Consider the following 121,896-nt stretch of genomic DNA (forward strand, 5'->3'; position numbering starts at 1 on the left):
CGGGCGGGTCGGCTCCGGGATTGGCCATGGGCGGGGCGTGAGGACGGCCGTACGGAAGAGGGCGGGGAGGAGCGAGCGAGAAGCGAGGAGCGAGCGAGAGCGAAAAGCTAGTAGCTGTAAAGAAGCTACGGACCCAAGCCAAATTTTGTTGTTTATATGGCTTGTACTCGGAGGTGCCTTTGAAATAGGCATGTGAAAAATCTAGTGTGCGACTTGCTTGGCCCGAGATAGGGCATGTAAAATAAGCACGAGTCCATCATGTAAATACAACGTGCACCATTTGCTTTAATTGCTTGGATTTATCTCGTTTATTCTGCTTCCGCTTGCGTTTCAATTTAAAATCAACTGGACGTTCTAACAATTGTCTATGCTTCACGGGCTCGTTCCGGTCATGGTTGGTCAACAAGCATCGACCGTGAGTGGTTCGAGACCTGACATTTAGTCCTTCGTGTGATGATGCAACAAGCATCAAACAATCCGGTTTTCTATCTTATTAATGTTATTACCTGCATTCAAGGCTTGAAGGCGTGCCGTGCTCGTGTACTTCATGACCTATAAGACAAATACCTAACATGCCGAGTGCGGTTTGGGGCACGTGGCTCGTTCCACCATGCCGACCGCCGGCTTGGAGCCGAGCTTGGCCCGGGTTTATGCGCCTCAACATATACCCGCAACCAAACCAAACTCGATCCGTCACGCCATAACATGGGTACAAGACCATACGATGCCCTTTTTCGTGACCTGGTTGTGCTTTGACTCACGGCCATGATGCAAGAATAAACAACACTCATACAAGTATAAATCACTATAGATAAGGTCATCACTCAAGTCCAGCCATGCAACACAACGTCCTAACCAAGGAGTAGGGAATTCACTTACTACTAATGTCAAGAAGTGATTCTAAAGGGGGTGTTCGGTGATGGTGAAGGGGCAGATTAGAGAGTGGTTGAGAAAGTGATAGGGAGAGAAAGGGCATGCAAGGTTGAAGGAAAGAAGAAAATGGAATGGTGACCCTTCTATTTATAGCCCAAGCTCTAATGATGATCTTGCTAAATGGACCAATTATCTACATCAAGTTGGCGCCTAATAATGAAGGGAAAATCTTGTAAAATCCTAGGTTTAATCATTGTTGGCTCAATTGTCTAATAAGTGTCATACTTGTTCTCCAAGTCTCTTATTAGGATCATTGTGCCATAAGTTTAGAGCATGTGAATCATCTCATGCATTAATTGCCAAGAGGACACCTAAGCTTCTAATGATGGCCCTCTAATAATTTCTATTGACTTGGTCTTCTTTTTGTATTGTTCTCCAAGTTCCTTGGGCGTGTGGCTTGTCTTGTCCCTCTAGAATTCTCAAGAACACCTCAATAATTCGCTAGAGACAACTTAGAAGATAAGATCTTCACAATTGATTAGCCTCCAATTATTGACTTAAGGTTGACTTGGTCTATTTGGCTTCTCGTTTCCCAAGTTTGGGCGTGTGATACTTCTTGTCCTTCAAGAATACTCAATAATTCACTAAAGACAACTAACTTATGACTCACCTTTTTCATTAAGCACATCATCCAAAACTTATTATGATATTAGCAAAAGTGAGCTAAGTAAATGGGAATTTTATGTGTCTAAAAACGATCGATCATTCTATTCGGATCGAGGTTTGGTGTAGAAAAATGTCTAAGCATGACCTGACATAACCGAACCAAAGTCCGGGTTGAACGGTGCAAGGCCGGACCAGCCGGACTGACCAGGCGCACAGCCTGTTCTATCGGGCTTGATCGGGCGCAGGGCCTGGCACACGGCCGGGCTGCACGGGCGCAGTGCTGGGTACAAAGCCAGGTCGCACGAGTGCTGGGCCGAACGGACCGTACAAGGCCAGCTGAATGGGCATAATGCCGAGCCGAACAGTCGGTGTGCCAAGCACATGGCTAAGCCACATGAGCAAGGGGCCGGTACATGGGCCAACACTTGCGTCGGTACACGGCGAGGCACAATGCATGGTCCATGGTCAAGTCTGATCGACACAAGGCTAGGTCTGGGTCGGAACTAATGGACACATGACCCGGCACAAGCGCTAGGCATGGTGACTGGCACACGGCTGGGCACGGGGCCGGCTTGTGGCTTGATTAATGGGCTCATGGTTGATCCATGGCCGGGCACAAAACCTGGCTTGCACGGCCGGCACAAAGCCTAGTCCATGACCAAGCTACAAGGCTTTTGGCCTGGCGCATGGCCTATCCAACTCAACGCAACAATCCATGACCGATTCGCGATTGGTCGATGTTCGAGCATCAACGATCCATGGTCGATCCTTGGTTGTCATGTAGTCGCATGGAATCAAACATGATAGGATCGGTCCATGGTTGCCCGTGACCGGTGAATGGCCGAGCGAAATCACCCGCGACCGACTCATGTCCGCACGAGATCAATCCATGGCTTTCCAGGATCATCTCACTACCGACCTTTATGGTCAAGCGATCAATCCATGGTTGAATCACTCTAATCAACTTGCGTGATTAGGGAGTTGTTTCACGGCTGATCACTTGGCTGATCCTTCAATTAGCCGTTCTGACCATACCTGCTAATCTGCGATCGACCCTCGGTTCGGTCCGCACACCAATTCCTTGGCCATTTTCCCTTGGTCGATTCGGAGTCCAAATAGCGGATGTCACACCTTTCATCCTATTCATTTCAGAAAATAGGAAAAATTCCAAAAAGGGGCCCGAAGTGGAGTCATTTTCTCAAATAAGGACATGAAGTGGACATTATCTCTAATAAGGGTATGATGTGATCAAATCGTTTCAAATAAGGGCTTGAAGTAGCCATACCTTTAGTAGGCCGGTGACTATTCCGATATCGGAGAAGAGGTATTTTAGTCAAAAAATTATGAGTATATATATATTTTACTTTTCTTTTCTTTTTTCTTTTATCTTTTTACTTCTCCCTCCCTAGCCATCACTGCGTCTGGCCGGCGACTTGGTCGACGGAGGTTGTCGGCCTTAGGCAAGGGCCGCCCTCGCCGGCGTTTGACGAGGGTCACCCTCACCTAGACGGACGAGAGCCGCCCTCGCCATATCCAGCGAGGGCAACTCTCACCAGCCCCGGCGAGGGCGATGGTGACCCTCGCCGGAGTTAGGTGAGAATGGCCTCGCATGGGCTGGGTGGGTGAGGGCAAGGGCAAGGGCTGGTGAGGGTTGCCAAACGCTGGTGAGGGCCGCCCGACGCCGGCGAGGGTGTCAGGCGGCCTGTAGGGCTAATTATACGGAAGGTTCCGTTAGGGCTAAATAATACTAATTATTTTTTAAAAAATTTAAAAAATAAAATATTTAACTTTTTTTATATAATTAAGAAATAGTTTAGAAATTAGTATTTTTGAATAATTTTCTAAATTATGTAAATTATTTGATCAGTTATTTTTACTACTGTTGTATTATTATTATTATGCATGTTATTTCTAATTAGTATATAATTGCATAAATTATCATGTGTTGAAATTCGCCGCCCTAGTTAGGATTAGAACCCTAGGATGCATGTTTATCTTGACTACTCATCGGTAAGGTCAACGGACCCTACTCGAATGCATTGACTTAGGTCGGATCACCAGATTCGAACCAGGTTGGGGGTCAACCCAAGTCCTAAACCGGATCGGACCCGGTTAGGGCCCAATTTGGTGAAACAAGACAAAATAGGGCTAGTTCGATTGGGTCAAACTGGTCCTAAATGGTGTGCATATCGGTTCGACTGGGTCTGTAGGTCGGGTTTGGGCTAGCTCTCGTATGCATAGGCACGTGAGAATGTCGGCCGGGCGAGATCAAGCAATTGGTTGGCCATCTCGCCTGGCCATTGGCCTCGGCTACCTCGGCACCTGGGGCTGAGGTGGCTCTCGTCTGGTCGACCACAGTGGCCGTTGGCCGAGCTCCAACCGAGGCTTTTTGAGCCCAAACGTCTGTCAGAGCTTGGCCGGCGAACCCATGACACGGCATGATTGGCTAGCGTTGCCACCGAAACTTGCTTAGGTACATAATGTGTTTCATGTATCAATGCTGAGAAAATATAGGTCCAATCCGGCACACGTGCTAAATTTCAAACAAGTCGAAATAGACAGTAAAGTGTCTTATACGAAAGAGCCGGTGCGGATCGTGGACAAGAAAGAGCAAGTGTTAAGAAATAAAGCTATTCCCCTAGTAATGGTCTTATGGCGACACCATGGAATAGAGGAAGCGATGTGAGAAAGTGAGGAAATAATGAAGCGTCAATACCCACATTTATTTGAGGAATCATGTATGTATTTAAATTTCGAGGACGAAATTTTCTTAGAGGGAGAGAAATGTGACATCCACGGTTCGGACCCCGAATCGACCAAGGGAAATGGCTAGGGAATCGGTATGTAGAGCGATCCAAGGGTCGGCCATGGACCAATCGGTTTGGTCAAAATGGGTAACTAAGGGATCGATCTTGGTCCGATCGAAAGATCGTCCATGGATCAGCCAAGGGATTGGCAGTGAAACGAGTCTCCAATTACGCAAGTCAATTAGAGTGACTTGACCATGGGTTGACCACTCGATCATAAGGGTCGGCAGTGGAATGATCACACATTGAGTCGATTGATGAACGGTCATGGATCGATGCCGCACGGGCATGCGTCAGTCGCGCCATGCACCGGTCCCGAGCGACCATGGATTGATTCCGTGCGACAATGCGTTGGTCACGGATCGATTCCATGCGACTACATGACAACCGAGGGTCGATTATGGATCGTTGATGTTCAAGCATGGACTGTTTGCGAATTGGTCATGGATTGTTGCGATGAGTCGGGATAGGCCATGGATGGGCCCTGGACCAAGTCAGGAGCCTTGCCGCTTGGACGCGGGCCAAGCCTTGTGCTAGCCGTGGACCAGTCCTGTGCCAATCAGCCCAGCCCCGTGCCCGGTCGTGTGCCAGCCATTGTGCTCTGCCGTGTGCCTAGTTCTTGTGACCGATCAGTACCAGCCACGAGCTAGGCCTTGTACTCGGCAGTTTGCCGTCCAGTGCCGATCAAGCTTGGCCACAATCTAAGCCCTGCGCCCAGCCGTGTGCCAGTTCCTGCGCTCGACACATATGCCCGGCCACATGCCTGACCCTACGTCTGTGCAGCTCGGCCTTACGCCCGTACAGCCCAGCCATGTACCCAGCCCTATGCCCGATCAGGCTCGGCCGAACATGCCTTACACCTGGTTAGCCCGGTTGATTCGGCCTTGTGCCATCTAGCCCGGTCTTTGATTCGACTACACCCGGTCATACTCAGGCATACTTCAACCTCGAATCTCGGTTCGAACGGGATAGTCGATCGTGAATGGACACGTAAACTCTCGTTTGCCTTGGTTCGCCTCTTAAATGATGTAATAAGGATTTTTAAAATTTAGTGTCCAATAAGAGGGTAAGCTATTGGCTTAGGTAATTTGTGCTAATGATTTAGTGTTCTTGGATGGTGAGAAACAAGCCACACGCCTATAATTTGTTGAGTAAGAAGACAAGTTGACTTAATCAAGTCAATAGCTTTGTTAGCAACTTATCTTGCAAGATGGCCAATGATGGAGGCTTATTTTGCAAGATGGCCAATAATAGAGACCAAGCTTAGGTGCCCCCTTGACCAATAATGGAAGACATGACTCACCACCACAATAATGGAGTGTCTTCAAGGTGAAGACAAAGATTATACGCCCAAGGAGCCTTCCACGTGGAAAACAAGGGCCAATGGAGTCAAGCTAATATGAAACCAATAATGGAGATTTGTCTTGAAAGTCTTAGCCTAAAAGGCATGATTACCCTACTTAGAAACTTGGAAACCAAGTTTGAGAACACTTCGTCCAAATTGAAGGCTTGTGAAAGAAGCTTAATCATTGCCAAAACTTCTAAGGCCACCACAATCATTACTTAAAACTTTTGGCCCCTCTCTATTATTAGCTTTAGTAGGTCTTGCTATAAATAGAAGTATGACCCCACTTGACCTTCTTTTTCCTCACGCCTACTCCACTCTCTTACGTTCACACCTCCTTCGGCCAACCACTTCCTCACGCCCACTTCCTCTCATTCGGCCCCTCTAAGTTCTTGCCCTTTTGTCTAGTTGTAGTAAGTAGATTCCCTAATCTCAGGATAGGATGCTAAGATTCGTTGTTGACTTGTGTTTTTACTCAATCCATGATAGGGACTTGCTTGATGTTTATTTGATGGTTTTGTCATTTGTAAAACATAATCATGAGTCGAAACACGAATCGGTTGCGAAAAAGGGAACATATGTCTTGTACGCACGTTATGGAGTTATGGACCGGATCTTGCTTGGTAAATGTTAGATATTGAGGCGTATAGGATCCGAGTCAAGTATAGTTTTGTTCGATGCATGGCGCGTCAGATCAATTCACGGGCCCTAGACCGTGGCCGACATACTAGAGGATAACGGAATATTATCCATGAGTTACACTAGCACTCACGCCTTCGGGCCCTTTTGTTTGCATGGACTAATGATAATAAGATAAGAAATCGGATTGCTTGATGTTTATTGCATGGATACTCGAGGAACTAAAGCCGTCACCGATGGATTTCGGGACGTTGCCCGATGGATTTCGGATGCCTTGTGAATTCCGGATGTCCGATGGATTTCGGAAGAATCGATAGATTTTGATTAAGAATAAATGAGATCCCATGTGCTTGTTTTCGCATGATCGAGATAACGTGTGTTAATGCTTGTTCACGCATGCACCATATTTGAAATATGTGTTGAACATGAATATAGTAGTTGTGAACCACATATTGTACAAAATCAAGGTAAGGCATGACTTTGCTGTTAATGTGCCATTGACACTCGGGCGGTAAAGGTTGCACGCGTGCTCGACGGCGATTGCTTCCTCCTAACTTGAAATTAGTGAATTTACTTATTGAGTCCATGGCTCACTTCTCGTTATTTTCTTCAGATCTGTAGGATGGCGTCCCCACCGGTTCGTTTCGGCACCCCAGTCGAGTTAGTAGTTGATGTGATCGACGTCATCAATGCAGAAGAGGAACGTGCCTAGCATAAAGTCTCCTCTAGTGTTATGGTAGACGAGGGCCTAAACAACCATGTTCCCCACATTTATGTGGCATAGTACATATGGACCAAGGGTGGCTTGTTCGGCCCCTTCGTTAATTCAACGTGCTTTTCGGGGGAGTTGACGGTCCCGCATCCGGGAATGCCGCGAATGATGCCTAGGCGGCTGGCCTAGCATGGGAGGAGCAACACCTTTTTGGGGACCCTTTTTGGAGCTTTTTGTGGATGTCCACGATAGCGGAGTTAGGTGTACTCCGGCCGTGCGATCAAAATATGTAGTAACAGATATGCGTGCGGATAACGGCCCATATATAGGAAAGGCTTGTAAATATGGCTATCATGTAAAATGAAGTTATCATGTAAATATAAGTGTGTTGTGTGATGTTTTTCCTAATCCCAAAGTTGTTCTGTTTGTACGGCAATGGAATATACTTCCGCGTAGACGTAACGAAAGATAAAAATGAACGGGACAGCGACGCGCCTGGGACGTCACGAAAATAACCCCAGCGAGTCACAATCTCGAGCCAGGACGTGACCGGGAGTGTCGCCGGTCGGCTTACTGGTGACAACAAGGTTTGCTAGCTTCTCTTCAGAACCTACAAACCCTCAAAACTCCTTTTCTAACCCTCAATTTCTCTCTGGATCTCTCAAAATCTCCCTACTCTATTTTTGCTTTCTTTGGCCGATCATTTCTCTCTCCTCTTCGTCGGCTTATATAGCGGCCGCCGGCCACTAGCCCTCTGCCCCCTTATCCTCTCCATTAAGTGCTCTTAACTGCTCTCTGTTTCATTGACTTTAGTAGCCGACTTTGCACGGTGGAGTGCTTTCTTCGCATCTGTTCTAGGCGATGGCCAATGACAACTATAGGGGAGGAAGGAGGAGAGGGGGAGAGAGGTCGGGTCGTGGGGGGACAGAGGGAGTGGGCTAGGCTGGGCCCAGCTCGTGTGGAAGGAAGAGAAGAGAAGAAAAGAAAGGGTTGGGTCAACCCAACCAGTTTTGGAATTTTTTTTTTATTAGAAAAACTTGAATTGGTGCAATTGAAATTTAATATGCCTAATATCTAAATGAAATGCAATTAATATTAAAATGTTTTGTTTTTTAGGAATTAAAGCAACATGGAAGAGTGGTGGCTTATGTGTCTAGACAGCTGAGGTCCCACGAGCTGAATTATCTGACTCACAACTTAAAATTGGTTGTGATCATCTTCGCTTTGAAGATTTAGAGGCATTACTTGTGCGAAGAAAGGTTCACAATATACACAGACCACCAAAATCTGAAGTATTTATTTTCTCAAAAGGAGTTAAACATGAGGCAACGACGTTGAATGGAACTTCTTAAAGACTACGACTGCGACATTTATTATCATCCGGGAAAGGCTAACAAGGTAGCAGATGCGTTTAGTCGGAAGTCAACCATTGCACAATTGATGGTTCAAGAATGGATTCTTCTCGAAGGAGTACGAGATTCGAATTACAAATTTGAGGTAAACCATCTTTCTAGTCTTCTAGCTACCCTCAGAATTGAATCGGATGTGCAGACAAAGATTAAAGCACTGCAACTGACGGATCCATCAATCCAAAGGATTTTGCAAGAGAGTGCGGAAAAGAGGAAACCATATTTTCAAGTGGCAGAAGACGGAATACTAAAATTCTGAGGGCGATTATGCGTACCCAACAATGCAAAACTCAAAGAAGAGATTCTATCAGAAGCTCATAGAAGCAACTACAGCATACACCCTGGTAGAACGAAGATGTATCAGAACCTTCGACAATATTACTAGTGGAATGGCATGAAGACAGATGTCGCCAATCATGTAACCAAATGCTTGACGTGCCAACAAGTAAAAGTCAACACTGCAAACTAGGTGGACTTCTGTTGTCACATCCCGATTTTTGGGCCTGGGAAGTCACAGGTAAATTGTAATATCCTCAATTTCAGTCCCTGGGAAATGGCTATGGTTTAAGTTTGATGGTTTTCCAATCGGAACAAAATTGTTTTCTCTTGTTTTGGAAAACCCAGTTTCGGATCCTTTGTATCCCTTCATTTTGTTATTTTTTAGGAGACTTTTGTGATCCGAATTTCAAAATACTTCCTTCTTGAAAGTTGTTCCAAAAATCTTGAAGTTTTACATACTTTAATTTCAGAATTTTCGGAGTCCATTTACTTTGTTTTCAAGTTCGATTTCGTGAACAGTGCAAAACTGTCCGGTTTTATCAGATTGCAAAGATTCGGCATTTTCTATACGAGAATGTTGGAATTTGGACTTGGTGTCTTCTGGTGATTTAAAATACACGTTCTAAGCTTTCAAATGAGATATTTTATGCTTTAATTGGAGGTCAAATGAATGGGGAAGATATGAAAACGAAATTAACCAAGTCAAGGGTTAATCTTCTTGTGGAAGTCACATTTATTGGTCCAAGCTTATCACCTTCATCATGGCTTTTGGCTTATGTTCTTAATGGCCATATGAGGTAAGCAATGACCTCATGCTTCACATGACATATGCCATGACCTCACCCCAAACTTTGGCCCCAAGTTTTATCTCTCCATAAATAGAATGAAGGCCATTCGGCCAAGGGGAGGGAGGGAGAGAGAGAGAGAGAGAGAGAGAGAGAGAGAGAGAGAGAGAGAGAGAGAGAGAGCAGCCGTGAGGGAGGGAGAAAGAGAGGACCAAAGTTGGCTTCTACATCATTTTAGTCCATTAATGACCTTAATTTCATGCCATCATGAAATTTGACTAAGAGGTTTAGTCCATTAATGACATTAAATGCATGCTATGATGACACTTGACTTAGAAGTCCTCTCTTATTGGCTCAAGTCTAGGGTTTTATCCCCCCCCTTCTCTCTCATCTCACGCCACTTCCTCTCCCTCAAGCCATTTCCACGCCCAAACTAACCGGCCATCACCTTCTTCTTTGACCTTCCTTGCTTCTTGTTCATGACCGAGAAAGAGAGAAAAAGAAAGAGAGAAAAAGCTTACCGGTTAGCCCGTGTCTCTCTTGTGATTTGATCAAGTGAGGAAGCCATATCCAAGGCCCGAGTGTTCGTGTTCAAGCCCGAGAACCACCAAAAATCGCCCGAGAATCGTCGAGATTCACGCCTCGTTTCTCTAGTTCTTGTTTGATATTATTGTGTAAGTGGATTCCCTAATATCGGGAAAGGATGTTGAGATGCGTTGTGACGTGGTTTGCTTGGACCGTTTCTCGGTCGTTTGGTTGGTCGTAGTTGGTTCATTTCTTTGGTTTGATCATGTTTCGTGTTTGATGTTGTTTTGAGATAGAATCGAGACTTGAATGGCAAGGTGCACATGTTATAGCCGTGCTTGATATTCTCTTGTTGAACTTTGCTATTGATCTGTCATCAATGCGGGTGCGGTAAGGGTCGACTTATGTTAATGGCGATCGATATATCCTCGCTTGATATTAGTGTTTTCACTTGCTGAGTCTTCCCGACTCATCCCCCATTTTTCCCACCCTCAGGTACATAGGATGGTCGAATGGACGGCGGCGACAGGGGGAGTTGAGCCATGTTGGAGGTCGGGGAAAGCTAGGAGCGGTGAATCCGAACTAGTGGGCTTAGGACACCCAAGCCAGCTGTTATTATTGTGTAAATGGCTATGAAAATATGTGTTGTTGCCATGGCCCGAAGGGCTTGTTAAAACATATTTGCATGCTTTATAAACATAAGGTTTGCTCATGATGCTGTTTGTCTTAATCCCGTTGTTTGTTTTAAATGTGATTGTCCCGAAATTATGCTTCCGCTTGTGTTTAAAGAAAGATGATAATGAACGGGACGTCACGTTACTGACCTCGAGGTCGGGGCGTCACATCTGTGACCACTAGAGATCTCCGAATGGAAGTGGGAGCACATCATGATGAACTTTGTGATGGGATTACCGAGGAGCCAATGAGATAATGATTCTATTTGGGTCATAGTCGACAGACTAACCAAATCAGCATATTTTATTGCTGTGCGAAAGGATTTCGCAATGGACATATATGTTGAATTGTATGTGCGACAAATAATTCGTCTCCATGGAGTACCAATGACGATCACTTCAAATAGAGTCCCAAATTTATAGCAATGTTTTGGAAAAGTCTTCAAACTATCATAGGAATGAAGCTTTAGTATAACATAACTTATCACTCGCAGACGGATGGTCAATCCGAGAGGACCACTTAGACACTCGAGGATATGTTGCAAGCTTATGTTTTGGATTTTAAAGGAGGATGGGAAGAGCAACTATATCTTGTCGAGTTTGCCTCCAACAGCAGCTATCAACAGAGCATCGGAATGGCACCGTTTGAGGCATTATACGGTCGTGCCTACAGAACTCCGGTATGTTGGGATGAGGTGAAAGAAAGAAGAATTACTGGTCCTGAGCTAGTCCAACAGTTAGTGGACGCAATCAAGATTATTAGAGAAAAACTTAAGACTGCACAGAGCCGTCATAAAAGTTATGCGGATAAACGGCGTAGACCCTTAGAATTTCATGTAGGTGATTGCGTCTTCCTTATAGTGCCACCTATGAGAGGAACGTCATGCTTTGGAAAGAAAGGAAAGCCGAGCCCCAGGTATGTTGGACTTTTCGAGATTTTGGAACGAATAGGGATTTTGGCCTATCAACTAGCATTGCCGCCTAGACTTACTCAGGTTCATAATGTGTTTCATGTGTCCATGCTGAGGAAGTATGAGCCCAATCCGACATACGTGCTTAGTTTTGAAGAGATCGATATAGACGACAGAGTGTCGTACGTGGAAAAGCTAGTGCGGATCATGGATAGAAAGGAGCAAGTTCTATGCAATAAGGTCATTCCCTTAGTCAAGGTTATCTGGCAATATCATGGAACAGAGAGAGCGACCTGGGAAAGTGAAGAGACGATGAAGCACCAACACCCCCATCTATTTGAGGAATTAAGTAATTATGCAAATTTCGAGGACGAAATTTCGTTAAGGGGGAAGAGTTGTGACATTCTCAATCCGACACCGATTAATTATGCATTATTAGAATTATTTAGTCTCGTTTAGGCGCTAATCAAGAGGGTAAAGCCCACCATACCACATTGAACCTTGATTGATTTTTAGGATATTGCACATGAAGACAATATGTGCAGGACAGGTGTCCTAAGATTGATTAACTTATAGTTTCCATTTAAATGCAAGTTCTAGAAGCCTTGATGGAGATGAGACAAAATTTGGTCTTGTTAGGGGAAGCTTGGGCGCCACTTTTGGAAGAGAGAGGGGAGAAGAGGGGCCACTTGGTTAGCTTCTAGAATTGATTTCCCCTAAGCTTCTAGCATATGCTCTTGTCTTGCATTAATAAGACTTGATGGAGATATTTTAAGAAGGCTAGGCTCGCCTAAGCTTAGAGCCATGAGTGCAAGTGAATTATTAGTCTCTCTCTCTCTCTCTCCCTTGCAAGAACACTTAAAGGGTTAACTCTCTAAAGGGTTAACTCTCCCATTTCTACCATTCTCACTCACTCTCACTCACTCTCATGTCTCTCATTGCTCTCTTCCTCTCCCTCCCTTCTCTCTCTCTCTCTCTCTCACGCCACCACCATCACCGGCCACCATCACCGCCGTCCGTCCACCACCGCGCCGCGCAGAGCCGTCCGTGCCGACAAGCTGCCATCCTCACCGTCACTGCCGTGCTGCTCGTGCCGTTCAACGCTCGCTGCCATGTCATCCGTGTCGTGTTGACGCTCATAATTTGAATGGTTTAGTAAGTGGTTCCTCTATACCTTGGCTAGGGCGCTATTCTACGCGCATTGAACTTGGATTAGTCTTGTTTGAGCTTGTTCCATCATGGGTGTTTTTGATGTTCAAGTGGCTATTACATGTTGGTTTAGACCTTTTGGAATGAGTTTTGTGGGTTGAAGATTCGTGGGTATCAATTAGAGCTTGAATCTTTGAAGTTCGGTTTTGAAACCCATATTTGTTGTTACTGTACCTCTTTAGTTTACTATTTTTGTAAAGAATCTTGTGGGACGAATATGAAGTTATGTTCTTCACAGAAGTTATCCTTCACATCTTAAAGTTTAACATATTTTAAATCTAGAATTTTTGGAGGTCATTTGGGTTGAACGAAAGCTCATCTTCAAACCATGTTTAAACTGCATTGAAATGTTGTTTCTTTGATCTTCTTGTCTTTTCGAATTTTTATAAATTTTTCCAAATCTATTTACCACAAGCTTCGCTTATAAAATTTGTTAACGACTTTTCCGTTTATTACATATAAAAATGTCGAGGCTTTTTAAAGTGATATGGGTACTGAAAGAGATATATTTTAAGGATCGAGTAGTCTGTTCTACCTAGCAGATTTCGGGTCTGACTTTGAGTGACAAAACCACATGATTACAGATTGAACTGGATTTTGTGCTATTCATAAGAAATGTTTATCAATGTGTTTGTTGTGACATATCCAAAATCTAGAATTTTTGGAGTTCATTTACTATTTATTTTGAAGGGATTTCGGTTACTGTGCAAAGCTGTCCAGATTTACCCAATTTCAAAGATGCACTATTTTCTTTACGTGTGATTATTTTAGTACATCTTTATGTGTGTGGAATTTAGATTTTCTAAGTGCGTAAGTATAAAACACTCTTGCATTGGCCTAAGTGGAAGATAATGATTGGCTTGAGTGATTCATATGCTTGCTTGATCACATAAATGGTTCCGTATCTATATGACTGCGGAGGACGATGCCCGATGGATTTCGGATGCCCGATGGATTTTGGTTGCCGTTTGCGATAAAGGTCGGAACGATACTCTTAATTGAATGCCGTCTTCGAGTGAGGTCGAGACGTTGCTGTGCCCAATGGGGCGGGACGATGCCCGGTTATGTCGAATGACTACCAACGCGAGTGTTGGTCGTGGCCTTGAGTGGTCGTAATAATTGAAACACGAGTGGATGCATTGTGCATGGTATGCGATATGAAGTGTTCTTGATTACTATGTACAACTGTCGCATGCCAATTGGAAGCGAGGCTTCGCATGTGATTATTTGTGTGAATTGTATGTGCCAACGGTGCCAACGGGAGGTAAGTATTCGCGTGTGATTATTTAATTGCATTTTGGCATGCTAGAATGATGAGTTTACTCTTCATGTTTCCGAGGCAATGTTTCATCCTACTCAAGGTTTAGAGATTCTACTTATTGAGTTATACTCATCCGTGTGATACTTGGACTATGCGTTTTGATGTCCCCGTGGACCAAGACGTGGAGGTGGTCGAGTACGTAGCACCGGGGACCAACATTGTGTACAAGGAGTACACGACGACTGTTTGGGTCGACGAGGTGTTCTTTTTGAGATAGCCCTCGTAAATAGAGGAGATAGGTTTAACCCCGACCCTTTTGATTAAATCGGAAAAAGGCCCGTAGTAGCGGGTTTGTATTTTGTTAACGTCCGATTGTTATCAATGCATATATTTCAAGTGTGCTTTTGTGTACGTGTTTTCCGTGCTATCCCTACTGTTGATGTTGTTTGGGGTGATTTGGATGTTTAAGTACGCTTCCTCATGTACTTAATTGAAAGATAAAACGAATGGGTTGGCGGCGCCTCCGGGAATGTCGCAATACAATGACCTGTGAAAGGGGTGCTCCGCGCTCGAGGCTCGGGTTGATCAGGGCGTAGGGCATGAAAATCGAACTCCCCGTTCTAGGCCTGGTCACATTTTACTTAGGTCCTTCCAGCTTGTAAACACATTTACGCCCAATGCCTTGTTTACCATTGATTGAAAACTCATAACCTTTAGACGTCCTATTAGGACATCATCTGCATAACAGCTTGTGCATCTTTCACCTAGTTTACTCAACCATTAAACACATTAGTAACCTTTGATTATTCGGTCATCTTCAGAATATCATAAGAGATTTCCCAACAATCTCACTCTGATCTCGTACGTGTACTATATACTAAATTTGGGATAAGTGAGTTTTGATATTATTTTATAAATGTGCATAGTGGACGTTTAATCTACTTAAGAGAGATATGCACTACTCACTAAGTTGTGATTGGTCATATCATTCTTCTTTCGTCTTTTTAGCGTAAATAGGACAAGAGCGGTATCAACGGGAATTTTTGGCAATTAGATTTTGGGTATGATATGAGACAGTTGAATATATGTCTGATGATAGTTGTTGTTAACTGAATTATGAGATATGTATACGTTTTTTTGTTGATTATAGAAATTCTGATTCTGTAATCAACTTACTTTTTTTTATCAGATTTATAGATTTATTTATATTTTGATAGCAGATTTATGTAGGTTTTTGTATGAGGCCACGTCCTTATGGTAAGAGGACCAACCATGTCATTCCCCTGTATTTGCATGAGTCGGCATGTGACAATTCTCATCTCCCTTATTCCGACAGAATTTTCCTTTTTTACTAACATAATTAATGGTTCCGACCGATCTATCATTTGTCATTTTCTGTAGCAACCTTACTAGATTTCTTGAGTTAGTAAACCGATAGTAACTTCTTATCATTTGTTGGCATACGAGGGATAATTGCCATCTCAATGAGATAAAATATATACAATTATAACCATTGTGTGCGACAAACGGAGGCGTGGATATTACTTAAATGTCATGCGATCTACCGTTAAAGCTGCACCTGCATATATACATCACGATGGATGAGTTCGATAAGATCTAGTAAACGGTAACTGCAAATCTTCAATTAATAACTCATACTTTTGGGTATTATGATTGCATATTTAGTAACATTTGTGATCAAACAATATACAAAACAGGCACGATCATAACTGTCACGTGAATGCAGTCATGGTCGCACAATCTACTGCTAAGGTCCTCATCAATAATATACATGATTATTAACAACTACGCTACAAGTCAGCATCGACATGTCTCCTTGGAAATCACTAATCGCGCAGTAGCAAATTCTAGAATAAGTGTACCAGCTACAAATATCTGTACTCCTACTCACAATGGAGAAGGAAAGTATTTCAACCTAGTAGAGTCTCTATAGACTTCTAGTTAATCCGGCTTTTATATCCGTACTTTGGATTGTAAAAATAAAACACTTTGACCCAGTTAAAAAATGATCACACATTGTGTGATCAGCCACAGTATCTTTGAGACATCTACATTCCAGCACACCCATAGTCAGTAACACTTAAAGAGTCCAAAGCCAAACAGAGTTTATCAAGCAAGAATGGGCTGTACCAATGTCAATGATCCAAATCTGTCCAACCTAGATACAAAACGTCAAATTAATAGTGCGTTTATTCCACTGAAAACTTAGGAAAATATTTTTCATGAAAATCTTTTTAAAGAAAGATAGTTGGCTTTCTTTTATTTAATATTTAGGGAAAGTGATTTCCTTTTTTCTAAAAAGAGGATTTGTTTTCCCTCAATCCATGCTTCTTGTTTTCAATTTATGGAAAGCATATTCCGTAGATGGATTAGTTTTCTGTCATCCAAATACCGAAAAGTCGGAAAGTAATTTTTCGGAAAGTTTTCGTCCAAACAAACGGACCCTAAATCTCATTACTTCCTAACCCAAATTACACCACCAGCCCCAGATTCGACTATATCCTCACCATTAATTGCCTGACCTTACCCACTCTAAAATCCTCATAATCTGCATGAAATCCAGCCCCTTCACCCCAATTTGCCTGCCATTTCAATGAAGTCCAGAGAATGTCCAGGCAAGTGGAGCCAATCATGCGATAGCTCAATTAAGGCAACTTAATTGGCCATACCCATTTTTAGACCAAGGGCAATTAATGCCTAGCCAATGGCCAGACCAGATCACTAGTTCTGTGACATTCTCCACTGCTATTTAAATGACCCTAGCCCTTTTGAGCAACACCCACAATCTCAACCTAAGGTTTCCATGTTTCCTATACATTCTTCCCTTCTGTGCTTCTCTTGATTTTTTTCCCTAATCATCTTGTGTTTTGTACTCTTCTGTTTTTTCAGCCATGACGAGAAGGAAGGTGAAGCTTGAGTACATAACCAATGACTCCTCGAGAAGGGCAGCATTTAAGAAGAGAAAGAAGGGCCTCATGAAGAAGGTGAGCGAGCTGAGCACCCTGTGCGGCATCAACGCATGTGCCATCGTCTACGGTCCCTACGACCGTCAGCCTGATCTCTGGCCACCTTCCCGCATGGCTGTCCAGCGCATCATCTCGAGGTTCAAGGAGATGCCGGACATGGAGCAGAGCAAGAAGATGGTGAGCCAGGAGGCTTACCTGAGGCAGCGGATCTCGAGGGCGAACGACCAGCTCAAGAAGCATAGCAAGGAAAACCGTGAGAGGGAGGTGACCAAAATCATGTTCAATGTCTTGACTAGCACATTCACTGGCACCACCCCTGTTTGGCCAAGCATGAGGGTGATGGATCTCCATGACCTTTCATGGGTGGTCGACCAATATGCTAAGGACGTCATCAAAAGGTCCGACACCCTCAAAGAGGCCTTGGGGATTGGTGACGGCAGCGAAGTTGCAGCACCCCCACCACCGCCACCAGATGTGCCAGCAGAGGGATTAGCTGAGACTGAAGGAGGGGGGCGAGTGCAAGCGAACGCTGGCATGCAAAGGCCACCATGGTTCGTGGAGTTGGGGAATCCCCAAGAGCCCAACGTACCATTCGCAGGAAATGAGCTGATGCTGCTTCCATTTGGTGGCAACATCAACAACAACAACAATCCCCAAAATGTTGTCTGGCCAAGCAACAACAACAACAATCCCCAGAATTTGGTTTGGCCAAACAACAATCCCTTTTTTCCTTGAGAGGAGAGGGGGATAGGGTTTTTTGTTCTTGGATTGCTCAAGGGATAATTTGGACATCTATAGTTTATGAATATTTTATGTATTTTCAAGCATTACTGCATGGTTATCTTTTTCTGTTCATCGTTTAGCTTGTTTCTGTACTCCCTTGAGTGATCCAATTGCATTGTTATTCGGGTTTGTTTAAATGATATATGTCTTGCAAGCTTTCATGAATTTCTCAGTCCTTATGGAGTAGTTACAGTTTCTTACTGCTGCGGCAAAAGGAAGCACATCGAATAATGATTTCTTAATAGAGAGATTTCAGAGGATTTGATCTTCTGTTGATTCATCCAACACCAAATTATTCAGTACAAAGGTAAAAGCGTTTCAAAAATGGAAGAACCGGGTAAATTCGGGAGCAAGGTACAAAAAACCGATAATTCAATGAACAAATGTAAAAGAATGAAAAACCATACACTAACTCATGGTGTTTATTCGGCTCAAGGATGATGATCTTTGAATCATAATCTAATGCGGTCCTATATTTTAGCCGTCGCTCGAAGTGAATCCACAAGCAATTATTGCACTCATTCATATTATTTAATGAAAAGGATAAACATGCGCGGATTGGTTAGCAAATTTGGCCTTACCAAGTTTTTAAACAAGCCGAGATGTCTCTTGGGTTCGAAACGTAAATATGTAAAACTTAGGACCATATGACATTGATTTTGTTGCCAAAAAACTCCGTATCCATGAATCTTTGCTTTGTGGAAGTAAAATGTTCTGTCACTTTTTGCTTGGATTTTTAATCAACCCATAATTGATTAGTTGCGACTCTCAATTGAATTAAATTGCATGTTAAGTTGATTAAATCAAAACCCCAAAGTTGCGATTAGTATGGACTTAAGAGAATCCACACTAACTGTTTGGCTTAGTATTTCATTAGCTTTCCCTTGATAGTTCATTTCGAGGAAGGTTGCAACAAGCATACTAGTTACCTTCCAAATATTTTGAGTCATTAAGTTTCTTTTATATATTTTTCTTTGGCCTGAGAATAATATCCACTATTTTAAAATTTGCAAATGAGTTCTTCATATATTACTTATTGTTTGGATGTTATTACTTTGATTTGTTTCTTTAAATAAAATAAGAAAATCGTTCTCATCTTGTAGCTTTTTCATATAATAAATATGAAACCTGCTAAGTGACACTCCCCTTCTCCATCTTCAAAATTTATGGTTGGGGCTAAGGCAAACAGTAAGAGTTCAACATGATAGAAGTAAGTTAAAAGGGTCAAGATGAAAAGATTTGTGCAATTTTGGGCAAGAAAGAAAATTATTCATGTGGATTCATTCCATTCACAACATTGATGGGCAGTGCGGATAGGAAGTGAGTGTTTCCATGATGGAACCCAACATGTAGTTTCGTAATTTGTACTTGGCTTGTTGATATGGTAGAATAAAGCATCTTATGACATCTTGTTCTCGACAACTTGGGAAGGAAATTAATGTACGGTGGGAGGGAGTTGATTTGATTTGATTGGACTTACGATTTTTTTTTTTTGGTCTCTTTGACGGAATTAATCCCTTTTTTTATTCGAACTCCATCCAAATTTAGAAATTTTCCCTAAACAAGAAGAATATTCAACAAAACATGTATATGATTTGGAAATTTTTGTTTTGGGGTTTCAATAATTAGGAATTCATAGATTTGGTGTTGCTTGTTATCATTTTTTAAACATTCAAACATTTAAATTGCTGTCGCTTAATTTATAGGGCTTATCACCACGAAATAACCCAACACTGGTACACATGTAACAAATTTACCTCAAATTAATTTTTTGACCACCAAAAATCCCGAACTGGTACACTTGTGACAAATTTACCTTAAGTTAGTTTCCATTAAATTTTATTGTTAAATTGATGAGTTTGATGACAAGTGGCAGTTGACGAGGGAAAAGTATAAAAAAAGTCATAAACCTATTGCATTGATATCAATTCAGTCATAAACTTTTTAATTTGACCAATTTAGTCCTAAACATTTTCATATTAGTACCAACTCAGTCTATCGGGCAAATTTAGGCTGGAAATCGCTAATGTGGATGCCGGCAGTCCTATGTGGCATGACTAGTGCTAACGTGGATAAATTTTATAAATTTATAATATTTTTTTCAGATTTTTTAAATAATTTTTTTTCGTTTTTACTCTTTTCTTTTCTTTGTTTCTTTCTTTTACCGTACACTATTGGTCAGCGAGGTCATCGGCCGACCATCGCCGGCCATAGGCAAGGGTCGTTAGTCTAGGCAAGGCCCACCGTGCCTAGATCCAAGCGCCTGTTGTCCGGCGAGGGCCTCCATGCCCTCATCAGCCACAGGGGAGGGTGCGAAGGCCCTCGCTCGTGGCGGGTGAGGGCCGCGACATGCTCACCTAGATTAAAAAATTATAATCTAAGCCCTCACTCGTGGTCTGGGCGAGGGCGCGAAGGCCCTTACCCAGACCAACTTATAGCCGGCGACCTCGCCGGCCAACAGTGTACCGTAAAAGAAAAAAACAAAGAAAAGAAAAGAGAAAAAAAGCAAAAAAAAATATTTAAAAAATCTGAAAAAATATTATAAATTTTGTCTACGTCAGCGCCGGTCGTGCCACATAGGACCGCAAGCGTCCATGTCAGTGATTTCCAAGCAAAATTGGCCGGTTGGACCGAATTGGTATCAATATGAAAAGGTTTAGGACTAAATTAATCCAATTAAAAGGTTTATGACTTTTTTGGTATTTTTTCTCAGTTAACGAATGTATCAATTTGAGGTCTTAGCCCTCTGTTTGTGACATGTTTTTCAATTTATGATTTTTCATGATATTAATCCAATTTAACGGAAGATAAATTTGTCACAAGTGTACTAGTTTAGGGTTTGTGGTGGTCAAATAATTAGTGCGGGTAAATTTGTCACTGGTATATTAATTTGAGGTTTTTCAAGGTCAAAAAATTAGTTCGGGTTAAATTTGTCACTGGAGTGTCAATTTAGTATTTTTCATGGTATCAACCCAATTTATAATCGAGATTTAGCACGATTTCTTGGTATGTCTATGATTACCCTATTTTTCTACTAGCTCTCGAGCTTAGTCCTCGGTACATAGTGCGGCCTACATGATCAAGCGACTCCTCACTCGAACTCAAGATGCCCTTAGCTTTACTCTACCCACTTAGCTCTTGTGTCTAGCTTTTTCTTATTATATGTTTTGATACTTGTAGATATTGATCAATTCGTTCAATCAGATCCAAGCAGAAACAGTATAATAAACAGGTGCGGTCTAGAAGCTAAAGAGAATAATTTCTACCATTTCACCAAAGATCTCTCGCAATCGAAGTACTAACCAAAAGAAACTTTAAATAATTCCAGATATTTGTGTTGATCTCTGTTCACTTTAGAACCCACTTTGGAACCTACGAATCTGAAATTTGTTCCTCACCAAGAACTGCTTTTCATCAAGTGCCTGGCAACATCCCAAGCAGGATTTCTGTTTTGTTTGGTGGGACCTGTGGATAAGATTTGGTGAATGAACAATTTAAAATTTGTCGTGACATATATCAAGGTGATAAATACAAAATTGGATCTTTAAGAATGTTGCTTCTACCTCACAGATTCAAGTGAGATGAGATGCTTGGTGGAGTTAAAAGAGAGGATTCTGGAAGATATAGGTCATTTCAAGCATAGGGTATTATTACAAGTGCCTTTTTTAGGGCGATCATGCCGATAATCCCGAACTTTGGCCCGATATTTGATGTCGCGTCTAAAACCTTTTTTTCCATTCAATTAGATCTCTGAACGCTTTCAAAGTTCTTCACATTGGCCCTTGCTCGTTTTTGGTAATTAACATTTATTTTGATTTGAAGCGATTTATGGGAAAATTATCCAAAAAGTCATAAACCTAATGCACTTTTCTCAATTCCATCATAAACCTTTCAATTTTGCCAATTGAATCATAAACCTTTCCACTTCTTGCCAATTGAGTCCATCCGGTCAATTTTGGACGGAAATTGCTGATGTGGCATAGCCGGCACCGACGTGGACATTTTTAAATAATATTTTATTAAGTTTTTGAAATTTTTATAGTTTTTTTTTTCTCTTTTTTTCCCTTTTCTTTACTTTTTTTTTTCGTTTTTCAAGTTAGGGCCGGCGACCCTCACCCAGAGCCGGCAAGGGTTGGCCGGCCACCCTCGCTGGCCCTAACTCCAAAACCCCCCAAAAAAAAACAAAGAAAAAAACTATAAAATTTTAAAATATTATTTAAAAATGTCCACGTCAGTGCCAGCCATACCATGTAAGACGGCCGGCATCCACGACAGCATTTTCCGGCCAAAATTGGCCAGATGGACTCAATTGGCGAGAAGTGAAAATGTTTAGGACTCAATTGGCAAAATTGAAAGGTTTAGGACTCAATTGGCAAAAGTGCAATAGGTTTACGATTTTTTTGGACAATTTTCTCAGCGATCTAGCATCATACATTAGTTCAATAAGGCAAAAGCTTAAGGGGTAATGGCACCTCTAAAGCTTAAATGAAGCGTGCTAACTACTCATTTAAACTCTATCCAATATGGGGTTTATTATCATATAGATTACACAATTTCTCCGTCCGACATTGCTAAATAGAGATTCCTTCCTTGGTGGAAAGCTCATGTGGAGGCTATTGTTTATATATATATATATATATATATATATATATATATATAGCATTGTACTCTCTAATACCTTTAACTTTGGAAGTAAACAGTTCCTCACTCAATTTCAATTTTAATTTCAAAGTTTAGGATCTCAAGTTCGAATCAATACCCTCCTTTCGCTCCATTTCGATTTTACTTGAGTATATAATTATTCACTCAATTTCAAGTGAGTCTCACGTGCTGCTAGATGTAATCAACCCAAGGGTTCTTGAAGAATAATTTCGTTGACGTAATAAAACCAAATTAATTGGACTCCAGATAACTTCCCTTGTTGTCTACGCGAAGATTGGAAGGGGAAAAACCATCAAATGGCACCAATCAAATGTATAGAGAGGAGCACGAGAAAAGTAGAAGCGATAGTGACTTCAAATGGTCAGGGTTGTGAACAGCTGTCGTATTCCTTTGCGAAAAGGGGGAAAACAATACCACCAACCCCACTAAGCCATTAAGCCATTTCAGGATTAGTCTATGAGTTTTATGGAATTGGGAGTTGTTCTCAATATTTTTCAATTTAACATGATAACATTAATATAACCGCGCACTTGAATCTGTTAGATGAAATCACCATGCATGAAAGAAAGTGAGGAAATTATTCATGTGTTTTTCGGCGAAAAAAGCTTTGCGCGATATGCCTAGATTTTGTTACTTGTGTCTTACCCGATCCATCAAATTAGTATAGTACTTCATGGATTTGGGACGGCGCAGTTTAGACTTTTGTGTTAATCAGCTCGTGCAGTCTTGCTCGTGATGCCCAACTAAGGTAAGTCTCGCATGATTCTCTAGAATACTCTGAGTTCCGTGTTTCCAAATTGATGGTGTTATGGTCTTGAATAGTTTGCAACAAATTGTAGCATCAACTCTTAAGAATATGGCAAACGAACTTCATATCTCACATTGACAAGTGATGTTCAAAATTATTTTCATGTATATCCACAAATTGAACTACAATTTCTCATCTGCATATCCATGCAATTCACGAGAAAATAAACACACATGAACGATTAACTAATGCCGAAAGAAGCCATCCTCGCCTCAGCCCGATCAAGGAAGCCAGTCGTTGTTACAAACTAAACAGCAGCAATGGTCAGTCGTTCATACTCCACGAAATGACTCTCATGGACTCTGTCAATGAAAGCAGTAGCTTTTCGGTCGATCCCGGGCTCGGCCACATACCTTCCTTTGTCGTAGTCGCTCGTCCAAATCTTTCTCGGAGCCACAGCATCGTCGCGGGCGTCGTCCACTCTTCTCGCCGCCGCCGATCTTCTCGGCCTGAACAAGTTTGAGAAAGAGAAGGAAGGTGAAGAAATCTTGGTGTTGTAGTTCTTGCCCTGCTTGTTGTAGCCTGCCATAATGTACGAGACTTCAAATGGAAATGGGTTTTGATCACTATGCACCCTCTTCTTGAAAGGGAGGATTTGGTGATTCTAGGGGGTGTGTTTCTTTGGTGAAGTTTCTCTTGGGTTTAATGTGGGAAGTGGGGTTCTTGTATTTATAGTGGCTAAGGGAGAATCTTCTTGGCTAAGGAGAGAGTAGGAGAATTAGAGACAGCTGAAGCCAATGATGAGGATATTTAGGACCATGTACCAACCGGAATAAGGTAAAAAAGAAGACAATCATAGAAGAAAAATTGGTAGGGCTTTAATTGCACTTATATTGGGCTAATTCCAAAAAAAAGCACCAATATTACTTTGACTGACAATTATGACCCGAACTTTTTCTTGTCTCAATAAAAAACACTAACTTTTATTCGAGTCCCAGATCTGCCCCCGTGAAGTGAAAATTTTAAATTGTTTTGGCTAAGAGAAAATTGATGATTTTTTATGAGATAAAAAAAAAGTTTGAGCCAGAATTATGACTCAAGGCAGAGTTGGTGTTTTTTTTTTTTTTGAAATTAGGCCCATATAAATAAGGTACATAATCGGTCTGTGAAAGTTTGGCTACCATGGGGCCATTAAGAGCTTTCGCAATAGTGTAATTTATGCATGTTTGTGCTCATTTTTTTATTCTAAAAGAATAACTTTTGGGGTACGAATTGAGACCACAGTTACTCAGTGGAAGCATATCGACATGTTGCGAAAAGTTAACCCTTTGTTTTTTCGAGCTTTAAAATTAAGCCTTGTTCAGATCATCTATCTATTTTTCTTTACTCTATTTTTATCTTTATGATATTTCGGTCGAAATTTGAAGATATAATTTTTTTATCTCGAGTTTTAAAGAAGCCTATGGAAAATTCCGTACTCTTCTAGAAGTTGATATCTGCTCCACATTGCTTATATTTACTGGTTTGTTTCCGTCTATTATGCTAACATTAGAATAATATAATTTGTGCAAATATCTTTCGGAAAAGGGTCCATAATATACTATTATATTAATTATTTTTAGCAACATAAATTATCTGGAATAGCTGCCCTTTCTTTTGATCAAACCTATTTTGACCTTCTTTTAAATCTACTTTTTCGTTTTTTTTCGTGGTTTACTCATCGATCGATCCCAAGTGTTCAATACTAGCTAGTTCTATTTTTCTTTCTGCCAGAAGATTTTCCTCTACCGGCATAATAAATAATTAGAGGCCAAAAGCATTATTAGAAAAATTAATTAAATATAGGTACTTTAAAAATGAGTACTTTGGTGAGAGTGATATAAATATATCTTCCTTATGCTAAAGCACTAACAAAAAAAAAATGCCGTAAATGAAGTCTCCCTTTTCACTGTCTTTCAAAAGTTTTTAGCTTGCAAGATTCCAAAATAATGGAATAATCATGAGAACCCAGGGAGACCAAGGTAAAAATGATAAGACGTAAATAGATAAAGCCAGAAGGAAGTAGTCAAAAAAAGTCGGCCAAGGTTTCTTTTTCATAATATATTATATATATGTACGTATATACACACACATAAATCGTTCTTAACGGGTACCTCGGTAATCAGGGGCTTTCCTTGAATTCTTGGTGGTGGTTACCGAGGATACCTCACCAAAAAGAGGGGAAGCAAGCCTCCCTACAAGAGTTTCCGCGACCTATCCGTTTGCATTACAGGGATAACGGGGTCCACACATGCATTCCTTATTTTGAGGCGTCGATGCCTGCACGCCTTGTAACCCTAATTGGGGAATAGTTTTTTCTTACCTCACTTCAGGGAATACTCTCAAGTTTAACGTCCTAGAGTTCAGACGAAATCTTAAGAGGCTCTCCAGCCCTAATATTTTTCGAGGCATGGGAGCCGCCTCTACGCCTCCATTCGTGTTTTAAATCCCATGGAGGTTAGAGGGGAATTCCTCTGTGAGATTCATTTGACTCGACTGGATAACCCCAAATGGAGCAGTTTAAGGACTTGCTTAGGTTCATATATATATATATATATGTATATACACACATAAATCACTTACTTTTCCTATATTTTAGATATATTAAAACTGATTAACTAAATTTTTTAGGAAAAATGACTCAAAAAGTTTCTAAACTTTGGCCCAATATGCAATATGGTTCATGAACTTTCAATTTGTTTAATGTGATCCCTAGAATTTTGATATATGTTCAATTTAGTCTCTGAATTATATGAAAATGTTCAAATTCCTGAACTTGAATTAATGGAAAGATAAGATTATGATTATTCACTCAATTTCAAGCGAGTTTCATGTGCTATTAGATGTAATCAACCCAACGGTTTCTTGAAGAATAATTTCGTTGATGTATTGAAACTAAATTAATTCAACCCTAGATAACAGCCCTTGTTGTCTATGCAAGATTGGAAGGGGAAAATCATCAAATGGCACCAATTAAATATATGGAGGACCAAGAGAAAAGTAGAAGCGATAGTGATTTCAATGGTCACGGTTGTGAACAGCTATATCACATACTTTGCAAAAAGGGGAAAAGGATAACACCAACCACACCAAGCCATTTCAGGATTCGTCTATGAGTTTATGAAATTGGGAGTTATTCTCAGGATTTTTCAATTTCACATTCTAACGTTAGTATAAACTGCACCTGAATGGGTTAGAGAAATTGTCATGCAAGTAAAGCAGTAAAGAAATTCAAATGTTCTCTGTGAAAAAACACACTTTGCGCCACCCACCTAGATTTGTTACTTGTGTCTTACCTGGTCCATAAAATAAGTAGAGTCCTTCATGGACTCGGGATGATGCAGCTTAGACTCTCATGTTATCCGGCCCGTTGCAATCTTGCTTGTGATACCGATTCGAATAAAATCTTGCATGATTCTCTAGAGTACTCAAATTTCATGTTATGGTCTTGAATAGTTTGCAACAAATTGTAGAATCAACTAAGCAGAGAATTGAGTAAGAAGAATATTGTTAACTAACTCCATATCTCACAGTGACAAGTGAGTAAACATTATAATTCATTTATATCGACATCGAACTACAATTTCTCATCCGTCTATCCATACAAATGTAATACAAAAATAAGCACACAAGAACAGTTAACAAACGCAGAAAGAAGCTCAGATCAACGGAACAAGCCGTCGCTTCATCTAAACAGCGGCAATTGCAGGTCGCTCGTACTCCACGAAACGATTCTGGTGGAATTTCTCAATGAAAGCGCTAGCTTTTCGGTCAATCCCAGGCTCGGCCACATACTTGCCTTTGTCATAGTCGCTCGCCCATATCTTTCTTGGAGCTGGAGCATCATTGTGGGCGTTATCCACTCTTCTTGCCGTCGATCTTCTCGGCCTGAACAAGTTTGAGAAAGAGAAGGAAGATGAAGATGAAGAATTTTTGGTGTTGCTGTTCTTGATCTGGGATGAAATATTGGTGTTGTAGTTCTTGCTCTGCTTGTTGTAGCCGGCCATATGTATGAGGCTTCACTGAAGATGGGTTTTGATCACTATGCACTCTCTTCTTGAAAGTGAGAATTTGGTGATTCTAGGGAGTGTTTCTCTTTGGTGAAGTTTTTGTTGGGTTCAATGTGGGAAGTGGGGTTCTTGTATTTATAGTGGCTATGGGAGAATCTTTTTGGCTTAAGTAGAGGGTAGGAGAACTTGAGACAGCTCAAGCCAACGATGAGGATATTTAGGTCCAGGTACCAACTGGAATAAAGCAATAAAAGGGACAATCAAAAATGAAAAAAATTGCAGGGGGTTAATTGCATTTACATTAGGTCCATAGTCGGTTTACGAAGGTTTAGCAATCGTGAGATTTAGAGCTTACAGACAATGTAACTTATTTAGAATCGTGTTCATTTTTTAGAATTTCGCGAAATTTGGAGTACAAATTCAGGGCCATATGTAGTTATTCGATGGAACGAATTTAAAATTTTGCAAAAATTAATGTAAGAGCCTAGTTTAGATCAGCAAATTTATTTTCTTTCCTCTGACTTATATGCTTCTAGAAATTGATATTTGCTCCACATGGCTTATACATGTATATTGGTATGTTTCCTCTATTATTCCAACAATAGAATAATACATATTCTGGAATTGTCTTTCATGAAAAGCACCCCAATCACTTGGTAAAATATACCTGCGAAAAAGCACATTTCTTCTGGGTGCTCTTTTCATCCCTGCCCCTTAGATTCCGTATTGGACTCGATTGATTTTACATGCAAAATGCTATAATATTAATTATTTTAGCAACATAATTATCAGGAATGGACTGCCCTTTCTTTTGATCAAACCTATATTTTGACCTTTTCTAAATCTCTATTTTCATTTTTTTCGTGGTCATTTCATCGATTGATCCCGAGTGTTCGATACTAGCTAGTTATATTTTCTTTCTGCCGGAATATTTTCCTCTACCGGGGTAATAGTAATTAGAGGCCAAAAACATTATTAGAAAAATTAATTAGACGTAGGTGATTTAAAAATTGAATACTTTAGTAAGAGTGACATAATATTCCTTGTTATTAAAGCGCTAACAAAAAATGCAGTAAATGAAGCCCCCCTTTTCACTGTCTTTCGAAAGTTCCGAGCTTTGCAATATTCCAAAATAATGGAATAATCATGAGAAGACAGGGAGATCAAAGGGAAAAATGATAAGACATAAATAGATAAAGTTAGAAGAAGAGCAGTCAAAAGAAGTTGGCCAAGGTTACCGCTGTGACCGGGCCTGGCTTGGATCTTGGTTGGTGGTTACACTAGCAACCTCATCATATCATGGGTTGTTTTCGACCAACAGGGGTCATTTGCGCCTGTCCATTAATGTGGTAGGCAGCTAGACTGCATTTCTTATTTTAACGTGTCGGTACCCGCACACTCTGCTCTCCCTAAATTCCCATGTATTTTTGTCTTCCTCAGGAAAAAGAAATACTCTCCATGTATTTTACATCCAAGAGATGCCGAGGTCCGTATGGGGTCCTAGACAAAGCAGTTTAACCTCTTATATAGGAGGCTTTTTTCATAATATATATAGACACACAAAATTTTCTTAATTTTCCAAAATTTTAGATATATTAAAACTGATTAACTAATTTTTTAAAATAAGTATCTGGTAGAATTTTCATTGGATATTGCATATCGTCTACCTATTAAAAGACCCATTTATAATCTACCATATCGCTCTGTATACTAATCTATAGAGTAACTTTAATACATACTATTATTTTCTTTCAAGAGAAAGTGATGTTCTATCTGTCTTCAGGGACACACTTCTTTTTCTGCTGAAATATTTTACAGTCTTCTTCAGCATTCCATAAGATATGCGCAAGTTCAATGCGTTCTTTGAAAATCAGAAGATGGGAATCTTTGGCTACATTTATACATGTGTTTTTCACATCATTTAAGTTAATGATTTCTTGCTGTAATCACATCGATTAATCAAATCAATTCTTTTTCTTTAAAAAAGCAGAGAAGAGGAATGATTCCCACTACTCTTTAATGGAGCATTACCCGAAAAAAGTCTAATAGCTTTTGATTATTTCCGACGCGGGTCTGATTAATGGTTAGGGTTTCGTTCGTTGCGGCACGTTGTTTAGTTCCTAATCAAGTAATCTTGCAATAATTTAGTTGGCATTAGAGGAGGGTTAGGCAAGGATTGAGTGGAGGTTGTATGAGATGCTCCTGGAATTGTTGGTAAGAACATGCCCTCGAAAGATCTTGATTATTTAATGTGCATAAAAGTACAAATGTTTTCACACGTATTTGAAACATGTGTGCCGTGGTACTTGACCTCTCATAATATCTTATGGCAAAAGTTAACACAAAAGAAAAATAATAGAACATGATTATCTCGTGTTTGTCCATCTCCTCATGGCTGTAAAGGTTGTCTGATTAGATTCCACCATGAAATTGTATTTATAAATACTGATATATGAATTAATTTAGAAAATGATTTGTGGGTCACCCAATCAAATAATTCTAATTTGATCCATTCATGGTGGATATGGATCGGGTCTAAACAAGTATAGCCCAGACGAAGATGAAAGACGTAGAATATGGCTCCCGCTATTTTCACACCAAAATTAGCTGCTCTATTACATAATAACCCCTGAAATGAACATTGCTACTTTATAGTTTGTTTGTTTGAAGAAAAATTATTTTCGGGAAATCGTTTTTCGACTTTTGTGGTATTTTGATAATTGAAAACTAATCAATTTACGGAAAACGTCTTCCATGGGTTGAAAACAATAAGCTTAAATTGGGGAAAAATGACTTACAATTCGGGTAAAAAAAAACTACTTTTCCTGAATCATTAAATAAATAAAAACAAACCATTTTCCTTGAAATAATTTTTATGAAAAATATTTTCCTTTATCATGAAATTTTTAGCAAAACAAATACATCTTTATTATGCATAAATCAGACGAAATTCAGATATGAATCAAATACGAACTCATAAGAAGACGAGGGACATGTAATAGAGAGAGCTGCAGTCACAATTTTTAATTATCAAAGAAGTTGAAGGTGGAAAGTGAATAATGGATAAAAACTTATGTAACTATAAATTCGTAGTCATAACTCAGAAGTGAGGCCATAGCAAAAAGAGCTCGTGCCCATTTTGTTATTGGAATGATTTGTCCTAAGATGACATCAACATTGGCAAGGAGTTCACCACTCTCGAGTGAAGTTTATTTGTCTGGCTGCATTTGGCGCAGCATTTCCGAGTAGCTTTGGCCCTTAAGGGCGCGAATGGTAACCATTCTGCTCCAGAAATCAAATTCTTGCCAGAAATTTATTTCCGGAATTCTTGCCAGAAATTGATTTTTGGAGGAGAAATCTGTTTGATAAAACATGACTAATTCTACTCCAGAAATTGATTTCTGGAACAGAAATTTATTTTTATTTTTTTATATTTTTGGACACCTCAAAAAAAAAATTTCACTCACAAAGTGGGTGCCCAAAGGTATTCTAAGTTATTTTGTGAAATTTTGAAATTTTTGATTTTTTGATTTTTTTGGGCACCTCAAAAAATTATAATTTCACTCAAAGTGGGTGCCCAAAGGTATTCTAAGCCATTCTGTGAAGTTTTGAAATTTTTGATTTTTTTATATTTTTTGAAAAAAATTCACCAAATTTCCTATTTTCCCGAAATCTGACTTTTTTTATTTTCTGGAAATTTTTATGATTTTTTCTGGAATTTTTCAATTTTTATGCATTGTCTGAAAAAAAAAATTTAGTGAGAAAAAGAGAGAAAATAGGGAGAATGCATTCTGGAAGAGAGAAACTATAAAAAGTAGCTTCTCTTTTTCTTGCCCAAAACTCATTCTGGAATAAAAAATGCATTCTGGAATCAAGAATACATCCTGGAATCAAGTATTTTAACAAACGCATTTTTATTTCAGAATGCAAAAATTGCTCCAGAATGCATTCTGGAAATTTTTTAACAAACACATTTCTGTTCCGGAATGCATTCTAGAGCAAAATTTCTACTCCAGAATGGATTCCATGCGCGCCCTAAAAGCCCTTAGAGCCAAGATTTTCGTATTCGGTAATACAATTTCAAAAGCCTTTGGTGAAAAGTTGAATTTTGAAAATGCTCAAAGCTCAAGGCAAGCTTCCCCGACTTTTTGTCTTTTCAGCATTTTCAGAATGCCATTTTCGTGAGTTTAATGAATTTTTATCCTTCCAATCTTACCCTTGCTAATGTATTGTAATTCTTGTTTTATCCCTGCTGCTTCGAAAAAGTTTGGGCGGGAGGCTTCGTGAAGGAGGTAAAGGGACTCGCCGATGCAGCTTCGCTGAGGGACAGGGGACATTGGCAAAGCTCAGTCGACGCTCGCCCGGCGCAAGCAATGCTTTGTCGAGGGTCGTTTGACGTTGGCAAACTTCTCCCTCACGAGATTTGTCTCCCTTTGGGGTCGAGCAACCTTACGCCGCTTCAGCTGGAGTCGCTCCACCTTGACGAGCCTTGTCATGGTCTCGCGGCCTCTGGCCGACATCGCCAGGCTTCGTATCTACTTTGCCGAGGGTCACACGATGCCAGCAAAGCTTTGCCGAGGGTCGCTCGACAACGGCAAGCTTTGTCCTTGCAAGATCTATCTTACCTTGGATCGAGCTACCTCGGTGTCTCCTTGGCTAGGGTCGCGCAACTCCAAACGGCTCTAGCAACACTTGCCCCCTTTCTTTTTTCATCGTTTTTTTTTCATTTCAAATGTTAGTTCATATTAAAACTGTTTTATGAAAATGTATCAAAAGCCAATTACTTAAAGGCAAAATGATAAAATTGTTCATGAACTTTGGCTCAACGTATAATGTGGTCCCTAAACTTTTAATTTGTTTTATGTGATCCTAAAATTTTAGCCTGATGTGCTATGTCATCAATGAACTTTTAATTTGATCAATATGTTTTCTGGTTTTTTTGTACATGTTCAATAGATTATATGAAAATATTCAATGTTGTCCCTGAACTTAAATTAATTGAAGGATAACGTTAAACATTTTCATATAGTTCACGAATAACATTAATATGTAACAAAAGTCTACGAACTATATTAAACAAATTAAAAATTCAAGAACCACAATACACATCGAAATAAAGTTCAAGAACCACATTCAACAAATTAAAAATTCATAGACCACGTTACACATCAGACCAAAGTTCAAGGACCATTTGTGTCATTAAGGGTGAACGGTTTCAAGTTCCGTACAGGTTCTACCTGAAACCTATTTATGGGAACGGATTCCTTATTTTTTAGAACCTAGAATTTACCTTACATACCTTGAAACCTAGAACCTACCTTGTCACAGGTTGCAGGATCGATTACAAAGTCTACCTAAGTTCCACCTGTATTATTAATTGAACAATTGCAGCGAATCATCACATTTAATGAGCACCACTTGTTGCTACGATCTATTAACCACAACTTATATTTAGACACACGAAGAATTTGAAACATTAAAAAGTCATAAAATGAAAGCTCAAATTAGTGATTTTAGATTATACACTCATCATCTAACACCGTGGAACACTACATAATCAAATGAAGACATAGACCAAGAAAAAATACAAAAAACTTGTTTAAGGTTTCACATTCTAGGTTCCGGGTTCTACCTATAATCTTGAACCTACCCATTAAAATAGGTTCCCCAATTTTTAGAACCTTGAACCTACTCTTAGCGTGATCATATCCTTAGCGTGATCATATGCTACCATGGCATTCCTATCCCATGAGTTGTTTTATTCAATTTATCGGTTGTACTTATATATCTATATGAGTAGATTTAGGAAATATAATTGTAAATGATGTATATATATGTGCATTTAGAATACAAGAAATAGGTTTGGGCTTCAAAGACCTCATCATGTTTAACAAAGAGATGCTAGGAAAACAAACTTGGAGAGTCTCTCAAACTTCAGATGCATTATGGTGCAAAGTTCTAAAAGGATGTTACTTTCCAAACATCGATTTCTGGCATGCAGCTAAGGGTTCTTGTCCATCGTGGGGCTGGCAAAGCCTTCTTATGGGAAAAGATGCCATTTCAAAGGAGGTGAGGTGGAAAGTGGGTAACGGGTAGCATATTAGAATTGGGGAAGATAGATGGCTAGAAAGGGGCAAATTAGGAGGACCAAAAAAACAACATGAACCCAACATGGTAGCAGAATTGATCGCCCCAACGGAACCTCTATGGAATGAGCAACTTTTACACAACTTGTTCGATGAAGAAGTTGTGAATGAAATCCTAGTTACTCCACTACCATCTACCCCGAAGGAAGACTCGCTACTGTGGTCACCAAATCGGTCCGGTTGTTATTTTGTCAAAAGCGGATACAATGAGCTACGAAAGAATGAGACCATACATGGCTTTGGGCAGCCCTCTTCTTCCTACCAAACCCCTAATGCTCTCTAGAGCAAAATTTGGAGCCTAAAACACCTCCAAAAGTCAGACTTTTCCTATGGAGCGTTTGCCAAGATGCATTACCTACAAGGGTAAACTTGTTCAAGAAAAGGATATTATTTGAGCCATTTTGCCCCTTGTGTGGAAAGAAGCCTGTGACAGTCGAGCATCTATTCCTCCTATGTGACAAGACAAAGCAAGTTTGGTTAAATCCTGAATTCAACATCCACTTTCTCACAAACAAGTCATTAGATTTGAGGAGTGGTTGCTAAACTACAATGGTATGACCCAAAAGAACATACCGTTCGAGATCATTGCAGTCACTCTCTGGAAAATCTGGCTAGCACGTAATTATCACAAGCAGCCAGACCCAATCAGCATAATCGACTCCGCTCTAGACATGCTTTGTAATTACGTAAAGTGGAATAGAAGCAACTTAAAGCACGAAGCAATATCGTTGAACTTACAGTCGAGATGGAGTCTACCAGACCGTGGTTTGCTGAAGATAAATATCGATGGATCTCACCTCTTAGGGATCACGGAAGGGGCAATTGCATCCGTATGCCGCGATTCAGAAGGAAGATTGATGGAAGGCCTCGCGCGACTAGTCCGAGCATCTTCCACCCTTCAAGCCGAAGCCCTTGCCTGTCTCTATGTTCTCCAACACTTTGCTTATCGGCCTCATCTAAAATTAACGCTAGAGTCTGACTGTTCAACTTTGATAAGATGTGTGAAAGATTCTTCCCTCTGTTCTTGGGATGTTGAGCCACTTATCACTGATTGAATTGGCCTCTTGGTTTTTTTTTTTTAGAGTCTAGAATTGGTCATTTGCACTCGTGACTCAAATAGACTAGCATATTAGGTTGTAAAGACGTCAAGGTGTAAGACCCTCCCCTAAACTAGGTTTCTAACCCCCCATCTCCTCTTCAAGAAATCCTGTATCTTGTAGGTGGGCTTGGGTTTAATGAAATGATATCTCTATTTCGACCCAAAAAAAAAAAAGAATACAAGAAATTGAATTGGTTCATATTGGGGGATCTTCCATTTTGTATCCTTTTTCATGGTATCAGAGCAAATATCGATCCCAGTGTAATTTCTTATTCATGGCCGATCAAAACACTTCCAATGTTTCTTCCAAGATCGATGTAACTTCTCCATATTTTCTTCACTCAAGTGATCATCCGAATTCCCCTTTAGTCTCTCCTCCTTTAGATGGTGACAATTATTTAACATGGCATCGTGCCATGCTCATAGCCCTTGTGGCGAAAAATATAATGTGCTTTGATGATGGGTCCTTACCGCATCCTGCTTCAACCTCTTCGGCTTATCCCTTATGAATACGTTGCAATAGCATGGTGAGGTCCTGGTTAATTCATTCTACTGTACCAACGATCTTACATAGCATTCTTTGGCATTACTTAGCAAATGATGCCTGGAATGATCTTCGCGAGTGCTTTTCCCCTCACAACGCTCCTTAGATTTTTGAGATCCGTAGGGCTTTATCTACACACCAACAAGGTACAGCTTGATATCTACCTATTACACTGTAATTAAAGCCTATGGAGATGAACAATTGTCGTACCAAGCCTTGCCAACTTGCAATTGTGGAGCAATGTTGACCTTGCTACAATTTTTTGAAACCGATTCATCATTAGATTTTCTCCAAGGCCTTAATGAATATTATGCCGCGATTCGGAGTCAGATCATCCTTATGGATCCACTCCCTTCTGTCAACGGAGCATATGCCTTACTATTACAAGAGGAACGACAACACATTGTTCAGGACAGTCGCACTGTTATTCCCGATCCTGCTGCCATCGCCGCGCTTCGTCTTGATGATACTCGCACTTCTCTGCCTATGGGTTCTTCCAAACCCATTTTACATTGTACTCATTGTGGAAGGGTTGGATCTTGAAGGCAAATGTTTTAAGAAACACTGATATCCGGAATGGTGCAATGACCGTAACAAGCGCCCCACCAATAATTTTGGCCGCCAACGACGTTCACACCTAACTGGTTCTCCGACTGTTGCTGGAGTTGCCACTATTGATTCCCCCTCTCCACCGACCCTTACTACTGCACAAATAGAACAACTCCTTCATTTACTTTCAGCTGGTAATACCGCACCTTCTTCTCACCCTTTGGTGAATTTAGCAGGTACTTCCATTTGTTTAAATTCCACTTCATCCCGGATCCTAGACTCTGGTGCGACGGATTATATATCTTGTGATGGAGCTATATTTTCTGAATTTTATGATAATATAACTTCCAACCCTGTGTCTCTTCTTGATGGGACTATGGTTCCTGTTCAACAACTTGGGCGGATTTCTCTAATGCCAGATGTAACACTTGATCATGTTTTATTCATTCCCCAATTTCGATTTAATCTGCTTTCAATTAGTAAACATACTACTGCTACTTCTCTCAATATTAAATTTTCCTCTGATGCTTGCCTTTGTCAGGACCCAATCTCAATGAGGACTTTAGCAACGGGTAAGCGGCATGGTGGTTTATACTACCATACCCCAACCCAGTTCTTTGAAATCCACCACCATACCAGGCGCACACTTTGACCTCTAGCACTAGCGGTTGGGACATCCGGGTTCATCTTATCTTCATCATTTGCAATCCTTAGATAATAACATATCATTTTCTAATAATTTTCCTTGCACCGTGTGCCCACTTGCGAAACAATCTTGTTTGCCATTTCCTTCTAGTACAATTTCTACTATTTCGTGCTTTGATTTAATTCATTTGGATGTTTAGGGACCATATCGGACGACCTCTTTATCACGGGCACGCTTTTTTCTAACTGTGGTTGATGATTATTCCCGTAGCATGTGGCTTTATTTAAAGTCTTCTAAAGCTAATGTAAATCATTTTATCATTAATTTCTTCTCCATGGTAAAAACTTAATTTAGTAAACAAATTCGTTGCATCCGTTCTGACAATGAAAAAGAAATTTTCAATCAGCTTACTATTTCTTTTCTAGACTCCATGGGTGTTGTTCATCAATCGAGTTGCGTGTCCACCCCTCAACAAAATGGAGTAGAGGAGTGCAAGCATCGGCGCATTCTAAATATTGCCCGTGCCTTACGCTTCCAATCCAACCTCACCATTAAGTTTGGGGTGCATGCGTTCTCACTGCCGCCTACATCATAAACCGACTTCCCACTACCGTCCTGAAAGGGAAAACTCCATATGAGGTTTTACATGATCAGTCACCGGATCTCACTCATCTTTGAGCCTTCGGTTGCTTATGTTTTGGGCGCAACACCTCTATTCAAAATAAATTTGATGCACGTGCTGCTTCGGGGGGTTTTTTTGGGATGTCCCAATGGTCAAAAAGGGTATCGCATTTTTTATCTTCTCACCAAAAAGATATATGCGAGTTGAGATGTTGTGTTTCACAAAACAATTTTTCCTTACTCGATGCTCCCCAACCCTACCTTGTTAGGTTGCCTGTATTACTATTACCTGTCACACAATGTGATGAGATAACTCAACCCTCACCAACAAACCCCTCGCAATCAATCCTCACACCACCACAGACACCCTTACCCCCAACGCCTAAACAATCCACCATATCCCAACAAATACGTCAACCTCCCCTTTACCTCTAGGACTTTTGTTGTTCACTGACCCAAACGCGAAGTTCCACTGAAGATAATGTTCCAGGTATCTTTTATCCCATGTCTAATTTTCTCCAATATTCTCATTTTAAACAACCCCATTTAGCATTTCTTACTTCTTTGTCTACTACCACTGAGCCATCCACTTTCACTAAGGCAATGCGGCATCATGAATGGAGAGACGCCATGTAGGCTGAGATCAAAGCTCTTTCTCAAAATGATACATGGTCCCTTGTACCACTTCCACCTGGCAAGAAGGCCATAGGCTCCAAATGGGTCTATACAATAAAACGAAAATCTGATGGCAATATTGAATAGTATAAGGCCCGCTTAGTCGCCAAAGGTTATACCTAGGTTGAAGGGAAAGATTATCATGATACCTTTGCACCTGTTGCCAAAATTGGTTACAGTTTGTGTACTCTTGGCCGTTGGCACAATTAAGGGATGGTCTTTTGAACAAATGGACGTTAACAATGTCTTCTTACATGGCAACTTGGATGAAGAAGTGTATATGAAACCTCCCTCTAGTTTTAGGCGTAAGGGGGAGAATCATTTGTGCCGACTTCACAAATCTCTATATGGCTTGAAGCAAGCATCCCGTCAATGGTATTCCAAGTTTTCTACTACCTTCGGTTTCACACATTCTTAGGCCGATCATTCCCTCTTTGTCTTACACAATGGCAATGACTATGTTTTTGTGGTTCTATATGTTGATGATGTAGTCATTACTGGTACTAATGATTCTTTGATTGATTCAGTGAAGACTATGTTGCACAATCAATTCCACATTAAGAATCTCGGGCCTCTAAAATATTTTTTGGGTATCGAGGTGGCTCGATCCCATTCTGGTCTTTATTTATGCCAACAAAAATATATCATGGATATTCTAAAAGATTGTGATTTTGGTGGGGCCCGACTAACTGATACTCTTATGGAACAGAATATAAAATTGAGCATTGATACAGGCACTTTATTGGAGGATTCATCTCTCTATCGATGCTTAATTGGACGATTCATTTATTTGACAGTTACTAGGCTAGACATTGCTCATAGCGTTAACATCCTCAGTCAATTTATGCATGCACCATGCCAACCACATTTGGATGCAACACAAGGTCTCCTACCGTATCTGAAGGCCACTATAGGCCAATGGCTACTTTACCCGGCCAAAAATGAACTCCAACTCACGGCTTATTGTGACTTAGATTGGGCTAGTTGCCCCACCCATGACTTGCAGTTTAACAACTGGATATTGCATTTTATTGGGTGATAGCCCAATTTCTTGGAAAACCAAAATGCAAAGCACAGTCTCACGCTCTTCTGCTGAAGCGGAATATTGTACAATGGCAGTAACTACATGAGAAATTACTTGGTTATCATACCTCTTACGAGACATTGGCATGCCTATTCAATCCACAGTTTTCTTACACTGTGATAACGAGGCTGCGCTTCACATTGTTGCCAATCCAGTTTTCCACAAGCGAATGAAATACATTGAAATTGATTGGCATCTCGTTCGTGAAAATATACAAGCCGGCCGCATTGCTCCATTGAAGATTGATACAGAGTCATAACTAGCCGACGTGTTTACCAAACCGTTAAGTCGAGATCCGTACATGTGGCTACTTTCCAAGTTGGGCATTCGTAACCTACACACGCCAACTTGAGGGGGAGTCTTAGCGTGATCATATGCCACCATGGCATTCTTATCCTATGAGTTGTTTTATTCAATTTCTCGGTTGAACTTACCATATATATAGGAGTAGATTTAGGAAATATAATTATAAATGGTGTATAAATTTGTACATTTAGAATACAAGAAATTGAATCGATTCATATTGTGATCTTCTATTTTGTATCCTTTCACATCTACCCTGCATACCTTAGAACCTAGAACCTACATATTTTCACCGGTCAGGTTCTTAGGTTCCAGGTTCTACTTTGTAACCATACTCATCCCTATGAGTCGTTATCCCTTACTTAAATGCTACTCGCCTTTTTCCGAAAGCACCTTCAATAATAAAAACGTTGTCTAGATGCAAAGTCATTGGGCCACAATTTGATAGAAAATATCCTATACTTGGCTATTTGTTTCACAAAGACATTTTATTTTTTTTAAAAAGAAAAGAGTAGAGAGTCTAAATTATCACATTGCCCCTAAAAGTCCAATCTCAAAATCAAGAAAGGAGCCCAATCACACCAGCTGGTCTACTTCTTCTTCTTCTTCTTCTTCCTTCGGCTCTCTAGGGTTTCGAGAGGGTTCCTTACGTCCCGGGACGTCAGCATCTCCGGCCACCCAGATCGCCGGCGATCGCAGGCCGACGACCGGTACCGGTAACCCTGCTCTCGTCTTGTCGCTCTATCTGGTCCTTTAGGCTGCTCTGTTCAAGTGCGCGAAGCCTTTCGTTTCGGTCCGTGACCTAGGTTAGGTCGAATGGGTGTTCGTTCCATTGCTGTGCTAGGGACGTGCTTGGGCGCCTCGGGATTTTCCGGGGCGTTGTTTCGTTTGAAGTTTCGTGATATTTCGTTGCTGAATCTTTCGCCTTGCGACTTGGGTCAGGTGACTACTGCATAATGAACTATAGATGGCGCAATTCGAGCATTCAGGATGCGCGGCCGGAGGAAAGGGAGAAAGTAAGTGAGATGGTTTCGGCGATTTATGCCTGTTGAGGAAGAAATGGGTGGTTCCAATTTGTGCCGCATGTTCTCAAAGGAATTCAAGAGATCGCTTTATTATGAATAGGAAACATTTGATTTCTTTAGTGTGTGTTTTTAGCATGGTGCATGGCCGAGACTGCGGCCGCATGATAATGTGTAGGCAGTTCGTGTCTCCGGTGTGCTGACATGTGAGTTACTTGCCAGGATGCTATGGACGATGATTTTAGAGAGGACTTTCGACTGCCGATCAACCACCGGCCGACTGAAAATGTCGATTTGGATGATGTGGAACAAGCTTCCCTGGACACGCATATCACATCATCTAATATTGGTTTTAGGCTTCTCCAGAAAATGGGGTGGAGTGGGAAAGGCCTTGGGAAGGATGAGCAAGGTACATGCTGTGTGTTAAATATAGTTATTCAGCTTTTCTTTGTCCATAATGTTCAGACTATTGTTCTGTTGAATTGTCCATATCTGGAGTTCCACTAGGGTGTGGTTGGTGTTATTTCCAATCCGAGTAATTTTATCTGGGGTTGCAGATCCGATTTTCCTTTTGCGTTGTGTCAATAATCATAGTCCCGGCGAGTGAAAAAGTTCCTTTCTCTGAACTCGACATTGGACCTTGGAATTGTTATGTTTTTCATAAGTCGCATATATTTTTCATTGTAAACTTGTGTTCTGTCCTGAGAGTGGGGAACAGGGATTATATGATATTGCTCTTTCTTTGCTGCTTTTGGGCTTTGCTCTTTTAATGTGTATGGCGTGTTTGTCGGTGTCATATGCAGGAATAACTGAACCGATTAAGTCGGGAATGAGAGACCCAAAATTAGGCATTGGAAAGCAAGAAGAGGATGATTACTATACTTCTGAAGAAAATATTCAGCGGAGAAAACTTGAGATTGAGATTGAGGAAACTGAGGAGCAATTGAAGAAGCGGGAGGTATGCAACTGAAATCAATGTTCTCGTAGCATTTAGATATTAGTAAGCACTTCAATTTTTGAATTGTAGATATTAGAGAAGTTGATGCATTACTTTTTGTGAACCCAAATTCAATAACAGAAGGCAGCATATAGCACATGTGCATGCCTTTTGAGGGAATGATATATCATAAGGGAGCATCAACATTGGAAGATGTTGAGAATTTCCTGCAGTTTTTATTACCTGGTGGCTTCTACTGCCTCCTTCGTGCACCTTATGAACATCCAGGTCATGGCGGAACGTGAGCACAAAATCCAGAGTGAGGTCAAAGAAATACGCAAGGTTTTCTATTGTGATCTTTGCAACAAGCAATACAAATTGGCAATGGAATTTGAAGCTCATCTAAGTTCATATGATCACAACCATAGAAAGGTGAATGAGCTTTCTCCTACTGATCCGTTTTACTCACTTGCTTCTAGAATAACAGAACTTCATCAATTTTTTCAATACCTTGCCATTTTGCAGAGATTTAAAGAAATGAGAGAAATGCATGGTGCTAGCAGTCGTGATGATCGTCAAAAAAGAGAACAGCAGCGTCAGGAGAGGGAGTTGGCGAAAATGTATCCGACAATTTTCTTTTGTTTCCGCCATTGTTTTGAGTCAATAGATTGCTAAACAGTGACATCCAATTGCTGTAGTAAAGGTTGTTCCTTGAATGCCAAGTAGTGCAGATGCTCGTAAGCAGAAACAACAACAGGAGGAACCCGGGCCATCTCCGATTCCAGCTCCAACAAGAAGTGCTACTGCACTTGCTGATCAGGATCAGCGGAAAGTGTTAAAATTTGGGTTTTCTTCAAAAACCGGAACCTCCAAGGTATGTTTAATTAGGACAAAAATCCTCATTTAAGATATGATGAAATTATTGTTGCTTTTAACTGGTTGGCATGTCCTTTTTGTCGCCATGCAGAACTCAGTCGGTAGTGCCCCAAAGAAGCCGAAAGCAGTTGCTTCAGTTTTTGGCAATGACAGCGATGAGGAGTAGCATTAGTCGATGCTTAAAGCTGAGTAATTCCTTTTACTGTGGGCAAAAAGGCTTTTGCTGAGGAAGGATAACCCATTTTATTGTGCTCTTGTGGTCTGTAACTTTGCATCGTTTTAGCACTTAAGGACAAATTGGAACATGCCCGTTTACTGATATGTGCATCCAAAGAAGTTATTAATATTCATGCAATCGAAGGGCACTACTTGAGATTTGTTGAGGTCAGATGATATTATTGCCTTTACCCTGTTTAAATGGTTCAATGGAGTTGTGCATCAGAACTTAACCTTTACTCTGTAAACATGCATGCGATAACCGAGTTTCTCGATAGCTTCAGCAAAGCCCGCAATTCGGCAAATTTTGGAGGATGAGGTGATCAAAAGTACCCCTACACTTTATCCTGGCAAGTCTCAAACTTCATATTTGCTCAACATTGATGTGGTAACTGCTAACCATGATGGCACAGCATGTGTAGTTTGATTGGAATTCTTACACTGGTTAATAATGTTATCTGCATAATTTTGAATAGTGACCATTGCTCACGAGTGTAGGTAATTACCATTGACCATAACAGTCGATTTGGCATCTGTTCCGAGATCAGTACTCAATCCGCGTCTAACCAAAACAAAGAATCAGAGCTTGAGTTGGAGGGATGCTAGCCATTAGAATGTAATTAAATTGAAGTATGCGGTACATTCAAATTTAAATGATGCAGCAAACCCAATGGTCAAGTTAGTAAATGTCTTTGAAAGTGCTGTTAAATGTAAAGTTACCAGTAATCTCCGCATGAGCAATGACCATCACCGTGTGACAGTCGCCGCAAGTACTCAGGTTCTTCATTATCCTGACACGAGCTCCATTTGGGAGTGTAAGGAGCGCGAAAGCAAGAGCTAATCTTGTTGGGATTTTGGCACCCAAATCCCATAGAATTGAATGAGAAGTGTGTGGATGAAAGTGTCCCACGTAGGATAGAAGAGGTGATAGGAGATGATTTATTTTGAGGAGCCTCTCAAATGGGTTTGGGCCCCAAAGGGTACCCCACTTTTGTGGAAGAGAGAGGACCTACGTCAAGCTAGGTAGGTTCCGCCGCCGTCCAACCGGCTCGGTTCGGTTCGGTTTCGAGTCCATTCTCTATCGGTTTTTTTTTATTTTTTTCGAACAGACACGTTTTGTTAGAAATTAATTAATTATTTATTTTTTGGACAAACAGACATGTCTGTTCATGAGGTTCGGTTCGCCCGAACAAAAACCGGTTCAAGAGAGCCTTCGCTACTGTTCATTAACCGAACGGGAACCGCTCGTGACTCTTTATTTTCGTCCTAGGTGACTATTCATTTTCGCACATGACCAAACGAAGTCTTGTGACTCTTCATGGATATTAAGACTGAACCGAATTGAACATTTTCGGGGTAGTCTCTCCGCATATTCATTTTTTTTTTCACAGCATTCTGCTGCACGCTCATTCTTCATCATTGTCATTTTTTGTGAGATTGTTCTGCGAAGTTGCGTTCGAAGGTTTCCTTTGAAGAAGTACCGCTTCATAGGAAATGCGATCCGTTCTATCCTGGGAGGCAATTGTTCAGCAACCTTTAGGTATCGGTAGAGGGGACAAATTGTCTTAAGGACACAACGTGAATTCGTTGGGCTCAGATCAATCGTCAAATTCGGATCACTCATTTCAGATTTGTCAAACAACTTTACTTTATTTTGCACATACAAACACACGTATCTGAACAACAATCTTAAGACAATTTTTATTATCGTGTTTGTCTAGTTACATTCTCAATCATTTCTGCCTTCGTGTCAGAAATGGCTACAACATCGACGACGCCTATTGCGTCTATTCCAACTCATGGAGAGAAGCCGGAAAAGTTCAATGGGGCTGATTTTAAGAGATGGTAACAGAAGATGTTGTTCTACCTCACTACATTGAACTTGGCAAGGTTCCTCACGGAGGATGCTCCGAAGTTGGATGAAGGAGAGACAAACAAGGAAAAGGTTGCTGCTATAGATGCATGGAAGCATTCTGATTTTCTGTGTCGCAACTACATCCTCAATGGTCCGGACAATTCCCTCTACAACGTTTATAGTCCGCTAAAAACGGCTAAGGAGTTGTGGGAAAGTTTGGACAAGAAATACAAAACGGAAGATGCTGGGTTGAAGAATTCATCGTCGGCAAATTTCTAGACTTCAAGATGGTAGATTCTAAAACCGTCTTAAGTCAAGTTCAAGAACTTCAAGTGATCACGCATGACATTCATGCTGAAGGTATGATGATTAGTGAATCATTTCAAGTGGCTGCTTTAATTGAAAAGTTACCATCGTCTTGGAAAGATTTCAAGAATTATCTCAAACACAAGAGAAAGGAATTATCACTTGAAGACTTAATTGTTCGATTGAGGATAGAGGAAGACAATAGGAATTCTGAGAAGAAAGTTGGCAGCAATCTGGCGGTCTCAAGGGCCAACGTTGTTGAAGAAGGATCAAAACCCAACATGAAGAGGAAAAACTATGGACAGGGATCCACCCAAGGCTTGAAAAAATTCATTGGCAAATGCTACAATTGTGGAAAGTCTGGACATCGTGCCAAAGACTGTAGAGCTAAGAAAAGGAAGGTGACTTAGGCGAATGTGGTGGAACAGATTTCCAATGGTGTTGATGATATCAATCTTACTGCTATGATATCCGAGTGCAACATGGTGGGAAACCCCAAAGAATGGTGGATTGATACTGGAGCAACTCGTCATATTTGCGCCACTAAATCAATGTTCTCATCTTACATGCCTATGGAAGGTGATGAAAAACTCTATATGGGTAATTCATCGACCTCTAAGGTTGAAAGTGTTGGAAGGGTTGCTCTAAAGATGACCTCTGGGAAAGTTGTGATATTAAACAATGTGCTACATGTGCCAGACATACGCAAGAATTTAGTGTCCGGATCTCTTTCTTAGCAAGAATGGTTTCAAGTTGGTGTTTGTGTCTGATAAGTTTGTACTCTCTAAGAATAAGATGTATGTAGGAAAGGGTTACCTTAGTGATGGTCTTTTCAAGTTGAATGTAATGACTGTTGTACCCAATGATGTTATGAATAAAGTTGTTTCTGCTTATGTGCTTGAGTCTCCTAATTTATGGCATGCTAGATTAGGACACGTTAATTATAAGTCAATAAAGAAATTAATGAACATGGGGTTATTGTCAAAATTCAATTGTTCAAGTGAAAAGTGCCAAGTGTGTGTTGAATCTAAATTTTCTATGCCTCCGTTTCATTCTATAGATAATAGAATCACAGAACCTTTAGATTTAATACACACAGACTTATGTGATTTGAAAGCAATACCGACAAGGGGTGGTAAGAAGTATTTTATTACTTTTATAGATGACTGCTCGAGGTATTGTTATGTTTATTTGCTTAGTAGTAAAGATGAGGCTGTGAATGCTTTTAGAACTTATAAGTCCGAAGTTGAAACTCAGTTGAATAAGAAAATTAAAATAATAAGGAGTGACAGAGGAGGTGAATATGAATTTCCTTTTGAAGAAATTTGTTCTGAGTTTGGTATTATTCACCAAATTACTCCTCCTTATACGCCGCAATCTAATGGAGTGGCGGAAAGGAAAAACTGGTCTTTCAAGGAAACAATGAATGCATTGTTGAATAGTTCCGGTTTAGCACAGAATTTGTGGGGGGAAGCTGTTTTGACGGCGAATTTTATTTTAAATAGAGTACCCCACAGAAAGACACAACAAACTCCCTATGAGAAATGGAAAGGCAGAATGCCTAACTTGAATTATCTCAAAGTGTGGGGGTGTTTGGCTAAGGTTGCGGTTCCTAAGCCTAAAAAGGTTAAGATAAGATCAAAGACTGTTGACTGTGTTTTTATCGGATATGCTCAGAATAGCAATGCATATCGTTTTCTTGTTCACAAGTCAGAGATCCTAGATATACATGTTAATACGATCATTGAATCAAGGGACGCTTCGTTCTTTGAAAATATATTTCTGTATAACATAGTATATGAGCCAATTGATAATAATAAGAGGCCTCGAGATACTATATCTAGAAGTGATCTAATGGAGGATGAACCTAGACGCAGTAAAAGACAAAGGACTTCCACGTTTTTTGGACCTGATTTCTTAACGTATCTGTTAGAGAATGAGCATCGGACATTCAAAGAAGCTGTGACTTCGCCAGAAGTCCTGTTCTGGAAAGAAGCTATCAATAGTGAAGTTGAATTTATCTTGTCAAACCATACATGGAAATTGGTTGACCTTCCTCCTGGTAATAAACCACTACAATGTAAGTGGATTTTCAAGAGGAAAATGAAAACGGATGGTGCTATTGATAAATATAAGGCTAGGCTTGTAATAAAAGGATACAAGCAACGAGAAGGTCTTGATTATTTTGATACTTATTCACCTGTTACTAGAATTACATCTATAAGGATGCTAATTGCCATAGCAGCGGTGTATAAGCTTGAAATCCATCAAATGGATGTTAAAACGGCCTTCTTAAACGGGGATTTGGAAGAAGAAATATATTTGGAACAACCCGAAGGGTTCATTGTTCCAGGACAAGAGAAGAAAGTATGTTGACTTATCAAGTCACTCTATGGATTGAAACAAGCACCGAAACAATGGCATGCTAAATTCGACCAAGTCATGTTGTCGAATGGTTTTAAGATTAATGAGTGTGATAAATGTGTATATGTTAAGAACACTCATAATAGTTTTTCCATTTTGTGCTTATATGTAGACGACATGCTTATAATGGGCAGTGATAGTGAGGTTGTTAAGGCGACCAAACGCATGCTCACAAGTAAATTTGATATGAAAGATATGGGGGTTGCATATGTTATTTTAGGAGTTAAAATCCATAAGACATCTGGAGGATTAGCTCTATCACAGTCCCATTATATTGAGACGATTCTTGGAAAATGCAAGAATCTAGATATTGTACCAGTAAAGACTCCGATAGATGTTAATTTACATCTTTCAAAGAATACTGGTGAAAGTAAGGCTCAAAATGAGTATGCTAGTATACTAGGCAGTCTAATGTATGTCATGACCTGTACTAGGCCGGACATAGCTTGTGCTGTGAGCAAGCTAAGTCGATTTACAGACAGTTAGTCCAAATGAAAATCATTGGAAAGCTATGAAACGTTTATTGGGCTACTTAAAGCATACTCAAGATTATGCTTTGCATTACACAGAATATCCAGCAATACTTGAAGGATACTGTGATGCAAATTGGATAACCGGCACTAAAAACACAAAATCGACAAGTGGATATGTATTCACACTTGGAGGAGCGGCAGTGTCTTGGAAATCATCCAAACAAACTTGTATTGCTAGATCCACTATGGAATCAAAATTTATTGCTTTGGATAAAGCCGGTGAAGAAGCAGAGTGGCTTCGAAATTTCTTGGAAGATACTCCTAATTGGCCTAAACCAGTGCCCGCTGTTTGCATACATTGTGACAGTCAAGCGGCAATAGGAAGGGCAAGGAATGTCATGTATAACGGTAAGTCTCGACACATTCGTCGAAGACATAACACAGTAAGACAACTTCTTTCTAGTGGAATTATCACATTGACTATGTGAAGTCAAAAGATAATGTTGCGGATCCATTGACAAAAGGCCTAACTAGAGAGATGGTTGCGAAAACATCAAGGGGAATGGGTTTAAGGCCTATAAACAAGTCATCATAGCGGAAACCCTACCTAATTGACTGGAGATCCCAAGATCTAGGTTCAAAGGGACAACTAAGTTATGAAGACAGTGTAGAGTACTGTCAAATTTTTACTCATTCCCGGATGAAGACAGTACTAATATGTGAAGGTTAAGCAAAAGCTTTTAATGATTCTGAATTGAGTATGTGGTATACTATATGTTCAGAAATCACCTATGTGAGTGTGAAGTGAGGGCCGCTTCTGTGAGAATTGAAAAAGGCCGAATTCTCTAAAACACTCATGAGACCAGGCGGTGTTCATGGCCAAAAACGAACACAACAGTGAGAACCAACTTTGTTCGAGAAACAGTTGTGTGATTTCTATTATCTAGGCTTACACCAAAGGTCGACAGTTCAAAGACATCAAGTCTACTGATTGACCGAGTAAGTCCGATAGGTTTCACTAAGGAAAGTTCAAAGTCTCATACTACTTATCCTGATGCAACATTTTCTCATGGAATAATCGCACATTGCATTTCATGCATACACGAAGAGTCATGATATCTGAACTTCTCATTCATGTAGGGGATTGTTGGGATTTTGGCACCCAAATCCCATAGAATTGAATGAGAAGTGTGTGGATGAAAGTGTCCCACATAGGATAGAAGAGGTGATGGGAGATGGTTTATTTTGAGGAGCCTCTCAAATGGGTTTGGGCCCCAAGGGGTACCCCACTTTTGTGGAAGAGAGAGGACCTACGTCAAGCTAGGTCGGTTCCGCCGCCGCCGTCCGGCCGGCTCGGTTCGGTTCGGTTTTGGGTCCATTCTCTATCGATTTTTTTTTATTTTTTTCGAACAGACACGTTTTGTTAGAAATTAATTAATTATTTATTTTTTGGACAAACAGACATGTCTGTTCATGAGGTTCGGTTCGCCCGAACAAAAACCGGTTCAAGAGAGCCTTCGCTACTGTTCATTAACCGAACGGGAACCGCTCGTGACTCTTTATTTTCGTCCTAGGTGACTATTCACTTTCGCACATGACCAAACGAAGTCTTGTGACTCTTCATGGATATTAAGACTGAACCAAATTGAACATTTTCGGGGTAGTCTCTCCGCATATTCATTTTTTTTTTCACGGTATTCTGCTGCACGCTCATTCTTCATCATTGTCATTTTTTGTGAGATTTTTCTGCGAAGTTGCGTTCGAAGGTTTCCTTTGAAGAAGTACCGCTTCATAGGAAATGCGATCCGTTCTATCCTGGGAGGCAATTGTTCAGCAACCTTTAGGTACCGGTAGAGGGGACAAATTGTCTTAAGGACACAACGTGAATTCGTTGGGCTCAGATCAATCGTCAAATTCGGATCACTCATTTCAGGTTTGTCAAACAACTTTACTTTATTTTGCACATACAAACACACGTATCTGAACAACAAATCTCTCGCTATGATACCACAAGTTGCGCTCTTTGTAATCTCTGTTTCTATTGACTGGAAACCGGACCTGAGGAACGTATCCTCTCTTTTTCACCGACTCCTCCAACTTCGCATATGTTGTTACCCAAAATTATGACATTCTCCCGTGAACTCTGCTTAATATCAGCAGAGCTCATCCATCCCTACTTTTCACATTCCGATGCGTGGAGGAAACTCCAGTGAAGCCGCATCAACAATCCATAAAAATAGTTACCTTAAGTAATGGTGCAACAGTTTCCCACAGCCCTTCTTCATGACTGCAGCATCATCCGAGAGAACAAGATTGCCTTCGGAATCACTTCCCCAGAAGAAAGGAATGCTTCCATCGACATCCTGCATGACTAAGAGAATAGACAGGATTAGATAGATCACAGGTGGAGGGAGAGATCGAGAGCAACATCCCAGAATGAAACCATGAGTCATTATTACTGAGAGAGGCCAGAAAAGTGGTATCCGGAGGGCCATCGAAGATCCAGAGGGCCATCGAAGAGCACAAGCACAAACTTTCCAGTGACGTCTCGCACAATATGTTCAGCAGGGCAAGGCCTCCGATCGCTCCGAGTTCTATAAGCTTCTATGACAATAATGGCCTCATTGGCGTTCCTGTTCAATCCATATTGCTGCTTAAGAAGAGCAGCATCGTCTGTGTGCCCTTTGGAACAAACAGAAGATGTCATCCACAACAGCAAACAATCTGCCACAGGGGGTAACACGTCAAATATCTATACAGCAACCGTTATTGGAAGAAAGAAAGCTTCTTATTTCGAATATCGATCTGAAAATGTGGAAATAGATTATTCTTATTTAGAAATATCGTGGAAGATAATTCAGAACATATAAGCGCACCATACAAAGATTAAAAGCTTGTTTTTTTTTCGCGTTTTGTTAAATTGGAAAAAAATCTACACGTATAATTGACTACATTAGTCCGACCTCAGCAGCAGCATTCGCACTTGATCCTTCCCAAGAGATTTTTCCACTAAATTGCTCCTACAAATCTGGACTTGGTTGTTTAGAGTTAAATTTAAGTAAAGGAAAACTTTTTTTCTTTTTTTTTTGGGGTCAAAATCTAAATTTCAAAGACGATGAAAAATGTGTATATTTACGTGTCAATGTTGTATACAGTGAAAGTTTCAAGAGTTGAGGAGTAAAAAAATTCAAAGTGGGTAAATCGCAAGGTTTACAATTAAATTAAAAAAAGAAAATAAAAGTTAATAATAACGAAAAATAAAACAACACAAGCAGAGTAGGAGACAAAGGTCAGATATTCTGAAAAAAATATAGGATCCTTAGCACCCCTCATACGATTGTATTATGGTTGGGGATAATCTTTCTAATTTGAGCAAAATCAATTTCTCTCTCCCACTCAATTTACTCAGCATGTCGCATTCTCTTTTCGGCTTCGATAAATCATTTTCGAAAATTATTCGGACTCATTTTGGTTTTCATCACATCCTTACTTTTGTTTCTTTGATAAATCATTTGATATTTTGGCAATTATATATAGCCCCTGGAGGGTTGTGAGATGATGCAACTGATTTGGTAAAGGGTTTATCTTCGGACTATTCGAAAGTGTAAGACTCAATAGAGAGATGGGATGGGGAGGGAAAAGTCCTCTATCTCTAATGTTGGACAACCCACTGTTACCAAAGGAGTGAAGGACGACTTTATCTTTGGACAATTAATGAGAGCGAAAGATGAGAGGGCGATGGGAAGGGAAGGGAAGTTCTCTATCTCTACTGCTGGACAATGCCTAAATTCCAATTTAGTGAGGTGGGAGAGCATGTGAAGGCATTGTGGTAGGCTTCTAAGATTCTCACAGCTTTCAATTGTCATAGAATTCAGCGATTTTACGGTGATCTCTTCCAACGACTCCACTCCCTCGCACTCCCAAATAGTAAGTTCCTTCAGAGCAGCAAGTCTACCCTTCGCAAACGTAAAAGATGTCAAAGATACATATTTAGCTATACGTAGATATTCCAATTGAAACATCCAGTTATTGCTGCCGGGGTCATATAGAGGAATGGTTGGTCCCATGATTTTTGGACAATTTTGAATGTTCAAATGTTTGAGCGTGTTCATTGGAAGCTTTTCTTAACTCGTGCAATCCCTCAATTCCATCCTTTCAAGGTTGTAGGGCAGCTCTATCTCTCCTTCTCCAGCCACAAAAGATTTCACATTTCATTTCCATCTTGCCACAAATATGTTAGCTTGTCGCAGCTTCTTATATGAAGCTCCTTCAGCTTAAACAATCAGCTCATAAACCCATAATCAAAGCAAAGAAGCTCTGCAAGATTTTCAACTTTCAGTATGGTTAGAGAAGTTGTTGACGAAACTCTTTGAGATCTCCTTGTTACAATCCTCAAAATATAACGGTGGAGAGATGGAAGACAAACCAGATTGGTTGAGACATTCAAATGTGGGCATGAAACGAATTTTGAGCTTTATGAGATGATCAAGTTGACGAGGCAATGTCTCGACCAATAAAGGACATCTCTGGACAGCAAGATGTTGAAGATTAGAGAATGGGACTTCTTTTTCTTTGCCTCCAGCATAATGGGACCAATCCTTCCATGCCAACATTTTTTCGAACTTCAAAGTTAAGGATGAAAAAGGCTTTTTACTTCCGTAAAATTCAGAGCCTAACATGCTTCTTCAAGAGATAATTCTCTAAGTGAAAGTAGTTGTCCAAGTGAAGGCATTGATGCAGCATTAAGACAGCCCCGTAAGCGCAAAGACACATAGAATGGGATGGACCATTTAACCATGAGGGAAGTATTACAGTACTAATGTGAGGTCGTAGAGAGTGTAGAGAGTGAAGCACCCGAGCTTCGCGCTCAACGTTCCGGAGGTTCCCAAAATTTTCATCCCCACGCAAGAATTAGTTGCTAAGGCCTTGCTTTCCAAACAAATTAGCATCAACCGCATCTCTAACTTCTACCACCTTCTTCAATTCATATATGAATAGTTCTCTTGAAGATGTGGCAAGTTCTTTAACTCATTTATCTGTGGCCCCTTCTCTAGTCCTACCACAAACTTGTACAAGATCGTAAGATTTTTCAAATTACCGATACCTAATGGCATCTCTTTTAGACCCCCTGTATCTCTAATGTCAAGAAACATGTTGGTTGAAATTTTTTGGAATGATTAATGATGTTATTCGCGTATTTTTGAATGACCGCTGATTGTTCAGCTGAAGACAGTGGCCCTTCATCAGAGCTGATTTTGCATCTATGCACAAATCAGTAGTGAATCTGCATTTCACCAAATAATGGACTTGAGTGGGAGGGAAGTTGATAGTATAAAATGCAATCAAATGAGGTGTGCAGAAAACTCAAATTCAATTTGATGTAATGTGTTCGGTAGCAAGAATAGCCGTATGAGCTTTGAAGAGGTTCAAGCGGAAACACATGGCAAGAAAAGGAGGAAGAAACTCACAATCCAGTTTCTATCTCTGCAAACCCCAGAAGTAAAATGTTTTGAGGGTAAGATTGTTAATAAGTCAAACAATAATACTTGACAAGAACCTTAAGAATGCTGTCATATGTCGAGTTACCAGTAATCCCCGCATGAACATTGACCATCAGTGAACCGATGAAACCGATTGACATCCCTGACAACAATCTCTCTTTTGTAAATATCAGAAGCGAATTTCATCACCGTGTGACAGTCACCACAAGTCCTCAGGTTCTTCTTTATCCTAACAGGAGCTCCATTTGGGAGTGTAAGAAGCGCAAAAGCAAGAGCCAATCTCTCGCTATGATACCATAAGTTACGCTCTTTGTACTCTCCTATGCTATTGACTGAGAATTGGACTTGAGGAACGTGTCCTCTCTTTCTCACCAACTCCTCCAACTGACCAAGCATCTCATAAATCTCACGCGTCATGGCGTGCGACCTATCGTGCACGGTGAACACAAAGGTCGTGTTTTTTACATCAACCCAGCTACACCCTGGTTCCTTCTTTAGCCCATTGACAGACATCAGTCTTCTAACTTCATCCGCTTCCTTCAATCTTCCCTCACGCGAGTACATGTTTGAAAGCAGCACATAGTTTCCTGGATTATCAGGTTGCAACTCAAAAAGCCTATCTGCGACTTCTCTGCCCATTTCAAGATTTCCATGATTTGAGCAAGCACCAAGCAAAGCTCCCCATGCTGTTGCGTCAGCTTTGATAGGCATCAATTCTATGAACTTCTTTGCTTCGTCTAGCCGGCCAGCACGACCAAGTAAGTCAACCATACAAGCATAGTGTTCATGTCCAGGGTTTATACCAAAAATCTTACTCATGGTATTGAAATACAAGTAGCCTTTGTCAACACGCCCAGCATGGCTGCACGCCGCGAGAAGACTAACAAGGGTAACATAATCAGGTTTAGTTCCTTGCCCTAGCATATCCTCGAACAATTCAATTGCTTGATCAGCACACCCATGTTGCTGGAATGCAGTAATCATCGCACTCCAACATACCACGGTTCGGCCCTTGATCTCTTCAAACGCCCGAGTAGCATCAGCTAAACTACCACATTTCGCATACATCATAATTAAAGCACCTCCAACGCAGCTGCTGTTAACGGATCCACTTTTTAATATCTGATCATGAATCGAGGTGCCCTGGCTCAATGCTGAGATAGAAGCAGTAGCATGAAGCACAGTAGAGAACGAGACCTCATCGGGAATTACACCTTTACTTCTCATGAAAGTAAAGTAATGGCAAGCCTCTTCAAACTTATCATTATTGACAAACCCCATCATCATCACATTCCATGTAACAACATCTTGAACTCCACTAGTCTGGAATTGCCTAAGAGCATCATCTAACGACCCACATTTACAGTACATGTCCAGCAGCGAATTCTTCACGTATGATGAACTCATCAAATTCTCCTTAACAACCAAACCATGTACCTGCCTTCCGAATTCTGAGCTGCCATTATTGCCACAAGCACTCAAAGCGCTAGAGAAAGTCACTTCATCCGGCGCGATAGAATCTCGCTTAAGAACCTCCCTGAAAACTAAAACCGCACGGTCAAAAAACTTGTTTTGCAAAAGCCCCACAACCATAGAATTCCAGGTGACAAGGTTTCTGTCAGGCATTTCGTCAAACACCTTCTCCGCCGCATCCATACGGGAACATTTGGCGTACATGTCCACCAAAGCACTTCCCACGAAGATGTCACAGTCAAACCCATGTTTGATCACCAAGCAATGAATCTGTTCACCATGAGACGACACCATGGTCCCTGCGCAGGCAGGTAAAACAGCAGAGAAGGTAAAATGGTTGGGGTAAACACCAGTGCTCCTCATCTGGTTAAACAGGGTCAGTGCCTTGAAGGGCTTGCTGGCATGGGATTGTTGGGTGATGAGGGAAGTCCAGGTGACCACATTTTTGGACCCATCACTGGCTTGTGAGAACAACAGCACGCTTTGGTCAACTTGGCCACACTTGGCATACAAGCTGAGGAGCTTGTTGAGGAGGGAAGGGAGGGAGGTGCAGTTGCTGGTGATGATCTGGGCATGTATTTGGGTGACATGTCTGATGTTCTTGGTGTGTGAAGCGGTGTTGAGGAGGTCATTGAGTTGAGTTGGGGCGGGTGGTGATGGGATTTTCTTGGGATGTGTGGTGTGCAAGAACTTGGGTAACACAGAGGAAGATGAATGGATTGCTGTGTGGCTTTTGCTGTGAATCAATGGGGAAGGAACTCTCATAATACTAGGACAAAGAGCAGTCCTTCTACATCATAGGGTACATGCTGTCTTCTTAAATCCATGGATGCCAACATCCATCTTTATAAGCCGTGACACTACTGCAGTCTTGCAGCAAACTCGAAGTAAATTGTAAAAATTTCAAAAATCAAAGAATCAAATAAATTACAATAATTTGTTTGAATTATTATTTTGAACAATATACGTGTCTATTGATTCTCTCTCATTTGGTCGGGCCGTCGCTGCGATGATTTGCTTCGCGGGCGAGGTAAGGAAAAGAAAAGAATCGAAAAAGCGGCTGATTGCTCCACTTGGCCTCGAGGAATGTTGCTCGGTCAGTAGAGCTCTGGTTTTGCAATTGGGTCGTCGCGATTACGTGTCGGATACGTCGTCTTGGTCTTAATATTAGTTTGGATGCTTCCAATGGCCAATTAGCCTCCTTTTTAATTTCCCCCTTCTTTGATACTAGTCGTTCTCTAGAAATATCAATCTCAGCAGTTAGGATAGAGAAATTTTCAGTAATCAGACATAAATAGGAGAGCTCACACATTTCATTTCACTTCTTCACATAACATAGGAAAACCACACAGCTATGATTACACTGCAGATATTACAAAAGCATGAGTACAGTCAAACTATCTCATGATTCTAAGATTGTCTTGATTAGGGATAATAGGGTACAATAATCTCTACAATACTCAACCAGACAAGGTGCTGAACAAGATTTCAAGCGCATGATTCCGGAGACAAAGAGAGGCTTGTTAGGCAGCTTCAGCAAAACCCAGCTCGAGATTGCCAAAATCAAACACCGTGTGATAGACCCCCATAAATACGTCGCCGAGAATCCTGCACCGAGATCCAATGCGAGGTGAGGGGAGAAAAATGTGGATAAAGATCGTCTTGAAGCAAATTATAGAGCATGCATATGAGAAGAAAAAGAGATGTACATACCAAAGAGGACCTCGAGGAGGCGGCACATCGAAAGCCATGAAGCCGCTGACGCAGATCGTATTAATTCCATCCCCAGTTTTCAGAACATACTGAAATGGGAAAACATGACGAAAACAGGAATTTTATCAAATGCTCCATCAAGCAGAGACAGTTCATCACACGGTACCAGACAATAGCCAACTAAAAATAAGTTAATTTGCCATTTTGCAAACTTTAACCTGCTCGGGAGTGAGAGTGAAAGGTTTCTCCCCAATAGTGAAAGTCAAGTTTGGCATGCCTGCGATGTTATTGCAGTCGACTACCGATTCACCCATTGGACTCGGTATGCTTTCACAAAGCTGTAAAAAGGCTAAGAGTCAGAAGAACTAAAATCTAGTATCAATATGCTGGCATTGCATTTTTATGTGCTTTGAATTGATTACCTGTGTCACATAGCTGAGTACTCTCTCTTTTGTTCTCTTCTGTTTTAGTTGAGTCTGGACCCATATGACAGTCAGCTCGCAGGCAGTGCAAACGACATCATCGCCTGACAGTCCACATTTCAGTGCATATTAGATCTCTAGTCATATTCTCCTAATAATCTCACAAGCAGTTCAAAGAGAAGTCATCACCTAATTTCTCGTTTTCCTTCTCGACCACGGTTTTGATTCCCGGGCTGCAAAACAAGTAAAAAAGTCGGTTAACAATTGTGGTGTATGTTGACACCTATATTTTTGCCCAATTCCCCGCGGCCTTAGGCCAGGCTCAGGGAGGTCGCCACAGTATATTATGCACATTTTTTTTTCTAGCTTTCCATACGTCAATGCTTTTTCAATGTCAGTTGGACAAAGGTCCAAATGGTAACGGCGTATGATGGCAAATATTTCACTGGGAAATTAGTAGAACTCGTGTTTTCAATATGACTAATGCTTATTGCTAGAGTAAGAGGCGTTGCTTTCCTTAAAGGTGAACCAGAAATATTGAAGTTAAGCAGTCATTTAACAATTATAATGCAAGAACTTCCTCACCTCACATGCTTTGTCCCATTGAAAATGCATAAACCGATCTGGGAACAGACTTTGTCGGGTTTCACCTGCAAACCATAATGATAAATTCTACTCAATTCATCCAAATGAATGAATACAAGTGGCGGACAAAAAGAAATGGTCAGTGACATACACCGGCAATCAAGAGATCCCATATCAAATCTCCATACTGAGACACAACCTCCTTGCATTCGGTGCTCACAACTCCTTCGGCCCCAATAGCATGGTTGATTTCAGCGACCACAGACTGGTAAACATTCCCAACAGGTGAACTTAGGAATACAATAACGACAGGCAAGTAGACACAGGACAGACGTAACAGGCAGAAAAACTTTCGTCGACATAGATTATTCTTAAGGGCGAACACATACTGTTGGACCAGCAAGCAAGGAAGTTCCCGAATCTACAATAGCTGCACATCCACCCTTGCATACACCTGAAAAGAAGTTGACGTCAGCCATGTGATTAATGGTAAATTCAAAGGCACAAATCTACAGGGCATTCGTACAGAATTCAAGGACTGTTGGAAATTTTTTTCGAAAGCAACCATGAGAGAAGATCATTAAATAGGAAAATGTGAAGCAATTGAAACTAAAATAGACAACACAGACTACTGGTATATGTACAGCTTTTATCTTAACTTTGAGACATCCTCGGTGAGAACAGAAAAAGAAAATGATGTCATAATCAGCTCATCGGAAGTGTCTAGAAGATAACGTCCAATGATATCATTCTGTTAGAACAATTTATTTTCAATTAGAGACACAATTAAGCTCTAAGAAAAAGGAACTTAGTGTGGCAGCTGCAAGATTACCTGTCGACTGGTTGGCAATGAGAATATCGCCCATATTGAACTGAAAGGACAACAAGTTCAAAGTCAATGCCTTTTCTAGAGAGAGTGATGAATGTACAAAGAATGAATCATCATCGATATCTTACCTGCCAGTAACCTTTTTGTGTAACTGGAACATATACATGCTTCCCCTTGAAGTGTCGTTCGTCGACCCCGCCAAACACAATCTCGCCTCCCTCTTTTGCATCTGGATTACGGTTCAACCAGAAGGAGAATATTTCATCGTCCAACATACCCTGCTGCACCATATTGTACCTGTAGTTTCTAAAATCAGCAGCCATAGACAACAGAGATAGACAAAAGAATGACGAAAAATAGGTTTCAAGCTCCAACAAAAGCAGGATGACTCCATGATTGCTGTGATACCAACAGCTAAAGCTATGGGACCATACCAGACAGGGGTGACATTTGCGACAGAGATCTCCTGGAAGCCAAGCCCCAGGATTCCATCGAACTTCGCCAAAACAAATGTAAGACTTCCTTCTCGGGTGGCCTCAATGAAAACCTGCAAGTCAAATAAGTGAACATGAAGGTTTATAGTCCTCTTCAAGAACTAGATTTCTTTCTTTGATAGAGAGAGAGAGAGAGAGAGAGAGAGAGAGAGAGAGAGAGAGCCCACTTGATCTTTTACAATGAGATTGCCGACTTCAACATTATCCTGACTCAGAAAACCAGAAACCGATCCAGATCCATAGTTTATGTCACAAGTTTTTCCTGAATCACCAACAAAGAAAAGTACCATAAGTACACCACCAAATTTGACGAAAAAGATAAGAACCTTCCACATGGATCATCTGATCTGGTGTTCAAGAATTCAAACATCAAGGTCATACCATTTTTTGTGTATGTACTAGAACGGCTGGCCTTGTATTTGGAATGGAAATAGCAAGCAACCTGCACATAATAACCAACCCAGTCAGCATTCCCACAACAATACACGTGTCATGAAACATAGCAATAAGCACGACTCACCGAGAAGTAACATTTTGCTGATGGAACCCAGAGATTTGAACTGCCGGTATCAAATATAACGGTAAATTGCTGTGGGGGAGAGCCGATGCCGATCTCTCCATAATATTGTGCATCCAAATAGTTCTTCAGGGGTACTATGTCTTCTCCTCCAGTGCGCATATTATAATATAAGCCCTTTGAACCGTATTTTGAAATTCCCTCTTTCCTTGCGGTTCTGGCAGCATTGATGCTCAGCACATCGAGGCGCCGCTTCTTCAGCCCAATTCTCACCAGGCCATGGGATGAAGTAGGAAGAAGAGGCACAGTTACAGCCCACAAACAAAATGCTGCTAAAAGATATTTGTAGCCCATGTTGTATGCAAAATCCTGTTAGCCTGTCAGGACAAGTGAAAACAAAGTAGAAAATTCTTGAATCAGCCCAGAAGTGACGGGGAAAACAACTTGGATCACCAATGATTTTGACGAAAATATTTCAAAAGAAATACAAAAGTTCAGAAGAGTGCTGCTTAACATGGATTTGGTTCATTGCACTCTTTTAACTGATAAAGTAGATTAAAGACCATCAACTTAGAAATTAATCAAGAAAGAATTCTACTTCAGCTGAAACAAATCATTCCCAAGAGTGAAATATGAGCATTCTACTTACCACAAACTACACAAAGATCACATGTGAATGAAACCATTTAGCCAACTTAAGTTCACTTTCCTACCCTCAAAGCCACAATAACAAATGCTTTTAACATCATCGGACCAAAAAAACACGCTTTTGACAATTTATGACTTCCTTCAGGAGCACCAATCACACCAACAGAAACATTCAAGCTTTAGAGCAAGCGAATGGGACACACAAGCAAATCAAAGCAAAGCCAGTAAACTACTAGTCCATGCATGACATCATGATCTCAGCAAGAAAGAAACCATTAACCCTCATGCCCAGAGAGTGCAATTCAAGAAGCTTAAATCTTGAAAGCAACAGAGTCTGGTATGAGCTCTGTGATCACGGTGACTTGAGTGATGTTGTTCGACACCATCAGACACAGGGATCAAACCTTGCCTATGAGCTTGAAGAGAGAGAGCTGAGGAAGGGATGCTGACGAGCTTTGCTGGAACGCTTCAGTAGCTTGCAGAAAGATGAGGAACTACTCGCTTTGATTTTCCTTTATCCTCTCTTTTTCGAAGTACAATAGTTACCTTTTGTCCGCAAACACATTAATATCTGCTAAGCGAATCCCATGTTTTTGTTGCTGACGCGCCTCAGTCTCTCGTGATATTTCTAGGAAAAGAAATTATTTGCGCTAACATATAAAATAGCAAGGGTTAATACTATAAAAAATCTGAAACTGGCATATATACAATAAATTTACTTTAAATTAATTTTTTTATCACAAAAAATCCCAAACTGGTACAACTATGATAAATTTACCCTCCGTTAGTTTCTATTAAATTTTACTATTAAATTGCTGAGTTGGATCACACGCGACGGTTGACGAATGTACCAGTTTGGAGTTTTACCCTCCGTTTGTCACATGTGTATCAGTTTGTAATTTTTCGTGGTATTAACCAAAAATAACAATACCAGGTTCCAACTGAAATAATGTATATCTATAATATATATGTACATTTATATTACATATATAATATCATAAATAATATCGATAGGGACTAGAAAATTTTTTCATACCAAGCGCAATTATTTTAGTGATTAAAGTAGTTTTCTTATGCTTACGGCACCTACATTTTCATAAGTTTTGGAATTGTTAATTAAGTTTTTTCAGTTCGTGAGGGAAAATCAAAATGAAAATATTGAACATCGAATTAGCTGAATACATTACAAGAAATTGATAGGGACAAAGCTTTATTTTTTAGGTAAAAAAATCTGTTATAATTTATTTATTTTTTGAATTTTTTCGAAATTTGGTAGAACTAAGTTGCCTTGACTCTTGCATATGTAGGTCCGTCCTCGGACATCGACAGACATACAATTTTGATGAAATTTCATTATTAACTTCACTGTCTTAATTCATTCTCGTAGCGATAAGAAATTATACCAGAAATCAAATTAGATGGGTGCTCGATATCCAAATGAGCCAATGAAAAAGCCGATCAAAAACTCATATTTGAACTGAATCATACCGATCAAACTGCTCTATTTGGTACGATCTCGAAACCCTACATTTAATCGCACTAATTAAGATCACTCCAACCTCACTCCCTTCACAATGCCTCGATGACATTGAAATGCATATGTCGGGCCATAACGATGATTCCAAAAAATTGTTTGAGCATGGAAATTGCTTGGAAGTTTCTTTAACATGGCCAACATAGGAAAGTGCAAGAGACGACGGTGTCCTGGACACGAACTTGTCCGGGCAACCCAACATTGGAAAAAAAGGAAGCATCCAACATCTTTACATACACATTTCCTCCACTTTTTTTTTAAAGTTTTTGTCTTTTTTCATGCATGTACGAACGCTAATGTCTTTTTTTTTTAATTATCCAAAAATTCTTAAACCTATTGTACGGCGGCTAATTTAATTATAAACATATCAATTGTGTCAATTTAGTCATAAACCTTTTTGCTGATTTACCAATTTAGTTCTAAACTTTTCAACGTTTTGCAAATTTAGTCATCCTGGCCTATTTTTGGTCGAAAATCGCTGATATGACGGTATAGTCAACACCAACCGTTGAACGTGGCTTGGTTAGCACTAATGTGGATAATTTTTTTACTTATTTTAAAATTTTTTGATTTTTTATAAAGTTTTTGAATTTGTTTCTTTTCTTTTCTTTATTTTTTGTCTTATCTTCTAGTCACCAGGCCTCAAAGGTGGCTGACGACTGGCCAGAGGAAAGGTTGGCCTTGCCAGGCTCTAGCGAGGCCAACCTTGTTGACCTCACCCTACCACTAGCAAGATGGTTGCCCTTGCCAAATTTGGTAAGGGTGAGACTCGCCAGTGACCGATGAGGGGGAGCCTCCCCCAACCTCATCGGCCTATACCGAGACTTGGCGACTGGCTAGAGGAAGAAGGAAAAGTAAAAAGAAAAAAATTATAAAAAAATTTAGAAAAATTTAAAAAAATATATAAAAATTGTCTATGTCAACGTCCGCTATGCCACGTAGGACGGCCGGCACTGACTAGATCGTCACGTCAGCAATTTCTAGCCGAAATGACTAAATTGACAAATCGTTAAAATATTTATGACTAAATTGAAAAATTATTAAAAATGTTTAGAACTAAATTGGCATGATTGAAATATTTAGAATTAGATTGGCAAGTTATCAAAAGCTTCAAGACAAAATTGGTACAAAAAAAAAGGTTTAAGAATGAATTGGCTGCCGTACAATAGATTTAGGATTTTTTGGATAATTTTCCTCCTATTTTCTTTTAATTATAAAGTCAGAATTGATTTTTTGGCAATATACTTTGTTTTGTGAGAGTTTTTTGTTCTGTCCAAAAAATACACAAAACGATGGTTTTAGAATATTAATTTGTGCTTAGTTGAAATACGGGGTGTTTGAAGAACATTTCATAAAATAAATTTCTGATAAATGAAAGAATACATATTTATAGTCTGATTTTTTTTTCGCTTTTATTGTTTTTTGCACACTCATTCGTTCAAGTGCAATATAGAGTCAAATCCGAATTTGCTATTTGGATAATCAAGTCGAGTCGAGTAAATATTTAGCACACAAAGCATTTTACTTTCTTAAGATCGAGGGTGAGAAAGACGGAACAATCGACCTTGATCAAGCTTCAATAGTGGATGGTTCTTAAATACCTAAACGGGCGATGAGTTCATGGTACCTATCTAGGTGACGTTGTCTCCACATATTTTTCAACACTGAATCGAGAAACAAAAAATCATGACCAATCAAGTTGAAATCTATCGAGCGGTCGAGAATCGTTTCATTTCAATTCCGAATAGTAAAAGATTGCGAGGGCATTGTGCACTACGGGAACTATAGCCTGACCCCTCGGGTCGAGGCATTTTCAAATTGATCCTAGTTATAAATCTTCCTTAGTAGCCATTGGGGGTGTGCACAGAAATCGGACCGCCTTGGAAATTGGACCTTACTGAACCAGCCGATTCTAGGCGATTCCCTAAACCCTAAACCGGACTGGTCCAACCTGGGAATCGGATAAGTACCGACCGGCCTCACCAGTCCGGTTATGGATTCTAGAGTGGAACCGGCCCAACCTGGGAACCCATCACCACTAGTAGGCTAGTAGCCACCAAGTGAAATTGAACCTGGGCCGAGCTCAACTGTGATATATTTAGCCCAGTAAGCACTGAACCGAATGCATTTTCTTTGTATGAAGAAAGAAGCTGAAAAACAAGAAACTCACTGATCGCTGCTCCGGTCATCTTGGGGAGTGGAAAAGTTGCAGACTTTGAAGTGAAGAGAGACGATTCCCCCCCTCGTTCGATCGACTCGGGTATCAACCACTGCTCAACCCTTTATACTTCACGTGCTTCAGCTTTCACTACCGTGCATACGACTTGAGAAAAAAGGTCCGCAGAGCTAGTTCTCGGGCTTTTCTGGGTTGTCCACGCCAACCGTTCGAGGAAATTACCCACTGGGATTTTGCTTAATGAACTTGCGGTTCTGTGAGTTTTTATTTTCGTATGGGAGTTGAAATTCGAAGTCATTTGATCATTTTGGCGGTTAACTGCATGATGGGTCGTAATGTGATAGCAATATAGTGGAAGTGTTATAGTCGAAGTGTCTTTTTTTTTTATATAGCGGAAGCTAAAGCTGTGAATTTGATCCTTTGTGCACTTCTTCATTTATTTTTTGTGGGTACTTTTCTAGACATGATTGTTGTCTCTAATGGAGTACTTGATTGAGCATATGCCAGTTCTTAGAAACGAAAATGAGCTCTTGACGTGGAAGTTAATGAATTTGACTGATGTGGAGCTGTTTAGATGGCATTGAGGCGGCTTTTGGGGTGGTCTGATGGTGAGCTGATGAGATCAGATTCGAAGCCTTGTTCGCGACTGATGAGACAAACGGCTGCCATTTTCACGGTGGGCGGAGGCTTGGGGTTCTGGGTTCTCTGTAGAATGCACTATGGTATGTTGTACTAGTTAATTACACATGCTTCTATTGCCTGATCCTGCATAAGTTGAAGTGGTGCTCAGATGTCTGTGGCATGTATTTATACAGGAAATTTTTGGGCTTTCTCTAGCTAATGAAAACACAAAGAAGGAGGCAATTGATAGTGGTGTGTTTCGTTCCAATTGATGTTGTTGTGACATGAATAATTTCCCCCTCACCTAACACATGAGCTTATTCCCCAGCAGGATCCCATTTCTATTGCTGACTGAAGTACTTTAGTAGAATCTGCATTTGGCTACCTCCTGTCTAGTGTGGATTGTACTTGATCAAATTTTGAATTCTTTGTCTTGCTTATCGTCAGTTCTCTGTTAGATTTTCATCTCATCTCTGTGTACTATGGACCAAATTGTTGGCCCTGAATTTTGAGTTTCATTGGAGGGAAACCATAAGGCATATAGCATAAAAGACACTTATCCTCTAGAGTTTAGAATAATCCCGCACTTTTTTGGGTTGTCGGCAGTTGTTGTAGGCAGAGATAATTGGCTTTGAGAACTCTTCCTCCCTCAAGATGATAAAATAATAGGGTTTGCTGTGCTTCTGAACAGTACCTGTTAAGTTGCTCTTTCCCTGTCAGGCGCAAGGATCACAGTACCCAGGAGTCTCCGGTGGGCAGCTTTCGGAGCTCTATCAGTGAGCTCAAGTTCGGCATTGCTGGTCCGCCTGTTCAGTCCAGAATGTGAACCGCAAAATATTGCTGCTTATGACAAAGGAAGATAGTAGTGGTATTCAAGTAGAGCTGTCTTTCTTCTTTCATATAGTGACTCATGAGCCCATCTTCTAGTTATATACTTTCTTGCTGGACTGAGATTCTAGTGGAGTGATGTTAATCTTCAAGTCTGTATTTATTGATTCTGCATGATGAGTGTTCCTCTAGTGCTAAGATTGGCATATTTTTGGGTTAATAAACAACCTAAGTATATTACACACTAATGTCAGGGTTTCCAATATAGGCATATAACTAGTTGTCTTTTATATTGGATCCATCTCAGGCTAGAACTGTGATAGATCCAAATGGATTTGGAATCAGGTATGGTACCTAATTGGACAAAGCATTCCAAAAATGCTCTGACTAAGACACAATGGCACAGCTGTACTTATAACCAACTGAAGGGCTTTTCAATTTGGCTGAGTCACATATCATTTTGAGGTTGCGTCTGTTGGTGCTTTTATCATTTTCCACTTGGAGTTGGTTGATATGTCATACATGCACTTGTTTTGCATCCTAGTCCTAGATAAATATTACAGAATGCTAAGCTGTGATTCAGTGTCAAATTTAACAACATGCGATCGAGTTGGCTGTGACCAATTGATATATGGGCAACAGCTTGGACAGTGCTTTTGCCTTCGTCGGCGCTAACCGTTTCTGCAGAAACTAAGAGCTAAGCTATTCTTCTGCTGCTTTATCTGTGGTTAATGCCCCTGAATTGCTTTTGCTCCCTTTTTGGTTGATGACGCCCTTCAGTAGACGAACATAGGAAATGCTAAAACTGACAGAAAATTGCCAGATTGGTATCAGCAGTCGGAATTTTTTTTTGGCAAAGGCTCGTTCTACCATTTATATGGTAGGCACATCGTCTCCCAGTGTAAAAGACATGTGACAACATGCATGTTTTATGACATTATTGAAGATCCTATTGTTTTCTTGGTATGTTTCTTGGTTAGTTTTAATGAACCAGAGTCTGCATACCATTCTTTTTCCATGCAAAGAAAGTGGTTTCTATAATCTCTCAAGGAACGGCTTGCCAGGGGATTGGTAGCCATTGAGTAACAAATGAATAGATCTAAGCCGTGCATTAAGAAAACTTTCGAGTGTCGGTGTTTACGGTATTTTCCATAGGAATTACGACAATATGTACTTGGATACGATACGTTAGAATGGATCAATCCCTCAGTAGATCATAGACTCCCAAGGAAAAATCCCAAGAATTGCAGGATGATTGAGCCCACGACGTGGACATGTCCGAGGTTTTCCTGAGAATCGATGTGCTTGTCGAGACTTTGGGCCTGAGAAAACCGAGGGAGAAAATCTCAATATGTGCTTGGTCCAATGTCCCTTATCAGGCTTCAAGGGTCATATGGTCCCTTATCGGCTGAGGCAGAGAAAGGCTGAAATCTCTAAAGGGTTATTTAAGTAAATGATGCCAGAGGAAAGACGATAGAATCGTGAGCACTTGGGTGGAGCGCTGGTTTATTATATTCAATGATGATGGACGAGAAAAGGCCAAGAAGAAAGGACAAAGAGACAGTGACGTTTATTGGGTGCACGTCTCACCAATTCACTAATGGCAACTAGGAATATAACTTGTATCCACATGACCACACCTTTGAGAAGTCGACACTCCTCCGAATGATTCACCTTTCCCACTAAATGGAGTTCTGTGAAGTAAATGTGAGGAAAACTTGGTGTGAACGCCAAAATCTCTCTAGCTCTTTTCCCTCTCTCGAGGTGACCATAAGAATACTCACGAATTGTTCCAAGCAAATATGAAAAAATATGGATATATATAAATATATATATTCATCTCATAAACGATGTTGCGGACATAATTAATTGCGATTCAAAAAACTAGTGTAGATATCAACTCGGAGAGTAGATATGAAAAGGATGGGAAAGAGCACCAATTCCCCAATTGAAAACTTGTTTTGTTGAAATTAGTCTAAGCAATGATTTATTAGTATCCAACACTCGTTGCTCCTTCTTATGAATTCGAAATAAGGGCGTGAACGATTCAAAGCTTTAGCGAACTACTCGAGCTTGCTTAAAAAGACTAGTCGAACTCGACTTGATGTTTTTTCAAGTTCGATCACCATGAATACCGAGCCCGCTTCAAGCTTGAACTTGGAAGAATGCTTGATCTCGAGTAGCTAGCGAGTATGATCGAGTGATCAAATCTCACAGCGTATATTTCCTTCGTTCAGTTCCATTCCTATAACTCGCAACGAGCCCAAAATTAATCCTCGGATAATCTAGTCGAACTCAAGCTCATCAAACACTCCATGTCGAGTGGATCTCGAGCCGTTGAGTATTCAAACATATCAAAGTTTGGTCGAGCCCAACTCGAAACAGCAAAATTTATTCCAACTCGACTCGACTCGACTCGATCACATTCGAATCCATGGCAATTTCATCTTCCCCCAGGGCACAGATGGTGACGGCTCGAGGGAGCGAAAGAGCGAATAGGATTATGTACGCCACGCATGTGTGCTGATGACGGCGTGGTGATAGTAAACCACCGAATATTTTCTCAGGAACAAGAGAGATAGAGAGACAAAGGGAAAGAAAAGCCTGATATAGCGCCTGCTGACTCTGCTTATTCGGTTATGGAATCTCCCTATCCCCTCTTACTCGTCGGTTGTCATCTCTCTCTCTCTCTCTCTCTGTCTCATCCCAATAACATAAACCGAACAAAGCCCCCCCAACGCAACAACAACAGCAACACAAACATAAGACAATCCCCTCCTTCCCATGGTTTCTCTCTCCTCCTCCTGTTCTTGTTCTTGTTCTTGATCTTGTTCTTGATCCAGACCAAGAACCCCGAACCCTCGCCGACCCACCAATGGCCTCTCCCAAGAACCACCGCCACCACCTCCACCCCAACGGCGACCACAAGACCCATGTCCCCAAGAAGCCGAAACTCGCCGCCGCCCTCATCACGGATTCCGAGGTCCAGTCCGAGTTCGCCCACCACGACCCTTCCGTCGCCCGCATCAACAACGGCAGCTTCGGCTCCTGCCCCGCTTCCGTCGTCGCCGCCCAGCAGCGGTGGCAGCTCCGGTTCCTGAGGCAGCCCGACCACTTCTACTTCAACGTGCTCAAGCAGGGGATCCTGGAGTCCAGGGGCGTGATCAAGAACCTCGTCAATGCCGAGGACGTCGGCGAGATCTCGATCGTCGACAACGCGACGACCGCCGTCGCCATAGTGCTCCAGCAGATCGCCTGGGGTTTTGCGGAAGGGAGGTTCGCGAAGGGCGACGTCGCGGTCATGCTCCACTACGCGTACGGCGCGGTCAAGAAGTCGGTGGAGGCGTACGTGACGCGCGCCGGCGGGCGGGTGATCGAGGTTCAGCTGCCGTTCCCGGTGAGCTCTAAGGAAGAGATTGTGTCTGAGTTCAGGGCGGCCTTGGAGAGGGGGAAGGTGGATGGTAGCAAAGTGAGGTTGGCTGTTATCGATCACGTCACGTCGATGCCGAGTGTGGTGATTCCTGTCAAGGAATTGGTCAAGATTTGTAGACAGGAGGGGGTTGACCATGTTTTCGTAGATGCGGCTCATGGGATTGGGTGCGTTGACCTGGATATGAAGGAAATTGGGGCTGATTTTTACACCAGCAATCTGCACAAGTGGTTTTTCTGCCCGCCTGGGGTCGCGTTTTTGTACTGTAGGAAGTCTTCCGGATCGTTGGACTTGCATCACCCGGTTGTGTCCGATGAGTATGGTAAAGGGTTGGCTATAGAAAGTGCTTGGATCGGAACGAGGGATTATAGTGCTCAGTTGGTGGTGCCTTCGGTCTTGGAATTTGTTAATAGGTTCGAAGGCGGTATTGACGGGATTAAGAAGAGAAATCATGAAGCTGTTGTAAGAATGGGGGAGATGCTGGAGGAGGCGTGGGGGACAAACCTCGGCTGTCCACCGGATATGTGTGGGAGTATGATCATGGTAGGGTTGCCTGCTTGTTTGGAGATATCGAGCTATGCAGACACTCTGAAGTTGAGGGCCCATTTGAGGGAGAGTTTTGGTATTGAAGTGCCGATTTATTACCGATCTCCAAAAGAGGGAGAGGTTGGTCCAATTACAGGGTATGCTAGAATCTCGCATCAGGTTTACAATAAGGAAGAGGATTATCACAAGTTTAGAGATGTGATTGACAAACTCGTGGGCAATAAGTTCACTTGCAAGCTTCTTCATGACTAATAGGGTAAACTCCTTGAATTCATCAACGATAAACTTGTATTTGCTATTATTGTTCTTTTCCTGCTTTAGCAAACAGCAAGTTAGTTTTCTCCATGAAACTATGGAAAACAGTCGGTGGCACTTTCTTAAAGTGTTGGATCTTGTCTTCTGTCTGGACCATTGTGATTGGGAAACATTTGTTAAGATGATCCCTTGCAGAAGACTTTGATGATAAATAATCAGAGCACTGCATCCAATACAGAACTCCTCACTACACATTTAAATCTAATATTAATGAGAAGTATCTGCAAATGCAATTGTGGGATGGGATAAGAACTTGCTGTACCTTTCTGAGTTGGCTTGATGCCAAATTGAGAAGCATGCTTATAATCTTGGTTGGTATTTGAGAACTCCAGTTCTAGAAGTAGAATAACTGACAAATAACTAGCAAACAGTGCAGAAAAGGTAATAGGAACTGGTTTGATTTTTGAGACCTCGGCTTGCAGAAAATTTTAATTTAGTGGCAAATAGGACATGCTTCGGATGTATTTCTTTGAGGCTTATGTTCTAGTTACACTTCTGATGGCCAGTAGGAAGTACAGTTCAGGTGGTAGAAGCATTCTGTTTTAATTCTGTCTAGCGTAATCGGCGAGCTAGGGTAAAGAAAGCTCCCTTTTTTCCCTATTGGCAGTATCAGTTCTTATGCTTTGTCAATGGTCATACATTGGTTTTCATATTTGTCATGCCCTAAGCAAGGTGGCTTTATGGACTCCGGTGGCTGAACAACAGTGTTGTTTGTTTACTATTTAATGGATAGAGAGATTTTACTGAGGAACATTCTCCAACTATAAGGTAGTTATGCGCTGTAGAAGTAAACAAAACAGAAAAGGCCTCGGGGCTAGGCGAGAAGGGCGATAAAGTGGGTGTGGTATTTGTGCATTGGGTTCGGCATATACGGTAGATATAGCAATTAAAGTATCTCGTGTTACCTCTGGTGATCCAAAGTTTGACTGATCTTTTTTTGTTTTCTTGTAGCCTTAATGTGTTCTGATAATAAAAGCTGCAGTTTTCAGCTCAGCTTGCATGCCGTCGGCAGCTGTCATGGTTTAGTTACCATGGGACTCCAAGAAGTCTGCGTGAATCAGGAACTGAAAGGATGTGCGTCGCCTTTGTAATTAGATTTTTAGGAAAGGTCTTGACTGCAGGCTCAGTTAGATTGAGAGATGCTGATGACGGGCTCTTCTAATTTCTTCGGTTGTTTAATGCTTTGTCGATCCTCCTTTGTGCAAATAAATAAAAACGAACCTGTTCTTATGTCGGCAGGAGCTGCCTACAAAGTCTGTGGATTGAAGCTTTTGTTTATTACTGTATTGATTCTCCACAGCTTGTTATTTTTGGTAGGATCATCCTTTTGCCTGCGCTGATGATTGCTGCTTTCCAAGCAAGTTCTATTGTCAAAGCAGCAACCAGCTTTTTTACATTTGTGCCAGCCCCTGGGATTGTGTCCATGTTGAAATCCATAATAATCTGAGATTATTATGATGCTGCTGCTCTGAGATGCGTTAAAAATTGGCTGCCGTGACTAATTTCAACATTGGAGTGTGCTGTTGTTCAGCTGTATTGCTGCGAGATTCGAGATTCAATCCGTTTAGAAGAGGCAGAGATGTTCTCTGTTTTCTGTCAAGCATCATCACAGAAAGTTTCCTGGTTTACAAATTCCATAGAGGCAAACTGTATAAGTTAAGAGGGTAAAAGTCACTGTGGACAGATCCTGATTAACTCTGATTAGTTCATAATTAACTGGGGCTTATAGATTTTAGTGCCTGGTTGAGTGTTTCTGATAGGGATGGGATGTCTTAATAGGCCTAAATCAAAAAGGTGTTGAAAAGGAGTTGACATTTATAGATTATTTCCATGGTGGTGAATTGATGAAAAGAGAAGTCTTTTAGTGGGTGATGGTGAAAAGGAAAAGTTGGGTACGAGTGATTCGCTAATGTGCTTTCTATGTTGCTTCTTGGAGAAGAGAAAAGCATGACATATGTAATTAAAAAACTAGTTTTGTTCGCATGGTGTCAATTTTTATATGATGAATTTGATGAACCTGCCCTTCCAATGACAAAAAAGAATCAAGTTTTTGGGGCAACATCACAGTTTTTTTTTCGGGTCGGATTGCGAATTGAGAACTCTTTTTTGCCCGGATTGAAAAGGCCGAAAAATTCGACCCGATCCATCAAACCCATCTTAGATTGGGCGACTATAATCGGGTTAATCGATCGTTCAATTGGAAACGATAAGGGAACCGATGTATGGATCCGCCATCGTTCGGGCTCCAACAGAACCTCAAAATGCCAAAGCTATAGATCTGGATATTGACATTTGCCCGAACCGGAGGTTCCGAGTGCACTTAACGCATTTGATATTACCATCGCTTACGAATCGAAAAACTTATCTTATATGTCAATTTGTACGGCTATGACACGATGTATCAACCTTATTAGTAGACATCTCGATCAACTTTGCATTCGAAATTAACTCATTTCTATTGCGTCAAAGGAAGAATCTAAATGTGGGTACCATGATTGTTTTGGATATCCATTCACGTGATATAGTGAAGTTACAATATTTTTTCAATTTTATGAGGGGTCATGTTTGATAAACAAGGCTCCGTTCGTTTCGCATAAAATATGACGTTGCTGGAAAATATTTTCTATGAAGTTATTTTCCAGAAAAATGACAATATGTTCTGTGTTTGATCGAAACTTGAAAATGAAATGGAAAATATTTTCTGCCATTTGGCAGGGAAAATTCGGTTTGATTTTCCTCCATGTACTCCTTTCGATCATTTTTATGTTTTTATTCTTTCTGTTCTTTGTTTTCTTATTTTCTTTCTTTTTCTTTTTTTTTTCTTTCTTTTTCTCAACCGGCCACAGACAAGGGACGAGCTCACTTGTGGTCGGTCGCCAAAAGAAGAAAAAAGAAAAAGGAAAAAAATAAAATAATAATTAAAAACTAGAATTTAAAAAAAGAAAAAAATAATTAAAATAATTAAAATGAATGGTGAAAGAAAGAGAGGCGAAAATGATTTCAATTTTCCTCAATTTGAAGGTGTTTTTTTTTCCATTGGCGGAAAATGTTTTTCTTGATTGGTTTATTTTCCGTGAACCGAACGTTAGAAAATTCGGAAAATATATTCCTAGAAGTTATTTCCCGTGAAACGAACAGAAAAATCAAAATGGTGAAAAGAGCCAACCAACATCTGTAATCCCTCGACATTATCATAAGAACTCCACACTCATAATAAAATGTTTGGTTTGAGCCATAACAGCTATTCTCAATAAGACGCTAGTTGAAGTAGTGCCAAGGCAATCTGACGTCATATGACTCGGTCGAACCTATGCTAGCCCGCATCAACTTCATTTATGGTCAGAGTCTAATAATTTCCTCCACATGAGCATACACATTTGATGTGAAATTTAAAGGCCAAATTGCCAAAAGCCCATAGGTAATCATGTACATGATAGGATATTTCAACTCAAATAAGATTAATCTAGAGCATACTAAGATTCTCTCCCTCTCTCTGTCTCTTCTAAGGTCAAGAGACAGAGAGAAAAGACAGAATTCCCCATGATTTCATAACCAAAGGTAACATAATAATTGTCTCTCACATAAGAAAATGAGCTTAAATGGCAAGCTGGTGATATTCTCTCTCTGGCTTCGACTTTATGCAAACTGCTTTGCCATGAAGCAGAGCTCTTTTTGTCTCTTTTGTGCTTATTGATCTCATTCTCAGAGACACCTGATTGGGATCAAACACAGGCAGGTCCCTCTCTATATCTATTTCTCTCTCTTTGGGTTCCCTTGCTTTCGTGTTTGATTGTTCATGAAGCTCTGGCTATTGGTGCTGAGCCAGAACCCAGAAAGAAAACAAGAAGAATTGAGAGGAAGCTTCTGTTTTTCTCCCGTCTTGTGATCTTATGATGGGTGTTCGAAATCGTATTCGATAGCTCTGGAAAGAGCTTGGTAGAGTCTGCACATGCATACGGTCCATCGTGCAGTTCAAGCGAGTTGAAAACGAGCGTTCGTGCTTCAGTTTCTTGATTTGAGGGAATAGGAATCTGTTTTGCTGGTAAAACTCGGCCGCATCGATGGTTCTTGGAGACGGAAATGGCTAATACGAGGATAAATCACGTGAAACTCCCCTCGGTGCTGTGATTTTTTGGCTCGAGTTGGTACCTAGTCTTTGTCACTGTATAATTTCGTTTCATCATTCGAGCTTCGTGGAAGCAACTGGGAATGTAATGCACACCCAACTACCGTTCACGTTCACATGCAACTTATGGAGAGAGAGAGAGAGACAGAGAGGGAAGAGGAGAGGAGAGAGAAGCTTTATATTTGTCTACTATATTTTATTCTTTGCATGGTCAAACTCAAACTCATCACATGCCAATCTAACCTACGCTCTGCAGCACCAAACAGCGAGAGGAAGAGAAGGATTTGACTAGGTTTCGGTTCTCATGTCAACGTTCGAGGAATCCCAAGTTTCGAGTGTCGGATTTGATCCACTTTTGAGCGATTTGAATGAGAAGAAGCAGAGTTTCAGGCGCAACGTGCTCTGTTTGGCATCGGAGCTGCAAGAGGTGCGAAGCCGTCTCGCATTTCAAGAGCAATCATTTGCAAGGGAAGCCCTTTCAAGACAGGCGAGTATCATTTTCTCTGGAGCTCTGATCTCGAAATGATTTCCTTGTTTTTGTGAAGTTTTGTGTTAGTTCTGCTTATTGGGAATTTGGAATTGATGGGTGTTCTCTGAATTTTGGATTTCTAATTATTTTTTGACAGGAAGCAGAGAGCAGGGTGAGGGAGATGGAGGAGGAAGTGATAGGATTACAAAGAACATTGGAGGAGAAGGATGGGGAGCTTCAGGCTTCGACTTCTACTTCTGAGAAGGTCCCTGTAATTACAGCTCCTATTTTGATTTTTACTTTCTGTTGTTATTTAGCTTGTGGATGGATTCTTGCTCATGATATTACATCTGTTGTTAACTACTGGTTAATGTTCTTAGAAGGTAATGAAGGCATGTCTCCCTTATGTCATTGCAAGTGATGCAATTTGTTTTCGTTATTATGGCTTATTTGTCTGTCATGCTGTTTGCGGTCTGCGATCTCACGGTCATTTGCGCGGTACCTTTTGATTTCTGGAGGAACCCAATGAAGGAAAAATGACCATTTTGGATTGCTCGTGGTAGTTGTTCATGAAACATTTATTTGCACTGACATGATTGAGCTGAAAAGGCTAAGGAAGGTGCACAATTTTTAAATGAAGTCACATTTCATATGATATTTCTAAAGTAGTGACAGCCTGTTTTCTTGGTGAGGTTTCATTTCATATTGCTTAGTACAGAAAGCCTGCTGTGCTTGGAAATTTTCTGGCATATAAATATCTGCTGAATATTCATCACCATCTTAAATGAGTTTATGCTTTGAATTTTTCTGAATGGATTGTAAGTATGTTCAGCTGGGACAGCCACAACGGCCTGACCTAAGGTTTGTATTGCATCGAGAAATCATAGCTTAAAGCTCCATGTACCAGCTGGGCTTTCCTTTCTTCTTGATTTAGAGAGAGAGAGAGAGAGAGAGAGAGAGAGAGAGAGTGAGTGAGAGAGAGAGAGAGAGAGACAGAGAGATTCTGGCGGATTGTGGAAGCTAGCTTAGATGTGCCTGAACAAACAGAACAAGAGCTTATATGATGATTTCATGGTTGTAACTTCTAATTCTAAAGACCTTGGCATGAGTCGATATGCCTTACTATCTACTGTAGAACTGGTAACGTAACTGCTATTTTTGAACTGATGCATGCCCTGAATATTTACATGCATCTAAGAAGAAGTGCTCATATGTTGTAGGAAAAAAAAAAGGTTCCCCGATTTCCGGGGAAGCCAAAAAAATTGATTGTGCTTCATCAACCTCAGAAGTTTCGATGTCGATTTAATTGCGTTGGATGATCCTTTTTTTTTTCCTTCAGACTATTGGATGGCTCAGCAAACTTTTCCACTTCTACAGAACATTGTTGTTTGAAGTATACACAGTAGACTCTTTAGCTGTGGTTTAATTTATTGACAGCATCGTCCTTGATCTGACGTTTTCTTGAAATGCAGTGTCTCCAGGAAATGGATGCTCTTAAATCACAGATCGTGATCACTCAAGCCACTGCAGATGCTAGTGCCGCATCAGCTCAATCAGTGCAGCTTCAGTGCCTCGCCCTCTTAAAAGAATTAGATGAGAAGAACTGTTCTTTAAAGGAGAATGAGGATCGTGTTAATAGGTTTGGCGAGCAATTAAATAACCTGCAGAAGGATCTTCAAGCGAGGGAGTACTCACAAAAGCAACTGAGAGAGGAAGTTATGAAGACTGAGTGTGATATTATGGAAGCTCTTGCTAAATCAGGCTTAAGCAAGGACTCTGAACTGAGAAAAATACTAGATGTGGTATCCCCAAAGAACATCGAGAATATTAACAGACTTTTGGTGGTTAAGGATGAAGAAATAGGAAAGCTCAGGGACGAGATCAGGATCATGTCCGCTCATTGGAAGCTCAAGGCGAAGGAGTTGGAATCACAGGTGTTGCATCGTATTCACTTGCTTACGTTTCTCCATTTGTTTACTCTTTTGCTGTTATCGTGGTTGGCGTATGTTATTAAAGATTCAAGAAAGATTCTACTTAGTCCTTAAAAGTCGGTACAGGAAATGCTAGGTTAGTAACATGAGAGAGCATTGTTTGGCTGAACTCTAGTTTGTCCAGGGCAAACATGCTAGAATGGAGTTTGCCTGTTCAGTACATAATGGAGGTTTTATTTGTGTACTTGATGTGATTGTGAAATAGTTGGAGAAGCAGCGGAGAGTGGATCAGGAACTGAAGAAGCGGGTGGTGAAGCTGGAATTCTGTCTCCAGGAATCCCGTTCCCAGACGCGGAAACTTCAACGGGTAATTTGCCCAAACCCTTTTATGCAAGGTAGTTTGAGTCATCGGCAATGGCCTTTTCAGCTTTCACGAATTTTTTAAATTCTTGTCTGCGACACTCTTAGAGTAAATCCGTGTCGTTGTCTATCTAATGCATCATTTATTTAAGACATCTTGGTCCGGTTGCCATGCCACGTTACATTTTTATGCAGATTTGTCCAACTCGACTAGCCAAAAAATTTGTACAAACTTCTTACTCAGCGACCTTTTCTTGTTCATCGCATATGATCGATTTAGGGACATTTTTCGACCTCTCACCACCACCATTCGGATTTAGCTGCGTGTTTATTCATTTTTTGTACTAGCAACAGATGGGAGATCGGAGAGACAAAGCTCTCAAAGAACTCAAGGAGCAATTAACAGTGGAGCTGCACCAAAAGAGCGGTCCAAGCGGTAACGGCAAACAGAACTTCTGGGAGTCCCCTAGCTTCAAGATAGTGGTTTCCATGTCCATGTTGATCCTGGTAGTTTTCTCAAAGCGGTAGAAATTGTCACAACAAGAGTACACTTGTAGAAAGGCAAAATCAAAAGTTGGAAAAGGATATAACAGGTGCTAGTTTGCTCATTTGCTTGCGGCACTGGCCAATGCATTTTTTTGTAGTTCACATCAAGTATTATAGGACGTCGATCATCTCTTTGGATCGTGCGAGCGATCCACACACAGACGAATTGCAAATTTGGTTGTGCTAATGGTTAAGGCTTGTCCGGTCCGGACCCCGACTCTCTGTCTCTCTCATATTTTCCCAAGCAGTGCTGATCAATTGCAACAGCTAAACAGAAGAGCCGGCGGCGGAGGGCAATCTTAATATAACGCGCCTGCTATGAAAATATAAAAGGTTGCCATGGAAACTGCACCGCCCCAATTCAAATCACAAGTGGTTGCCTTCAAGTTCGACTCTTCTCCTGCCACTTCAACTTGTCAAGAAACTGCAAGTTTTCCAGTGACTAACTTCCTGACCCTTTCTTTCTTCTTTTCCATGCACTCCCCCTTGATGGTTTGCTGAGATATGCAGATGGAAAGAGCTCATGCATTGTGTGGGGTTTCTCATCAATGGATGGCTTGCTTTTTCCCTTCTCTTCCAGTGGACAACGCTTAGCATCTAGCATCCAGAGAACGTCTTAGCTCATGTAATCTTCCACATTTGTTTGTAATTTTCTTGATTAAGAAAGTAAGATTGCTCTCACAAAAGATTAATAATTTACTAGATTTTTACAGTGATTTCAAAAGTTAAAAAAAGTTAAAATCCACCCGAAATTAGATAGTAACCTTTGAACATCTCAAATAAATTGCAGTATATATTCGCAAATAATTTTTATTTGGGTTAATACCACGAAAAATCCAAAACTAGTACATTTGTGAAAAATTTCTCCCAAACTAATTTTTTTATCACTAAAAAATCCAAACTACGAAAAATCACAAAATTGGTACACCTATTACAAATGGAGGGTGAAACCCCAAATTAGTACACCATCCAATTGCCACATGTCATCCAGCTCAGAAATTTGAAAGTAAAATTTAACAAAAACTAACGGAGGGTAAAATTGTCACAGATGTACCGGCTTTGGGTTTTTCGTGCTATCAACCCTAATTTTTACCATGTTGATTTCTAATTTCTCAATTACAAACATAAGTTTTTTTCTTTTTATGGTCAATAATTTTACACGTAGTGAATAACTTTTTCTAAAAGTAATTTAGTTAATACTAAAGTCTCTAAATATTAAGTAATTTATCAACACTAGATGTAATTTTCATAAAATCAAATTCTAGTAACTTTGAATGCCAAAGTACTAATTTCTTAAGAATTTTATTAAAAAACTTACATAGTAGGTTTCCGTTTGCGTTCGGCCTATTGAATCAAACGATCCATGCTTTCTGGCCAAAAAAAAACTTTAATAACATAGCCTACATTTTCTAAATATTCATACACGTAATTAATATCCAAGCAGGTCCTTATACCAGTTACAAGAAGACACTGTAATATACCACTTTCTACATGACTAAATTACATCTATATATATTTATACACGCAATTAATTTCCATCTCACAAAGAAATAGCAAAGTTCAAACTCCAGAACAAATGCAATATAATTAAAACAAGAATGGTGAACTTATTCAGCTAATGCTATAAAATGCTCCTCAAAATTGTCTCATTTTGTATTATTTTATCCAAAGTTGCCATCAACATAGTTTCATTTCTACACTTAATAAAACCAGATCGATCTGCAATGTCATAGCAAGTTGATGCAAAACATTTTGAACTCAACCTCTTGCTGTTATCTGAAATTGAAGTTTTCCTTTTGGCCCATTGTTTCATCCGATCACACTAGCTTTTTAAATGCTTCTTCAAGTGAAAGTGAAGGATTTGTGCACAGCGGTATGAATTATATTTCTAGTCAAAAGACTCACCAGAATTTAGAGGACACGTTCGCAAGATTGGAAGGAGCCGTCCGCCCGCAAACTGCAAGCAGCGCAGCAAATGGGGTGCCGGCGATCACCATCGGATCGGATGTATCACAGGTCGAAGTCAGAGACAGCTTCCTAACAGCAGCTTCTGGATCTTTACAGCTCTCATCAGTGACATCCTTCAGTTCCAGTTTGCTAAGCTGAGAAGGACCATGAAAGACCATTCTTACAAATCAAATTTGGGCACTCACATGCTTGAATTAATCTGCAATAAACAACCATCGGGCGTAGCCGGAGTTTCTAATATCTTTGAGAGTGTGCTTGAAGGTCCACAACCAAGATTTTAGTTTCTTTGATATTCTCTAGCGTGAGGTAAAGCTGTCGGTTTGATTGCCAGAAACCCGGGTATCGGGCTTCTTTGGCGAGCAGCTCTCCTCTAACGGCTTGAACGCGTCACCTCGCCTATTCGAAGCCTAAAGAATACACGACCTTCACCTGCAAAGATCATGACATGCGAATTAGCTTAAAGATTACACGGCCTTCGCCTGTAAAGATCATGGCATGCAAATTACCAGCTTTTCAAATGAAGGACCACGCTGATCGCCTCTTTGGATGAGGTTCGTGCAGACCTTGACCCGGACTCTCTCTCTCTCTCTCTCTCTCTCTCTCTCTCTCTCTCTCTCTCTCTCTCTCATCTCTGATGATTTTTCAATCGTTAAATGCTTTTGAACTATAGAGCTGAGGTGGAGCCACATCAGCCTTACAAGACAGCCACATTAGTTTTAATTGGCACCTTAGCGGAGAACTAACACACAGCCGTGGATATATTTGATATGACATAGATTTTCCATCCTAGAAAGGGCGACGGATTTAGATTAGCCAAGAAAGTTCATTTTTCCAAGCAGTGGTGATCAATCGCAATGGATAAATAGAAGAAAAATTACCAACAAAGTCATATACCTATTGCAATTGTGTCAATTCAGTCCCAAACTTTTTTTTTGGCCAATTAAGTCCTAAAAATTTTGCATTTATGCCGATTCAATCCATCCGGTCAATTTTGGCCGGATAGCGCTGATATGGACGCCGCCTGTCCAATGTGACATGGCCAATTTTTAATATATTTTTTGAATTTTTGAATTTAGTTTTTCTTTCTTTCCATCTTCCTCCAGCCAGACGCCGGACTTCGGCAACCAGCTAGAGGCAAGGGCCTTGTCTAGCGAACCTTCAAACTTCTCTAAGGTTACAACAACATAACCATATTATCAACAAAGTCAAATACCATAAATAAAATGCACGAGACCTACAAAACTCACATTTAAAATAGTTGTTCCAATTTTGAAGGCTGTATAAAGTCCATATCCATATTGCATGATCCCTTTGCCAAGAGCCCCTCTTGTTCAATGTGGTGCCTCACATTCAGCAACTTGAGCAACCTGTGCAGTTTAATGGACAGAAAGCAACAAAGTCAGTACCGAATTGATTAAACAAATTGAGCTCCCCACAATTGTAACTTCACTATTGCGAGCCCTAATTTTGCCCAAGCCTGAGCCCTAATTTTTCCAGCCAATTGAGCCAACGAGAGAAGATGACAAACCTAACGAAGTGAGAGTGACAGAGATGGCACGTGAGCGACGGCAAGCGAAGATAGCGATTGAATGAGCAACGGTGAGCGACGACAATGATGGTGAGTGAACGACGACGGAGGAATTGCTTCTTCGAATTGCTTGAACAACAGTGACCCCGAGCCCCATTTTGTTCTTGATGGTGCGACGTCATTTTCCTCAGAGATGTGTGACGTTGTTTTACTTCACTAAGCCACGTAGGATTGTCCACGTGAACTTTTTTTTTTTAAAATGTCACATCATATTAAACTTTTAATTATAAATGCCACGTACTTATTTTGGCCAGAATTTCTCACTAGAAGCATTTAAGTGATTAGGCGAAAACTTTTCGCACTAAAGTAAACGTTGTACACAACTTCTGACATTTCTGGTGTCTTTCTCCTAAAGGAGTTACGACACATATCATAATAATCAAGGGGAAAAAAGAAGATTCACTAATTTGGATAAGATGGTATCTGAATTGACTCTTTCCTTTTGATTTTTACTTAGTCTAAATCTTTTTTTTTTTGCTAGAAATACTTAGTCTAAATCTTGTGTAGCAAGATTTAGACTAAGTTCGACGTGCAGCACACCATTTTGCCTTACTTCGGTAGTTTCCACCAGCCACGCAAAGACTACCTAACCAGAACAAATCATAATGCCATCCAATCTTGAATGGGTTCCCACAGGAAAAGAGAGAAAGACAAAACAGATTGGTCCAATAAATCCAAATTCTGGTGTCATCAGGTTAACCAGCATGGAAGGTCAACGTCCTCAAGACAAGTCAGTGGGGCTTATCCATCATAATTTCCTAGCAAGAAAAGATTAAAAAACCAAATAACGGTCAGCTTCTGAATTATCATTCTTTGCTCATTCGCAGTCTTCAAATTGAAAACAGAAGAGCCCACTGTCTTCAGAAATGAAAACCATTGACCGTCGAAACTGAAAAAGCCCCTTCACAACACCAAGCCAATATATATCATCATATTCGTCGTTTTGTTCCTACATCGTACCCAACAGAGAGAAAACGTTTTCTTGTTTTCTTGGTTTGTCTGTCTTTCTTGAGAGGGGGGATGGCTGAGACGGTAGGGAAAGAGAGGAAGATACTGGTGGCTGTGGACGAGAGCGAGGAGAGCATGCACGCCTTGTCATGGTGTCTCGAGAACGTCGTCTCTGAGAACTCCAAAGACACCCTCGTCCTCCTTCACGCAAAGCCCCTTCGTTCTGCCTACATAGGCCTCGATGGCACAGGTAAAAACCAAAGGTCAAGATGGGTCTTCTTCTTTTGCTGTCGAGACCATCTCTTGAAGATATAGAGTGGCTTGAAAATTCTATATCTCTTTCGTGTTCTGTTTTCAGGGTACATGCTTTCTTCAGACATGGTGGCCGCCATAGAGAGGTACAACAACGAAATGGCCGACTGCGTTATGGCTAAAGCTAAGAAGATCTGCCATGATTTTGGTGAGGTGAGTTCTTATGGAAGCATATATTTCTAAATTTCAAGAAGCGATGTATCTAGGGATATACCGCAGATGGTTGACCTGGGTGTGGCTGCTGTTGTTGAGGGACAGGTTGCGGTGGAGACGCGAGTTGAGAACGGGGATGCAAGAGACGTGATCTGCCATGTGGCACAGGAGTTGGTGCCTGATGTTCTGGTCATGGGAAGCCATGGTTATGGCCTTATCAAGAGGTACTTCAAATATTGCTCATCTTGTTTAGTTACTCAAAATTCCTAATATCGACTCTAATAATTAATCAATTTGGAAGGAAGACATGTAATATGTAGCCTTAGCTCGAGATAATGCTAGCGTTGAAAATATGGGCAAATGGTTCTATGGTGAATCGGTTTCACACCATGAATCCAGAACCTACTATGTTAGCATTCGATAGCCAAGCCGAAGTTGACTATTGTTTGAAAAAAAAAGCTGTCACTTAAACAATTTGTGGTATATTGATGGGTTAATACGACGATGGGTTAATATTATGAAAAACCTCAAACTAATACATCTATGACAAATTTACCAAAAACTAATTTTTTGTCTATAAAAAACTCCAAACTGGTACACATGTAATAAATTTACCATAAACTAATTTTTTGACCACCAAAAACCTCAAACTGGTACATTTGTGACAAATTTACCCTCTGTTAAATTTGATTAACATCACGAAAAATTACAAATTTGTACACCTGTGACAAACGGAGATTAAAACCCCAAATCGTTACACCCATCAACTGCCGCATGTCATCCAACTTGAAAATTTGATGGTAAAATTTAACAGAAACTAACGGAGGGTAAAATTGTCACAGATGTACTAGTTTGAAGTTTTTTAGGGTAAATTTGTTATATGTGTATCAGTTTGGGATTTTTCGTGATATTGATGAATTTCCTAAACTCCTGGATTTGAAACCCATCTCTAACATATCTATTTTTTTTTTCTAATTCCCGGTGTCTCGCTTGGTTTTTAAGCCTAAAAATAAATTAGATGAAAATCAGTCCGGTTGCTCACCCCAGTTGAAGGTGGGCCTTGCCTATACGTGGGCAATCGAGAAGTCTCTGGGTGTTTGGTTGACAATTCAATGATTTATTGGTATTAATAGAATGAGAGGAAGTAAGAAGGTTTGGTTTTCATTGTAATTGCTCTACTTCTATATGTGGCCAGATTGTATTTTTTGTATGGATACTCAATTGAGATTGGTGAAATGTGGCAGGGCCTTTCTGGGGAGTGTGAGCCATCACTGTGCTCATAATGTCAAGTGTCCTGTGCTGGTAGTGAAGAGGCCCAAACCCAGCAAAAGTAACTAAAACTCAATCTATACTTGTGTTTGTGTCCTAGTCCTATGTTTTCTTGGAGCGCTTTGACAAGTTTTGTTGTATATATTCATTCCCACATTGGCCAAGTGCGTCTCGGGTCCTGCCAAGGATTTGTGTACATATGCATATTCTTCACGAGTCTTATGACTTGTAAATGGACCGGTGTTTTTGTCAATAGAATTTGAACATCAAAATGGATATGGTGCTTGGCCTAATAAGCATTGAGCAGCATGTTACTTGAGAACCCCCTGTGATTGGGAAACCCAAGCTTCTTCTTCATTTGGAAAATTGTAGAGACTTGGAGAAAAGGGAAAAGTCTTGAACCTGTTATATGGTAGCCAATTCAACCCTAAACCTTTCAATTGTGCCAATTGGATTATAAATCTTTTGACGATTTGCCAATTTAGTCCTATACATTTTTTTTTTGTCAATTTAGTGCTAAACCTTTTAAAGATTTGCCGATTCAATTCAAAACCTATTATTTAAATATTTAGCCGAAAGGACTACATTGGCAAATTGTCAAACAATTTAAAACTAAATTGACAAATTATTAAAAGGTTTAGGATTAAATTAACACAATTGACACAATTGAAAAGTTTAAAACTAAATTGACAAATCATCAAAAGGTTTATGGCTAAATTGACACAATTGAAAAGTTTAGAACTAAATTGGCCTTGATACAATAAATTTAAGACTTCTTGAACAATTTTTCCCATAAATTTTCCGTCCAAGAAAGGGGGACAGATTTAGATAAGCCAAAGAAGTTCATTTTTCCGAGCAATGCTGATCAATTGCAACGAATAAACAGAAGAGGCGGCAGGCGAATTCATATAGAAGGGCAATGGTTGGAGATTGCCACAACATGAGAAGTCCTAAAAGAGGGCAATGCTTTTTTTTCAATCTTGTTACAAGCCAATACTGCAATATAAAAGAAGTAACCCGACGACCATACTACTCACTTATGCCATAACTTCCTCTTTCCATTCTTTGTACCCATTCATATGACCCTTTTTCAAGTGCCAAAGCAACGACATGATCACGCACCAAATGTCAAATGACTCTCAATTCCGTGACAACTCCAAAACGATCCACGCTTTTTGGCAAAAGTATGAACATACATTAGATAACATAGCATACCCTACTGAAAAACCTACCTGAACTCAACCCGGTTCTCGTAAAAGTTACACGAAGACCCCGTAATGTACCACTCCACGTTTCTATATGAGCAATCACAGGCATTTTCTATGGATTTATACACGTAATAAATACCCATTTCACAAATAAACTGCTGGCAAATTCTCCATTCACACTACACTGTCAACGAACAGATCGGCAAAAAATGGATCAGAAATTGCTTCTTTGGCTGAACCATACTTGTCTAAATGCTTCTTCAAGGATCGCAGCTCTCTTTCGTCCTTTGAAGAACGTTCCTGGGAAATATTCGATAATCAATAAAAATGTGTCCTTGGTATCGTAAACATAATAAGCATGCAGAACTATAAACACTCCCAAGAACCGCCATTACAATGAAGAAGGTAGAAGCTAAGAGGATCATTAAAGCCAGAGTGTCATGAGCCTTCATAGAAGGATAAATCTATCTAAACAGTCATTTGTAATCAGTAAATATTGAAAAGAGAAAAAGAAATCCAGTTAACATATAGCCCATGTTCAAATTATCCTCTCAAAACTCCAGAGGAGCAATATCAGATTTGGCTATGGAGAGAAAAAAACGGAACAACGTAACACCATTATCATCTAGGGAAATCAAAAGACTAAAAGACATATAACTTTTATTTCAAGACATGGATATGCATATAAAGAGAATTTTTGTGGAGCACTTAGAAATGGTTTCATAAAAGGGAGCAAGCACTTACAAATGATTTCTTCAATAGTAATATATCAATCAAATACACCAACCATAGCACGTTCGTTTTTGGGAAGCTGTAAAGAGAAATGACTCAATCATCAAAATGAACCTCCAGCTATAATATACAAGCCCCTTCAACAATATGAATCTAGAGTATGAGAAACAAGTAGTGAACACTGGATAAGCAAGTGCAAGAGAGAAATACATTTATGTGCGTAAATCAATACGTGCTTATATATGTAAACGAACCAATGAAGTAGCTATGAGCCTATGACTATCTTTTAAGACTTAAAAATAAAAAGAAAAATCAAGACGTAACAGCTCAAAATAAACGTAAGATTACTTCACTACCGAAAAGCTGAGAAGCACAAACCAAGCTATCTGCCAAATGTGTCAAAATATGAAGGTTTACTGTCGACAAAATAAATGCTTCATAAGTCAGGCATATTCAAATCTTAAAGTCCACACTCTTTGTACAAATAAGTCACGTTGGGTTTCCATTAGTCAACTTGAGAAATCATACATTCTTGTTTTCAGCTAGAAGAATTAGAAAGTATTTCTCTAATCCATTTAGCAGTTCTAGACAGCATAATTCAATGAGTAATGTCCAGATTAGTTTAGAATATGGAGCCATAAATCTCATAATTTTCCAGGAACAATCACACATGTTTGCTAATCATATGTAGGATCAATTACTTCTCAGTGCAGGCAACAGAAGTAGTACCTTCCTTCCCAGTAATCTTCTGTCACTTCTTTCATCTTTCGATAGGTTTCAGACTGTACAAGCCCAAAAGTTAGGAGGCATAAATATTTAGTATCTCAAGGGAAACCATATGTTATCTTACTTGTTTATCTCCTTTTGGACCTTTAAAGAGATAAGGATCTGAGGATAGATCCAGAAAGAGTATATCTTGGCCTGTAGATACGGAATGCTATTATCAGTGTGCTGGGTTAGATGTATATAAACCATCATAGAATTGACATAAATTAGGTAATAGATAAGATGCCAACCAGTATTAATTCTAGAAAGCGTGAAATCAATTATGGATATGCACAATCCAAAAGTCTTGACATTAATATGCCTTCCTTCAAGCGTGAACTTCAGCATCCTAGAATCATTCCGGCTTAATAGGATATTCCCCCTGTCACAAATTCACATATTTAATAAGCAATTAAAGATAAACAGAAATATGCAATAAAAGTTATAAATCACATTATAGATGAACCAGTGCAAATCACGGTGCTCAAATTCGTATGCAGCTTCAGCCACAGCCAGGGCAGCAGTAACCTACAATTTTTTGGTGGAAAAAGGATCACTTATTGAATTAACCATACCAACCACTAAAAAGTGCAAGTGCTTCATGATTTACCTGAACAAGTAGACTTCGTGCTTCATCAAAGTTCAATAGCACAAAGCTCTCAAGATCCTTGCCCCCATGTTCAAGGACAAACACCATGTAGCACTAAAGGTAATTTGTAAGCATATGTCAGGAGAAATGGGAGCACAATCACAATAGGTGTCAGCATTAATACAAACTTTTAATCAGAAATTAATTGCGGTGTCAAATAAATATCTATGCTCATGATCATAACTGTAGAGCACAACTACGGAAAGCAAGTCAAAGAAAATCACTAGGGGTGTTGAGTAAAAAGCGAGAAAATAAGGTCATCTTTTAACAGAAACAGAAGCAGAATAAAAGTACAAAACCTGTTTCTCTGGAAATGCCTTGGGATGATCATTTTCTGAACCATTTTTTTCATCCCAATCTTCCCATGCTCGGATCAATTCCACATCATATGGACCTTGGCAAAGCCTCAGACTGTGAAAGGAAGATCATGAAATATAGCTCATAATACAATCTCTCAAAGTATTGAAAAGCAAGCATGAATTCAATACAGGCCAATCTACCTGAAAGCATTTTTATAGTTATAGCCACCAAATGCTCTCTCCTATAAACTAGGTCAGGCAGTCACTATCACAGGACTTAACATAACTTAGATCAGCAACATGCTTAAATCATACAAGGAGGACCTTTGCAAGGACTAGCGAGCACATCATCTCTCAGCACCATATTGAAAACAGAAAAGAATCACTTGCGTCTTGTTATTTCCATCTATAAGGCTGGCTTACAAACAAATTGACAGAACTGAAAGATATCAGATGGATGACATACTCTATTGTCTGTATGAATGTTGTGCATGCATTATCAGCATCGTCCTTGCACTCTCTTAATCTGTTGAGAGTTTGAGAAAGTACAGCCTCCTCAAGCAATTCTTCTGATCTCTGGTGAACACCAAAATTGAGTCTGTCACTCAAAACACTCCATTGTACCCATGAAAGCACAGATATTAGATCAGAAATGGGAAGATAGGAGGCTAAGAAGAGACAAACTCATTAGTCATTAGTAAATGCTGTACAAAAGGATTTAATATGCAACAATAGGTCATATATTCTTCTAACCCTAAGAATCAGTCTACTAATTTGAGCTTGATTCGTAAATAGCATGAAAATAGGAAAGCTGATGGAAGTGACTTTCCAATGAGCTCATACAAACATGATAGTTGATTACAATAATTACCTTCTGGACTTCACCATTAACTCGCAAGTCGCCATCTATGGGAACCACCTTGCACACATAATTACCAGCCTTGAAGGCTTCCCCAAATGTACCCTCACCAATTTTGATAATATTATCGGGGGCACTGTATAGAGGAAGTGCTCTGTCAGTAGGCTGAACAAAACCAGTGCAAAGTTCAAAGACGGGCACAAACAAATAAAGAATTATAGCTAGAAAGGTAAATTAATTCACTGTTGAGAAAGTCCCTCAACATAGTCTCATTTAGTACCATTTTATCCAAAGTGGCCATTTTTTTTCTATCATATAACCAAACTAGATTGATCTGCAATTTCATGGCAACTTGATGCAACAAGCTTTAAACTCAACCTCTTGCATTTATATAAAATTGAAGTTTTACTTTTGGTCCTTTATTTCTTCCCATCACACTAGCTTTTTAAATGCATCTTTAAGAGAGAGTGAAAACATCTGTGCACTGCAATATGAATTAAGTTTACAGTCAAAGACTCACCAAAATTTAGAGAACACATCCACAAGATTTGAAGGAGCTGTCTGCCCACAAACGGCAAGCAGTGCAGCAAATGGGTTCCAGTTATCACCATCAGATGTATCACAAGTTGAAGTCAGAGACAGCTTCCTAACAGCAGCTTCTAAATCTTTACAACTTTCATCAGTGACATCCTTCAATTCCTGTTTGCCAAGCTGAGAATGACCATGCCTTTCAAGATCATTCTTACAAATCAAACTTGGGCACATACTGGAATTGATCTGCAATAAAGATCCACTAGGCGTCTCCAACGTCGCCCCTGAGAACATGGCTGGGGTTTCTAATATCTTTGAGAGTGTGCTTGAAGGTCCACAACCATGATTCAGTTTCTTTGATATCAACCATTTCTCTAGCCTAGATGACAAGTGAGGTATGACAAAACTTTCAGTTTGATTGCCAACAACCCAAGTAGCAGACTTCTTGGGAGAGGGGCTCTCCTCTAACAAATCGAATGCATCAACCTCTTGAAAGTATGACCTTTCCTTTTCGAAACTATGCACGACCTTTGCCTGCAAAGATCATGACATGCAAATTACCAGAATGAAGGACCTTAGGTTGACAAGCTATCTGATACACAAAATTTTGGAGGCCAGAATACGAAGAACAGACAAATATTGCTTTGAAAGAAACCTTGAGAATTCCACGTGATGCAATAGACAACATTGAAATCATACTTTTGGAAGAGGAGGTTTCGCTTTCCTTCTGGCATGCTTCTGTTCAGGACGATGATCTACACAAGCAGTGACAGCTATACTCGTTCGCCCTCTTGCAAACACAAAATTAAATTGTAAGCAAGATGACCAAAATTTCGAGACAAGATAATCACGGAGACAATTGCATTTTCTACTTCAACGTGGGACAGATGGTGGAAAGAAGTCTGCTGCTAGATCTTCATAATGCACTCATCTTTTCTTATGGGTCAGAATCACAATGCGCCGCACAATTGGTCAAAAACTTCCATCAAAGGAAATTCAAAGCCTTGAGATTATGCAACATGTGAATGGATGACCATATAACCACGGAAGCTAAGCCGATAAGAAGTCAGACAACAATGTTTTACAAGAATGTGGACTTCACCCATTTCGCGCCCACCTACTAAAACATCAATCGACCACAAGAAGCACACGAACCCAAAAGCGAGTAAAAAATTTAACACGGGGACCACGGAAACGAAGCCAACCTGGTGGAAAGCGAACGGTTCCAACTGACCCGCTTGCCATTCCCCGCGAAACTCACCCGGGCCACATTGACCACGTTCTTGCTGCAACCCGCACAAGGAAGATACACAAGAGAGAAAAGTAAAAAACAGCAGAAGCCCATGTTACCAACTCCATCAGAGACAAACGGACGAAAGAAGCCCGAACCAAAAAATGAAAAAATTTCGGCTTACCCAGTCGCCACATTCTGCTTACCGACTCTCTCCTGCTTCCTCCTCCGGTAAACCGCCTGTTTCCCGGGCCCCTGCTGCTGCTGCTGCCGCAACCGCTCCTGCTCTTCTCCTTCGTCGACGGCCGCGATCTCCGACCAGAGATCGGCGCTGCTCCGACCTGCTGCTCCGGAACTCATCAGCACCGACCGCAGAGAGAGAGAGAGAGAGAGAGAGAGAGAGAGAGAGAGAGAGAGAGAGAGAGAGAGAGAGAGAGAGATGGAGGGAGGTTTGAATGTGCTGCGATGTTGAGCGGGAGAGTGCGATCGGGGACTTCCCTCGAGATCAGAGAGGTTGGAAAATGGGCCGGGCCGGGCACTGCCGAGCAGACCAGCCCGGAATGGGCCTCTCAATGGGCCGGGCCTCGGCCAGTCCATGCCTCTAGCGGGCGGGGCCTCTCAATGGGTTGAAGGAGCTTTGGAGCTTTGGATCTTTAAGGGTGCGCATGAATACCATTCGTGTGGGCCTATTTACGAACGAAATGATTTTTTTGATTACTGCTGGAAACAATTTCGAGTATTTGAAGGCGTTTGATAAATGTCCAAAATTTCTATTCCTAGAGTAGAAAAGAACGAAATGCGTTTGTAGTAACTACAAAAATTTACGTTCCCAAATAATATTTTAATAATATTTTGAATTGTTTAAATTTTTTTTTCTTTTTATTTCTTCTTTGGCCATGGCCGTGTCGCGGTCGCCGCCACGCCCGAGGCCGGCGAGGGCGTCACGGACCTCGCCGGCCGCCGGCGAGCGAGGGTCGCCCTCGCCAGACGAGGGCGAGGCGGACCCTCGCCGCTCGGGCGAGGCGGCCTCGCCCGGGAGACGGCGAGGCTCGGCCTCGCCCGGATCGGCGAGGCCGAGCCTCGCCGTCGCGACCCACGGCGGCCGACCTCGCCGTGGGTCGCGACGGCGAGGCTCGGCCTCGCCGTCTGGCGAGGCCGAGCCTCGCCGCTCTCAGCGGCCGACTCGCCGTCGCGACCGACGGCGACGCTCGGCCTCGCTCGATGCGGGCGAGGCCGCCTCGCCAGCGGCGAGGGTCCGGCCTCGCCCTCGCCAGGCCACGAGGCGTGGCGGACGCCGTCGCCGGCCCGCGGCTCGACCAAGAACAACACCACAAAATAAGAAAAGAAAAAAAGAAAAGAAGAAAAAAAACTGATTCTCAAAATTGTGCGAGAAACAAGAAGCAACTTTTTTTACTTCTTGTTTCTCTTCCAAAACCGTTTCTCGGCACAAATTTTCGCAAAAATGTGCCGAGGAACAAAAAGTTTACCAAACGCATTTCTGTTCCCAAACTATTTCTGGGAACAAAAGAATAGAAATTTTCACTATTTGGCACGTTACCAAACGGGCCCTAAGTATTTCGAAAGACCTTTCTTTTGATGTAAGACTCATTTAAAACGGAGTTCGGTATAAAGATGTGATTAGCCAAAATTTGCAGAGCGAACTGTCTTGTTGCTCTATTCATAGCGGCAAATATGGTGCTTGCGTGACCTTTTAGTCGATCCATAATGGACATTTTGGCACGAAAAATGGAGCCTCGCTCGCTAGAGTTTCAGTCGAGATTAGCTAGCATGTAAGTTTGGCGTCCAATTAATGCTTCTCTCATAGGATGTGAAGCTTTCCTGGCTATGTTGTGAACACAAATTTTAGTTTATTGTTACGAATGTTTTGTCTTCGCTCTCTTTGTTGGAAGTTTTAGGGAAAACAATGTTTGTGCACGATGGGTGTTCAATACCACTGGGAATTAAGTACCGCTTGCTGACTAGTGGTTTGCTCACTCCTTTTCTTTACCATTTCTAAGTTCCTTAACCCGTGCAAGGACCCTTAGAAGGAGCGAAAAAAGCACTTCGACGCGGTGATTTTTGGACCGTATTCTTTCGGTACGAGTTATTGGCCAAGTGTACAATGGGTTTTCTCGGAGATGGCTGGTTTGAGGACATACTTTTATGGGCCCAATTCCAAAAAAAACCCTAAACTTTATACTTTGTCCCAATTATATCATGAACTTTTTTTTGTCTCAAGAAAAATCACAAACTTTTATCCAAGTCCCAAATCTACCCAACCGTTACAAATCCGTCCATTTAACGTCAAGAAAAAAAAAAAACAAACAAACAAACAGAGAACCGGGAAGGAGCGGCGGCCAAGCCTTCGCCGGTGGCCGCCGCCACAGCCGCTGGGAAGGAGCGGCTGCCCTCGCCTGGGCCTTCCCGAGGGCTGGCGACCTTCGCCGGCCCCGGGCGAGTCGATGGCGAGGGCATGCAGCCCCCGATCTAGGGTGAGGTCGCGCCCTCCCCGGATCGGGGCTGCACGCCCTCGCCGGCGACTCGCCGAGGCCGGCGAGGGTCGCCGGCCTTCGGCCTGGGCCTTCCGAGGGCCGGCGACCCTCGCCGGCCCCGGGGAGTCGCCGGCGAGGGCGTCACGGCCCGATCTGGGCGAGGGTCGCCGGCCCGGGTGAGTCGCCGGCGAGGGGTGCGCCCCGACCCTTGCCCAGATCGGGGCCGCACGCCCTCGTCGGCGACTCGCCCGGGGCCGGCGAAGTCGCCGGCCCTTGGCTGGGCCTTCCCGAGCCGGCGACCCTCGCCGCCCCCGGGCGAGTCTCCGGCGAGGGCGTGCGCCCGATCCGGGGGAGGGCGCGACCCTCGCCCGGATCGGGGCGCACGCCCTCGCGGCGACTCGCCGGGCCGGCGAGGGTCCTCGGCCCTCGGGAAGGCCCAAGCGAGGGCAGCCGCTCCTTCCCAGCGGCTGTGGCGGCGGCCACCGGTGAAGGCTTGGCCGCCGCTCCTTCCCGGTTCTCTGTTTGTTTGTTTTTTTTTTTTTTTTTCCTAACGTTAAATGGACGGATTTGTAACGGTTGGGTAGATTTGGGACTTGGACAAAAGTTTGTGATTTTTCTTGAGACAAAAAAAAGTTCACGATATAATTATGACAAAGTATAAAGTTGAGGGTTTTTTTTTGGAATTGGGCCTACTTTTGTGTTAGGTTTTGTACTCTAAAACTTTGTAACCGGCCTTTCTTGGCCTCTTGTCATGTCCTTCTCTTTATGGACAACCAAGTCATCCCTTTTCCTCGTGTGGATTTAAGGGGCGACACTATGACTCAAATCGAACATTATGAGACCTTTATGGTAACGCCTAGAGTGAATTGCTAGAGCCGATCATCTCGTCTCGGCCTTTTTACTTATAAAAAAAAATAGCGCTAAAAATGGAGCGAGGGTATCCTCCTAAATTGGCGATTTAGCATGACTTGTATTTTGGAAATTGGACCCACGAGAACCGTGTAAAATAACGAAACTTATTTAATCGAGTCATGCCACTAACTTCCTTGTCGGTGCAAATGTTATTTTCTGACTTCCTTGTCGGTGCAAATGTCATAAAGAAAATCCTTGATTTTTCGGTGCAATATACAATTTCATCACAATCACAATCAAGCCATACGCCAATCTGGAGTACAGCCGAATCCTTTGACCTGGTATTCATTGATGTAACACTACTGACATTACATGCATGTACCTACCTATGTACATATACTTATATACGTACGTATAAGATTAAAGATACAAATTCAATTACTAAATATAAAATATAATGACAGAATACGCTTGAATATTCAAAGAGATGGGTCGTATTTCAAAATCCCTGAAAAGTGTATCCTACATGATTTCGCAAATCAATTTTGTAATTCGGGCTTTGCATTCCTAGTATTGTTCAATTTGTATACGTACTTTAGCCGCGTACGTCAATGGCAAGCAATTGCGAATCCATGTGCAATCACACGGTCGTATAAAAAGAAGTTGGAGGCCACCACCGTCGTGGGATGCGCTAACGCATTTATTTTGGCACGTCTATTGTGCAACTTGAAATTTGTCCTCTTTGTGTCTATAATCATAAGTTTGTGAATCTATTTGCATTTCTTTCTGGTTTTTTGGCCTGAGGGAAAAAGTACGTTTATGAACTTTACAGGATATTTCGAGAATACAAAGAAACACAATTTGGATAGTATAAAAATTTCAAACTAGTACCCACGACAAATATATCCCAAATTAAATTTTTTTGTCTCACAAAAAATTCCAAAGCGGTGCCCCACGACACATTTACGAGGCGAAATCTCAAAGTAGTACCCCGACCCAAGCCTGCACTCCATTAGCTATTTGGATATGATGTAAAGGGCAGATTTGGATTGGGGGTACTAATTTGGAATTTATTGTGAGAAGAAAATTAATTCGGGATAAATGTGTTGTTAGTTTCTTATGAATCAGATTTTTGCTTTTTGTGAAGATTGGAAGCCATTAGTTTCTTGTCAATCGAGCTGCGCAATAAGGTTGCTTCGACCCATGACTAACTTCAATTTCTCTTTTTTCCATAATTCGAAATCACGTTATGCACGACATCAATGATGCTGACAGATGTCTTTACCACTCTGTGTTTTTCAACTCTCTCATTCCTCTAGCGTACACACATTGGCATCTGCAATGATGCAGCTCTTGTGTTCGATGCTTTGACTCTGAGAAGATCATCCTGCCGTTTTGGTTCCAAGTACTATCATCAGGGTTGACTTTACCTTGCTTCACCAGATGAGCATATTTTGATCTGTCACGGTCTAAGAATGAAGTATATTCTATCTGTGCTTGGGGCTCAAGGCTGTCGAAACTCATCAGTGATTGGCATTCTTATATTTGCTTTGAGTATTGAAGGATGGGGTTACAAGACGTGGATAATATTGTTTCGATTGGACATTTCATGCAGGCGTTCACGCACCATACTTTGACATCGTCTGATTAGCTAAAATTGTTCACACGTGTCTATGGGGGCATCCACGTATCTTATCCGTGTTATACTTTGGCACTGTCTGATCTGCACGTCAACTGAATTTGATTGAATTTGGTGTCGGTGAGATTTGATTATGAAACTTGTCAAAGTAGAATGATTTGATTAGAAAAATTGAAAATTACAAAGACTTGATTTTAAAAAATTGAAAGTACATGGACGAAAAATGTAGGATTTTTCCTTTATTATATGAAAGTCAAATTTAGGTTGAGAAATTGGAGTATTGTGATGTTATTGCCAAACGGTGTGGCTATTCCTGACTTTGATGATATATAATTATATTTTTGACAAAAAACTCCCCTTCTAGAACAAAGGCAATGACATTGAAATGATCTCTCAGCAGGAAAATATGTTATCATAAGATATTTAGGTTTTTTCACGTGGTCGCGCGGGCGCCATTCTAGTTAAAATACAATGTTGTGCATAACGAGTTTAGCAATTGAAATTAGAAAATGAATAGAATTTAGTACCAAAAAAATACTATTAGGCCGGGTTCGAGAAATAGCAAGAATGAACTTGAAACCATCTCAAACTTACCAGGTTTTCGTGACTTGGTGCATTGTCTAATAAGATCTAATCATATTCAAAAGCCGAAGAAGAGTACGCTACATAATTTTGTAAACCAAATTTCATGTACCGGTTTTTGTATCTCTAGCATCATTCAATTCGCGATTGTATTTTAGCCACAAACATGATTTGGTGGCCGTCTTAGGACACAATGCATTTACTTGGCACGGTGTGGAATTTTCTTATAGTAATACCCGAGAGCCGAAACACCTCCTCTTTTTGTCCATAATCGTACGCATTATCTAGTCACGTCGTCTTGTTGCTATGTCTTGCATCTGATTTGCTATGTTATACGAAATGTGATTATTTTCATGTTATGTTATAAAATCGTCATGTCTTGCATCTGATTTGCCATATCATGTTACATGTGATTATTAACGTCATGTCTTAGCACCTAATTTCCCATGTAATGCTATATGACTATGTTTGGTCATTTGGATTTTTAATCAGGATAAAACTGGATAAGATATGATATGAAGTTCAGAAATTTTGTTCTATCGTAGTAATAAAACCATATAGTTTCATATCCTATCATGTGCCTTGCTTGATATGAACGACATATCAATGTAAATGAACCTAAAATTACATAAACGGAGACGATAAGAAACTTTCATGATCCACTGCTAAAGAGACCACAAGTGCACAAACGGAGATAACTTCCATCAATAAATCTATGATTGTTGTACAATCTAAATTTTATACAGCAAATGAGCTCATTGTAGCATTCCAAAGCCACAAATTCAACTATAACTAGATATGTAAACGAGTTATAGCAACATCGACTAGGTAGATCACCCAACGAATGTTGAATATAGTAAGAGAGAGAGAGAGAGAGAGAGAGAGAGAGAGAGAGAGAGAGAGAGAGAGAGAGAGAAGACATGATTGTCCACTTCGCAATTTCGAAAAGTACAATGCTTCGATACTCTCACCTACTTCATTTATATTTACTTTTTTTTCTATTTTTTATTTACTTATTTCGTTCCATCATTCCTTAATAAAAATTTATTAAATAATAAACTATACTAATATACCTAAAATACTAAAAATACCTAATATATGTAATAAATATAAAATACTATATATATATTGAATATATATTATAGGTTCGAAAGAGATTCAAATATATAAATAACAATAGAAACAAATAAAAACAAAATTTGTTGTTATTTTTATATGTTATTTTGAAATTTAAATTTGATTATTATTTCAATTGTATTAAATAAATAAGTTTGTCCTTAGAGAAATATAGATATTATACTATGGATATAAAAAAATCTATTCATCTTTATCTTATCTCCCTCGTGGGATATTTTTATCCATGTTATATTTCCTTTTTATCCGATTTTATTCTATATTGGGTAGAAATCAAACATCGTATATAAAATAAATTTTATCATATCCTAATTTTTATCTCGACCAATCGTAACCATGCGATTATTAACATGCCATCTCATTTTCATGATTGGTGCCTCATTTGCCATGTCATGTCATCCCAAAGTCAATGTTGTTTTAAATTTCTTACTCTTTTGTTCATTTTTGTCCCCTCTTGCATGGTTAGAGCCTCATATACCTTACTAGATCATAGCTTAAAGTATGGATTCGCGACCCCGGCACATTAAATTAATTTTCTCTTCTACAATCTTTTCCTGGATATATATATTTTTTGGATTCATGTAATATCTGAGTTAATCTAAAACAATTTTCTGTCCCTATTTAGTCATTTACCCAATTCTTTCAAGAATACAGAGCCATCAATTACTTATTAACCTAGCTGACTAATAAGGTTTCTTCAACCTATAATTACTTCTATGTCTTTTTAACATTTGTGCAATGACGTCATGCATGACGTTTATGGTGCTGACATATGTCTCACCACTTCCAGTTTTGGCTTCTGTCTCATTCATTCCTGGGGGACGCATAGATTTCGCAATAATGGAGCTCGTGTCTTTGATGCTTTGTCTCTGGGAGAGGATTATGCTATGGTTATGGTAGCATTGTTATTATTATGGAATAGCGACACAAATGGTTCGCAAACGTTGGCTCAATATGCAGTGCGCGATCTCTATAACTTTTAAATTTGTTCAATTTGATCTCTGAACTTTAGCCTAATGTGCAATGTCGTTCCTGAACTTTTAATTTGTTCAAAGTAGTCTCTGAACTTTTGGTGCATTTTCAATTTAGTCTCTGAACTGTATGAAAGTGTCCAATATTGTCCTTCCATTAATTTAAGTTTAGGGACAGTATTGAACATTTTCATATAGTCTAGGGAATAAATTGAACGTGTACCAAAAGTCTATGGATCATATTGAACAAATTTAAAGTTCATCACATTGAGCTAAAGTTTATGGATCACATTAAACATATTTAAAGTTCATGGACCACATTGCACGTTAAGCCAAAGTCCAAGGACCATTCGTATCATTATCCTATTATTATGGTCATCACTATCCTTCCTCCACATCACCTGGGTTGACTATGAAGCTTATTGGACATACCCTGCTCACCAGATGAACATATTCGATCCGTCACGGTTGGCATTCTTATAAAATGGTGCGTATGCTATTGGTATTTGGGCTCATAGAATGTCAAAGTCATTGGCGATTGGCATTCTTATATTCCGTGATTCGCAAGATCAGACCTTGGCTTTAATAATGGTTGCTTTTCTTCTGGTATTTTATTTTATATGCCACAAACAATCTACTGATGTCTGCACCATGTTATTGTATTCAAATCAATTTGTTTACCCTACCCTCTTAAGATAACCTGTGGTTGTGCCTTGCTATTATTAACTATTACGTTTTTCCATCCGATGCCATTGCCTTAGCCTTGAACTCCACTTGCTATTATTAAATGCTACATTTGTCCGTTTTTGCAAGCGATACAAGTAGTCATTTTTTGGAAAATGTTTTCTGAATCGTTGATTTTCCACGAAACAAATGGAGCCTTCGTAACAAAAACACTATTAGGCCGGGTTCAAGAAGCGGCGTAAATGATTTAAAGCCATCTCAAGCCTTCCTGGTTTTTGTGACTTGGTGAATTGTCTAATGAGATCTTGGTCATCCCATAAACTTACAGGAATTGCTATATACCCACCAAGTAGAAAGGAGAACGTCAAATGTTGATAACTGCAATAAAGGTTTCATGCAAAGTAAAGAGGTAATCTTTTTGGGAAAAATTGCACCGGAAGTCCTAAATCTTGTGCGCTGAATGCAATCAAGTCCTCAACCTTTCAAGTTGTTCGATTAAGGCTCCGTTTGTTTCGCATAAATTGAATTATTTGGAAAACATTTTCCTTTCCGACCAAAAAAGCAAAAAGGTTTTCTAAAAATAATCGTTTGTATCGCTTAAAATAATTAGTCAATGAAAAATATTTCATTATCACAATAATTTATATCTGAATATTTTCGTGGACGATAGAATATTTTTTCTGTTCGTTCATTTTTGTAAACGACACAAACGATTTTTTTAGGAAAATATTTTCTGAATCATTTATATTCTGTGAAACAAATATACCCTGCATCTTTTTCAAAAAGTGCAATCAAGTCATTCGGTAAATAGTACTTGAAATTATCTACGTGCCACTTGAAAATTGCATATGGGACAACCTTAAGTTGCACTCTTCAATACACATTTTGGGGCTTCATTGCATCTTTCAATAAATGTTTAGGAGGTAAATGACCAGTTAAAAGATTTAGGGACTTCGTGCACTTTTCGGTAAAGGTCTAAGACTTGATTGAACCAATTGAAAGGTGTAGGACTTGATTGCCTTTCGTACATAAGATCTAGGACTTATGGTTTCAACTTTTCTAATCGTTTATGCATGATGAACCATATTAAAAAGGCCGAAGAAGAGCGCACTACATAATGTCGTAAACCAAATTTCATGTACCGGTTTTAGCATCTCTAGCATCATTCAATTTGCAATTGCATTTTAGCTGCAAACAAAATATAGTGGCCACTGTCGTGGTACACAATAACGCATTACTAATTGATAGCCAAACGTATCGATTTTTAAAAAAAAATTTAGTTTTCAATTAAAAAAATGAGTCAAAATGTATCGATTTGCGATTGCAGCACTTTAAGTTATTTATTTTGTGGATTCATGTTATATCTGAGTTAATCTAAAAAAATTAATTTTCTGTCCCCATGTACTCATCTGCCCAATTTTTTCTAGATTACGAACCATCAATCACTTATTTTTTTTTGGTCGAACATTAATCACCTATTAACCTAGCTGATTTATAAGGTTTATTCAACCTATAGTTACTTTTATTTCTTTTTTTTTTTCATACATACAAATACGTCATGCCTGAGGTCTATGGTGCTGACAGATGTCTGACCACTTCCATTTTGGACTTCTCTCGCAGTTATTCTTGGGGGATGGATTGGATCTTGCAATAATGCAGCTCGTGTTTGATGCTTTGAGTCTAAGAAAGGATTATGCTCTCGCCTATGCTATTATTAATATTGTCATTCCTTCAAATTAACTGGTTTGACTATGAAGCTTCTTGGACATACCCTGCTTTTCAGATGGGCATATTTGATCTGTCACGGTTTGAGAATGAAGTACATAGTATTTGGTGTTTGGGTTCATAGAATGTCAAAGTCATTAGTGATTGGCTTTCTTATATTCTGTGATTCGCAAGATTAGACCTCGATGTTAGGTATATTTGCCTTTCTTCTGGTATTGTATTTTATATGCCGCAATCTGCTGATGTCCACACCATTTTATTGGATTCAAATCAATTTTTATTCCCTACCCTCTCAACGTAACCTGTGGTTGCGCCTAGCAATTCTTAGTTGCTAAGTTCTACCATCTAATGCCATTGAATTGGCCTTGAAGTTTCTTCATGATTCTGTTATGTCGTGGATCGAATCAGCGGCTCATGTTTAATTGCTGCCGGGGGAAAATAAGGGCGCGGGTTTGATACTTGTGAAATGAATCTGTGGAGCAGAGGCACGGCCAAACTTAACTTGATAGGGGTATAGAGGCGCAGCCCCCGTAACCACGTGGAAGAAGGCTGATTCTGTATGCCTATAATGTTATTCCTTTGCGATGCAGTTTAATGAATTGATCACACCGATTGAACCACATTGATAAGCGAGTTCTTTTTAATTCTATATTCACTTTCTTGCAAGAAGCTTAACAAACGAGGTAAAGTTACTAATTCATTCCAAAAGAGGAATTGCCTTAGTTATCTTGAGCTTGGTTTTTTTTTTAGGGAAGGATTGCCTATTTGACAGAGGGAAGAGAAGTAAGAGGTGACAGAGAAGCATGCACCATATACCAGCCTAAACTACTTGCAAGTTGCTAGAATATGGAAGTCAACTCCCTGAGTTTGGTTACTTGAGAAGGCAAAATACTATGTACCAACTCAGATGTTTGCGGGCTTATTAAAACTTGATTAACTGACATGACTCTCTTACTTCCCCTGCCGCCCCAAAGGAAAAGTTAATTTATCGGTTCCACGTTCCTTATGCAGCAAGCGTATGAATGATGTAATTGATTACTTCATCTTCATTTGATACCAGTACCGTTGGTCTATACATATGCATGAGCATATAGCATTCCAGTTTTTCTTCAGAGTTGACATTTGTGCCTACACTCTCACATATGGCTGAGCTAATTGGAACGGAATCAGATGGTATAGAATCCATTAGAAACGAGATATCAGAGCTAGGAAGGAGCCTCAGATCATCATTTCGGCTTCATGCTTCGAGTTTTCGAAGCACCTTGGCTGTGAGCACAACAGAAGATGATACCAACGATGAATACGATCTCCAATGGGCTGCCATTGAGAGGTTACCAACTTTTGAGCGGTTGAGGTCGTCACTGTTTGATAGTGAGATCGATGGAAAGGCGGTTGATGATAAAGGAAAGAAAGTGGTTGATGTTACCAAGCTTGGTGCATTGGAGCGTCATTTTTTCGTACAGAAGCTCATCAGGCATATTGAGAATGACAACCTTAATTTGTTGCGCAAGATTAGAGACAGAACAGAAAAGTAAGCTTATTATTCTTCTCATGATAATGGGAGTAGCATATATATTCAGAAAGTCACAAGGCTATAGAGTTACCAATATACATTAAACCTGTGTGAGCATGACAAATTTGTGCAGACCTAGGCAGCATGAGAACCCAAAAGTTCATTAACAGATGAAAACATTTCTCTTCATAAAATGCGTTCCAATGAACATGCTTGCATTTGACCTTGGTATGTGGCCACACTGTGCCTCTCCCATGTTGGCCAACTTATTTGAATGAGGATTTGCTTTCTTCTTGCTTTTTACTTTCCTCTTTTGCTTCTTCAAACTCATCCCATGGGTTTTATTTTTCATGTAGTAAGGAAAAAAATTTCTGTCAAACTGTTTTCCACAGGGTTGGTGTCAAATTGCCCACCATAGAAGTCAGATATCTGAATATATGCATTGAAGCAGACTGTGAGATAGTTCAAGGAAAGCCCCTGCCCACTCTCTGGAATTCTCTAAAGAGCATGCTTCCTGTAAGTACCTTTCTTGTCAAGTAGATTGTAGGAATTCTTGCAAAATCGTTTTGATTTCTTGCTATTTGCCATTAATGAACAAGCAGCCAAATTTTAAAGATTGAATCCTTATTATGTGTACTGCTTTCCAACATGCATTTCTATACCATCAGCAAATATATTTGCAAGTTCTTTGACTCCTGTCATCTTGAATGTAGTTTTTCTAAGGGTACAGATGCATGTACTTTCTTTTATTTTTTGAAAAATATTGGGCTAATAAGGTTTTTGTCCTTCTTGAAGAGGTTAAGTTCAGGAAGTGTTGCCGATCATTTCCACACGTTTGTTGAAATATACTAGCGCCAATTAGAGGCTATATGTTGTGAAGTGTGGCAAAACCATGCTCATTTGCCAACACTGTTTTTTTGTTCCCACACCCGTTCTTACATCCTTCCGCTGCTGTAACACTCATCATGTAACTTTTGTCTGTTATAAGACATAAATAATGCTAACCATTCTTGTGTTGCAGAAAAATTTCAACAGATGTTTTTGGCATCATGTCAATTTACCTTAAATGGTTGCTGCTTCCTAACAATTCACTAATTCAAGTAAATTGAACTTTTTGTCCAGGGTATCCCTGCAATGCCAGGTTCAAAGTTACGGAAGGCTAAAATAAGCATCATTAAGGATGTCAGTGGAAATATAAAGCCCGGAAGGTTTGTTATCCCGTTTCAGCTCTTCCAATCCCTCTGGATCATCTCTGGAAAATTGTGCCTTGCCCTTCGTGTTTAGGCAGTCCTAGTGTCTTCAACTATTTCCTTCACTTCTAGCTGCAATTGTTTGCATCACCTACACTCAAATTACTATCCAGACTCGACTCGATGTAGGTTGTAAAAGGCTAAGTACTTAGCTTTTACAATGAACCTATCCAAACGTGAGTGTAACCTCATGACGCACTTAGTAGCAAGTGATGAATTTCGTGAGCGTTGGCTGATTCTTTATATTTGAGAGCAGCGTCAATCTTTAGCAATTCGCACCACACTTGCCCACAGTGAAAAATTTTATGAAGTTCAAGAAGCTTGCTAGGAAACTGTAGTCATATTCATAACCTACTTTTTACAGGGAAGGGTTTTTGTCCATGTTTCCCATGAGGGAGAATTCGGCCTAAAGAAACCTATGTTTTATCTGACATATTGCCAATCTCATTATCACACCTGTAATTCAAGAAAACTATTGTCCTAACTGTTCTATTACAGAGAGAAGCACAAGCCTGATGATAGGAGAGTACATAACATTCATTGTCTTTTCTTGCCACAGAATGACTCTACTGCTTGGACCGCCTGGATGTGGGAAAACTTCCTTTCTAAAGGCTCTGTCAGGGATTCTAAGCAAATCGCTTGAGGTTTTATGCTTGCTCTATGCTTAAGAACTTCTATGTCAAATTGCAATAGGCTTAATGGCAATACCGACATACCACATGTATAGCTTACAAATAACGTGTAAACTGAGACAGAATCACGCTCAAGAGAACACATGCTCACCCAAGTTCCTCTTTATATGAACAATCAACATCAGCATCCTCGCAGACATGGACTCTGCAAGTTTTCATAAAGTCAACACTGCTGCACATTGTGCTATTTAATTTGACGAAAGTTCTTAAAGGGTGCTGAGAAGTGAGAGATCATGTAGCGTGCATTGATTTTCTCTGCAGTTCATAGCTAATTGGGAACAGAACTATTTTCTAGTCTATGGTTAATGGCACAGAACTTGAAGTTCAAAGTAAGCTAATTAAGTACAGTCAAAACATCCATGAGCTCTTATTAATCTGTCCTCGAGTTTGATATTCTCTGCTGTTCCCTCTCTTATCTGATAGGTCACTGGAGAAATATCATATAATGGCCATAAGCTTGACGAGTTCATCCCCCAAAAAACGTCTGCTTACATAAGCCAGTATGATCTGCACATTCCAGAAATGACTGTGAGGGAAACACTGGACTTCTCTGCCCGTTGTCAAGGTGTTGGAAGCAGAGAAGGTGAATATCCTTCAAAGTGATTTTAGATCTGTCACTCGGAAACTGTGTTAAATAACGGTCTTTCTGGTTTTTCTGGTTGCTAAGATATCATGATGGAGATCAGCAGAAGGGAGAAGGAAGCAGGAATTGTTCCAGATCCTGATATAGATACTTACATGAAGGTACCTTTAGTGACATTCTCCAACTTTTTTCTCTCTACCCATTTTAAAGTACAAATTCGAGTCTCCTGTTTTGTCACTGGAAAAAAGCCAATTTCAATCTCAGTACTAAATTATTCCTAGAAGCAGAGGAGTTGTAAATCGTAGTTTGGTTGTTTTTCTGGAAGACAAGTTTGTGACTTTTGTGCCATATCATATAAAAGGGGATATAAACTGATTTTTCTGCATGAATTTCAACTGTTGAGCGGTGGGTGACAGTGAGTTTCTGTGCTCTTCTATTCTTTCTTTGTTAGGGAAACAATCTTTGATAAATGGGATGGCTGGGATGTAATATCAGCATTAGATTGCTTCTTAGCCAGGTTACTAGAAGTTCTACTTTGAGCGTGGTGCAATTAGTGTGGCTAATAGTTACAGATTCTACTTAATGTGCCTAGGTTTACCAATCCAATGGGAGCTCATTATGAAAAAAGGAAATATGCTTCGCTTGTGTTCCTTTTCTTTTATGACCTATTGGCTCGACGTTAACACATTCACTGAACTGCTTAATTTCTTTCAACTATTTGCCACTTCTAGAACTTTTGGCGACAATAATCATGTCCTGTTTACCAGGCAATTGCTCTCAAAGGACTTAAAAGAACCCTTCAGACAGACTACATTTTAAAAGTAAGCTCTTTTCACTGAGTCAACAGTTAATTAGTTTGCTGTACACGAAATGATTAAGCAGAAACTCCTGTCTTTATTTCTTCAACTTCTTCGCAGATCCTAGGGCTGGATATCTGTGCAGACACATTGGTTGGAGATCCCATGAGAAGAGGAATATCAGGTGGTCAAAAGAAGAGATTGACTACAGGTAGTAGAAAGACAAAATTCAGCAAATCTTATCGAGAATCAACTTCTATATGACGGAATTGAACAATGTTTCACTTTCATTTTTGAGCTTGGCTACTTGAAATTCCAAAATCTTATCTGACAAGCCAACTTTCTGGTAAAAATTGTACAGCGGAGATGATTGTTGGCCCTAATAAAGCTCTATTCATGGATGAAATAACGAACGGCTTGGACAGTTCGACGGCCTTTCAGATTGTTTCTTGTCTTCAGCAACTAGCACATCTGACAGATGCCACTATACTGGTTTCGCTTCTTCAGCCTGCGCCAGAAACATTTGATCTTTTTGATGACCTTATTCTGATGGCTGAAGGGAAAATTGTGTACCAAGGCCCTCGTGATCAAGCTCTGAAGTTTTTTGAGGATTGTGGTTTCAGGTGTCCTGAAAGAAAAGGGGTTGCTGATTTCCTCCAAGAGGTAGCAAACACTAAGCAAATTGTGCACTGCAAGTTAGCTACCTTTATCGACCATTTATTATGTTGCCTATTGATATGCAGGTTATATCTAGAAAAGACCAAGCACAATATTGGCAGCATCCTGAGCTACCGTACGGTTATATATCGGTCAATATGTTCTGTAAAAAGTTCAAGGAATCTTATTATTGGATGAAGCTAGATCAGGAGCTTTCAGACACATTTGATAGGTCCAAAATCCACAAAAATGCTCTTTCTTTCAACATATACTCTCTGTCCAGATGGGAACTTCTGAGAGCATGCATGGCGAGGGAACTTCTTCTCATGAGGAGAAATTCTTTTATCTATGTTTTCAAATCAGTACAGGTCAAACTAAGCTCTCATACATTTCTAGCTGCTATTATGATGTATATTGCTTTCAATGTCCGTGCCTATAATAATCTAATTTCTAATCTATCTCCCTGATTCCATATTAATAAAGGACCTTGGAAGTTGATTATTGCCATTTCATCATACAGCTTATTTTCGTTGCATTTATCACGATGACGGTATTCTTGCGGACTCGGATGGGATTAGATGTTTTTCATGCCAACTACTATATGGGCTCTCTGTTTTATGCGCTAGTCATACTCCTCGTTGATGGATTTCCGGAATTGGCAATGACCGTTTGGAGGCTAGCAGCCTTCTATAAACAAAAGGAGCTGTGCTTTTACCCTGCTTGGGCTTATGCAATTCCAGCATCTATACTGAAAATTCCTCTTTCGCTGCTGGAATCTGTGGTTTGGACATCTCTTACATATTATGTGATTGGATACAGTCCTGAGGCAGGCAGGTCAGTTTTAACATGAGAGTTCTTCATTTTAAGACCTTTCATTATCTCGCATCCATAATCTTCTTTTACATTTCAATATCATCTGTAAGTTTTACTACCATTTTAATCATAAGTCAATACTTCTATCGTTTTCTTCTTATTTATGCAGGTTCTTCCGCCAATTATTACTTCTTTTCTCTGTGCACTTGTCCTCAATATCCTTGTTCCGTTTTCTTGCCTCAATCTTTCAAACTGTTGTTGCTTCCACCACAGCTGGTAGTGTTGCATTACTGATTTTGATGCTTTTTGGTGGTTTCATCATCCCAAAACGTAAGGATGTTAGAATTTCTTTTTGGTTTGATCTTGGATGAATAACTGGGCCTTAATATTTCACATTGTCGCTGCAGCCTCTATGCCTGCTTGGTTGAAGTGGGGTTTCTGGGTCTCTCCACTAACATATGGAGAAATTGGACTTTCTGTTAATGAATTTGATGCTCCACGATGGCAAAAGGTGAGGGCCTTGTAGAAGTGAGAACAAGTATTTGGCTCCTAAAGCTCCAATACAAGAAGCCACTTTAGTTGCAGAATCACTTAACCACTTTTATCTAGAAAAGTATTTTGACATTCTACCCCTCTTGGTTGGCTAAACCAGCTTGGCTACTAAAATGTTCTTTTGTTTGTGGTGCTCTGAGTATGAGGACAAGACACGAGTCCAACTGTATTAAATCTGAGGGCCTCAGTTAACAAATAGATGTTGACAATCTTTACATCCTATGATCTCATTCTTGTAATTTCTCTGTGCTAACTTCCTGCCTAAAATCAGAGTGCCTCATTGATGTTATCTCATCCAGTTACTTGACTTTGATACAACACAATTGCTGGATAAATGATAATATCCACTCAATAAGTATTTGGATACTCGCTTTCTTTCAGGAAACAATATATCCTCAAAAGTGGGTACAATTTTGTAATCCATAGGCAGAACTAATTTCCTCTGCATTTCTCAAAGCATTTTTAACTTGTTTTTGCTTACATAACTCATTGATTTAACTAACTTCCTCTTCATCTTTTTGTGCAATTGGATAAGTTCTTACTTTAAACGTATATTCACAGATATTGTCATCAGACACTACAGTAGGGAGTGCAACCCTTGAAAGCCGAGAACTAAACTTTGATGGGTACTTCTTTTGGGTATCAATTGGTGCCTTATTGGGATTTACCTTACTGTTCAACATTGGTTTCACTTTGGCCTTAACTTTCTTGAAGCGTAAGTTTGTCATTTCTGCATCTGGACTTCACTTTTGGAGCAGTAGTGCCAAGGATGTTCATAAATTACTTTAAAACTTACAGCTCCGGGATCATCACGTGCTATCATTTCACGTGAGAAGTACTTGCATAGTCGTGAAACTGAAGATTCTCATGACAGCATAAAGCATGAAGAGCCAAAGAAAGTTTCTGCTGAACCTATAAAAACAAAAAATGGTCGAGTCCTAAATTCTTCCTTACCCAATTATAGTCACACAATTATTATTTTTTATGTTCCTTTAAAATTATTAAACTGGCTTCTTTATTTCAAACAGGCAGGATGGTTTTACCTTTCACACCATTGACGCTCGTTTTTAACAATGTGCAATACTACATAGACACCCCTGTGGTAACCTTTAGAACTCCCCTTTCCTCCTGAAGTTGCAAGATTGAACCTTTCAGATCCAATGAATGATGTTTTCTCTTCTCACTACATTCTCCCCTTTCGGGTTTCTCAGAAAATGAGAGAACGAGGATTTGCACAGAAAAGACTGCAACTTCTCTCTGATGTCACAGGCGCATTCAGACCTGGTATTCTTACCGCATTGATGGGTGTGAGTGGAGCTGGGAAAACTACTCTTATGGATGTCCTTTGTGGGAGAAAAACTACTGGCTATATTGAAGGAGAAATCAAAGTTGGTGGTTATCCTAAGGTTCAAGAAACATTTGCAAGAATCTCTGGTTACTGTGAGCAAACGGACATACATACCCCACAAATCACTGTGGAAGAGTCTGTTATTTTTTCCGCTTGGCTTCGTTTAGATCCTCAGATTGACTCAAAACGTAAAACGGTAAGATTACAGTCCTGGCTTCTGATAATTTGCTTTGTTCAACCACTATCAGAACAATCATGAATTGCCTGTGTAGGAATTTGTCAATGAAGTCCTGGAGACGATCGAGCTTGATGGAATAAAAGATTCTTTAGTGGGCATACCTGGTGTTAATGGTCTATCCACAGAGCAACGAAAACGAGTCACAATCGCTGTAGAGCTTGTTGCAAATCCTTCCATAATCTTTATGGATGAGCCTACAACAGGACTTGATGCCAGAGCTGCTGCGATTGTCATGCGAGCAGTGAAGAATGTAGTTGACACAGGACGAACAATAGTTTGCACTATCCACCAACCCAGCATTGACATATTTGAGGCTTTTGATGAGGTAAAGCGTGTTAATCTATACACACATACTATGCCCATCAGTTGGCTTTCTTCCAGCGTGCTAAAACGGTTAGATGAATAGGTTACATAAGGATCACAAGTGAAGATAACGGTATTGAATCACTAGAGCAGAATCTTATTTTAATTTCATTATATAATGGTAGCTGTTGAATCACTATGAGCAGAATCATATTTTTATTTCATTTCGATTGAATAAAATCTTAAAAAAAAACCACATGTTAGCTGGTAATTTCTTGTGCAAAATATTTTTGTACTTCTGGTTTGATATTGGAAAGCCTAATCTCTTTCTCTCTCCGCCTCTCTCTGTCTGAGCAGTTGGTTTTATTAAAAACTGGTGGAAGGCTGATTTACTCAGGACCCTTGGGACATAACTCAAGCAAAATTATAGAATACTTCGAGGTCAGTTTGATGCATGAACACAAAAATATGACAATTACTTCCATTTCTTGTAATTTTACTACATAATTCTTATTAAAATAACTGCTAATAATTAATACCTCCGATAACCAACTTCTGTTGGACAGAGTATTCCAGGGGTGCCAAAGATTAAGAGCAACTACAATCCGGCTACATGGATGCTAGAGGTGACTTCTACCGCAGCTGAAGCTGAACTTGGCATTGATTTTGCTCTAATATATAGAGACTCGACAATTTATGAGTAAGTTCATCCTCTGCAACTATTGAGTGCCCAATAACAGTGTGCTTGCTTGATAATTGTCAAAGATGGTCCATTATATTACGATACTTTGAAGCTATCCTGCCATTCTATCGTAATCACGATACAGCAATGGTTTCTTTAGTCTTTTCCTTCAGACTGTAGAAGCTCCTGGAGTCTAAGATTGTAGATTGAGGGACCCGATATGCCATATATATGATAACCCACAGCTTTAACTGGTGCTCCTGCTCTGATCTCCTTAATTAACAGATGCGCAGTTTGATTGATCCATTGACAAAATCCATTTTGATCAACCTCGTGTTGTATTTACTTCCAGGACCAATGAAGAGCTTGTAAAGCAGTTGAGCACTCCATCTCCCGGTACAAGTGACTTGCACTTCTCCTCCCAATTCTCACAGAACAGGTGGGGACAATTCAAGTCATGTCTCTGGAAGCAGTGCTTGTCCTATTGGAGAAGTCCTCCTTACAACTTGACTCGTATCCTCCACAATGTTGCTGCGTCTTTTCTCTTTGGGCTACTGTTCTGGAAGCAAGGGAAGAAACTGTGAGTAACTATCCCTCTTGGTAAATTTGGGACTTGAGTCTGCTGAAGTTTTGGGAACAAGCTTACTGAGATGATCTAAAGTCTCCATCTGGCTAATTGAACTTACACTTCTCTGATCTTGTTAGCATCTAATCTTCAACAAGTAAGAACTACAAAGTGCATACCTTCTAGGGTGTCAAATGTTTGGTTGTGTTTTTCAATTATAATGGTTGGCACAATTAGCTAGCAGTCATATAAGATCGTATAACTTTTTATGATCTGTTATGATTAAGAGACTTGCATATCTTCTGACTCCATATCTTCTCATTGCTAGAAACAACCAGCAGAACTTATTCAATGTATTTGGGTCAATGTATATAGCCGTGATCTTCTTGGGCATAAGCAATTGCTCATCAGTACTCCAGTATATTGCTATGGAACGGACCGTCATGTATCGTGAGAGATTTGCAGGGATGTACTCTTCATGGGCTTTTTCACTAGCACAGGTATAGAACTCTGGGCAGTTGATTGAGTTGGTTAATGAAGTAGTTAGTTGGGATTCAACCTTCAATTGAATATTCCAAATTCTTAAAATGTTTTAAGACATATAAGAACATGTAAAACAATTTAATCAGATTATTGTGCTATGCTGATTTTACAGGTTGTTGTTGAGATACCATATATACTAGCCCAAGCAATTTTCTTTGTGATCATCACCTATCCGATGATTGGTTATTTCGGGTCAGCAGACAAGATTTTCTGGTACTTTTATGTCATGTTCTGCTCATTGCTGTCATTCAATTACCTCGGAATGCTGCTCGTGTCCCTGACACCAAATTTCATGGTGGCTGCAATTCTACAATCTGCCTTCTACGCAAATTTTAATCTTTTTGCTGGGTTTTTGATCCCAAAACCGGTAAGCTATCCGTGTCATTTACCATAGTTTGATCTAAATTTTTATGTTCCTCACTCTTTCCACAAACATTTTGCCTTGTTCTTTTCGTTGTATATGTAGAGTACCAAATTATGAAGTTCATGAATCTTGCAAGATGTGGATATCTTATGCATGTATCGGCAACTACTAATTAAAACTATTTCCTATATCTCAAAACTTAGTGCTTGGGGAATTAATAATGCTTTATTATCAATGTTGCAGAGAATTCCAAAGTGGTGGATCTGGTTGTACTATGTGTGTCCAACATCGTGGGCACTTAATGGTATGCTAAGTTCGCAGTATGGAGATATCAATAAGAGAATAGAGGCATTTGGAGAAACCAAAACTGTGGCGGCCTTCTTGGAGGATTATTTCGGATTTCACCATGATCAATTATATGTCGTGGCCATCGTTCTCGTCGCCTTTCCTTTTGCTCTAGCAACTCTTTTTGCATTGTGTATGGGGCACTTGAACTTCCAGAAAAGGTGACATCATAATTCTTTGTTAGTATCACAGTGTAAAATGTAGTTGTACAATCCTCAAAACTAGCCAAATAAAGTGAATAGGTTTTTGTGACAATGGAGTGGCCACATTGAAACGATTAGTATTCTGGATTTAGAAGTGTATTAGTTTCAGCATGGCCAATTTGTACAAGTTTAGAGGAGGATTCAGTGCTAGACAGTAATGAATATAATCTCATGTGAAATCTCTCCAAGTTCCTGGAACTCTCTCTTGTTGTCAATTTGTGATGATGAAGGAGAGTCGGAGGGCATCTCTCAGCTTCAGCTAATTTTAGGTCTCTAACTGTTACACAATAGAAGCACGTCTTTAATTCTGAGAGCTTAGAGAAACAAAAGTACGGCGACTTTTGATATCGTTTTGATGCTAAACACCCATATGTCTCTGATAAAGACAGGTCCGAATCTATAATAATAATTCACAGACAAAGTGAAACTAACTAAAGCAACTATGTGTCTGAGCATGACAAGAAAATCTCGAGTAAAGAAAAGGCAGTGAACTCTGAGGATAAAGCTTAGAGCACAATGGTATGCAGAAACTGGTTGTTTCCGATGCAATTAAGACAGACATCCAAGTAGAACAGGCCAAAAATGGGATGTGAAACAACATTCTTGGCACTCTGTTGCAACACCTTCCACAGATATTGGCACACAAGTTACCAGGTTTGAAGCAGTAGAATCTGCGAAGGGTTGATAACGAACATAGAAAGAAACAGAAGAAAAGGCGCGTTGTTGTCATCTCCTGAAAACAGAAGACCCTTCACCATTAGATTTTTAATTAGAGTAAGCACTGCCTGTCAGGCAATTGTGTCAATCTCTCATTGCCCTCATTCCGCTATACTTTGTCGAGCAATTTGAAGTGTTCATGGTATGTAATTACATATGTCATGAAGAATTGACCGAAAGCTAATTTTGCTGCAAATGCACTAGCCTCTTAACATTTACATTTTCTACCTGTTCTATTTCTTTTGGTAGCTGCTGCACTACACTTCATTATAGAGGCACTACAGTATCACTACAAATTTCATGAGGAAACATATTATATTTGTGACTCATTTGTTACCTCAGCTTTTTAAAGGATGTTGGATATTGTCTCTCCAATGCCTTTAGTTTTTCCTTCGCCATTAAATCTGCGTTCATTGAGTCTACTTCTTCCCTTAAATGTTCAGTTTCTTCCAGTAGTTTTGTAAAAGGGGGCCCCTCTCTGTCAGCTGCAGTTTCCGTCAATAGTTTTCAAGGATTTTCTAAAGTACGGAAACTAACTTTATAGATAGTTTCATGTGCTTACGCTTTTGACCTTTGTGGTGAAGATGACATCTACTATGTTTGCTAAATTGGTTATGATCATTGGTGCCCTGAAAAGATTCATTTTCTTAAAACTCGCGTTACCCTTGAATCTGAATTTTTGTTCATACGACGTTATCTCTCTCTCTAGATTTGAACTTCTTTGCAGTTGGTTATAACTTTCAACTTGTCTCTTTATAACTCATTTATCCAAACCTCATGTTTAAAGCTCAACCGAGGTTGTCTTAGACTGAAGGTAGCTATATATATGATGGTGCTTGCCTGAGATACAGCACATTAGACGTGAGAAACTAACTGGCATTCTCGACAATAGTAAACCCACAAGTCCGGGTTTCTTTTCAGTTCATAAATGACATAAATGACACATTAGTATTTGCTCGAATCTGTTGGATAATTCTAAAGGGACTGAATATCCCGATTTTGCATGGACGAACAAAACTCATGTATAATCAGGATCGAATGCGGAAATGTGAATAAGTCTGTATTAACCTCCAGCCATTGATGAAGTTTGATTTAAAACTGAAATCATCGAGCGTTGAACAGTCGGTGAAGGGTGTCTCTAGCCAATTGCCCTCTCGAACGTGATAGTGTGTTTTCATATCATGAGAGGATTTGACTTAGAAAACCCCTTTATATCCATTCGCACCCCTTCATACGACTTCTTCCATCAATTCGTTGTGCCTTTTGGGCGGTCACAATATAATGGACAATCATCACGCAACATGATGTGAACAATAAACATTAATGAAATTAACTGAACGTGGGAATAATAATCTAAATGTGGGATCACATTATTGATATTATAACAGAATCATCTTCAGCGGAGGATTTAATAGAGGGTTAACAGATCGATGCGGTGCTTACTTTTTATAGTTTGGGGTAAGTGAAAGCAATCGTGGTGAGGGTTGAAGTTGCCCTCGGGACAATGGTCGAAGTCGACGATACAATGCACTGCACGCATCTGGCTTTTTCCAGACAAGACTTGGTCTTTGGGCACATAGAGGATGAAAATTGAATTCACATCCCACACAGCCGAAGCTAGAGGCGAAAGTGATTAGGGGTGTGGGATATGTATTTATAAAAGTGACTAATTATACTCAGGATACAGATAGAAATGTAATTACATAAAGACCTCATAATATTACAAATTAATGTCTCGTACCTGCTGCTCCTGAACTTATCCTAGTTTATAATTCTAGAGTTGGAGAATATAAAAAGAGTTGACTTTTGACATTCTCTCTTCTGATATTGTGATCATCTGTAGTACAACACAAAGAGAAGATTGCATCGGTTCAACTTGATAATACCCAGATTTTAAGAAAACCATCTCAATAGTGTTTTGGGGCAATTCGACTTTGATGCCTTCGTATCTGCACTGCAGCAATCTGATATGTGTAGAAGTGTGCTTTGAACCTATAGTATCGCGCACCATGTATGTATTGTACTAATGTAGAAGAAGCATGTCTGGAAAACATACTCGAAATAGCGATGTTCTTTTAAAATGAGATTCGTTCCAACAAGAGATTGTGCTGTCTTGACACCCAGAATAAAAATCAGAATGAAACCGAGCAGGGCTCACAGCAAATTCGATCATGAGGTTACTTGGGCTAAGTAGGTTTAGAAAACGTGAGAGGCGAAAGACTCGATTTTGGATGCGCCACACAACATTTGTCGCTCTGTAACGCCTTTTGATACATTAATGCGGGCTACCAAGAGAGAAACCAATGAGGCCTATTTTAAAATGCCGCGGTTGACGGTTCAGCTTAACCATGTTGATAGATGAAACATTAGTAGCCCAGCAGTGTTGGCGGGAAATTACAAAGCACTATGTTGAGAATTCGAATCCCAACTTCTAACGCCGGTCTCTCTCTCCCTTCATTTTTGTTTATTATAGGAAGAATTCTACTTTTCGCTCTTGTACTTTCAATCTTTTCAGATCAAGTATCCGTACTTGTTTTTTTTGTCTAATACAATCATACTTTACCAAATTTTGCTAATCAAGTCTCTCCAATACCAAATTCGGCCAAATCTAACTGACGTGACCATCAGACCTAGTTGTAGTGTGATTCAAAGCTAGGAAATTCTCAATTCAGTAAATTTAAAAATTGAAAATTTTCAAATATGTAGTAATTTAGAGTATAACGGTACCTTTCTATAACTCATATGGCGGTAAATCAATTACCGTTGCTTTACACCATCAACATACATGTCAACATCTATCAATTTAAGCTTAACGCATCGGACTCCGGGTGATTATTGTCGCGGAAGAATAATCCGTCACACTTCTCACACCTCACAAAATTAATGACCCACTTGAGATTCCATATGAGCCATCCAAAACCCCAAACTACTTAACTTTATATCTTATATATTGCTATCAAACATAGAAAATTTCGGATGTCACAACTCTTTCCCTTTCTACTTCACAACTCTTGTGTGACTGCATAAATTCGGCCTTAAGCATGTGGTCTTTGAAAAATCTCCTTGCTGTGGGGCTCTGTTTTGTTGCGGTGGCACTACACCCTGCTGCTGCACCACCATAGGACACTCCCTTAGTATGTGCCTTGTTGTTTGCATCCAAGACAAACTCCATTTAAAGCCCAACATGGTGCATTCCCGTGTAGCCTCCCACAAGTACAACAAATATCAAATTGATACTGCGTTCGCATCGCTGGTTAACTATTCTGTGTAGACCCAAATTGTCCTCTTTCTCTTATTCGGGACAAATGGTTGTTTTTCAATTTGCATGGGCCTTTTGTCATGGCGAATGTCTGGTTGAAAGGCTTGATTGTTAGGCCTTGCCTGAAAAGTTATGGTTGCTAGCTCCGCCAAATCTTTCTCCATAAGTTGAGCATGCTCGTATAGGTCATTATAACCCTTGAGATTCAAAGGTGCTAGTCTACTCCTAATATCTGGCCTCAAATCATCTCGAAACCTCTTAACTTTGTCCACCATGTCTCCAACCAACCTAGGGGCAAACCTTGACAACTTTGTAAATTTTGCTTCATATTAATCCACTGTCAGATCATTCTACTTCAATTCTATGAATTCCATTACTTTCTTATCTCGAGCACAATTCGAACAATACTACCCGAAGAATGGCTTGACAAAGTCACCCCGAGTCATAGTGGTACCAATTGGGAACGCCGTCCCTTCATATGCCCTCCACCAATGACTAGCGTTTCCATGGAGGTACTCAACTGGAGCTATCTTGTAAATATCATTGCAATCTAATAATACAAATATCTCCTCCATTCCGTCGATCCATGCTTCCACCTCTTCAGAATTTCCTACTCTAGCAAACCTTGGTGGTTTACGCTTCAAGAATTGTTTGATTAAACCTTGCAAATGACGCTCCATTTCCCGCATTAGAGGCAACTTGCTGAAGTGCCTGTTATTCCATCAAACTTCGGACATTTGCAAGTGCCAGAAGAATTCCCTCCATCTGAGAATCTTACTTCGAATTGCCACCAGAGCTCATTTTATCTTTCAAGGCCTACACATATTATGTTCTTAGTAACAAAAGTTACTTATACCTAAAATGCAATCAAGGGCAAACACATGTACTTAGTATTTTACACTCGTGATGTCTACTTTACTACTTCAATCAATCATTAAGCGCACCTTATCACTCCATTGATAAACATGCTCTGATAGCAAACAGGCTGTGACACCCTAGAACATCACATGCGACATGTTTCCTTTCCAATCATACATTGTAATTACAATAGCATGCGGAAGAACAATAAAATATTCACAACGTCCCTTACTAAAAATCGTATGAGTTAAATAAATATACATATGCTTCTTTAAACAAACATAGTAGTTACTAACTTAATACCGCGTTCAAGCAAGACATAAATACAATGCATAAGTCCTAGGAAGGGTTAGGATCACGCATCACCACTCCTACACCCCAAAATTCGCCTCTACAAAAGTCAAGTTATTTAGTAGCCTTGCCCTTAGACATGCTATCCCTGTCGAAACCAGGGGGACCATCGAAATCCATAAGTGGTCCACCAAACTCCTTGTCGACCCATACGGTGGAATTGCCTTTAGTATATACTACCACCGATTTAAGTATAAGCACAATTTGGTATTCAAAATCAAAATACAAAGGAACACCAAACCACGGTGGTGGAAGGTGATTCATCCTACAAAACTGAAAAAAATAATGGGTGAGCCAAAACTCAGTAAATGAAAGCTCTAAGTTTAAGGTAGGAGATTCGCTTAACACTCAACTTGTACTATCAAACAACGTGAGTTCAAGACAATACAAAAGAACCATGTATGAAAAATGCAGAAAATACGTGCATTATCTTTCCTATCATGATATGCCGATGAAAACCATCAATAACATTGTATAAGATTATTCACTCAAATGCAAGCAAATGTCATATTATTTTATAATGTACAATTAGCACATATTGGCTCACCACTGCACACAGAGAATATTTATTCCCTACGCGTCATGAAGCTCACCGATATACATAGGTAAGCTCATACTCGTCATGAAGCTCATGAACACACATGCAAGTGAGTTCATATTGGTCATGATAGATAAGTTTATATTGATCATTGGCCAGGACCCATCTCGATTCATGAGGCATCCCCAACACTCTCGGGGCATTGTCACCACCAACTCTTGAGGGATGAAATCATAAGTATCTCTTTGCCATGCCACATAGCCCAATCATCATGAGCGTCCTCTAATAAGCAATGATAAATACGCCACTATACGACCGCATGATAATAATTAACACAAGTTTACACGAGTCAACTAAGGTTAGCAAGCCAACTCATATCATGTGTAAATTATAGGACTTTTATGTCCATTCAACCTTGTACAGGCCCGACTCTAGATGGTAGAACATCTAGCTAACTCCAGAGCTTTTCACACATACTCATACAAGGGAACCGGCTATGGCAAAGGTTTTCATCACATGGGATCGTTCTCATACATTTCATAACAATATAACAATCGCCATGTATAACTCAATATCAATGTTCACAAATGATGTCATGCTAGAATCATGATGCTTCTTTTTTCCCAAATCGATAATAGTATCGACATCTATCAATTGAAATACAACTACCACTTAATCGATAGTCACATTCACTATTGATAACATGCCAACCTTTTAGTAGCTTTCGTACAAACAATGATAACTTAGTCAGTATTATCCTTAGAAAAGACAAGTTAGAAATCGATAACACAGAAAATCCATAACTTATTAATCGACAACTTAGACATCGACGACTTGGGTCACAATCTACAAGTCAACGCGAAATCAATAACATAACAAGTCAGCCAACACTGAATCAATATTACAATAGTATCACTTTCTAGTTCAATCTCATCATTCCCACTTTTTATTTAACCAAATCTTATGGAAATCAATTAATCACAACCTCGGCATGTAGAGATTCATTGATTCAAACCGAACATATACAACGATTCAACATGCAACCATCGAAACTTTCTCACCCTTAACATCAAAATTCAAACTAAAATTAATAACCATCAAACAACCAAATCAAGAGTATTAAATAGATCAATCTAATTTAACCCCTAGAGTTTCACTTATCTTAAACAAAGACTTGGACATCTCAAAACCCTAATCACCTTCAAAGCAAAATAAACAAGAACAAACAATCACAACTCTCAATCATTAAGAAAACAACAAAACTAGCATGATAAGAAAAAAATGAATTCCATGAATGTGACATTTTGAGTTTTAACCCATTTTCGGGATTTATAAAATGAACATCTCATCAATGCACTTTCAATTAAATTTCACTCTGAATTGATCACTCACGAGAAGACTAACAATTAGGGAATGGCTAATTAGGAATTAAGTATGCACAACTTAAAAACTCGACCCTGTATTGACACTTCGACTATAAGAATTGATGAGGGAATATTTTGGGCCATTATAGACCGATCCAAGGATGGTTATGGAATGATTTGCCAATGTTATACAATTGGATCGCGGGTGATTCTGTTTGACCATTGTATGAATTACAAACGTTTCTAAATCAATTTCTAACGATCGTGTCCTTCGAAACTAGTGATTGACCCTTACAATTACATGACAACCGAGGTCACCATGGCTTGATTAAACTTAAACGTGGCTTGATCTCGAATCAACCACGGGTTGAATACGCGTAACTCTTAAAAGCCGCCCGTTAGTTTGAGATACATTAACGTCGCAATTGATCGATTTTGGCCATGAATTGGAATCCGAACTTGGGTATCGAACTATCAAGGATATCAAAACTATTATATTGGACGTTGCCTCATTAAGCTCGCTTAGTTATCGGTTTGCTCGGAAATTCTTGAAAAAGTGAAATTTGGCCTGGAATTGGAAAAGACCCTTTCACCCCTTAGTATTCTAGGACTTCTTGGTTGAGTGGAAGGGCATGTTGATCTTTGTACCCCCCTAGATGGCCGAAAATTTCTTGGACTGAATTGCCCTTCTTGCTTTGGTTATTTTCTTAATTGTCCTTTCTAGAAACCTTTTCAAGAAGCAACCCTAGCCTTTGGATCTTGACTTAGGGACTAAGGAGTGATCCTAGCCCTTGGTTTGGATGATATTGTTCAGCCCATTCTCTCTCTCCTCCATCATTTTCAGATCAGCTACTTCATTCACTCACTCACTCTCTCACTCTCCCTCTTGTTCGGCCAAGCCACCGTCCACCACCATCACCGACCATCCACCACCCTCACGCCACCACCAGCTCCACCACACGTGAACCACAGCCCCTAGCCGCCGTTCAAGGCGTGACCACTGCCGTCACCACCGTTTGCCGTTTGCCGTCCGCCGTGGCCGAGGTTGTTGCTGCACGCCGGGACCATTAGCTGCTGGTTTAGTGACACTTTAGGCTTAGGATTAGTGGTAAGTAACTTCCTAAACCTTGATTAGGTTGATAGGTGACTAATGGACTAGTTTAGGGGCTGATTAGTGGTTAATTGTAGGCTAATTAGTGGTTAATTGTGGGCTGATCTAGGGATGATTAGTGTATGGCTGATTAGTGGTTAATCATGTGGTTTAATGTTAATCATATGGCTTATGTGGCTGATCATGTGTTTAGGGTAATCGTGTGGCTTAGATTGATTGATCATGTGCTAATAAATAATCATGTGGCTAGAATGGTTTGATCATGATTGATCATGTGTTGGATTGTTGATCATGTGGTTCATTAAGTTAATCATGTGATTTGGATTGGCTGATCATGTGATCATAGTTAATCGTGTGGCTTAGAATGGTTGATCAAGTCTTTAAGGTTAATCATGTGGCTGATTAGTTCAATCAACGATTGATCTGTCCTAATTGTTTGATCATGTGGTGCAAATGCTAATTATGTGGCTGATTATGTGATTAAAGTTGATCGTGTGGTTGTGATTGTTGATCATGTGGCTAATTAGTTTAATCATGGCTGATTATGTGATTAATATTTGATCGTGTGGTTGTGATGATAATCATGTGGCTAAAGTTGATTGATCATGGCTGATCAAGTTGGTCTTAGAGTTTAAACATTGATCTTGTGGCTTGCTAATGGATCGTGTGGTTAATCATGGCTAATCTCGATGAATCATGGCGAATTGTGACTAGATAATGATGCTTGATACGATTATGAGTGCGATTCATGACATGTTCATTCGTAGGAAAATGCACGTCATAAACACTCTGCATTGGCTAATTAAGAAAGATGAAAATTGGCAATGAGTGATTGTTTGCGTGCATGACCATGACAAGTTCCGTCTAAGCGGAAGTTCTAGACGATGCCTGGCGGGTGTTCGGATGCAGTCTAGGCGGGGGTTCTAGACGTTGCCGATCACGGTGGAGGCCGGATCAATGCTCCTTAATGGAATGCCGTTTGGTACCTAGTGTACCAGTGGGTGTTCGAACCCAAACGTTGTCGCGCCCGAAGTAGCGAAGCAATGTCTGGCTAGACCGGGAGACCGGCGGGGGTTTGGTGTGGCCCGATGGGTCGTTAATAATCTGGACAACTACGAGTGTTATTTGGATTGGGGAATATTATGTGTTCAAGAGTGATATTTGAGCACGTCTAGATTATTAACTGTCGATATGCATGTTTATGTAATGCCATTATTGTTTGTGTTTGGTGAGTACATGTGGTATAGTGATACCATTGGGTGTTCGTTAGAACATTTATTATGAATTGTAAGTTGGTTGTGCCAAGGAAAGGTTATTGCTGTTGAGTGATCATGATTGTTAGGATTGCATGATTAGGGTGATCCGGAGGTACGTGTTATCCTAAGCGAGGCTTATGGAGTTTACTTATTGAGATTTATTCTCATTGTTGTAATTCAAACCTTTTAGACCCTCGACCATGAACCCTCCGCAACGTTTTGGGATACCGATGGATATGGACCACATGTTGATGAAGTTTCTGGTAGGTGAAGACAGGGTATATATTAGGCATGCTAATACGGTTTGTGTGGATGAGGGCGAGGCGTATTGGAAGCCTCATACCTTTTTGGCGTGGTTCTTTAGAGATGAGGATCAGTTCTTTGGTCCACTCCGTGGATTTGATGGCGCTTCGGATGATGGGATAGGAGAGTGGGACCTTATGGATATCGTTTCCCCTGACGGAGTTGTTACCAGTCCGGATACCGGCTCGAAAGACTCAGACCCCGATTCAGAGCCCATAGAGTTTGACCCCGAACCGGAGCCTTTGGAGTCGGATCTTGAGACGAATAGTGACATGTTTGATTCGGGGATGCCGCCGGGATACCACGGGGATGAATGATGGGTTGGTGATCCTGTCTTTTGGGATGCCCTCTTTTGAGTGGAGAAGTTAGGTAGATTGACCACTCGATCCTTTTTGAGTGTGTATGATTTGTAGTAAAGGCCTCTAGTAAGGCTTGTATTTGGTGCTATTGTAAGTAACGCTATGTTTATAAAGTGGCTTGTTGTTATGGTTCAATTGTCTCTTTACCATCCCGTTTAATTGAATGTTGAATGGAGTGTTCTAGTTGCTTCCGCATGTGTTACTCTTTAGTTCGTTTATATTGGGTCGGCGACGAGTCATGGAAAGTTGTATACTTAATGACCGAGCGGGATGTTACAAGCTCGTAGGGTGCGGGGCGTGACAATGAAGTTTTACCTTGTAAATACTTGAAAGATGAGATAAAAAACTCAAACTACTCAAGTTGAATATAATTTGGAGCTTGAATGAAATTTAATAGGGAGCTTTACTTGTCGTTTTGGAAGGGAAAAAGATATCACAATTGAAGATAAGAAGATGAAGTTGCTTTACCATGGAGGAGAAGAAGGGAAAATGAATTCTTCCTCCTTTACTTATTTTAAAGAATAGCTTCAACTCATATTAATTAACTAGGGTTATAAGTATGCTATAAAGTAACTAGAGTTAGAAAAATATGATGTCATGCATGATGTAATTTTGATAGGCTAAGTTCAATATTTCAATTTAAGAGCATGCAAGTTATTATTTGAATGAAAAATGGCAAGATTTTGAATGGAAATATAAAAGTATTTGATTGGAGAGAGAGAGAGAGAGAGAGAGAGAGAGAGAGAGAGAGAGAGAGAGAGAGAGAGAGAGAGAGAGAGAGAGCATATTAGCCAAGTAAAATACATAGATGAGGAAATATTATTTGAGTTGTAATCATTATAATCATTAATGAGAGAGATAGAGAAGACCTTGACTTCTGTTTTTCATGAGTTAAAAACAATAAATATTAGTTAACTAAAGTTAAAAGCTACGATGACATTGGGGTTAAAAATACTTGGTAAAGAATGATAGAGAAGTGTACAAATTAAAACGTTATAGTCGCATAATTTAAGTAGCTAAATGAACATAATGATGATTGAAGAGAGCATAAGATCGCCCAAGTAGATGCATGAACTTATTATTTGATTTGTAATCATTGAAGCAAAATGGTGAGGTCATGCATGATGTAATTCTATAAGTGAATCTTATGATTGAAAATGAGAAAGATATGGCCCAATGAATGATGACTCCTTTCTTGCAGTATTAATGAGCTAAAGAGGTATTCAAGTAGAATAGTTACAAGTGGTAAAATCATATGGTTCCAAAATAAATATTTTGATAAGTTACCAAGAATGTAGTTATTCAGTACGTAAATAAGGAAATCAGTGTCCATTTAAAGTACTGATAAATTAGAAAAATATTTTGAACTCCATAAAATTTTTAGGGTACAATATCAAATGCTAGGAAATTCTCAATTCAGTAAATTTAAAACTTGAAAATAATCAAATATGTAATTTAGAGCACATCGGTCCGTTTCTACAACTCATATGGCGGTAAATCAATGACCGTCACTCTACACCATCAACATATATGTCAATATCTATTAATTTAAGCTTAACGCATCGGACTCCAGGCGA

At 40.1% G+C, this 121,896-nt stretch overlaps 10 protein-coding genes across 18 annotated transcripts; 7 read left to right on the plus strand and 3 right to left on the minus strand.

The window, feature by feature from the left end:
• The first annotated feature begins 17,007 nt into the window (after positions 1-17,007).
• LOC115678237 (agamous-like MADS-box protein AGL80) lies at positions 17,008-17,817 on the plus strand. Its single transcript, XM_030601577.1, has one exon. It carries the CDS (start codon positions 17,008-17,010, stop codon positions 17,815-17,817), a length of 810 nt encoding a protein of 269 aa, XP_030457437.1.
• A 21,742-nt stretch (positions 17,818-39,559) lies between these two features.
• Positions 39,560-42,214, plus strand: LOC115678183 (uncharacterized). 3 transcript variants are annotated; one of them, XM_030601515.2, is made up of 8 exons: positions 39,560-39,707; positions 39,934-40,007; positions 40,236-40,422; positions 40,817-40,971; positions 41,239-41,382; positions 41,476-41,570; positions 41,677-41,824; positions 41,918-42,214. In XM_030601515.2, exons 2-8 carry the CDS (start codon positions 39,948-39,950, stop codon positions 41,990-41,992), a joined length of 864 nt encoding a protein of 287 aa, XP_030457375.1. In that variant the 5' UTR covers positions 39,560-39,707; positions 39,934-39,947; the 3' UTR covers positions 41,993-42,214. The 3 variants fall into 3 exon arrangements, with proteins under 3 accessions (XP_030457375.1, XP_056165080.1, XP_056165081.1); XM_056309105.1 differs by having other exon boundaries at positions 39,560-39,701; XM_056309106.1 differs by lacking the exon at positions 39,934-40,007 and having other exon boundaries at positions 39,588-39,707.
• A 10,240-nt stretch (positions 42,215-52,454) lies between these two features.
• On the minus strand, positions 52,455-54,950 carry LOC115677990 (pentatricopeptide repeat-containing protein At2g03880, mitochondrial-like). The gene has a single exon (XM_030601240.2). The coding sequence runs from the start codon at positions 54,837-54,839 to the stop codon at positions 52,683-52,685; it is 2,157 nt and encodes a 718-aa protein (XP_030457100.1). The 5' UTR covers positions 54,840-54,950; the 3' UTR covers positions 52,455-52,682.
• Positions 54,951-55,365: 415 nt separating this feature from the next.
• On the minus strand, positions 55,366-59,845 carry LOC115678158 (aspartic proteinase-like). The gene is made up of 15 exons (XM_030601483.2): positions 59,687-59,845; positions 58,638-59,011; positions 58,499-58,559; positions 58,285-58,379; positions 58,058-58,170; positions 57,752-57,920; positions 57,627-57,666; positions 57,184-57,248; positions 56,946-57,059; positions 56,795-56,859; positions 56,399-56,442; positions 56,210-56,313; positions 56,006-56,125; positions 55,788-55,876; positions 55,366-55,682 (listed from the first exon to the last, which is right to left on the minus strand). Exons 2-15 carry the CDS (start codon positions 58,986-58,988, stop codon positions 55,598-55,600), a joined length of 1,515 nt encoding a protein of 504 aa, XP_030457343.1. The 5' UTR covers positions 58,989-59,011; positions 59,687-59,845; the 3' UTR covers positions 55,366-55,597.
• A 3,080-nt stretch (positions 59,846-62,925) lies between these two features.
• LOC115678009 (uncharacterized) lies at positions 62,926-64,615 on the plus strand. Of its 3 annotated transcripts, none has more exons than XM_030601277.2 (3): positions 62,926-63,076; positions 63,567-63,714; positions 64,334-64,615. In XM_030601277.2, the coding sequence occupies exons 2-3, from the start codon at positions 63,567-63,569 to the stop codon at positions 64,474-64,476; spliced, it is 291 nt and encodes a 96-aa protein (XP_030457137.1). In that variant the 5' UTR covers positions 62,926-63,076; the 3' UTR covers positions 64,477-64,615. The 3 variants fall into 3 exon arrangements, with proteins under 3 accessions (XP_030457137.1, XP_030457139.1, XP_030457138.1); XM_030601279.2 differs by having other exon boundaries at positions 62,946-63,248; XM_030601278.2 differs by lacking the exon at positions 62,926-63,076 and having other exon boundaries at positions 63,467-63,714.
• A 2,435-nt stretch (positions 64,616-67,050) lies between these two features.
• On the plus strand, positions 67,051-70,048 carry LOC115678140 (probable L-cysteine desulfhydrase, chloroplastic). 2 transcript variants are annotated; one of them, XM_056309842.1, is made up of 2 exons: positions 67,051-68,673; positions 69,715-70,048. In XM_056309842.1, exon 1 carries the CDS (start codon positions 67,317-67,319, stop codon positions 68,667-68,669), a length of 1,353 nt encoding a protein of 450 aa, XP_056165817.1. In that variant the 5' UTR covers positions 67,051-67,316; the 3' UTR covers positions 68,670-68,673; positions 69,715-70,048. The 2 variants fall into 2 exon arrangements, with proteins under 2 accessions (XP_056165817.1, XP_030457313.1); XM_030601453.2 differs by having other exon boundaries at positions 67,052-68,673; positions 69,684-70,048.
• Positions 70,049-72,587: 2,539 nt separating this feature from the next.
• LOC115677982 (nuclear envelope-associated protein 2-like) lies at positions 72,588-76,379 on the plus strand. 3 transcript variants are annotated; one of them, XM_056309247.1, is made up of 5 exons: positions 72,588-73,349; positions 73,489-73,592; positions 74,800-75,261; positions 75,524-75,625; positions 75,967-76,379. In XM_056309247.1, exons 1-5 carry the CDS (start codon positions 73,163-73,165, stop codon positions 76,144-76,146), a joined length of 1,035 nt encoding a protein of 344 aa, XP_056165222.1. In that variant the 5' UTR covers positions 72,588-73,162; the 3' UTR covers positions 76,147-76,379. The 3 variants fall into 3 exon arrangements, with proteins under 3 accessions (XP_056165222.1, XP_056165223.1, XP_056165224.1); XM_056309248.1 differs by having other exon boundaries at positions 75,973-76,379; XM_056309249.1 differs by having other exon boundaries at positions 74,809-75,261.
• Positions 76,380-80,597: 4,218 nt separating this feature from the next.
• LOC115678168 (universal stress protein A-like protein) lies at positions 80,598-82,678 on the plus strand. Its single transcript, XM_030601496.2, has 4 exons — positions 80,598-80,918; positions 81,027-81,133; positions 81,239-81,357; positions 82,378-82,678. Exons 1-4 carry the CDS (start codon positions 80,741-80,743, stop codon positions 82,469-82,471), a joined length of 498 nt encoding a protein of 165 aa, XP_030457356.1. The 5' UTR covers positions 80,598-80,740; the 3' UTR covers positions 82,472-82,678.
• An 867-nt stretch (positions 82,679-83,545) lies between these two features.
• On the minus strand, positions 83,546-89,081 carry LOC115678014 (serine/threonine-protein kinase haspin homolog). 2 transcript variants are annotated; one of them, XM_030601287.2, is made up of 14 exons: positions 88,861-89,081; positions 88,651-88,731; positions 88,145-88,235; positions 87,435-87,979; positions 86,927-87,050; positions 86,522-86,631; positions 86,056-86,167; positions 85,718-85,810; positions 85,574-85,635; positions 85,359-85,489; positions 85,193-85,263; positions 85,072-85,124; positions 84,355-84,421; positions 83,546-83,910 (listed from the first exon to the last, which is right to left on the minus strand). In XM_030601287.2, exons 1-14 carry the CDS (start codon positions 89,034-89,036, stop codon positions 83,785-83,787), a joined length of 1,842 nt encoding a protein of 613 aa, XP_030457147.1. In that variant the 5' UTR covers positions 89,037-89,081; the 3' UTR covers positions 83,546-83,784. The 2 variants fall into 2 exon arrangements, with proteins under 2 accessions (XP_030457147.1, XP_056165933.1); XM_056309958.1 differs by lacking the exons at positions 88,651-88,731; positions 88,861-89,081 and having other exon boundaries at positions 88,101-88,230.
• Positions 89,082-98,888: 9,807 nt separating this feature from the next.
• LOC115678086 (pleiotropic drug resistance protein 3-like) lies at positions 98,889-111,594 on the plus strand. Its single transcript, XM_030601391.2, has 24 exons — positions 98,889-100,286; positions 100,661-100,784; positions 101,391-101,476; positions 102,078-102,162; positions 102,634-102,793; positions 102,878-102,954; positions 103,561-103,614; positions 103,711-103,801; positions 103,952-104,253; positions 104,334-104,615; positions 104,768-105,081; positions 105,230-105,390; positions 105,468-105,571; positions 106,174-106,327; positions 106,411-106,542; positions 106,641-106,714; positions 106,824-107,156; positions 107,233-107,523; positions 107,859-107,942; positions 108,068-108,201; positions 108,536-108,763; positions 109,077-109,248; positions 109,404-109,658; positions 109,899-111,594. Exons 1-24 carry the CDS (start codon positions 99,898-99,900, stop codon positions 110,163-110,165), a joined length of 4,353 nt encoding a protein of 1,450 aa, XP_030457251.1. The 5' UTR covers positions 98,889-99,897; the 3' UTR covers positions 110,166-111,594.
• Positions 111,595-121,896: the final 10,302 nt, after the last annotated feature.

This window comes from Syzygium oleosum, unplaced genomic scaffold (assembly GCF_021117445.2).
Source record: "Syzygium oleosum isolate NSW1041296 unplaced genomic scaffold, Sole_v2.1 Sole_v2.03, whole genome shotgun sequence".
NCBI classification, from domain to species: domain Eukaryota; kingdom Viridiplantae; phylum Streptophyta; class Magnoliopsida; order Myrtales; family Myrtaceae; genus Syzygium; species Syzygium oleosum.

Excerpts from the sequence above, each read along its gene's own strand:
- LOC115678237 (XM_030601577.1), top strand. The coding sequence starts at position 17,008 with ATGACGAGAAGGAAGGTGAAGCTTGAGTACATAACCAATGACTCCTCG.
- LOC115678183 (XM_030601515.2), top strand. The coding sequence starts at position 39,948 with ATGAACTATAGATGGCGCAATTCGAGCATTCAGGATGCGCGGCCGGAG. Across the intron at positions 41,571-41,676 it reads GAGAGGGAGTTGGCGAAAAT|TGCAGATGCTCGTAAGCAGA; the intron begins GTATCCGACAAT and ends AATGCCAAGTAG. Across the intron at positions 41,825-41,917 it reads CAAAAACCGGAACCTCCAAG|AACTCAGTCGGTAGTGCCCC; the intron begins GTATGTTTAATT and ends GTCGCCATGCAG.
- LOC115677990 (XM_030601240.2), bottom strand. The coding sequence starts at position 54,839 with ATGAGAGTTCCTTCCCCATTGATTCACAGCAAAAGCCACACAGCAATC.
- LOC115678158 (XM_030601483.2), bottom strand. The coding sequence starts at position 58,988 with ATGGGCTACAAATATCTTTTAGCAGCATTTTGTTTGTGGGCTGTAACT. Across the intron at positions 58,171-58,284 it reads ATCTCATTGTAAAAGATCAA|GTTTTCATTGAGGCCACCCG; the intron begins GTGGGCTCTCTC and ends TTTGACTTGCAG. Across the intron at positions 57,060-57,183 it reads CCTTGCTTGCTGGTCCAACA|TCTGTGGTCGCTGAAATCAA; the intron begins GTATGTGTTCGC and ends AATGTTTACCAG.
- LOC115678009 (XM_030601277.2), top strand. The coding sequence starts at position 63,567 with ATGGCATTGAGGCGGCTTTTGGGGTGGTCTGATGGTGAGCTGATGAGA. Across the intron at positions 63,715-64,333 it reads TCTCTGTAGAATGCACTATG|GCGCAAGGATCACAGTACCC; the intron begins GTATGTTGTACT and ends TTTCCCTGTCAG.
- LOC115678140 (XM_056309842.1), top strand. The coding sequence starts at position 67,317 with ATGGCCTCTCCCAAGAACCACCGCCACCACCTCCACCCCAACGGCGAC.
- LOC115677982 (XM_056309247.1), top strand. The coding sequence starts at position 73,163 with ATGTCAACGTTCGAGGAATCCCAAGTTTCGAGTGTCGGATTTGATCCA. Across the intron at positions 73,593-74,799 it reads CGACTTCTACTTCTGAGAAG|TGTCTCCAGGAAATGGATGC; the intron begins GTCCCTGTAATT and ends CTTGAAATGCAG. Across the intron at positions 75,262-75,523 it reads CGAAGGAGTTGGAATCACAG|TTGGAGAAGCAGCGGAGAGT; the intron begins GTGTTGCATCGT and ends ATTGTGAAATAG.
- LOC115678168 (XM_030601496.2), top strand. The coding sequence starts at position 80,741 with ATGGCTGAGACGGTAGGGAAAGAGAGGAAGATACTGGTGGCTGTGGAC. Across the intron at positions 80,919-81,026 it reads CATAGGCCTCGATGGCACAG|GGTACATGCTTTCTTCAGAC; the intron begins GTAAAAACCAAA and ends TTCTGTTTTCAG. Across the intron at positions 81,134-81,238 it reads TCTGCCATGATTTTGGTGAG|GTTGCGGTGGAGACGCGAGT; the intron begins GTGAGTTCTTAT and ends GTTGAGGGACAG.
- LOC115678014 (XM_030601287.2), bottom strand. The coding sequence starts at position 89,036 with ATGAGTTCCGGAGCAGCAGGTCGGAGCAGCGCCGATCTCTGGTCGGAG. Across the intron at positions 87,051-87,434 it reads GATGTGTTCTCTAAATTTTG|TGCCCCCGATAATATTATCA; the intron begins GTGAGTCTTTGA and ends TCCTCTATACAG. Across the intron at positions 85,125-85,192 it reads GTCCAAAAGGAGATAAACAA|TCTGAAACCTATCGAAAGAT; the intron begins GTAAGATAACAT and ends GGGCTTGTACAG.
- LOC115678086 (XM_030601391.2), top strand. The coding sequence starts at position 99,898 with ATGGCTGAGCTAATTGGAACGGAATCAGATGGTATAGAATCCATTAGA. Across the intron at positions 104,254-104,333 it reads TTGCTGATTTCCTCCAAGAG|GTTATATCTAGAAAAGACCA; the intron begins GTAGCAAACACT and ends ATTGATATGCAG. Across the intron at positions 108,202-108,535 it reads AGAGACTCGACAATTTATGA|GACCAATGAAGAGCTTGTAA; the intron begins GTAAGTTCATCC and ends ATTTACTTCCAG.